The following is a 140,095-nucleotide window of genomic DNA, read 5'->3' as shown; positions in this document are numbered from 1 at the left end:
TATTTAAGATAACTGGTAAGTGATCAGAAGTGAGCTCTGTCAATGTTTCTGGGTTTCCGATATCCAATTGATTATTGGAGAGAATAATATCAATCGTTGACGCGTTACGGTTTGCGTCTACAGGAAAATATGTAGGGGAATCCGGATAATATATGGAAAATTGTCCTTTTTGCATTTCTTCGCACCAGCTTGGTTTGATGATATACAGTTCCACATTCTGTGGCGTGCATTGAAGTCGCCACAGATGAAAAAACTAGTGCGTAGCTTAGTAAGGTTACGTATATCACTTATGAAATTCCGAACGTCCGTATTTGACCCGGGGTGGTAGGCGGTAATAATGGAAACTGGTTTATTACTAGCAATTATTTCAATTCCTATTGCTTCAATTGTTTTCAATTTGAAGGCGGGAAGAATTTTAAATTGAATATTGTTTTTTATTATGATCATTAGACCACCTTTTGGTCCAGTAGATCGATCTAATCTATGAATCGTGTATTCAGGGATTGAAAATCTCACACCTGGCTTTAAAAAAGTTTCACATACTGCCATGACATCAATGTTATGTTTGTTTAAATTGTTAGACAATTCATATTTTTTGTTGACAATGCTGTTTGCATTCCAGTATGAAATAGTAATTCCTTCTGCCGTAGCCATCATGGATAGCAATATTTTTGAACAATTTTAAAGAGAACCATTACTTGGTCTTCCTTGGTTGAACAGTTTTTAAGACTTGAAAAAGTCTTTCTAATAATTGGTATCAGTTCGTCCGCTGAGAACAGCTTGTTTGTCTCGCTCGAACAAACATTTGCAAAAGTGGGAGGCTGTTGCTCTCGATCGCGGAATGGATTTGTGTCTCTGTTTTTCTTTTTTTGCTTGAGCAAAAGTTGTTAGGTTTCTTCTGTTTTTCTTTTTTTGCTTGAGCACGATTACTGAGGTACTCGCAGCCAGAAAAGTTTGCGGTATGGTTGCCGCCACAGTTAGCACACTTTAGCTTGTGTGTTGGAATTATACCGTCAGCCGATTGTTTCGCTACCGGGCAATTGGACGAAAGGTGATTGTCCGCATATTTTATACATCAGATACTCATCAGACGATGACAGTTTGCTGCTCCGTGGCCGAGACCTTGGCAGTTTTTGCATTGCATTTTTTGCGATTTATTTGAATAATATCACCAGGAAACCACTTGGTGATTAAGCGCTTTGATCATGCGCAGCACTTTAATGTCTACGCTTCCCTTTGGGAAATGCAGCAAGTACGTAGCTTGCTCACTTTATGTTTTGTTTGAGATAGACAGTTTTTTTATCTCAACCAGATTCACGTTTTCTGCACTTAGAATTTCCGCCACATCTTCCTTGGTCATGTCTACTAGACCGGATAATACAATCTTCACAGTTTTGCCTTCCTCCAGCTGATACGTGTGGAAGATAACATTTTCACTTTTTAGTTGATTCACTACCTTTTTAAAGTTATTTGTATTTTTGGTACGAACTATGATTCCATTTTTTGAAAAAGAAGTTGTGTAGTTCACCACACCGGCTTTAATTATTTTCTTGTGCAAGTCACATATACTATTACCTGCCACAACTATTGGTGGCGGCGGTTTTTGATCGTTTGAACGTTTCGTTTTCACCGATTAATTTGTCTTGTTCGTTCCTGAAAAACGTTGAGACGAGGCAATCGAAGCAACAGTTGAGCGAGTTTGCTCAAACAACGAATCACTAGCTCAATAGCCGCAGATCACGCAGGCAGAAAGAAACAGAGTCTACAAACAAGCCGGCGGAACGTAAAGGGATTGGTGCGATCGTTCCTTTCGTTGTGACTAGTGATGGGAAAGATGATTCTTTAGAAAGATCAGTCCAGTTCGCTCATTGAGATGAACTAAACGCGTGCGGTGATTCTTCCGCACGTCGCAAGAGCAATTTTGGTTCATATTTTTAAAAACATTAAACAACAAATATTATATTTGCTTCTTTTGGTATCTATTGGCAACCATTGACGGTTTCCCTCTGCTCGCACTACCATTGAAAAAATTAATTTAGAATTAACGTGGTCGATACAAATACCACTATCTAATGTTACCTATATATGCATTTCACTAGCGTTTATGTATGAATGAAAGTACGAGTGGTGTGTAGATTTGCGGCACACTTACACTGGGCCCAAAGTTAATCCGGACGCTCAAAAAACGAGCATGCATCCGACTTTGTGGTCGATTTTAGAGTACTTAGAATTCATAACAATGATTTTTGTTCATTGCATCTTCTTGGTGCACCTTCCTACGAAGTACGTGCAAAAAGAACGGTGAAAAAAATCGTACCCAAGCGGCGCAATAAACAATAGAGTGGAAAAAGTCAGAATTTTGACGGCCAATCGCAAAGTCGGACAGTTATATTTCATCGTACTTTTGTTAGCTAAAGTGGTGTGTAAGTTAGTTTCGACACTCGATATTTGTTATTATCGATGCAGACGACTCTTGGGCATCGTTAGAAGCACTCGGATGATTCGATTTATTATATTATTGAAGTTTTTATTGAAATATTCGTCACACTACTTGGTTGGAACGAAACATCATCATTTATCCATCATAACGGTTGAAAAGGTTTTTAAAAACATATGAAATTAGACTAACATTAGCAAACTAACAATTTCAGACATCATTAAAAAGTATAAAACTTCAAAAAGTATCGTAAAATCACCAAAGAATTGCTTTTTGCAGCACACATTTCGGGAAAGGGAAGGTAGAATGATTCGATAAACCATTTAATGTAACCCATTTACTATTGCCCGTCTACTAATTCTCATCTACTACCCCTAATATTATGTAATTTTCCAATTCCTTTAGCCTACATGCACTCTCATATTATTAAGGAACCTTCAACAACTCGGACAGTTTTGGTTAAACCCTTTCCCTCGAACGCGCCATATGTATCGCCATCTATCTGAGAAAAAATTGCGAATTTTTGTGTCAACTGTAAACAGGACTTGCACAAAATATCATGATTGTTTAACTTTAACTATCTTTTCGACGTAGAATGATATAATTTGTTCCTAAAATCATTTTATTTATCGACATCAGTTCTAGCAACAGAATCGTAGTTTTCAATTTTTCTCCGATATTATTGATTTCTTTCCCGGGGTTCTGGCATGCAGCCCATTCCAGTGTAAATACTTCCAAATAGTTAGAGCACTTATCAAACACTTTTAGTAAAGTTTCTTTTAGATCTACGGCAGTAGTAAAAGGGTTGAATCGATTGGTTCTTCCTCCCATTTCCCGAATTGTGTGCTGCAAAGAGCAGTTCTTTGGTGATTTTACAATACTTTTTGATGTTTTATACTTTTTAATGTTGTCTGAATCTGTTAGTTTGCTATTGTAAGTCTAATTTCATATGTTTTGAAATCTTTTTCCATCGTTATAATGGATAAATGATGATGTTTCGTTCCAACAAAGTAGTGTGACGTATATTTCAATAAAAACTTCAATAATATAATAAATCGAATCATCCGAGTGCTTCTAACGATGCCCAAGAGTCGTCTGCATCGATAATAACAAATATCAAGTGTCGAAACTAACTTACACACCACTTTAGCTAACAAAAATACGATGCAATTAAACTGTCCGAACTTTGCGATTGGCCGTCAAAATTCTGACTTTTTCCACTCTATTGTTTATAGTGCCGCTTGGGTACGATTTTTTTCACCGTTCTTTTTGCACGTACTTCGTAGGAAGGTGCACCAAGAAGATGCAATGAACAAAAATCATTGTTATCAATTCTAAGTACTCTAAAATCGACCACAAAGTCGGACGCATGCTCATTTTTTGAGCGTCCGGATTAACTTTGGGCCCAGTGTACATAATAGGCAAGTTGATCAACCGTACCCAAAATCAATACCGTACTTCTGGCGTGCGATTGAGCAGGGCACGGTGATTGATCGTACGAACTAATACCACACCGCCAGCGAGTGGCGTATTGTACCCATTGATGATCAACCGTACAACGAATCAGTATCCCACCGCTGGCGTATATAGATATAGGTGGTAATGAAAGTGACCGCACGAAGAAGCATCTCCACACAGCTGGCGTGTAGAAATTGTTCCTACACATGTATAGTCGGTACCACAGGCGTGCGAAAAGAATCATTTTGGTTCATTTGACTGTGCGGTACTCGTTCGCTCAGTAGAAAGATCAGAATGAATCATACAGTTCTGATTCAATTTACCCATGCCTAGTTGAGAAACCGCGAAATTTGCGGACGTCAAAATGTTAATTTACCCCTTGTGAACTCCAACAGATGTGTTCTAAACGGACGTCATTAACCTTCATTAACTGGGACATACCAAGTATATCTAACTCTCGCCATTCATTGAAACTTATAAATTGTCGGTCTGCGTTCATGCATCATCTATAACGTTTACAGAATGCCTTGGACGGCAAACTGTATATCCATGAATGTGATATAGAAGGATTAACGGTTTGTTTTTTTGTATATGTCTGTTCACGTTGTTGTAGGTCGTGTATTTCTCTTCAAGTTATGCATCTCACTATCAACAGTGGGCCGTCACTAAGCAATGGCAGTGGTGGCGGAGGAGGTGGAGGCGGCGGAGGTGGTGGCATGTCTGGCGGTACGGCAAATGGTGGTGGCGTGAGCGGCTCCGGTGGGCTGGGATGCACTCCATCCGGAAACGGCCTAGGAGGACACCACGGCGGCCAAAGTGGTGGCGGCGGAAGTGGCGGTGGTAACGGCGCAGGTGGTTCCGGCGGCAACGGCACCGGCACCGGCACCGGCAATGGCGGCGGCGGCGGCGGCGGCGGCGGCAGCGGTGGTGGTAGCGGTGGTGGTGGTAGAGGTGGTGGTGGCGTCAGCGGTGGTGGCGGTACTGGCAACACCGGTGGCACCGCGAGCAACGGTAACGGATCGAGCACGGGTGCCGGCGGCGAAAGTGGCCCACCGTCGGCGGCCAGCATCCTAAACGACACGTACACCAAGATGACGTCGGACATCTTGGCGGAACGGACGCTGGGCGACTTTCTGTCCGAGCACCCGGGCGAGCTGATCCGAACCGGGAGTCCTCTGTTTGTTTGCACAGTGTTACCTCCACACTGGCGCTCGAATAAAACACTTCCGGTTGCGTTCAAGGTCGTCGCGCTCGGCGACGTCGGCGACGGCACGATGGTGACGGTGCGGGCCGGCAACGACGAGAACTACTGCGCCGAGCTGCGCAACTGCACCGCGGTCATGAAGAATCAGGTGGCCAAGTTCAACGATCTTCGCTTCGTAGGCCGCAGCGGACGTGGTGAGTACACAACAGTTCATGATCGATCCCATCCCCCAAAACTGGCAGACTAAGATGCTGCACGTTTATGTATCAAGTTCTTTTTATTTATTTATTTATTTTACTAAAACTAAAACTAAAACTAAAACTAAAACTAAAACTAAAACTAGGGCAGTTGACGCATGTGAATAAGCTTATAACAAATTCGGGTCCATTGTTAGGCGCAACTTAAAGGTATTAGCGTTATCACAGAAATTGAAGGCATAGTAAGCTCTATTAAAAGTATTGCTCATAGCGGTCATTGGAGCGAACTGGCCATAACGCGTACTATTAGTGGATAATCTTAGAAAGTCAGAATTCCGAAGCCGTCTACAAGGTGCATTAAAGTTAACTAGTTCTAGTAGGTTTGGGGCATCAGTCTCGCCCTGAATCAGCTTACCCACAAACACTGCCTGTGCTATCAGTCGTCGTTTTTTAAGAGTTTGTAGTCCTAAGAGAAGGCAACGCGAGTGGTAAGAAGGGAATGAATCCGAGTTACGCCAGGGGAGTGATCGTATCGCCAATCTCGTAAACCTTTTTTGGATGTTTTCAATCCTATCGTGCCAATAATTGAAATGTGGAAACCATATTACACTATTAAATTCCAGAATAGGGCGCACTAAACTAACATACAACGTTCTAAGACACATTGGGTCGTTAAATTCTTTCGTGTTTCTAAGGACGAATCCTAGCGTCTTATTTGCTTTTGCTATCATTTCATTATAGTGGTCGTGAAAGGTAAGCTTACAGTCTAGAATAACGCGTAAGTCCCGAATCGTATTTCTTCTTTGTAATATTTGATTATTTAACTGATAGCTGTATATGATAGGCTTTTTTGATCTATGAAACGACACAATGCAGCACTTCTCGACACATAAATTTAATTGATTCCAATCACACCAAAGACATAAATTGTTGAGAGAATCCTGTAGTCGAGAGCAATCCCTCAGATCAGATACTTCATTATAGAGTTTGAGGTCGTCAGCGAAGAGCAGCACAGAAACACTATGAAGGACTGGACTTTTTGTTATATGTTTTTGACTAATGCTTGATTCACATGTGAAAATCATGTTGCATTTGATACAGTACCAGAATGTACGTGTCGAATTCGATTTAGAATGAATAATATTCAAAAACAATGGTGATAAGTGTAGAAATATGTGTGGACCTATGACAGGCGGAAATAGTAGCTCGTTCTGCGTTCTGAACTCAACCCGCGACGGTGTGCTTTCTTTGAGACTCTGCTAACAATACGCGAGAGAAAGAAGATACAATTTTCTCGCGATTCTCGATTCTTTGCTCTCGCTACAGTTGCAGTCAAGGAATAAAACTTTCGACACTACCACGAAATAAAATTTTCAGAAGCTGAATTATTTTGAATAATGATACGCTTGTTAAATAATTTAGGTCTGGAATTTCAAGCATGATAAAAAAAATAAGGAACTCAAATTTATATATGTATAAAAAGAACAAAATTCAACTCCGGACCGTCCGATCAATAACCGGGTACCCGGGTACTCATTGTAGTTTCTATGGCATTTTGTACCTTTTCATACCAATCGTTTTACGCCATTTAAGATCCCCGAAAAAGAAGGCTTTCAACACAAAATGTTCCACTTAATACTTAATGTGAAAACATTATTAGTCATTAAACAAAACTCCCTCCATCCAATAATCTGGTACCCGGGTACCCATCACAACAGTTAGGTATGAATGATAAGTTTATGAACAATAATATACCGTTTTTCAAGGAATGCCTGTAATTTGTATTCTGCAAACATCAAATATAATACATTGTGTTGTGTTTCAGGAATAGCAATTTATTATAAACAGGGCAGAAGTAGTTGGAATATATTCTTTATACTAAAAACAGTTTATTCCATATATGTAGTACTGCGTATTACACAATGCTCATTACAAATGGAACGTTCACATGCCGCACATGATTAGCGACTTTTACGGCGGTTTTAAAATTGGCTATTCAGACAAACGTAGCAAACTCCAATGACTTTCTTCTTTCCTGTTTCAAGCTCTGCTGGAGCGGAATGAAGCTCTGAAGAATCAGTTTGCTGTGCATATATTAGTTTGCTGTGTTTATCGGTTGACCTAAGAAACTTCCAATAGCCACTTTCGTTGAAAAATGACTCATAGTTTGAGGATTTTCACGTACTATTTTCAACGAATGAAATACAAAGCTGTCTGCTCAACTGCCAAGCGATACATTACGAGACAAGATTATTTCTTGTTTGTTTTTCTATCATTATCGTCATCTGTTATCCTCCATCACCGATTTTCGCTTCCAGATGCATTGAGTATACATAATTATGGCTTTTTTTGGTTACATGGTTAATTTTTCATGGAAGCCAAACACAATACTGCACATTCTTTCAAATCAATCATGGCAGGCGGTATATATAGCTTATTTTTTTCTTCAAAGTACCAACAATTGTTAGATTCCAATATAGTAAAAAATTGGCTTATGGCAACGGAGCGAAAAAATTATCCATAGTTACGTTTCTGCCAGATCCTTTATGAGGAGCGACTAAATCCTTAACGGCTCTCTCCCCAACGTTCTTCTGATGGCGATTTCCCAGTGTAAATCTGCCCAGTAAGAGGATACGAATTCACAGCGTCGCAAATCCACCAGACTTTAATCTCATATTTGGCTGGTTTGGAAGGTATGTGTTATGTAAATCAGGTGCGTCCACGGTACAGAAAAAGCTGCCCGTCGACTGTTAAGCACATTGATGGTTTATTATATTTTGCCAAATTACTATTTAACATAGCCCATATATCGCGTATCGGAGCAGCTTTGTCCATTTGTCGGTCAGCTGTTTGAAATTCGACGATGCTGACACAATAATTGCTTAACTGTGTATCGCGCATCTGATGGGCACCCGGGTACCCGGTTATGAGACGAAAGGTGAAACTTTGCTTATTGATCGGACGGTTAAATAAACAAATAAATGTTTGTCATTGTACTGATTAGAAATCAGAAAACCAATATGTCAGGGCTTTAACATTATTTTCGAAACATTGAATCATCGTTGAAGATATTCGACCCTCGCTTGCAGGTCTTATTCATCGTTTGACTGCTCCCGGGCATACACGCAATCCAGTAGCGTGCTCATAGCGTTAGATGAAATTCATCATTCACTGTTACTCTTTCATCATTTTGATGGAACCGGAACAACTTTGTTTGTTAAATGTGTTATTCGATTGAATCAGTTAACAAAATATTTTAGTTTAAGAGAACTATGATGTAATATCTCATTAATTTGTCATTGGTTCAAATCTCGAGTCTGACATTTCGCTATGTAAAAATGGCTGAGCACCGTTTTATAGCATTTTTAACCAGTTGGTACCAATATTTCAACAAGCTACTAAAAAGCGCTTGGTTTTTACTAATTGTTTGCGCTCCTCGATGTACATAACGCATCAATTATTACCGCATTACCGATTATTATCACATTATCACATTACCGATGCAAGAAAGTAACATTTAAAACCTATCATACAACAACTCACTGTCGCGGCAGTCATTTTTAGACAGTAAATGTTAAATAAATGCAAAAAAGTACAAAAATTACTACACAAACTACACAAAATTCAACTAAACAAACGAAACTAAACCCGTACAACGAACAAGTAGCCGGACTAGATGACTCTCAGGTGGTTTTCACTGTTATAGCTGGATACATTGTTTTGCAAACTTGCCCGTATGCTTTTAAGCGGTCTTTTTAACCGCTCTTTTTAACACGCTATAACTTCTTTATTTAAAAAAAGAAAAGGTTGAATCCGTAGACGGTGTCGTTTTAGTATATTTTTGAATATCTTTTGGCGTTTTTTGTTTTTGATATACCTTTCCACTATTCCATCGGAGTGAAGCAAAACTATTGAATCGGAATTCTTTTCAACTTAATTTTTGTCAAAATGTAAGATTTAAATTAAAAAAAATAAATGCTGCAGAATGCAAATACGTTGAGCCACCTTTGAAACATATTGTTAAATGTTTACGATTACAAATAACGTCACAATAACCACTTTTTTTGTTAAGATGTAGTTTTGCATTTTAAAATATGTCTTTTTATTTCATACTCAGCCGTTTTCGAGATATCAAATTCGATCTAGTGTTCAAATCAAATCTAGTGTTAATCAAAGAGCATACCATCGATTTCCACAGCTGTCTTGAGGTCTCCGTCTTTGGACATGGCGGCTATAGCGGAGTCAACTACTCCAGTGAATAGTAACTCTCGTCGGAGAGAGGTCCAGGTACAGTTAGATGAGTCACTTGAACAAAAAACAATGAAAAAACGAACAATTTAACTTCACTCGTAAGAAGTAAACGCTGTGTCTCTTATGCATACCGGTTTTTAAAAATTTTTAAAATCGCGCCATGGTCAGTTTAAACACATATTTCAAACAAGATGTGGATGGATGGATGTGACTGTACATGGTTTTTGCTTGGTATTCTTGCCCAATGGCGAAGTATAACTGTACATCTGCATACCATAGTGTATGTGTATGTGCAAACAACGTTACGGTTTGTTATTCACCCGAGGAATTCTGCTCTAGATCTGCGATGCTTTTTAAACGATTCCATCAAGCATATTTTCCAGAATTCAGCAATCCTCCATACATTACACTCACTTTTTCACTTTCTTATGGATGGCGTGGATTGGAAAACATACTCTGCATGAGGTTTCAAAAGCCGCACACATTAGCACGCTGGATTTCATCCCCACTGCGTTTCTATCGGGATTCACGAGCACTTGCTCCTTTTAAAAACAGCAGGTGAGCAGGTGGTTCGAAAAAGTGGATGGAAATCACCGACTCCCAGCGTGAACCTTAGACTACAGGGTACGAAACGGCTTGCAGGTTGCGGGATGCGGTTGCAGGAGCGTTAAGTAGCTCTGATGTTAAGCCTGTGCTTAAAAGTGTATTACAAAACTACATCCCGTGGGAAGAGACGAAAGATGACGAACAAAATTCAATGAACGGAAACCCGGTCCTTTGGCCTTAGTATGGGTTTTGGATTGGAAGCCAAAGGTTGATTTTCGGAAAGCCTCTTCCCAAGGCTCAAGACAGGATGTTGTTTGTCGCAAGGTAAGCATCACAGACGCGACACGTCACGTCCCGGCAGGCGAACGCACATTGGGAGAGAAAACATTGTCATAATTGCGATGAATTATCGTTTCGTGTTGAACATGAAATCAAATAAGGTTAGTTTGATCTTCGCTGGACATTGTACGAAGAATGACAGTCTGAAAACTTGATATAAACTAGATGTATATGCACTAAGCATCAAAAGCAACCAAAAAGAATAAAACTTACTATTGTAAAACTAACAATTTAAATTAGAAGTTAAAAGTACCTGTGCACTTATTATATTTGACTTACGCACAGTACAAAAGAACAGACAAGGTAATATGTCTGCCTGGTCTGTTCTGCTGGTGCCTTTTGTCCCTTAAAATAAATTGCTAAACGGTGCCGAAGTCTAAAACAAAATAGCAAGAGACGATAAAGTATGCTACTGACGAGGAGGAATGGGGTGTAGACAGACAAATGGAATGAAAGGGCCTCTGTGGCAACGAGACTTCACCCCGTGTAATGAACGAGGGAAGCAGTAAAAGTTTGTGGAAACTGGAACGGGGCATAGCAGCATTTATCCAGTTTAGGATCACTAAACAGGTTTGAAGGTGTGCACAATAGTTTTTCTGGTTTTGAATCGCCTCCATCTCCATCATTCCAAGTAGCTCTTTACTCAAAAAACTTGAACCTCCCCCGCACGCCATTCTCTTGTTATCATAACTCCCTCTCTACACACACACACACAGGTCCGCATATACGGCAACAAACAATTTAGATTCACAATCGCATGAATCTGCTCTTTTTCCGTCTTACATGGTTTCCCCAATTTAATGACGGGAATATCTCAGAAAATTTCCATTAAACAACTCTCCCAGCAACTCGCATCCGAACATCCTTGACGACTTCATCCGGTGGTGGCAATCATCGTATGGGTGTTTGCACACAGTGTGTGTGTAGTGCACGCATACGCATTAAAAACAACGCCAATTTAGACGGTACCGACCGATCCGGACATTCGATATATTACTTTGTAGCCAATTTCCATGTGCTTCTACAAGCTAACGGTGAAAGTTGTTAATAGGTATTACATACTCGAGTACACCCACTGCTAGGCAAAATTATACAGGTACCATATAGTGCAATGATTTAAAAATATATATAGCTCAGGTTCAAAATGTAAGCAAATTATCATCGAAACAGAAGTAATGAAGCATTGAAGAGACTTTTAATTTATATCTAAAATCTGTTTGAAAGTTTTTAAAATGTGATGCAGGTTGAATTGTATAGTTAGGAAACTTTTTCTATTCTTCCGGATATGGTTCAAGCCTCGATTTCATTGCTGTAACCCGTTGAGGATAAAATGAAACAAATTTTGCTGGAGCCTGGTCGCGTTTCGATGAACGGATACCAGTCTTCCTGTTGACTTTAATCATCGAGCGTTCATCGTTGTGGAATTGTACTGGATATGTGGGTTATGAATATTGGATATTAGGACATTCATCTTCAACACGTTCCCGTTGCCATCACTATGGAGAAGCTACCGGTAAACCTTAATGCTCGGAGGGTTCCAAAGCATATATATGCATGCAAATACGATACATCGTACGCCTTTGGCTGCCACTAGGACCCCCTTCCTTTCTCTTAGTTGAGAGGGTTGTTTTGCTTTCAATTAACACCCTCTTTTTATCAGCTTCAATTGTAGTCCCTATCCCACGTGTGCGAGTTTCCTCTGGACGATTCCGGGGGATACAATCCGGCGTGCTTTTAATGTTACTAACATACGCACCGAAACTGCTCACATATGAAATGGGGACTCACACCTTTCCGAAAGGTTAGGGTGGATGCCGATTACCTTACAAGTTTGGCTTTGGTTTGCCTTGCCTAAACTCAACAATGAAAGTAATTTTGTACACTGCACGAATTATCTGGGATACTTATATATCTGGGACAGCGTGTCTAAAATGTTTTAGGATTTAGTTTTTCGAAACGTGTCAGATGTTACTTTAACACTATTTAAAATTCAGAGGGTATTTTGTCGCTTTAAAGCAATTGATCAGATGAAATATAGCTGAAAAATCAGGTGCCATGTACCCGCGTCAGGAGTATAGTTGTTGTATTATTCTAATAAACCGCTCAACCGCGAAACTGTCTTAGCTAGCCAAACATATGATATATTTATTTTGAATAATTTATAATAAATTATATTTATTATTCGAAGCTGTATGGGCCATTTGTTTATTAGGTTTGATCTGTAAATTATTTTAACTTGATCTATGCATTATAAATCTACTCTCCTTGAAATAAAACAAAGGCAACGAATATTTAACTTTAACTCCATACACCAAGTTGATAACCACTTCAAACAGCAAAAAAAGTCTTGTGCATCCATTTCACTTCACAATGAACCTCGATAATAGTTTATTTGATTAGTGTCATTGGTTAACGAAAAGAAAATATATTGATTTAGTTTTTTCTTAGTAATTATTACCAACGCCTTTTGTAACAGTTACCTTTTAGGTTACCTTTGACTTATTAGTTATTTCAAACCAACCTTCCAATATATCCACAAAAAATTAAACTATTTTCGCCTATTCCCATACGTGAACTCTTTGCATTTTCATAAAGAGAAACAGTACTAAACTCTCAAATAGTTCATGCTGTCAGCTAGTTTTACAAAGAATATATCATATCTGCGAGATTGTATGATCTTAAAGCATCTGACTTTGAATGCCTAGTTCTGTATAAACCAACGATGGAGGACTCGTTGGAACTTGTGAGTCCAGTTTATTTAATCCCAAAGCAGATTTGCGGGTCAGATTAAGGAACTTTGGTTCATATTAGAGTTCATTTAACTTAAAGAGTAAATGTATTTCTTTGGTAAATATAGGTAACAACCGCTGAGCGGTATTGTCCTGACGACGATTGACCGCTCACGGTTGCTCGTCACGCTGGTCCAATTCAGTATTCCGGCTTTACTGGTGGCTTCGTCTACGCCATCCTTCCACCTCAAATTAGGCCTACCACGCCTCCTCTGTCCTTAAGTAAAGCCCACCGGAGCTCGGCGAGTCTAATGCGCTGTACGACCCTGGGATCTCCGTACAGCTCGTAGAGCTCATCATTATATCAGGTCTTCCATTGTTCCTCCTCACACATGGGGCAAAAAATCATCCTGAGCATCTTCCTCTCGAACACGGCTAAGAGGGTTTCGTCAGATTTGCTCAGAGTCCATGTCTCTGAGGCCTATGTGAGCACTGATACGTTGATCGCGTTATAAAATCAACTGGCACTGTTGGAATATCATGTGCTGCAGTTGAAATAAATGCTGCTACTGTTATGATATCATCTGAAAACCCCTGTACGTCCGGAATAGTCCCAGCTTCTACTGTCTTGACAGGTATGGTGAGTGGAAGAGATTTCTCAGACTGTATTATGACCAATTGGTTGCCAGCACCCTGACGCGAATTTCATCTTCAATGTTGTTGTCGGTGCTGACCTTCGACCGAAGAAAGTTGAAATTTTGGACGTCTTCAAAAGTGCGTTCACTTACTTGTACGTATTCCAGCCTTTCGACAATTGTTGGCAACGCCTCTGATGGTGCCACCTTTGTCTTCTTTTTCCCTCGTTTATTTGCAGTCCGAGGTTATTCGCCGCTTGCTCGATCCTTTGGTATGCTTCTGCTACATAGGAGAGTCTTCAACCAATAATATCAATATCATCCGGATTGACTTATAAAAGATGGTCCCCGAAGTTTCCACCTCCAAGTCTCGGATGGCCCTCTCTAGCGCTAGGTTGAAGAGTATGGAGGCAGCCCCCTTGGTGCAGTCCCTTGGTGGTAGCAAAGGAATTTGAGATTTTTCCATCCACCTTCACCTGACAAGTGACGTTGGTCATGGTCATTCTTACAAGTCTGATTAATTTAGCCGGGATTCCATATGAGCTCATGGCTTGATACAGTTTACCTTGGGTATGCTATCATATGCGGCTTTAAAGTCAATAAAGAGATGGAATGTATTTTGTTGATACTCTGTCATCTTCTCCAGGACTGTCCGCATGGTGAAGATCTGATCAGTAGTTGATCTTCCTCTTCGTTATCCCCATAGTTTCTTACTATCTCTTCAGCGTATGGGTCAAGTCGTTCTTGAAGAACGACGGAGAATATTTTGTAGACGGCATTCAACACCGTTATACCCCTGTAGTTACTGCACTTTAACTTATCTCCCCCTTTTTGTATATGGGGTGAATGAGACCAAGATTCCATAGCTCAGATATCATTCGATTGTTGTTTTTAGAGCATACCATCCTCCGCTCTTATCTGTTTTTTCCTTGTTGCAGTAGTGAAGACTCATCTATGGCTCCCTTTTGGACGAGGGTTCACATTGGCCTTGGCCCCGAGGGACCATGACCAACATTACTCCCTCCTCTGAGCCTTTCACCTTCCGTCACGCTGTGCACCTACACGGTAGAAGCGATGACGGAAGAGGCATCTGTCCCTAGGTTAAAAACTCAGTTTACGGACGCTGTGGCACGCAACTAACTCCTGAAGGGTGAAAGCGCGTGTCTCCAAAGGTCTAACAGATACTACCCTGACTACCAGGGGCTATTTCCCAAGCCTAAGGCGACGGACTCGGCGCAATGCAACTTAAGCGGCTCAGAAGATCGATCCGACAGCTGACTTACATGACACCACTACCTCCTAAAAACCCGTAAATGGGACTTGCACTCAGGTTTACACCTCTGATCTGCGATCTTGTGGCCCGCAAAATCGAGCTCCTGCTCGATCTACGTGCCGTCCCTCGTTCTGCACCCGCTGGTGCTTCCTTTGGCTCCCTGGTAGGAGAGTTGGACTCGACTGTCCTTAAGAGTGTTATATCCGTGTTGTCTGTGTTATATCGTGTCTGCGTGTTGTTTCTGCCCACATTGGCTCGTGGCCAGGCGATCCAGCATCTTATCATTGAGCCAACTAGGTAATGATCAGAATCGTTGTTGGCCCCTCTATAAGTTCTGACGTTTAACAGGCACGATTGATGGAGGCGATTCATCAACACGTGGTCGATCTAATTGGAAATGGCTCCATCCGGGGACACCCACGTGGCTTTGTGGATGTCCCGTCGCGCAAACTTGGTACTTCCGACGACCAGATTGCTCGATGCTACGAACTGGACCAATCTACTACCGTTTTCATTACTGTGCACGTATAGACTGTAGGTTCCGATGTACTGGCGGTACATCGACTCTCTACCGACTTTTGCATTGAAGTCTCCCAGAATGATGAGGAAATGATTGAGTTCATTTTGGGGCAACTTGCATAGAGTTTTGCGTGGCGGCTGTAGAATAGGTCCTTCTCCTCTTCATCTTTGTTTTCGGTAAGGGTGGTAATGAGGCTTCTGTTGTAAAATTTGCTTCGCATGCGCAGGTAGCATAGCCTATCGTTTATAGTCTTGAAATAAATGACTGCGGACTTCCCGCGTTGACCTGCGGAGAAGGTCGTGCCGAGCATGTAGTGGCGGTCGTGGCACCTGTAGTAGTTGTCGTTATTGCTGCCACGCCTGTTCTGCACTCCACTTCCTATCCAGGGTATCTCTTGTAGTGGGGCGAGCTCCATGTTTAGCTTGGCTAAATCGTCATCTAGTTGTTTCAAGGATTTGGTTTTATACAATTTGCGTACGTTCCATGAGCCCATTTGAATCGTTGTCCAGGGGCGTTGCATAGGTCCGTTACCGTTAAGTCCATTGCCTAGCTTTGCGACCCAGTGGCAGCTTTGGTTGCGCCTGGTTGCCCCCCAGGCATTCAAGTGAAAACTATCCAACACAGTACAAAAACACGTACTGCTAAAAAGCAAATTAGACATTTGTTTATATAGCACGACGTTGCGTCGTAAGACGAATAATCCGTGGGTCTAAAACAGACAGTTTCCGAAACGTGTTGGCATTTTTCAAGGAATTCCAGGCGGGTGAAAATGGTCTTGTGTAAACAATTTCTGCGTATTTGAAACAAATCATTTAACAAAGAGTTAACACTTTGACGTCTGTATAATTCATGGTGTGACAACGCTTTACGACCGGCACGTTTGCACCAGGTCCTCCGTATCTGGCCGCCTTGTTTAATCATTCTTTTCCAATCTTTATTCAAATTTACGTACGAACAGCTTAGCGCCCTGTGAAATTTGTTTTCTTTCCATGATGCACGCCAAAATGATGTGATCGGATGAAAACCGATACGGATTCATTACACCTATGCTTGTATCCGGACGGTAAAGTGTTGAAATACAATAAGAATAAAACATCCCAATTGATATTTTAGAATTCAACAAACCGTTAGAATGCTCACTCACTTGGACCGTGTCCCTGGAACGCGTTGTCTGCCAATGACCCACGTAGTGGGTGACAGGCTGTTGGGAACTTGCCACGAAACTCATACAGTATTGCAGTAAGCCATAGCAGTTGTACAGAGTTATCCTCAGGAAAGCTTTGTTTGTTTGTTATTGGTTTAAAAACGGTTGTTTTTGTTTTATAAACCACTTTTATCATAAACGAGAGTACTAAGAAACTGTTCTAAAAACGCTTGGCCTTCCAAGTGTTAAGCCTCCTAGCTTTGCATTTGCTAAGATCATTTATAGCAAACTAATCACCAATTATCTCTTCAATCTCTGTGACTCTCTTTCTCGGGTATCCGGTATACTGGATGTTACAAAAAACCAAACAAACCTAAACAAAACCGACTACCAATTCGCCCACCAGGCAAAAGCTTCACGCTCACCATTACTGTATCAACAAGTCCGCCGCAGGTGGCCACCTATAACAAAGCGATCAAGGTGACGGTGGACGGACCACGGGAGCCCAGATCCAAAACAAGTAAGTATGAAACTCCCTTGTTTGCACATCCATTATCTCCTGGCAACTTCGTAGTCGTGATCCAAGCATGTGATCTACGCGCGAACTCATCCACAAATGTAAAAACGACAGTGCGACGATGGGTTTGGTGCTTTGTTTAGACACGTGGGTGCAGCGGTAGCACGAAGACACAAAATAATAGGTTCAAATCGCGAGAATGACACCTTCCGTTTTAATAAACGATTCCGCTTCCGTTTTACCGTCGATCGGCAGAGAAGGAATTAGAGTTCCCCAATCAGCTATAAGTGGAGGTGCCCATGACTGCAGTGGTAGCGTTAGGAAACACCTCCCCAAAAGTGTGCGATAGAATCTGGCAACCTGCTGTATTAAGAACGGCTGACCACCGAACTATAATATACCGTTTTGCGATTACAGTCACTTTCTTCGGAGAGAGTCCTTGTCCCACTCGGTCCTACATAAAAAAAGCAGCTACAAGTTAAAGGTCCTAGAAACATACACTATTATAGCTATTGCACCAATTTCTTGTTGGTATAAGTTGTATGTATTTCACTGTGATTAATAATGCATTTGTAATAATCGATGAAATTTAGATTTTACTACAATTAACCATAAATTAAATAGTTTAACTTTATTTTGTGCAAAATCATTAATAACTGTCCAAGAGCATCCATATATTCTTTGTACAACGTTTTATATTTTTTTCTTAGCTTAGCTATACTGCTTCTTAAATATCTTTCCAGTATTTCAAAACTTGAAAAAGCCGTTTGTCAAAAGTGTTTAAAATAAAATTATTATAACTTCTATTCTAATGTGCATAATTTCTTCATTAGGAAATATGGAGGACATTTATTAACACTCAAACTATTATGATAATTGTCTGCTTGTTTAATAAATTCCCAAAACTTACTTGTATGTCAGATCATTATTCTTTTGATCTTAATCAATACACAGTGCAAATAGTTTAGTTACATCATTCGCACAGTTTCAAATGATTCATTTACAATCATTCGAAAGTAAATCCACTAATGCATTAAGCATTTGTTTTAACGAGAAACTTTTTAGCAAAATAATAAAGACATCCTACATCGAAACTTGAAAAAATATGAGCAAAAAGTACGAGGCCCACGAACTCTAGGGAACCCATGAAGCTCTTCAGTTTACTTACGCTTTCGATCAGATCGATCGACCGGGTGCCTAGTCCCATTACAGATGCCGTGCCTATATAAAAGAAATATTTAAACTCGCGACATTTGGATTCATATTTCTACGTACTATTAAGCAATTTTACAATTTCCTGCAAAATGAATTAATTTCCAATGTTGTGTATATTAATTTTTTGTCGAAATATGTCCAGTTCCAACTACAAAAATGAGTAACAGAGGATATAAAATAATTAATGAGTTTTGCTGGAAACTGAAAAATTGGCATAAGCTAGCGTGATCGTTTGTACTCCGTACGGAACAGTGGTTGTTGACGCGACTACACTATTTTTACACATTTCGCACCGACGTTTTTACATTTTATGATGAGTTTGGGTTTGCTGTTTACCTCGTTTTGTACAGCATTATCATATTAATACCAAGATTGCACTAAACTATCCAACGAACAGAAATTTTATTAACAGAGCTCTGATGATTTATCTGATAGAACCAACAGAGATAAAACAGTATACGAAGCGTCCGCATCGTGCTGCTACCTGCAAGTGTAGTTTGTATGTAGTTTGTATATGTATGGGAATTGTCGCGCGTTCCCTCGGTTCACCACTACTCTGTACGTTGCGGGTTATGCAAAATGCTTCGTAATTTTCATCAGAGCACATACCATGATCAGAGTGATGAGAGTAATTTTGTTAACCGGGATCAGTGGCGGATTTACACTCACGGGGCTCCTATGCCCGTAAAAATGATAAATTTTCGTCTGTTTTATATGCAATTCAACAACACCAATAGCTTTTATCCTACAACCAATAAGTTTTACAGGGCTCCACGAAGTTTTATTTTATCAATTTCTAAGTTCAAGAAATAGAGTAGAAAATTTTATAATTTGATTTCCCCCATTAAGACCGCATGAAGTATTCGTTTAAACACGTAACTCGGTTTAGAAGGAATTTCGATTTATATATGGAATGGTAAGCAGCTATTTCCATGGATGGCAACATCTAACAGAATGAGCCAAAAATGGATTACTCGATATCAGTTGGAAGAAACTGATTCAATTTGACAACGCATTATTTTAGTCCTATGTTTAACAGATTCAGACTATAAAACATCTTCTGTTACTATTCACCACTAGTTGTATACCAGACCATGCTTCTATTATTTCGTTATGGTTCTTAGCATTATTATAGCATACAGTAAAATTACTCATTATTATAAGACTGACTTCATCCTAACTTATTACCGGTCGATCATTAAAGAACTTCGATGAATTCTATACAATATTTGTTCATTTATAAATCGTACGTATTTGGACATTGGAGACACCCTTAAATCCGCCACTGCCCTACTAACTGCCGGGATAATAACAAGCACCTGGTTTCTACTAACAGCGTTAGTTAGCGTTTCACAAAGTCAGTTTAAATTTCTAACGTAGGAAAATAAAGGAAAGGCATGACCAAGTTATGCCAAGCAGGGATAAAAACCTTGAGTCTTGAGACCACTCAAAATAACCTATTGACCGTTGCAGAGACATCTAGTGCTGCTGCTTGCTAGTTGATTGGGATGATACCACCTGGTATTTTTAATTTACTAATTTTAATTAAGAATTAACATCTCCCGCATGAAAATGAAATCCGCACCAGCGAGCTGGTAAAATTTAGAGATTGAATGTAATTTTGTGAAACGTTAATGTGAACATTCTATAGGTAGAACGTTGTATGCATTTTGGAGCGCGCACTGTTAGTAGAAACCTGGTGCTTGTTAATTGCTTGCTGCAATCTTGGTACTAAACGGCTGAAAATGCTGTATCTTCACTACTCAGTCTCAAACGTGTCAGTATTTTTATTTTTTCACGTTTGAGACTTTTTCTAGCATACTTGTTCGGGTCAGTTTGTGGTTAATTAGTTCCGATTCGTCCCGCTTCAACCGTGTCGCGTGTATGATGTCCTGTCAGCGGGTGCATCCTGATGATGGATTGTGAGGGTCACTGAATATAGGCAGTGGCTATTGCTGGTACTCTTGCCGATGTTGTTTACCTCCATGTTAACCTTCAGAAAAAAATCATACTTTTATTCTCCTCACAACCGTAAGATTGTAAGACAGCAGTTAGTAAATGAGACTGCACTTGCTGCCTCTTGTTTTCCTATAATGAGCTCATTAAAGATTTACTGTTTTCAATCGATCTCTTGATATCTTTGAGGCATTAACGAACCGAAGATTCCTTCACATGCTCTTGCTCGATATAAAACATAAACGTTTCCCACCAAAATCAAGGCTCGCGGCTGGGACGAAGTATTCGAGCTAGACAAGTAATTTCCTGAAGCATCTTTCGTAGGACAACAGCAGCAGTTCCACTTCGCGTTCGGACAACGGCCATTCCACTTCCCAACCGACCCACTGTCCAGCTTTCGGATGCCACCTCTAGGTAATTGTCAGAGTAAGTTATGTATATGTGTGTATTTGTGTATTTGAGATACGGTGAGTATAGATCATGAGATCAGAAGGCGATCAACCGTAGTTCGCTTGCGCTGAAGAAGGAAGCACAGGTAAATAATTTCAAATACAAGAACGACTTACATGAAGAATACCGTTGCGCTGAAAACGCTAAGTATACCCAAACTTCCCAAGTTCACTCTATTAAATTTTAGGTTTACGTATTTATTTTATCCGTTCATCTATTAAGTTTTCTACGATATTGTTTAGCCAGTAACCTACTTTCAGTATTTTTAACCAATGAGTAATATCGAACGGTTAGTCTTTAAGGTTTTGCAACATTTTTATGATGTTTGTGAACGAATGAAAATAAACAATAATTGACCATTATCGTTATTTGTGCTCAGCCATATGTTCCATATAAAACGAGCTTTTCGGCCGAAAAAACATGTTAATAAAAAGCAGGGGAAGATGCCCCATCAACAAATCATAATTTTCCATGATTTTCTGTATAACCCAATCATTACATCACGACGAAATTAATGGCTAATAACAAATAATCAAATAACTTTTAACAATAGAATACATGGGAACAATACGGCAACGCCCGTCATACGGTAATAAATAATAATAGAATACATGGGATAGTTTAGCATATATTCGAATTGGTCAGACTTTCTACAAAAAATGGGGCTCAGATATATAGCTTTTATTTGAAATTGTTTTTATCAACATGTGATATGCATACATGCAAAACATAATTTATGCATAAAACCTCGGAATTTTTCCATTTCACTTGCAACTTTATTTTGAAGAAAATCAAAACTCAAAGCTCTCTTATTCATTTTATTATCCTTTTTGTAACCTTTCTATTTCATTATCTCTTCTTCTATGCTATGACCTCTTTCTAAAGTGAGCTAATGTAACATAACGTTCCTGCGGACCGTTAATCGTACAGTTAATGTTTTCTAAAGCCGGTACTATTTCCTTATAAGACCGGTACTGCTCCTTATTTTGCAGTATTTAACTTATACTTCCTATGCTACCTGTTCTTTTTGCCATTTTTGTGTCTTACCCTTATTTCTATAGCTGCACCATCTCTTTAAGTCGTGACATAGCAGGCCGAAGATATTCTCTCCCTGAACGGTGCAAGTATAGATATACATGTGGCTAACGTATGCGGTTCGAAGTGGGCCTGACTTTCTTCGGTTGCCAGAAGGTCACAAATGGGCGGTTTCGGCTACGCTTTACCCGAGTCACGCGCAAACCCGAAACCCGAGAGATAGCGCCAGTATCTCCAGTATCGCATCTCACAAACCTTCCACGCGAGCTTTGTGAGTGAAAATAGAAGTGCGACTTTCGTTCGTTTGTACAGCCGCAAGAGGGAGAAAATCGCACTGCAACTAAGATTTTTCACGCGCCAGGGGAGAAGCTTTAGTCGGTTCGATGGGGTCGTATGACAAGACGCCCACTTACGGCCTGAAGATGCGACTTTTCGTTTGGTCCAGCGAGGCGTTCAGCAGAAAGTTGCGATAGTGAATGCCGTGGGAAGAGTGTCGACGTACATGAAAGTGCAGGATGAGAAATTAGTGAGAGCGGGATGAGATATTTGGTTCGCTACAGCCTGCTGGCGTGTGGGAGCGAAACGAGAAGACAGTAAAATCTACCTTTCACATTGCGTTCGCCTTGAGCATCGTCTTTGGCGAAAGTTTCTAAGAATTTACGATGTGCGGAATGGGCGTGGCTCGCCGTGGGCGAAAGGAATGGTATCGGAACCAAACATGGACGCCGTACTGGTGAGGGTGGGAGCTATGGCAACCAATTTGATGCATACAGCGTCGTTCTAAAACATATTGTTCATTTTAATAAGTCTCTCGTCGCAAGATTCATGAATCTCTAACACGCAAAAAACTATGCAGATTCTTCAATCTGACTTTGAATTACACAACACTAATTAACACCCTTAGCAGTTGCAAATCATATGTAGTAGTAGTACGTACACATTTTTGTTTTCAAAATCATTCAATGCCATTGTTTATGAGGTTAAGGTTTAAACGTTCACTTCAACCCCTTCATAGTGCTACCCTGGCTCGGGCAAGCGGGAGGCTTTTTACCTCTTTGCTCAGCCAGTCTTTGTCGCTCGTCTAGTGCTCTACTTTCGTGTGTGGCTTTGATTCGGAATGCACCTGCCTCGGTACCACGTTTTTACATATTTGTACATGTTTAGTAAATTATATGATACTAGCCGATTCACCCGATTTCTTCCGGGTAGAATCAGAAATTCCAAACAAAAGAGTGTTTTCATTTAGTATCTTGAGTCTTACAAACTAAAATTTTGCTATTTTAGAAGAATTTTACATGCGAAGCCATGTTACTATACATTTTGCATTCATTATTTAACTGTTTTTCCACCATTTACAATGAATCAAATGAAGCAAGTATGAGAAAAACTGTGCCTAAACCCCATTTGGACCAGGACAACAGATAACCGGTATCTGGGTGTATAAACTAATGATAAGCCAATCCATGAAGTAATTATGAGAGTTGCAGAATTTATGTGTAATGTTTTTAAGCACGATTGGAAGTTTAATTTTTTTATTTTGCTTTTTCACTTAGAAAAAAAGTTTTGTGAAAGTTTGCGGGAGAGGTAAAGACGAGGAGTAAAGATTTACAAAACTATCAAACCAAACCATTTGAGACCATAAGTGCTACGAAATTGATACTTATTTAGTACTTTTGCAAATATTGAATTTGAGTGTTGTTTAACCCTTTCAGGACCGTAAGCTATTCAAGACTAAAATTGGAACATAACCAATACAACACAATTTTTTGGCTTTTTGGGGTGTAAAATAAGAGAATATCACCAGAAAAACCAAGCAGTATGTGTAGGTTTTTTATAATTGCATGGGAAATATTTTTCCCTATGAACCATAAAAGTCAATAAATGACCAGTATAGTTATGATATAGGAATTTATTTTATTTGCTTTCCACTACAAATTACTTAATCAAAATTCTAAAAAAAGATCTTAGCCATTTCTATAAAAAAATAGTGAATTCATCAACTTGCAAATAATAAGTTTTTGTTGTTGGTTGAACGCACGAATGATTTGGTTTTGGAGCAATTAATTTTGATAGTTCTTTTTTGTTTAATCGTTCAAAAAGACATTTGCCGCCTTTGACATAATGTTTTCTTTGATGTTTCGTTTCAAAAGCATCGTTTTGATAATAGTTAATCAAACAGTAACGAGTTTTGTTGATGGGAAAAATATTTCCTTTGGTCGTGGAAGGGTTAAGAGCATTTCTATCACCCCACGATATGTACGGTGTTAAGCAGTGTATTTTTTATCGGCGCATCCGTCGTAAGGTGGCATCATAATTTTATACATAATTTCTTTCGTTCTGGCGAATGTCAGACATTTCACACTTGAAAAATTGACTTTCTTATACTCCCTCCACTGTAAAAGAGCACTGACTATCCACGTAAACAAAGGAAAAGAAAGTCTTGCAAGCCCTTAACGGGGCAGTCATGATGAAAAGGTTGTTAGGCCAAGAAAGAAGAAGATACTTTTGTTTGGTGTAAATAGATTAGACCAAATTTGTGTGATTGAGACTATTAGTTACGTAGATAGAGAAGATAGAAGAAGTCTAATATGAGATTGAGTACTAAAACTATGACCTTTCGATTTAATGACCCTACGATACTATGAAATCGGTTACAAGACGTTACCCATATTGTATTTTAACCATTATTGAGCTAGGGGTTAGGATGGTAGCCTCTCTAACCCCTTCCTCTAGATCAGGGCTCGGCAGACAATTACTAAAAAGGGCTGGATGATTAAAAGGAAACCCAAAAGCGTGGGCCGGACACCTTAAACGATGATTTAATGTGTTCAAAGTAGTACCCTGTTAAATGGAGTATCAACCTTTATAATTGTAGTTGTATAAAAAGTGGTACAAGATAAAATATTAGAAATTTTATCGTACAACTTTTTTAAAGCTTTTCATACTTATTCTCGATGAATTTTGATGTTTTTTTCTACATGTAATAGGAACACCTCATTCAACAACTGTAATCTTCTTTTTTGGCTAGAACACAAACTAAACACTTTTTGTATAAAGCACGAAAGCTTTCTTATGGGCCCTATGAAATCAGTTGGCGGGTCGGATTTGGCCCGCGGGCCGGACTTTGTGACCCCTGCTCTATACTAATGACATTTTATCACATGATGATGATGATATTTAAGCAGTATGTGTATCAAATTATGCAAAAACAGTGGTGTGAGAAAATGAGATGGTTGTACACCTTTAAAAAAAAGTAATACCTTCTTAGGTAAACCATATAACGTGGTTTATCAGAACCAGAATGACACGACAAACGATGACGAATTTGGTCAAGATGTTACATGAAAGAATAGTTTGAAGAACCGTCAATATCTACTCGATAAATATATCCGCGGTTAGTCAATGTCTGTGAATCAAATTCTTATTTGGTAAGTCAGACTCGCCTCGGGTCCGACCTGAGTATAATCTAATGTGCACAGGAAAGGCACCTATACATCGACAATTTCACATGGACGCATTCAACACATGCACGAGAGAACTAATGTGTACATATACGATTGGCTAGTGCACCGCCAGAAGTGCCACCCGTAAACAAAACTGATCGACTTTCCAACTGGATTTTAACTCTTGCTAATAAGAAAACTAGCGCTTCTTCACCGTTCGTAAGGGGAATGATGTTATAAGACTGTGTTAAGCAGATTTTGAACGCAACTGTTGCTGGTGGAAATTACAATACCATAATTAAACAACTAATTTTGTGATTTATTTTAAAAATTCATGACTGTGCAGTGCACAGGTTGCTCAGGTGGACGAGACGCCAACCCATTACATAATTATTGAATTAGTATTATTTTTCATTATTTTAAGGGATAGGAGTTTGAAGGGGGAAAGGGAGAGAGGAAAATTGAAAGAATAAAAAATTAATTACACTCTAGCCACGTTTGGTACAGATAGACTTAGTACATTTTGATTAATGCTGTTGCATACTTGTGATAAGAATTAACGCTTTTCGTTTTAAGCATTAATAAGGTTTTACTGAAGAGGAAGTGGGTAGAGGGAGTGTGGGCTAAGATTGAACATTAAGAGTAAGATCATTCGATTAAGAGGCCATAAATACTGCATAATCGATAACCCATTATCCATTTTTATCTTTTTTGGTGTAGAGGATTGTATGAGAACACCCCTTTCCCCTTTCGCTGGATTGATGAAATTTCAACCCTTGCTATAATTCTATGTGAGCACAATGTGTACACATTATTGTGAAAATCCGGTCAGTAATCGTGGAATTATAATTGTTTATCATTAATTTTAGAGTGTAGACCAATCGATGCAATTGAATCAAATTTGACAAATTTTCGATCCAAATCACAAATGTCAAACGTTAGTATTCGGCTAAGCAATCAACCTAGTGGTGCGGTAAATGCATTAATAAATGGTTGGGTAAATGAGGCCCCGATTGAAATCCTCATCTTAATACTGATTCACATTTAAGCCTGAAGCTATGCAAGGCGTGACACATGCATTCTTTTCGAACATTTGAACGTCAACTGGTCGCTTAACACTAGAATCCAAATTGTGGTCATTTTGACCCCTACGCAATTGTCGGTTTTAATATCTCAAAAACGGCTGAAAGTTTTTCCAAAACTAAATAAGGCTTTTCTGAAAATTCAAAGCTACATATAAAACGAAAATTTCAGATTTTTCTGTTCCACCAGTTCTGAGAATATACTAAAAAGTAACAGTTTACGGATTTGAAAAATCTACCAAAATAATGAAGTTGTAGCGTTTTACAAATAGGGGTCAAAATGACCCCTAAAAAGCATTCGGGCAAGATTAAAAAGCAATGTATTCTAGTGTTAAAAGAATATAACGGTTTAAATTAATCAAGCAGTGGAGGTTAAAAGCTGGTTGATATACTTTTACTCATAAATTTATCTTGTAAATAATACTTCATAAGATGGACAGCACGAACCGATGAGTTTAGCCGAAGAAATTAATTTGAAACGCTTAGCTGATTGCTTAGATTTGTGGTAAACAGATATTTCATCAATATGCATGAGTACGTAAGTTTGAGTGTCGAATGCTATGTTCTTTTACCTTCTATTTTGTGATTATATTTTTGCCAACATCTGTGAAAGAAACGATTAAACATTCAACCCGGGTGCAAAAAGAAAAAATAATTGTAATAATCGACATCCTTTTTCAATCAGTCACGATCAAGTACATCTGATACATGGCATTCCATAGCTACCATGGTATTGGAATGAAGTGTATAAACCAGTCTATGGAATTTTATCATTCTTCTTCTTCTTCATCTTCTTCTTCTTGGCGTAACGACCACTTGGTCATGCCTGCCCGTTAAGAGCTTACGAGGCTTGTTTCCCTGTTGTACATGGATAGCTAGTCCTCTCGTACAAGGGAGGGATCCGGTCTCGGTTGGGATTCGAACCCACGCCGTCGAGGTGGTGAGCCCCGGCGCTCATGGGCCGATTTTCTAACCGTCGCTACCGCTCGGCTGTCGCGGACCCCCCAAATACATCTTATTTGCTATGAATAAGCAAAATATGTTTACAGATCATATTTTTATCTTGTGTATTCGAATTGTACAATGTCCCAATGAGATACTCTCTATCCCAATATAATTCGTGATGCGCAATTAAATGCGCAATTTCAATTGCTAGTCTATCTCATACTTATGCAACTATCCATATGAAAACCAATAGAAATCTTACATCCTAGCGATTTATTGATTGTCATTTCACATTTCAGCGATTTAACTTCACAAAATCTACAAAAAAGTGTTAGATAATTTACAGCTTCGTTGGATCTGGATGAACTGGATAGATGATTTTATACATGACTTTTCAACATATATATTTTTTTGCTGCTAGACTATTTGTTTCAGTCAGCCAAAGATGTAGATTATTTTAGTATGTGAGGTAATATGCACTCTTGAATTTTGAGAATTACGCAGAGAAGGTTACAGATATTAGTTAACAATTTTTAAGCATGTAGTATCCTTGAATATCTTCGTCATCCGGGGAATTTGATCTTCTTAAGAACTTCTCAATTGCCATTTATCTAATAGTTTGGATAATGTCCAGATCATGGAGCTTTTGAAGAAGCGTATTTATGCATAAGTGAAATAAATATAAATTGCGCCAAAAAGGTGATGATCAAACCAAGATGAATCGTGGAATGTCAGGATCGCCCATGTTGTACTTCCATACAATATAACAACATTTTGATTTCGATCGATATTCGATCGATATTACACAGAAGTGAAATGATTAAGTTGTAGCAAACTGGTGAACAAAATGCTCGAAATAAAATATAATGTAATAGACGTTTTAGATACAAAGGGCAAGCAAGAACCATTGCTATGTGATGAAAACTTGCTATGGAAATTAGCTTTTCGGGCAGACATTACAAACCACGTCAATTTACTAAATCTTTAACTTAAAGGACAGGAGTATCTCATTTTAGTTATAATTATCTCCATTATAATCCGAAGCAAAGGTTATTTTTAGAATAGCTACAGAAAACAAACTTGACCTATTTTGCGGAGTGCTGGACATGCGAATTAGAATTTAAGAAATTAGAATTTTTCAAAACCCATTCGAAGCAGATCAAGTGAATAATTAGAGTTGCATCGAAATGCAAGCAAATGATAACTTGAAGGATGAATTCAAAGAAGGGCTAATTAATGAAGCTTTTTTTATAAAAAATAAATATGTTCTCACATAAAATACATTCGCTGATTATATGCAGTACATACATATACAAATGTGAACGGTATAAATAAACATATTGAGACATATACAAAGTTATTCAAATGGTAAACATTAACCATTGGTAAGCTAAACATTAAGAAAAATTGCCAATATTTCAACAATTACCATGCACCTGTTGGTCAAATATGACTTGAAATGATCGTACAGAGCAAGAGTAAAGCCTCACCTTGTAACAGACCGAAACAAACAAATACGGATGGAGCTCTGGAAACGTATGGTGTCAACATTAATTCTCCGATGAGGCAATGTTCACCATCGATCCCTTATCTAACTCATGTATAGTCACATGTTTATTATTTTCTACCTGATTTCTACCTGAGTTTCAATCGGAAAATATGATTTTCAGATGCAAGATTGTTTGTTTATTGTATTTTAAGTCGTACTGTTGGTTAATTCGTCAGCAAATCGATTTAACAGGTTTTTTGTGTGATGCTATCACATACATATACATATATATACAGACAACATTGACTTTTATATATGCATAAACAAGAGATAGAAGATAGATAGTTTGATAGATATACAATGGTATTTCAAAGGTGTATGATAGAGCAATTTGAATAAAGAGCATGCATGAAAGTGAGTTTTCATTGCATGTTTTGCATAGAACGCTTCATAAGATGCCTATTCCTAGACACCCTGTAGTGTATGTAAGCATTCTTGTTTGGAGTATCACATGCAGGGATTTAATTAATAAAATTCTGTTGCTGTATGTAGCAGTACACAAAACAGAAAACAACCAAAACAATTTACAAAATTTCAGGAGAATGGACAAATAAAAATAGCGATCCAACCAGTTGAAAGTATGTGCGCATCTTAGTGGGATTCTATCGACCGAGAAATATTTCGCTATCTGGCAGCAAGTATAGGTAGCTGAGAGTCGTATTAATATGTATATACTCTCAAAGAGTAGTCGGATAACGAACTACAGAGCATGATTTTTGTGTGCCAACCTTCAAGCCAACCATTTCTCTAATGTTACTGTCTATAAATTACGAGTGAACGTATGTAAATACTTTAAATGCGACCCTGGTACCCACCATTGGTCTTCGCTGTAATCGCCGACGTGGGGATTGTAGCCGTGCGAGTTTAAATATAAAATCAGGCCCGGGTGAAAAAGTCCTAGTTTTCTAGCCACTCCATCCCTCAAGGTTCCTCTCGTATAAGCTGGCAGGCTGGTCAGACAGGCTTGCGGCTGGAATGAGTTCAGGACACCGTCTGAACGGGCGAAGGAAAAAGTGAAATATTACTTTTCCCCTACCTCCTCCTCACACTTCCACTGTAGTGCCCTAAGTAAGAGAAAAAGATGAGGAGAGAGAAAGAGAGTGGGGGAGAGAAAGTGCGAAGTGGAAATAATCAAAAGGATCCTGGTTGATTTCCAATACGAAGGAAAATTAAAACTAAACCAAAGCGCTCGGCGGCAAAGAGCAAGGGTAAAATTCCCTTGATGAGAATTTTCAGATAAAAAGAGCCAGCCTCCGACCCATCCTCCGAAGTGACCCTTTTTTCCTCCGATGTACATTGTTTCCGACGGCCCCTCTTGCTGGCAATTGCGTTCCGACGCTTGACCGATTGCCTTGGCGTACCGAAGGGGTTAAATGGCGTGTTGGACAGTTTGCTTTCTTTCTGCCTTGTCCTAATAAAAGGCTTTTTCCTGCACAATCCAGTACACATGTTCTTCCTTCATTACATGTGTGTACGTGTATGTTTGTGTGGCTTATAGTGCCTACCTAAAAAGCATTATGTAAAGTGGTGAAATTGGCACACAAGCACGAAAACCCGATCTTGACGGTGGGAGGCGATTGAACGTTGGGATTTGCGAGCTAAATGAACCGATTTAATATTTCGTTACGTATTTTATTAAACTAAGACTGCTTGGTGCAGGTTTCTGAACAGACAACTTTAACGATGACTTCATATATTTTCATATTGACTCTCTGCAATGGCGATTTTCATAGTATATCATATTGGAAATAACACAGAATTTATTTTTACTAGCTTATTTGCCCGATTACACGGGCTCTATAATTTTTTTTATGTGAAAGCTATCTTCTAGGAGGTGGAATATGAAATTTTAGTCTAATATAACATTCAACATTTTATTCCAAGTCCAGTTATTACTTATTCACTTGTCGTCCAAGTCACTTGTCGAACCATTTAAATCGGTATTGTACGACTTCATATGAATCTTGGGAGCTTTGAAATATTTATTGCTAAGAAATGTGGTTCAATTAAATCCTTCAGTTTCCTCGTGTTTGTCCATCGGAGTGAGTTCTGGATTTCGTTCTGGTTGATTTGTACATCATGGCGATATTTTTGTTTTGTGTGTATTTTATATGAATTTGTGTTTTGTATGTGTTTCGAAGCACTTAAAGAATCGTGTATTGGAGAAAACAGTTCTAAGGAAATTCGTATGTAACTGTCGGTACTTTTTGTCAAAAGTAAATACGCTTCGATATTTTTGTTCATGCTTCAAATTTGTCGACAAACTGAAAATACTGAACATTCGTGGCAAGTTAGTGACTTCAAACCAAGAACCAAGCGCATCAGGACCGATCATGAAGGATAATTAGGTACGGTAACACGAGACGAACCCTGCTTGAATTTTGACGCTCTGCGAACCTTTTTTTGAATGTATTATCGGAGAATCGAGCAGGGTTCGCGAACCTTTTTCGAGCAGAAAAGGTTCACCGATTTTAGTGGAGAGCACGAACCTTTGCCGCGAACCTTTTTGACAGATTCCGTTTGGATCCACAGTTTGTTTACAAAACGATACAGTGAAAAGCGGCGAAAGATTCGTTACGTGTGAACGCTAAATGGTTCGGCGAACCGTTTTTTGGCATTCGTTTGTAATAGTGTGCGAAAGGTTCGCCATCAAAGGTTCGTCTCGTGTGACCGTACCTATTCAGTTATTCTGTTGCGGGATTGTTGGTTTGGATAGTTTTCCCTATTCCAGCAGCAGGTTACTAGTTGCATAGCACACTTGCATGCAACTTGAGATTGCGTGCAACATGAGATTGTACAACTTGTAAGCTCACTTTGCTAAATTTTATAATTTATCAATCAATCAATTACGGTATTCCCTTTAGAACCCACGATTGTTTGTGAATTTTCTTTTTGATAATATCATCAAATAATACTCGTATTGAATTTTTACAACTAATTGGGATGCACATGTGTGAAATGCCAAGGCAAATCTCTTGTTCGACGATTAGATTTAGCGCGAGGCGCAAATGTGGTAGAATAGTTTTTTTTGCGCATCACTGCATCAATCTTTTACCCAAGATTCAATCAAATTGATTGAAGAATGTTTGATAATTTGAATCTCAAAGCATTGGTTTTCATTTTTCAATGTCATGACTTCTCCTAGAAGAACTAGACTATGCAAAGAGAGTTACTATGGCCGGTCAACGATATGTTATTTGCGCGATATGGACTCTGTCATGCACCAGTTTTAGGAATTTCAGGTATGTTTATACTCTTTTTTCTTTTTCACTGGATGAGTAAATTTGAAGTTCTTTCCCAGATATATCCTGAATTCGGAAATTTCAAGTTTTGTTTGTAATAGGAATGCAAGAATTATGAATATTTTGAGTATTGATAAACATATGTTGGTACTTTCCGTAAGGCTAGTGTCAGTGCTCTACTGCCCTTGGTTTTAACAAATGAAAATGTGTGGGATTTGACAGATGAAGTCGGTCGTCCGATTTTATCGTTCATCTAGGAAAAATAATAAAATTCATTTAACTTTCTTAGGATTTTAAAAACAACAGATATATTTTCTAATCAGACGTTCGATAAAATATCGAGCGATAAGGAACAGACTGCTCATCTGGTAGCGGGCCAGAAAAGTCGAAGAAGTGTAGCCTTGTACAAATGTAATTCAGCTGTAGAACTGCAATCATATCTATATTTTAAACAAACTGCAGATGGTCGAAAAAGTGAATATGCACGTCCTATGGTGAAGCTACATATATAAACACCGTGCTAATCCTTTCGCGTATGTTTTGAAGAAACGTGGTGTGAATGTTCGCTTGTCAATTTGGAGACCGTCTAAAACTGATGTTTATGCGTGCATTAGCAGTTACGTTCTGTCTGTTGTCTTCTGGGATGTAAAACACTGCTAAAAATTTGTTTAGAACCTAAACAGCGATCTTGTTGTCATCATCATTGTTAGATTTTGAAAAATAAAAGTTGAAAGGAATTCAAACTCGGTTCTATTCGATCTTTTTTGCTTTATAACAAGCTAGCGGAATTATGGAAAGTGCATCAGAAAACCAAAAATACCAAAAACTAGTCAACAATAATACTAAAAATCATCTGTTTAAAGAGTTTAGTGTTAAAAAGAGACCAACAGACACCGGAACCTCTCCAGTACGAGAGTGACTATCCACCCAAAGGGAAAAAGTGTTATACTAAAAAATATTATATTTCAATACACACATGTATGAATGTTCCATTCGTCAGAAAGGGTGTTAATAAACTTTCTTCTTCTTCTTCTTGCCGTAACGACCTTGTTGGTCATGCCTGCCCGTTAAGGGCTTACGAGACTTTTTGCCTTTGAATACGTGGATAGCCAGTCCTCTCGTACAGGAGAGGGTCCGGTCGCGGTTGGGATTCGAACCCACGCCGTCGAGGTGGTGAGCCTCGACGCTCATATGCGCCGATTTTCTAACCGGCGCTACCGCTCGGCTGCCGCGGACCCCCCGGAGATTGGTGTTTGTTCTTAATGCTTAATTTTATTAAATGAATCACCCACCGTATCCTACACCAAGGCGCGCAGCCAACGTTCCCGCTCCTCTTCGACCCGTACCGAAGGCATTCTGTGTGCTCTTAATTTCGCAATAGAACCGAGCCCTACCATATGTCATCGTTTGTCACCAAGCAGAGAGCGCTCCGTGGTCAAGGTGGTCCAGATATGGGTTTATGACAAACCGAAACCGCATCCTGGTGATGCAGTTGCTAAACCCGACGGAGTAACTGGTGGGAGGATTTATTGCATACATTATACATTGCCAGCTCGGGTGTGTGTGTGTATGCTGGATCATCAGCACCATCAAAAAGCATAAAATCCTCGAAATGGACCAATGCGTCCAGCTCAGTAAGCTATATAAGCAAAAGCCCATGCTGATGTGCTTGTTAGCAGCTATTTTTAACCATAAACACCAGGAAGTGGGAGACTTTCTCCTGGGTGGGTAATGACTGCTCGTAGGTGGCCACCTAGCACAGTCAAACCCAACGTTGCCTTTCGCTACGGGTGGAAACGATGTTCACGAACTCTCCACGACTCTACGTGAAACCGACAGAATAATAAGCTGGTAGAATCGAGTAAACATTCTTCCTTGTACTTAACCGACGGAACAGTAAGCTGATAGAATCGAGTAAACATTTTTCGTTGTGAACCTTACTTACCTTCTTTATTGGCGCTGTAACCGCTGAACGTTTTTCGTCAGACGAATGATTATTTGAAACTGTTCACGGCCGCTAGCCAAAACTGCGCCGTGCTCAAATTCCGTTACACGAATTTATTGGCAGCTTCATCCGCACGACATATCAAATCTAGTGGAGGCTGGCCTTAGAGAATGGTCCTCGTCGTCTTTAAATGAACGTCTTTCTCTCGACCACGACTGTCAAGGTTTCGTGAGATTTTCGTGAGAACACAGGTCGCAGGACTTATTATGGAAACTCGAATCGTAGAGAATTTCCAACCCAATCGTCGCAGACGCATTATGCCTCATCCTCGAGTTTTCGTTTGGCTCCCGTTCGAGAACTATTTTGTCGATCATGGCAATCTGTTAAAAGAAAAATTGTTATGGTTCTCGAACAGGAACTCGAATTCGATCAATTTTGCTCCGTGAGTTAGTACTACGGAAAGTGCTCAATAAATAAATTTCAATACATGAAATACATTGAAGGTGAAATAAAGCGTTTGCTTAATACGCAGGCATTTTTTTGTTTAAGATTTGGGAAATAAAACAAGCCATACTCTTCCCAAATTTCAACAAGGTAAATTATAGGTTAATTCTTCAGTTCGCAAACTAAATTGTGTGAAGCGCATCGCGCTATACCTACCGCAGTTAGCATCGATGTGTTAACGTAGTAAAGTAAAAGGTCTTTCTCCTTTTCTCCCTTATCTTTGCTAGAGACATGAAGCTAAATGTAAACCTTACATCCTTTTACGTTTAATAGCGTAAGGTTAAAACCATTTTGAAGGCTTGTCAAACCGCGCAACTTTTTAACTCGTTTAATGATGCTGTCAGTTCGGGAACAGACGAGAACAAACCCGCCGTGGCTCTGACAGCATCTTCAAATAAGTTTTAGTTTCAAACAATTCGCAAATGAAGTTGAGCTTATCTTAGAATTAACATGGGTTGTATCGCTATTAAAGATTAATCTAGCCCACGTCGGGTTTAACGTTACGGTTTTCAACGTAAAAGGGTGAAATGCAATAGGTAATGTATGCGAAACTCGATCTTCAAATCACAAGAAAAATGAGTCTCCTTTAATCTCTTATCCTGAATGTTTACTTCATCCCCAGATATGTCCCAGTTCGGCCTAAGCTCGACCAACTCGCACTGGAGCTACAGCTCAACCGGTCCGTACTCGCCTTACCTGACCTCTTGCACAACGCCAACCGCATCTCAGTTCAACAATCCGGCCCTTGGATTTACCTGCAGCTCAGGCGAACAAAATGGTGGACAGGACTTCGCGTCAGCACGTGATTGCGTCACAAGTAAGTAGTTATTCGTAAGGCATAAACTCGACAGGAAGTAAATCCGAACTACTACTATTCAACATTATTGGTATTTACGGCTTAACAACACCACAGTCAAAATCTCTTGTGTTATTTTGATTTGAATTGTTTTATAATGCCTAAATCAAGAAGTCTATAATAGTCTGAAGTGCAAAATAAATGATAGCTACAATCATCCATTCCATCCCAACTTTCCACCATCATAGTTTACATTGGACATAAAGATAGTAGTATTAGGAATACTATTTCTTCATATACGACGCGCAACTTCGTCAAGTAAGGTAACTTTCTTCAACTTCAAGAGCTGTTCCTCATACCATTTTGACCTCTCGCTAAACTGCTACAGCCTACATAAGTAATTTGTTAAACTCGTTTAACGATGCAGTCAGGTCGATATCACACCACTGAACGTACCGTTAAAATGGTTTGACCCATCTTAAAATGAATTTAACAAACCGCTCACCCTCTTTACATCCGAATGTTACCGATTCAATCATTTGAAAGGATTTCAGTAACAGCTGTTCGAAATTGAAGAGTATATTGACAACATTAGTTAAAGATCACTTTGCTTTGAAAAAACACGGAATAGACCCAAAATCGATTGTATAAAATATCGGTATCCCTTACTGTTTTTACGCAAACCATTGTACTGTATTATTAGTTACGTTGTTCAAATATGCATTATTTTAATTATCATTCTAACGTGAAACCGATAGCGAAATATTTGTTTATGTTTGGGAATCTGATGTTGTATGGCTAAGACCTAGAACGTTATATCATGTCGATTTTACGCGATAACGTATAGTCTTCATCTAATCAAAATAAAGATTGCTCGAAAAGTTATGAAGAATGTCACACTAAGAGGTTTAAATCTTTGCGAATGGAGTATCGTGTAGTTCATTGATGATAATAGGGATGAAAACTATGAAAAACAGATTCCAGAAATCAGGCGAAATTGCACTTCTTATTCCTCGAAGACGAACCAAGCAAAAAAAATTACATTTAAATGGTAACGGAGTATTGCTGAAGTCATGTGGTGGACACATTTTTCATGATCAATTTAACAAATGATGGATCCAGATATGGACAAATACAGAATCTTCAATAATATTCACACCAAGCAAGAGACAGTGTTTGCCCCAGAAGACGGCTAGATGCCTTGCTTTAGAGATGCGTTTCGATGCACTCATTGCTCTCGCTGTGGACGCACTGCTGTTTCAAACTAACTTCTTTGGCTGTCTAGTTAAAAAACATCCAACCCGTTTATTCGTCTAACGGCAACGCAAGGGTTCAAATATTCATACTGAATGCATGCGTCACCAATGGAATAAGTGCCAACGTGGAAAAACATGGCGATGCTACTTAGAAAGGGACCTCACTTGAGTTTATATCATATTGATAACTTTATGGATAATTTTTGTCTAACTGTGCGGTGAAATAAAATGCTACAGTTTCCGTGTAGATTACTTAACGTCGAAATGTAGGTGGTTTGACTAATATGACTATAAACTACCGTGCTTTCCAGTGCTTCCCGACTCAACGGCCGCAGATCTGGACCAGCACCTGAGCACCCTTGTCGGAGCGACACAGCAGGCAACGAGCCACATGGTGCAGACGAACATCATGGCTGGCAGTGGCGGTGTGACAGCTGGCAACGGCACTGGTAATGCGAGTGGCAATGGGAACAATGGGAACGGCCTAACCACACAGATCCCGACGCACATCTCCAACGGCCTGATAGTCCCCCGATACGCCCAGACGACCGGGACCAACAGCCACACTGATGCGTATGGCCTCACCAGCAGCCAGAGCGGCCCGCGCAGCCTGAGCGACTCCTCGCAGGCAGAGTCACCGGTGCAGGACGACCTACTTTCCTCGAACACACCCAATCTTGGGAGCAGCGGCCCCAGCTCGACCACCGGTGGGGGCGGTGGTGGTGGGGCTAGTAGCGGTGGTGGCAGTGGTGGAGCAGCCGGCCACCATCAAAACTTCTCTAGTATCGTGATGAACCAGAGTAACGCGGGCTCTAACGCGTCAGCCGTCTCGAACTACGTCGGCTCGAACGGCACGGGAAGTTGTAACGGGTCTCCGCTTTATCCTGTCCTGCCTGCCAGCCTGCTATACTCCCAGCTGTACACGGCGGCTAATCAGTCTGTGGGCGGTTTCAGTCATTCTGTCAACCACCACCATCACATTCAGTCACCACACGGGGCGGCCGCTGTGGCAGCGGCAGCGGCTGTTGCCAACGGTAGCAGCACTGACAGCGCATCTGCCGCTGTCGCCAGTGCGGCCGCCGCTGCCATGCATGCCGGCGAGCTGCAGAGCGTCATGGATCACCTGACAGCGGGTGGCAACCAGGCGGCAGCGGTGGCGGCAGCAACCGTTTCGCACCGACACAACCATCACCATCATCATCATCAGGCTGGATCAAACCTACTCGGGCACGGCGGTCAGGGTGGTGGCGGCGGTGGTGACGGTAATAACCACCCGGACCTGTCGCTCATCGGCAACTGTGGCACTATGGCGCGAGGAACACTGGACGAAGCAGGGCACCGGGTACTCGGTGGAACAGTCGTCGGAAGTGGCCGACTAGGAGGGCCTCCTGGCGGCCAGGGACAGGTCGGACAGGCGGCTGATAACGGTAACTCGGTGTGGCGGCCGTACTGAAACCGAACCGGTGACACTGCCGTCCCCCTGCCGATCTTCGATGTACACCCCTCTGGTCCCCAATCGCTTTCAGCTTCGACCACTGTGACTTACGTTGTCCATTTACCCCGACAGCTCTAAAGTTGGACTTGAGCAGTTCGAGTTGGAGAAGCTTGTCCTAACAGTTCCGGAACAACCAGCGATAGCAATTATCATCAAAACTATGTTTACAGTAAAGCACACAGTGTCACGATAAAGTTCCATGATGACCAGTGCTATTCTAGGTGTTAGTCTCTCACGATGTTGCGCAAAATACCCTAGAGCACCAACTAAGAGGTCAAATGCCCCTCCACTGTACACTTTGTGCCGTTTTGCTAACCCTGCAATCCCGAAGCTGGCTACTGCTCCGGATCCTCAACTAAGCAACTGCAATCCATTCATCCAATGGCTACCAAGCCACTTTTATCAGCCCAGATAGCCTGATAGCTGATTAGAGTTTCTATCGCCTCAATGTCGGTTGAATGCACCAACACCGTTGATACCGTGAGCAGCGTTTTCTGCTCCAAAAACTCTAAAGGTAAAGCAAAAGCAAAACCCCCCTTGCTGACAGCAACCGAATCCATTATCTGGATTCCATGGCGGTGGTAGATATGTAAAGTTGAATACGTTGTAGTCACCTGTGAGATGGTTTAATATTGTAGTGTTGTAACTGGTCACTGGAAACACGGAAAACATAGCACAGCGCACAAAATGCATTGGATACTCACCTAGTCGTGAAATTCGTATATGGAATGCCACAAATCCCGTTAACTAAGCGAACGATTTGTTTAACTCATCAAGAGTAGCACAACCTACTCAAAGGGCAAGCGAATCGGTAACTGTAATGTCGGTTAACCGTTGATTATGCATAGCGTACCCCACAAAATGTGCAATGGCATAGCAACTTTATACCAGTTATAATAATCGGTTAAAGTGTATTGTAGCTTTTTATTTATTTCTCTTATTCCGTTTTTGTAATTGTGGATAAAACAACACTAAAAATATAATTTAGATGTATGATGATGAATATGAATAAATCAACTTAAAAACACACCTTCCGAATTTCTATTCAGAATTTTACAGTTAACCTTACAGCTTCGATTTTCTCATCCTTTGGCTTCAACCAATGATGGGTGAAGGCGGGCAAGAAACACCGTTGCTGGGAGTGCCGGTGGGGAAGAAACGCCTTGCTAGAAAGAGAGCATCGAATTGCATTTCTAAAGTCATGGTTTGCCAAAAAGAGACAGCTATTACAACATTACCGGCCACATGCTGTACTGCAATTCTGTAATACTCTTGTCAATTTTTTGTCGCTAGCATTAACAGAATTGATAAAAGTGTAAAGCACACACTGCATTGATTAAGACAATCCGACCTATTTAAATACCACGTGTTGCGAAATTGTATTAGCTGTTCTGCTTTGTAGCCGCGGCTTCAGAAATCCACCTTATTGCGATATGCTTGCCAAATGTCCGAACAAACACCGTGCTAGAACGAATACGTCGAATTGCTTTTCTGATCAAACCTTTGCGGAACAGAGTGAGCTGTTATAATATTACCGGCCGAATGTTTAACTTCGACGGCACGGATTGCTCTAGCCATCACTAGTAGTCGTCAGTGTAGAATCCCTAGCGAGTAGGGCATTAGCGGTAAGTACTTGGTGCCAATATTGGCGTAATCTGAAGTCACCTTTAGCACAGAGATGGTTGTCGAGCGATAATGATCCTAGGAATATTAAGTCGGCTCTGCATTGAGTTCATTGAATCGCATTTCTTAAGCCGCGGTTGTGGAAAAGATTCAGCTATTACAATATTACAGGCCGCATGCATCATCTCGAAAACACGGGTTGAATCACAGTAACGTAGTCAGGGGGGGGTGGTATACAACAGTAGTAGTATATATATTTTATAGAGGCTTTGAGCCGGGTGGCTTCTTTCACCTCTAAAAATGTGGTATACAACACTTTTACTACTCTACACTCAATTCCCTAGACTCTAATGCTATCCCTAAACTGTATGCAATTTATTGGAATTGAGTGGTACTAGCGCCACCTTTGAACAATCAAAGAAGCTTCAGCTAGGGTTCAACCTGTTTGAAGCACTGACACCAGGTAAAAGCCCGGCAATAAACTTTACGATAGAGGGGCTGTGATCGGAGAGAGGAGATGATACGAACCCAAATTACGAAAATCGAAAGTTTTGTTAACACGTTGACTGTCAACCGTTTTAACACGTTGCGTACCGCGTCACCCAAATATGGGTGACAGCAGTTTTAGTACAAACAAGTTTTTGACCCATAAATAAATGAAAATGCAACATAAAAATTATTATAATATTTTATATAAATTTTTGGGAAGCTGAGTTTTTGCTTGGCCTTCGAAAACAATCGGTTTAACAAATATTATAAACAAATTGTAATTTGAAAAATTGTACTAAAAATTGTGCTAAAACGCTTGGTACGCAACGTGTTAACACGCTGACTGCCAAGCGTTTTTAGCACACTTTTTTAGAACAATCTTTTTCAATTGAACACGTTGACTGCCAAGCGTTTTTAGCACACTTTTTTAGTACAATCATTTTTAATAAAATTTGTTTATAAAATTTATTGAACCAACGATTTTTGGAGGTTACGTAATAACTTAGCATCCCGAAGAAGTGATATAAAATATTACTATAATTTTTATGTTGCATTTTCATTTATTGGTGGGTCAAAAACTTTTTAGAACTGAGTTTTGCTGTCACCCACTTTTGGGTGACATGGCAGTCATCGTGTTAACACGTTGACTGCCAAGCGGTTTTAGTACACTTTTTTAGAACTATCTTTTTTAATAATATTTGTTTATAACATTTATTCAACCGACGGTTTTTGAATGCTAAACAAAGACTTAGCTTCCCAAAGAATTGATAATAAATATTACTATAATTAATATGTTGCATTTTCAATTATTTATGGGCCAAAAACATTTTAGAACTAATGACAGCTGGCTATCAAAAATGATAGCCATGGCAGTCAACGTGTTAAGAACTTTTTTAGTACAATCATTTTTGAAATTTGGCTATACAATGAATGACTTGCTCTTTATCCAACTACAAATAGGCTAAGATTGCCTAAGCATATTTTTTTACAACCTGAGTTTGAAGGCAAGGAGTTTTTATTATTATTATTATTATTATTATTATTATTATTATTATTATTATTATTATTATTATTGTTGTTATTATTGTTATTATTATTATTATTATTATTATTATTATTATTATTGTTATTTTGCTTTATATATGCTTAAGGCACAGTATGGTGTGTAGTGCGCTCAGTGCGCACAATCGCAGTTTACCCAACACTAGTGGCAAGTGCCGAGATGCCTGTCACCCTATCTCGGCTTTACTGGCGACTTCGTCTACGTCATCGTTCCACCTCAATTTAGAATTACAACTCCTCCTCTGTCCAAGCCCACCGGAGAATGGCGAGTCTGATTCGCTGTACGACAGTGAGATTTCCGTAGAATTCGTAGAGCTCATAATTATATCGGGTCCTCCATTGTACTTCTTCACTTATGGGGCCAAAAATCCTGCTGAGCATCTTTCACTCGAACACAGCTAAGTGGGTTTTGTCGGATTTGGATATATCCATACTCTATAGCAGGGATGTCAAACATGCGGCCCGCCACTTCTTTGAAACAATACATCGAAAGTTTGGATCCTTGAGTATTGACTTTCGTTTGAAAAGCAAAATATTTTTTGTGAATGGCTTCACGAACTGTGAATTGCAAGGGAACTGAACGAATAACAATCTAAACAATGTTTATAAGAATGTGATATACAACATTGATCCACATCACGCCGATATATAGCAGTTGACAATAGCAAAGGTTTTACATATATTTTTGTAGATATGTGAGTGTATAGTGTTCATAGAAAAAACATGATGAACTACAAGAGCATTCTAGATAAAATAACAGATGTGGAGCAATAAGTTACGTATAATAATAATACACCTTTACTTTTCTAAAATCTTTAGCAAAATGCACAATAGTGTTCAACTGGGCCATATATTTAAATAAACTTGATTTAAATTCATTTAAATTTGGAAAACGATTGATCAAGAAACCTACTTTTACTAAAAATTGTAAATTTGCAAGAAGCAATATAATACAAAAAAATGTGAAAGTGTAAAACGTGATTGACTGTTAAGATAAAATCACACTGATAAGAATATATTTTCATCAATCCAATCAATTATACGTTTTGGCCCGCGAACCTATTTTGGGAGGAAATGCGGCCTGCCAAACGAGTTTGGCATCACTGCTCTATAGAGTCCATGCCTCGGAGACGTATGTGAGTACTGCACTATGGAGCGAAGCTGGTATAAAAATCCAAAAGTCAACTTTGGATTTCAGAAAAATTAAATATGTTTTCTCAAACTACAAAATGAAACTAAGAAATGACCCAAAAATTAGAGACTCTGTTCATCCAAATTTCTTAGAAATAGACCATGTGACCAATTTCTTAGAAATAGACGGTGTGAAAATTTATGAATGGTTCGCGCTGGTCGTAGATAAGAAAGGCTCCGCTAAAATTTCAGAAATTTGAGTGTTATTTTTTATCTGTCGTTCTATCAAAACTCGCTTTTCGTACGAGACTGTTCCCGATCAAAATTCCGTGCATTTCGTGTAAAATATGAAGTAAATAATGAAGCCATTGCGACCATACTTTTGATCGCGATATGATTGCAGGATCAAACACTGCTTCGTCGCCGAATATGTTTGCCACCCAGGACAGAAGGCCTTCGCGTTTCTGGCTGCATGTAGTGGGCATTGCACCGATGGTCACAGTGGCCCAATTAATTACATCAGTGCAAGGACGGCTCAACACCGATGACGTTTCGCTTTCTCAATGACATCATCATCAGAACTATTGTTGTCTTTAAAAACATGCGTTTTGTGTAACTTACAGTGCACCCATGCTATAGTAGTACGATCAAACTTAGTGGTAACTTGGTGAACTTACACTAAAAGCTATTTTTGTTTTAACGAATATTGTCCGGATGCAAGTAGCTAGTGATTAGTGATCAAGTCTGCAGACACCATCCGACACTGCTTCAAATTTTGGCAGAACGAAATTCATTGCACCTTCACATCGTCGTTAACTAATCGACCAAACCCGATGAGATCAGCAATATCTTGGTAGTGATCTAGACTACCATAGTTAGTGTCCACCAAAAGAATTAGAAGAACAAAACAATTACAATCTGTTGACAGATATGATAAACGACTAATAAGAGTGTTTTTCATAGTAAGATGAAGAACTTATCTGATTAGTAGAGTGTCTTTTTTTCGAGATTACGGTTGGGGTTGATCCGGGTCCATGCCGGCGGTGAAACTTTGCTAAATACTTTAAAATTAGTTAAACTATGTTTCTAAACATTAATAAGACCATAACACATCGAAATTTGCTGCATTACAAAGCGTATTTTTTTCCATAATGCCACACAGTTTTCCTTGGCAAAAGTGAGCAAGACTTTGTAAATGTGCATATTGAATATATTTTATGAAAGCTGAATGCATTACCTTTCCAACAATGTATAATACATTAAGATCATAGTTTAACTACTCCTAAAACGATTGCAATCAAGCAATCAATAAAAGTTAGCTTGCGCGGATCATTTTTTATCCCTTTTTTTACTGTGACAGATTATTTCTCGAAATCTACTCATCCTGAAAATTTTGATTGGTCTTAGTTAACTTGTCTACTGCAAGGAAATATAAATTAAATTATCATACTATTCATCGCCTAATGTTCGCCTTTTCCCCATAGTGCCTCTGGCTGGCTGCTGACCAGATCTCCATCCTTACTGCGGCAGCTGACCACCTTCGGAATAAAGGTGCTTCGGTGGCCTACTATCGCTTGGTAAAACTATCTTGTTGGTCCGTATTGCACTCTGGTTTCCTCGAATTTTCCTATTTTAGCAACCGGTGGTCAGTTCCAGTTCGGCGTCGCATCAGAGCGGATGGTTAGCAGTGCACGAGGTTCCTGAAAGGGTTAGCTGAAAAGTAAGGTTATCTTAGGCACGGCCGCGTGGTGTCGCCGAGCTGGAGCTCAAGTCAGAGAAACCCTAGCCGACGCACATCTCGTGCTGTTTGAGTAATCAAGCGGATCACGAGTTTCGTGCGATCTGACAAACGGAAGGAAATATTCCTTTCGTTACGGCGGGTGAACAGCCGCATTTTGACTGCGCACTAGCGTGGTTGGCTAGCAGTGCTCCTGGCCGCATGGTGGCAGTCAAAAGGCGACGCCTACAGAAAATCGAAAACCACAGAAAACCAGGACATATGGCCTTTAGTTGCCAGTCCTAAACCAATAGAGGTCTATGTCTCCAGGTTAGCTTGCGAAGGCCCAGGAAGCTGGATTCAATAGCCGTACTGGAGTAAATCCTCGCCGAATTGAAGAAGAAGAAGAAGCAACCGGTGGTATTCTTCTGCGCATGCCCGTGTTGTTTGCTTCTGCTGCATTGCTCGGTATGCACAATTTTTACATTCGTTCACAAGTCTGCAATCCTCGTCGTATTGGCCTTGTTACGTTCATTCTAGTTTCAAGCCACAGGGAAGCTAGACAAAACTATAAAAATAACATAAATGTTCTTCTTGTTTTGTTGGTCATCGGGGCCCCGTTAAGGGCTTAATCCTCTCGTACAGGGGAGGGGGGGGTCCGGTCTCGGTTGGGATTCGAACCCACGCCGTCGAGGTGGTGAGCCCCAGCGCTCATAGGGCGATTTTCTAACCGACGCTACCGATCTGCTGTCGCGGACCCCCCAAGTTACTAAGTTTCTTGTTTGTTTGTTTGTTTTGATAAATGTTACTAAGTTTTTTTGTTTTTCGTGCGTTTCCTATGGTATTCATTTAGTTTGTTACCTAGAAATAATCTAGGAGGCAACGATTTTTTGTTTTTCATGATTTTATCTTAGAGACGTAATGTAATTGTTACAGTTCGATCATATTTTGAAACATAAATTAAAAAAAAAATCTAAACAACATTGGGAAAAGTGATAAAATTACTAACCACTTTGTTTCGATTTCGCACCAAGACTCGATGCGTATGTTGTGTCGTTTTGATACGCCAAGACGTTCTCATGGCCAGCCATTTTATCGCCTTTTTCAAAGTGTTGTTTACTTTTTATATGCGACTTGTGGGTAAAACTCGTTTCGAGTACCAAATCCATTGAGAGTCTAGAGTCCATGAAAAAAACATGTTTCACGTGCACTTAATATAGTAGGTAAATTGCCTCTTCTCAACACATTAAAACTGTGAGTTATAAAACAAAAGATTTCACTATGCATTTTGACATCGCATCGACTAGAATTTGGCCAAACTCAAACTGTTAACTATAAAGATACATAAAATCACCTCAACTTTCTTTTACCATGTGGTTTTATAATTCGAAAATCGTTAAATGATCATTATTAGTCAAATATTAGGAAGTTCGGAGCTATAAATCGCACTAGTTGAAAATCAAAAGTAGTATTTATTTTTAATCTTTCTATTTATTATGATATTACAGCCGTTTCCGAATTGTTAAAGTCAGTATGCTCTAACTAAGATTTAGGTTACCAGGGCATAGTACGTACATTACACAACATTATTTTTAAACATAGACATATTTCTACATGTTGATTGGAAAAACAAAAGATTTAATGCAAAATATCACTTGTTTATATTTATTTATGATTGGAAATGTACAGTTTGACAATAGAAGTGTAATTGAGAAAAGAGTTTGCGCAGTTGTAAAATGACTTGAAGGAATAGATGGATCTGAAACAGTGTAGTATACCCGTGCTGTCAAAGAAATAATTGTACAAGAAAACTTTCTCTTGCGGTTTTATAATGTAAATATTTATTAAGTATCAAACTGTCATGCTGTTTTGTAATGTGTATATATCTTTCTTATTAGAATATCTAAAAACAATTCTCGTATAAAGCTTTGCATTTAACGGCGCCTTAAAACGGCTTGTTTATATGTTCAGAGAATTTTAATTGAAATTTTATCCATCTGATACAAGAAAATTAACATAACTCGTAATTAACCCCATTTTATATTTATTATTTTACAAAACCATTATGCTATTTTGTATCTAAACTGCCGTATAATTCACTATTTTGAGAGAAATGTACAAAACGTTTACAAAAGTTCAAGCATTTGTGCTGATGGCATTTATTTCATACCTCTGTTAACAATACCAGTCAATTTCACGTACATCTGCTTTTTATTGTGTCATATCGACGTAACAGTTTGATGAATCAGTCATATACAATGTTTTGGTTATGGAAACTAACCTCAAATTAAAGCAACCATATACAAAACTTCCGACATTATACATTATAATAGCAGTTGCGTTAATTCAAGATGACTATTCTTGACCCTTTGTAATTTGTATGCAATTAAAGTATATTCATTTTTCAAATGACATTCAAAAGAAAATAGAAATGTTAAATAATTCATCAGTTTTGTCTCTACAACTACTCTCTTGCTGCATTAGGTGTAAAGAAGACAAAAACTTAAACTTTGAGATCAATCAGTGGCTTCAGCATGAATTATCCATGGACTAGTTTTAACTTCAAAAAGAGATATTATATAAACTATTAAGCACACACCTTTACCGGGCAAACATTTAAAATTGAGAAAAAATATTCGATTTTTGATTCGAAACAAAAACGGAAATCTATGAAACGTGTACTTTTCAGATTAATTTGTTGAGTCGTTTTACATCATTAAGTTAGATATACTTTTTTTAAATGCGTGATTTTTCATCAGCTGGTAAGCGCATATAAATATCTTCTGAGCTAACATAATTTCTTCGGAAGTTTAAAATTTTCACGAAAAAAGTTTTCTCCTCAACACAATCTCGTTTTCTTTACACCTCGCATGCTCTTAGGTGAAAAGTTGAAGAGACAAAAATGATACAGCATTAAAAAGAATGAAATTTCAAACTCCTTGGGTTTTTAACAAAAACCACTTGTAAAGGTTACAAAATGTGATTAGAGTTAAAAGCTTTAAGTTCATAGAGTACATAAAAGATAAAAGCAAATTGTAACATGTAAAAGACGTTTTATGCAATCAAATGTGTTTAATTAGAGATACAGTTAACACAGTTACTGTGTGGTAGTTGGTTGTTCCAGTGGTATTGCATGTGTTCACAATTCACTTGGTAGTAGAGGTCCGAGTAATACCGAGTGGTTTCTTCTGGATGCAGCGGAAAAAAACGGAATGTCGAAACTATCGCCAGCAGAGCAGCTGAGCTGTTTTATGTTGCACTGCGAACATTACTTCCCATACATCTGAGCCTCCTTTCCTTCGGACAGCAAATTTGAACCGCCCATGAAGTTTTCAATTGATGTTCGTTCCTGTTGCTACGACACGACAATATAATGAAGTAATGAATAAAATATTTTATAAAAATGAGATTGTTAAAACATGCAACAAAATGACAAATTTGTAGACTTGATTACACATAGTCCCATTTTAAAATCATGTAGGGTAAATGAACCAGTTTTGTTAGAACACATCAGTGCATTGAATCTCATATATAGAAAATGTATGCCTTATATTTGAAATATCCATGGACTTTATCGCAATAATCTAAATAAAACATATGCAAGGACAAGGTATTTAAAATATTTTTAAAAAGAACTGTTGGTTTTTGTTTCTTTGATTGGCTATGTTTTTGGCTATATAATACGCATGGGAAAGCCTTTGTAAAAAATAGACCCAAAGTATGATAAAAAACTGATTCTCTTACCCTCTGTATGACATAATTTTATTAAGGCTTGCGCAAGTTGCTTCTGCATGTGTTGCATATGATACAATCAAGCCAACATATACACTATAAATCAAAACAAACTTGTTAAAGCTTGTCTTACTCTATGTAATGGAAAATATACAAAATACATAACTAGTTCACACATTGTTGTACAGGTTCTTATAAATACAATAATTTGAAGCCATAAAACTTACAACTAATTTTAACGAACAAACAATGAAAACTCACGACATATGCAGGTGCTTAAAAAATATTCTCAGTTGATTCAACTACCTTAGGCATACTTGTACATTATATGAATACTTACTATTACAAGGTGTTTACGGAAGGAATTGCTACATTATAAAATATACTTCAGCAGATCTGCTACACACTCAGTTCTATACATAATCCTATCGATTGGTAGTTCTATAAGTTTCGATCCTTATGCCTTAGACAGTTCTATGCACAAGTACGCAATGGTTATTTTCCTGTCGATTCGTTTTCACCTTTCATTGCGGGCGTTTGATAGCAGTCGTTCACCTGGTTTGTATTCACAACATCGGGAGTTCGTGCCAGCAGGTGTTCGCGCATCGTACTTACGTGGTCCAGGTAGCTCATGATTGCCGTGGGCCTGTCGCTAAGCATTTCAGCGGCCCGAGTTGACACGATCCGGTCCTGTTGTATTCGGTTTGTAAGCTCTGATATGCTCACGTTGCTGCCGTTCGTATGCCATACATCTTGCATCCGCGTACCCGTAACCATAAATTGTCCTCTGAGAATGAAAGGGTGAACGAATAGCATTAATTAACATAGGCACTTTAGGGTTTCTGGGACACTCGCTGATTCAGCAGACCATGAGAACATTAGCTTACTTGTACGGATGTTTCAGGCATCCATATGTTTCTCGATACCGGCCGTAAAGTGTGCCATACGATACACCTAGGATCTTTGCTGCCTTTTTCATCTCTAGCGTTTTGTTGTTAATGCCGTCCATAACCCGCTTAGTGAATGGTTCCTCCCAGAACTGTGGTCGCCGTCCTTTTGCCAGATAATCACTCATCTTAACGACATCTTTCCATTTTTCCTGCTCCAATGGCGTCAGCATGACTGAATCGTTTAGAGGTGAGCGTTCATCAAAGCTGTCCGTTGCACACGATCGCATTGAACCAATGGTACAATTCGCCGTTAGCTCAGTCTTTGCTTCCTGGGCACGTTGGATACAACTTTCGTCACCACTAGTCGGAGTCGCTGGTCGTGGCCTCGGTTCTGACGAATATATCCTATCATGCTCAGAAAGCCTACGCGAACAAAGTCTTGGTGCATCCGGTCGCTCCAAAGTGACCGGAATGGACGCGATGTTGCTTTCAAAGAAGGAAGGGAATACGTTATGATCGATATGCGCCAGCTTCGGCCTGCAACAAATAGGAAAAATGAGAAGCAGAACGCTTGACGAGTTTTCGTGACCAAAAACAAAACTTACAAAGGTTGAAACGTCTTGTACTCCTTATCTAGTGGTGGACGCCCACGCTTTTTCTTAACGAAACTGTTCGTTAACGAAGCCTTGGAAAAGGGAAAACCTGCTGGCGACTGAAGTGGCGCGTTGTCGACGGTCTCTGCTTTTGTAAAGCTCCCGATGATGTCAGGTATTGGAACCAACATGCGCGGTTCTTGATTGTGTAATCGGCTTTCGTCTATGACTCTGATGCTACTTCTAGTATTCTTATTGCTATGTTTATCACTACTCGCTATACTACTTTGTGTACTGCATGCATGATCTGAATTTATTTTATTACGATCTGTTATATACCTAGGGGTACTGTTTTGCGGAATACTGAAACTAGTGCTACTGCTGTTACTGATACAATCTTCGTCATCATTGGATACAACAAGAGTTGTTTGGTCTTGCGCAGAGTTTTGTGCACTAGATTGGACGGCACTCACACGATCGAAGCCTTCGGAGGGGTCATTGTAGACAAGGCTAGACATCTCTATGATTGCAGCACTGCCACCATCGCTGACGCTAAGATTACCATCGCTACTCGCGATAATGTCTTCGGTATCGTCGTATCCTTCCTGCCAGGACACTTCGGCCAATCCTTTGATACGCAGGTCCTCGGCAGTCTTCAACAGCGATGTGAGGGCACCGTGCTCGACGTTGATCTCTCCCTTGTACATAAACTCGATCAAACATTTGATGTCGTCATACCGCGCATCGTGCATGATAATAATCGGATCCTTTTCTTCGCTGTAGCAGTTAGTCAGAAGGTTCTCAAAGTATGTGCTGCATGCGCAGAGTACAACCCGATGTGCACGGATCGTTTGTCCCTCGCATGCCAGTGTTACATCGCAGAAGCACCCACGGCCCAACAGCTGCGAAAACATGACCTGAAGATTGCTGCGGTGGTACTTCCACCGCAAACAGTAATGTTGTTGGTCCATGTTATCTAAGTGAGACAAGAAAAAAGGTGTCATTAGGTTACCGTAAAGATTTTTTTTAGGGAAGGCGGCGGACATGGCGCGCGAATGGCGTTTTTTTTAGGGAAGGCGTGCGGACATCCTCGGTCGGGTAAACGCTATTGATAGAAGACAGCGGTGACACCAGCATGTTTTGAATTACGTGCGGTTACTAACAAAGTATAGACAGTCGGTTTTATGAGTTACAGCCTTGGTCGGATGTAACGGCACAAGCCGCTTTGAATATTAGTAATTAATACTTTGAATGTAATCCACGCCATCATTACTATACATGCATCGGGGATGATAATTCTAATAGTTGTTTCCTTTCCTATGTACACCTATGGGGATATTCCAATATGCTTGACAATCTTCTTCTTCTTCTTGGCGTAACGACCACTTGGTCATGCCTGCCCGTTAAGGGCCTACGAGACTTGTTTCCCTGTTGTACGTGGATAGTCAGTCCTCTCGTACAGGAGAGGGTCCGGTCGCGGTTGGGATTCGAACCCACGCCGTCGAGGTGGTGAGCCCCAGCGCTCATGGACCGATTTTCTATCCGGCACTACCGCTCGGCTGTCGCGGACCCCCATGCTTGACAATATGTGCTGTGATTAATGAAAATATGTCGTGTCAGAGATAGAGTTGTGACGATATGCATTCAGACTCCGAAAAAGAGGCAGCTTTTACGAGCTTCTTTTATCACCTAACCACTTCTTTTTTTCTTGATCTTATTTATTTTCTTCTTTTTCCCATTCTTTTCTTTTTCTTTTCTTTTCTTTTTTCATGCCTGCGCGTTCTCACCGAACCTTTTCCTTTTATGTTCGTTAATAGTGAGCTGGAATCTTAAATAAGATAACTTAACAGCTCGACGTCCGCACAATTCACGATGTCGCAACGTTTTACGATTACGTGCACCAGTTTCTCCGTATCTGACCGCCTTGTTTAATTATTCTTTTTCGTTCATTATTCGAATTGACGTACGAACATGAAAGCGCCATGTGAAATTTGTTTAAAATTCATTTGATGTTTGTTTACATCCAGTAGGATGTGTCGCGTGTCAGGTAACAGCGTTGACACCACACCAAAATTAAGTGATCGGATAAAAACCGATACGGATTTACTACACAGTACGGTGTATCCGGACGGCAAGGTGTTAATGAAAGGTTAGATTTTTTCAGAAGCTTTTGGCATATTCACACCAAGCATCCAACACTCTCTAGATACGACGGATACTTCAGCGTCGATACTTAGACAAATTAGTGATCACCACCATGCTGCCCATAAAACTGCAAAATGATGACAAAAGGGTTTAACAAATGGGCTTTAAGCAATGGGGTCTCGTAGAGAAAGGAGATGGCTGTACACCTGCATAGAAAGTAATACCGACGCCAGGTGTTTGTTCACGCCAGAATACAATGATGACGACGAGGAGTTGTATGATGAGTGATTTATAGAGATTTGCACTCTTAAATTGCTCCTTAATGCGTTCGTCGAAAAGGAGAAAATATGAGAATACATACATATTAGAAATCGCAAATCGAAGATTTCTGAACGAGTGAAACAAAAAAGAGTTTAAACTTTATCGAATGCACAAAAATCTATTTATTACATTAAGGGAGAGTTGAACCTAGACGTAACAAGGAGAACATCCATCTAGTTTTATTAAAAAAAGAAAACATTGCAATCAAATATATCAATAGATTTTTCGGTTTATAAGTAGTCTTCAATGAATACAAAAAATTTAGTTTAGATCTGCCTACACGGATTTAACGGCGTGGCTTGCGAAAAGAAGTATTTTCCAAACCGAAACTTTTGTGATTGATTCTATTCGTCTGGGAAGCTGATATTAAAGCCTTCCAAAATGAGTAGCAAATATTAAATCAAGAATAATACGATCACGCTAAAAGCCTCCGAAGCCTAAAAGCCTCCCAATGTTCCGAAGTAAAAAGATAACTTTTCGTCAAGATAATGTGACGATCTGTTCCAGCAAAGAGATGATTGATTGGTTCGATTTTTATGGTGGTTTCTGTAGACTGGCTCCTTCACCATGCAGATAAAACTAATAAAACTATGAAAAATATGTTAAATGCAGACAGCCTAATGCAGATGCAGATAAACCTAACAAAACTTTGAAAAGCATTTTCAAATGCAGCCATCCTTATTGTATATTTGTAGAGAAAAAGTTATATACTTTTATATACTAAAAAATTATAGCTAAAATTAAAGTGGATCTATAGAAACTTTTCATAGTGTATGATAAGAACCCCTTATTCATTGCATGAAATTCCTCTAAACACATCCGTATTATTTTTGCTAAGATAATTAACCTTTTCAATCTATAAATTTGAGACTTTCATAAGTTCACGATGACCATTTTTAAGGAAATTCTAATGAACCTTAACCTTAAAAATCTGCAACAAATGCTTAGTTTGATTGATATTTTTCTGAACAATTATAATAAATGAGGCGGTATCAAATTGGCCAGATTTTGTAGCATGGCTAAGTGCTTCTCTTATGGTCACTTAGCTCTTAAATCGTACCAAACTGTACCTCCATTGTACAATCGTCTGGCCAGGACTCCCTAACGATTCTCTGTGAGATTTAGCGCGAGGCGTGATGTAGTCGAACATGTTTTATCCAGTTTCTCAGTAAATGAGATCAAATGGTGTCCACAAGTCGTGTATAGTTTAAGGAAAATAATACGTTGAACTGAAATAAAATTATGTTTCTTTTACACCCAAACGGATGTTGTCAATAATTGTATATTTATGTCAAAAGGATCTAAAAAAAATTATACAACATTCTTTTCAGCAACGGTATAGAATTAAAAAAATGCAAGTATCGAATTAAAAAAATGAGGGACATTTGTAAGTATTGCGTTTTCTGTAGAAGAGACCATTAAAGCACCTTCTTCTTCTAAATAAAGGGGCCTTAGAACTATAGTACTAGTATGGTGCTATAGTGACAGTGATTCATATAGCGAACTAGAATCGATCAATCTCAGTTAGAAAAAGAATATCACCGTGACACATTTTTTAAATTTTAATATAGTTGTTTTTTTTGTTGAAATCAAGTAGAAAGCTGCTGGTGTAAGCCATGTTAGTCGTGGTAATGCATTTCAATTAATTTTTCCCAAAACCCTGTGCCACCACGTTGTCCCGTTTTTGTTAGGATGTTTATGTTTCATTGCTGTACAACTATTTACCTGTGTAGTTTGTTATTGTCAAACCCTGCTTCTATTGTTAAGACTTTCGTTTTTCTGTCCCGCTCAAGCCGTATAAGAGATCTTAGCATGTGCCATTTTTTGAAGTTCTTAAACAACAATTGTTTAAAAGTTCTCTGTACCCCTCAACGTTCAGACCGGCAAGCGGAAATAGAGCGTCACACCCGTTGTGTTGAACAAGTGTAAGCACACTTGAAAACTGCATGGTCGTTAACATAGTCGTTACTGTGTATTTTTTTCCATAACCCCAGCTTGCGACATGGTTACACGTTGGAAAACAGTGGCCTAAGAAAAACATTTTCCAAAATGTAAAAACAATACAAACTCCTAACATGTACGCTTAAGGTTTAAAGAAAATGCAACACAATAAAAAATGTCAATCTTGATGTGGCACATTGCAACATTCTAGCCTCACAATATACGTGAAAATAAAAACAGGAAACCATCATGAAGTATAAAAAACGGATACAGTATGACTTATTTCATTCGTACCACATCACTATGAAAAAGAACCTTCAGGCTTGGTTGACAAAATTTATCCTTCATTTGCATGGCATCCATTACCCTTTAAAAATCTGTACTTAGCTGTATGGTGGTTCGAATTAATCCAACATAAAGTTTCTTATAGAATCCTTTAAATCGTAATACTTATATCAGAGAAATGAGTTTCAAGCCTTAATGCTTTGCTCTTTTCGCATTTTTCTCGGCACAAAGGTGTATGGAGTCGATTGGAAGGTACACAACTAGAGATGTAGATTAAGAAGACGAAAAAAACTTTCCCTTGAATATTATCGAGGATAATTTATAGGTATAGTTATGTAGGTCGTTTCGATGAACGGACTAGTGTAGAAACAATATCCGTTTGGCTCTTTCCAAAACGTAAATGATTCATGTTATGAACCCCAAACTTTAGATATCTTGCCATCAAAGGTTTACAGAAAAACTTACCAACATACTGAAGGGTAGTGACACAGCAAAACATGCTACAATACAAGTGAACCTTCAAAACGTCGCAACATCACGATTTTAATGTTAGTCAGCTCATATGTTTTTGCTGCTCGAAAGAAACCAAAGCGACAAAAAATTATTCAAAAAAAACCAAACAAAATACAAATTAATGATAACAACAAAAAAGTCAAAGTGGTTGCTTGTGTTGTGAGACCAGGTACGCTAGAGGTTTAACAATAAAAAAATTGAGGAATTCTAAATGCTTTTTCTAGCTGGTTTATTTCTTTGGAGCACAAACCGGGCTGACGTATTTCAAATCCGCTGAGCGAAGGAGATTGCAAAAACGATGGAATTTTTATGGTGGTGGGGTGAAAGAAAACTGGCTTTGTGGCTTATGGAAGACAACTACACATAGGAATAAATAGAGATAAAATATGCAGTGCTAGGAGCACAAATATTGAAAAACACCGTGACTTCAGAGGAAGATGGGTACATCTCTGCGCAGAGATAGAGATGAGTAGGTGGTAAGGTAAGTAAAAACATAACTTAAGTCATACGTTATATGTTATATTAGAGGCTGACCAAATTAAATCAGAGTTCATTCATTCTATTTTATTTACAGCATCTCAAATTAATATTTGTAAGCAAACAATCGCATAACATCGGACAATGTGTGGACGTGAAAATTTGGATTAACCCAAACTGCGTGTCGTGTGTAACGAGTGATTTTCTACAACATCAGTTTTTCTATGCCTTTAACTGCCTGCAGTTAGTTGTAGGTTTTTTGATATTCATTACTGTCTTTAATGTTTTTTTTTCTACTTCATTAGCAAATTGAATATTGGGAAAAATGTAATTTAGCATCCTTCGGTTCAATAAATAGAAAAGCTCATGAGCACAAAAAATCAAAGTAGCTCAGTTAACGAATCAAGCTTTAGTCCAGCGGTTACCCTACCAGGCGAATAGTTGGTTGGATGGTTTTGAGAAGCTCCAAAGCTTGGTTGAAAGTGGCCCTATTGAGAGCAAGCAGAAATAAAATTAAAAGAAAAACAAGGCACTTTATAATGGGTTGCGAGAGGAAGGGAAAGTACGCAAAGTTAGAGCACACAGTAGATGCTGAGCAGCGATCGGTTCCGCGGAAGTTAACCTGTGGAGGGGGAGAGGGAGCGGGAAAACAACCGAGACCTGTGGGTTATGTACATCGTCGGATAGTCCTATTAGCTTAGCATATCTCCTCCAGTTTTTACATGTTATGACTGGTACTAAACATGCTGGACGGGGTGGATGGGCCCCGCAAGGTTGAGAAGTTCAATAGCCATCGTTACAAAAACTGCCAGAGGCAACCTATATTTTTATCATCGGGAAGTGTACCAACAGTCAAGCAGACACTGTGCTTTGTCCTGTTCTCATCATACATTTCAGGAATCGCAACGAGCCCGAGAAGTTAACGAACGTAGCATAAAAGCATGAAAATTACATTTCAACGGATACACAATACGTATACACATCCACCAACACAAACGACACGAAATCGACTGTCAACAAAGGCAGGCAGTGCAGTACGGAGCATCGGAATGTCGCCCATTCTACGAGTGCGCGCAATGCAAGGTCAACAGAGAAGCAACTTGATAACAACCCTTTTCCAAGCTGCATGCAATGTTCCGCCTACCATACTGTTTGTTTAGTTTACGGAAATTCTATTTGATACACATCCCCGTGTTTTGAATATCAGTTGGTGCGTTATTACAACCATTATTATAGCTAATATTATAATTGATTTAAATTAAGGTTTCTTTCTTGCACCTACCGAATCGCAGAAGAAACTATCAGGAGTCAACCGGTGTGCACATACACACTATTTCGCCACGTCAAAACGCAATGTCACTTTGGAATACAGCCTGTTATTTTGCACTATTCTAGTTGTGTTTGCTCGTCGAAATTTAACTGGCACCCGCTCTCACACTGTGATGGTTGAATGCTGCGGTCGACTGCTTACATATGCCAATCAGAGGTCCTCCTGTTACAAAATCCTTTCACACTTCTTAGAACGGTTGATCGGTGCAGTATTGGAGGAAAGCAGGGTCTAACAAAGCGGTATTCGGACTTTCGCGAGCGGCACTAAGAGGCACAATACTGGATAGCAAAGAGCCGTCCGTCTGCAACAACTGTTGCTTATGCAATGACTACCACAACTGTCAACGGGCAATGAGCAAGCAAGCGATGCCTGTGGAACGCTGTACGGCGCAATTGTACTGCACATGTCAGAAGGGGTTCTTTCGAACGCTCGCTGCTCCCGTCTTCTTCCGTTGTGCGTCGTGGGTAATCCTACCCGAACACTGCCGAAGCCCACTCTCGCTTCTGAAGCGCACGTGAAAGCTCTTTCCTTTTCGCGCTCTCTTTGGTACGCTGTACTTATGAACTGTACTGCTTGCACTTTACCCTCAGTCCCTGGCGCTAACCGGAATGCCTATCGAGATTTCGCATGTAGTGAGATTATATGTACCTTTAGAGGCAATTGGCTCCCTTCTTCCGTTCTTTCTCTCGCACACTCCAGCACACATTTGGAGGAATAACTGTTGACCTACCACGGAATCTGTTTGAAGCGATATACATTAAAACTTTATAAATTTAAAAATTTTAGGAAACAAAAGAACCATTGAAGCTTGACCGAACACTACGTACATATGATATTCGTTAATTAACTTTACTCGAGATTTGAAATATTATTTGAGGAAACGATTAAACGCGTCATCCCTTTTACTTGTACAATGTGCGAAATTCCTATGAACGCACCCTAATTTTTTAATTCTAAACTTACTGTTGGTCAAAGAAGTTCTATATTATTTTTCGAAGATTATTTGGCCTTTGAATACATTTATTCGAGATTTTCTCTTGTTTTGACAATTTTTAATGAAGGGGACCATTTTTTCATAAAAATATTACTATTATTATTGAAGGAACTGGAAAAAAATGGCATTTTAATCAAAAGTGATAATCTCCTCAAACATCTGTAAAAAAAACCTTAGTATGTCTGATATCTTCCAGAACAAATAAAAAAATGATTCGGCATCAAATTGACCACGATTTATAGAATGAACAAGGGTATCTTGCGCCTTTCTTGTCTGATGATCGCTATGAGCTCCTGAACCGTTCCTAACTGCATCACCGGTGTGGAATCGTTTGGCTAGGATTCTCTAAAGATTTTCTAAGAAATTTAGAGAAAAATAAAATGATTTTTCTTCCCGAAAATTATTGTTCAGATGCCTCTATACAGATGCCGGCGTAATCTTGTTGAAAATCACATTTTCAACCAGTCATACTCAGACCAAGTAAATTAAATCAAAAAGGAGTCAACAAGTGTCTATTGTTTAGATCAGTTGGTTCGGTTTTGGTGCCTTTACTTTAATGAAAAGACGGCCCACTGCAGGTGCGTCAGAAACTGCCATGATCTACGTAAAATTGTTATGTAAAATAGAATAGATACTTTGGAGGTGGGAATCTTATGGTATAAGCCACCTACTCGATCGAAAGAAAAACACCAATTACAATAATTTCACCAGAAGGAATTTTCGAAGCTAGAAGGAACATGGACCAGAAGTACCATTGAGCTTGTGGACACTAGTTTGAGCCCAATAACTGACTACACCGGCCGGAATTTTTTTTTTCGACAAGATTACGCCACGATCCATGTAAGCAAACCAACAGTAATTGTACGAGGGAAATATCAGACTTTCAGATTGCCCATCATTTATTCTTGACCAAATTTCTTAATTTAGTATTTGTATCTTTAGAGAATGGCCAGATGATTCTACACCGGAGATGCAGTTTGGAACGGTTCAGCAGCCAGAAATCTTTTTGAGGATAAAATAATATCTAACATAGATTTTATTGAAAAGCATATAAACAAGACGAAAATCTGTCACTTTTTACGGTAGTGAGGGGGGCCCCATTCATTTTACCGCTTAGGGCCCCCAAGAGTGTAAATCCGCCACTGCACATAGGGTAAAAAGTCTCGTAAGCCCTTAACGGGCAGGCATGACCAACAAAGTCGTTACGCCAAGAAGAAGAAGAAGAAGGTACTCAAAAAGAATGGGTATCCTGCTCCACTTTTCTTATAACATTTGAAATGGAGTAATCTATTTCGGGGTCCTAAGATATTTAACTTCAGCTTGTTCTGATTTTTTTTTAACAAATTCAAATCTATAGTGCTGTTAATAGAAAATGTTTACTGAAACGTGCAAATATACATATCTTTTTGCGTATCTAATTACTGAATAAATTTGGATATCTTGAGAATTTTCTCAACTTTTATAGGAGTGCATTCTACCGCACATAACAGACCATTGCTCCCTGATGAGGGAGTGTGGTTTTTGTCTCCACAACTACAATGAAAATATTATGAACCCAATTATGTTCAGTATTCATTAAATATTGTTTTGAGTTACTTTACGAATGTCTGTTTGATTGAAATAATTTATTCAATCTTCAATTATCGTAGGGAAATCTTACATGTTTTGTGAAATAATTAACTTTGTTCTATTTTCTCAGATAAATCTTATCTAAGAAAGCTAAAAATCTAATATAAACATCGTAAACAAGCTTATTTTTATCTTTATCTTTAATAATGCCCTATGCATAACCTGGTTGAAGAGTTCTTTCATAGTTCTTACGATAGGTAATTTACCGTTTGATTTCTAATGTTTTAAGAATTCACAAATGAACCAACGATAAAACAAATACGAATAGACCTTGGGATTATTTAGACTTAGTTCGGGTACAGCTGTATCGTAATATTTTTATTACTAGTTAGTTAGTTACTACATTACTAGTTAGGGTAAGGTTACTTTAAGATTTACTTTTCTTTTTTTCTATGTTTTTCCTCATAAGCTTCCTTCCGAAAGTAATGAATGCTTAAGTTAAATTAATCATAGTAAGAAATTATTTTATAAAACACATTCCAATGTGGAAAGAAAAGAAATTCGAACCCACTAACGATAAAATCAATCTCATCAATTGTAAGTTGAGGCTGGACCAAAATCATACTACTACTACTGCTCAACTTTCAGTTTAAAGTATCAGCATAGTTGAACAAACCGCTCTAATCATAATTCAACTACTATCAATTGGGTTTAGAGCAGGGATGTCAAACATGCGGCCCGCGGGCCACATGCGGCCCGCAAGAACATTGGGTGCGGCCCGCGACCCCTTTGAAACATTACATCAAAAGTTTGGATCCTTGAGTATTGGCTTATAGCAAATACCAAAATATTTAATGTACATTTTTTCACGAACTGCGAATTGCAAGAGAACTGAACGAATGTCAATTTAAACAATTTCAATAAGAAAGTGATATGCAACTTTGCAGCAAAGGTTTTACACAGATTTTTCTAGACAAGTGGATAAATAGTGTTTATAGAAAACAAACGTGATGAACTACAAGACCATTCCAAACAAAATAACAAATGCGGAGCAATAAGTTAGCTATTGTAATTATATACCTTTACTTTTCTTAAATTTAACAAAATTAACAAAATACACAATAGTGTTGAACTGCAACATATATTTCAATAAACTTGATTTGAATTCGTTAAAATTTGGAAAACGATTTAGCAACAAACCCTCTCTTTTACTCAAAATTTGAAAATTTTGTAAGAAGTAATATAATATAAAAAAAAATGGGAAAATGTAAAACATGATTGACTGTTAAGATAAAACCACATTGATTAGAACATATTTTCATCACTCCAATCAATTATATGGTTTGGCCCGCGAGCCTATTTTGGGAGAAAATGCGGCCCGCGAACCTATTTTAGGACGAAATGCGGCCCGCAAGGTGAAACGAGTTTGACATCACTGGTTTAGAGCTTAAGGCTACATCAGTGAATTACGTTTGCAAAAAATACAAAAACGAAACGACAAAAAAATAGGCGAATTTCAACGACTTTCCTTGCAAAACCGGAAAACACTAGCAACTTTCTGTTAAAATCAAAATAAAGAGTAGTAGATATTTCAAGAAATTATCGAACAAGTTTGACAACTGCATCATTTAAATTGAATCCGTCGTGGCCAAAACATGAAACGATTGTGTGTTAAAACATCAAGTTTTATCGCGGACCACGTGACCAAAGGTTATTTAAAGCCAGACGGCGACAAGTGGTAAAACCCCTGGTACTTTATGTTTCTTTGAAGCTTGCTACAGTATTAAAAACAAATGTTTTGGGGTCCGTTAACTCCCATAGAACGCTATATCCTGGCTGAAAGTCAGCTAGAAGGCTATGCAAAAAGTCGCTGTTCTTTCATATACGGACTTCCGGCGTATGGAGAAGTGTGTAGTGTGCAGTACTTTTCGCAATTAGGCAGCTTTATCAGAAAACATCTTTATGATTTGAGTACAATTCAGTGTTTTGGGCATCCCTAGCCACAGTAAGTCATGCGCAAAGAACACTGGAGTAGTTGAACGGGTCAAATATAATTGATACCCCACACTGCTAACCTTGCTTATGTCTCTCAACTACAACCAATTGAAAAACCATTTGTCAGCCAGGCCGCTTTACTGGCTGTCGAAATATTTTTTTAAAGTATTTAAAAGATGTAACTTTAAAATAAAATGTAATTTATTCAAAATTTATTTATTTTACATTTATTCATTGGAAAGTTTATAATATTGTATTTTTCATAGTTTTCATAGTTTAACTTATTAAAATTTAAACAGTCCGTTTGAGTTGAATATTCAAAATTAAAGTGTTTAATACTAAGAAAGTCAATGTAACAAAGCAAATTCGATGCACACAAGCTGAACTGTCGGGTCCATTACCAAAATGAAATCCTTCATGACCCTCGAACTGTACTGACTCTTGCCATCCGGGACCCATTGCGTGTATATCACCTTTGACATCCTATTAGATAATGACCACATCGAATCGTAACGAACTTTCGCATAGGGTATGTCTTCTCTTTTATGGAATCGTGTGAAATACGGAAGAAGATGATATTTTTCATTCGTTTTTTTCCTTTCACGAGAAAAAAATTGAAAATCGTTTAAAAAAAATCAGGAAAAAACTACTCCTGAAAGGTAAAGGATTTTCCAAAATTCTCCAGGTCGACTTGCTCCAGGTCGACATTGGTGGCGAAGATGCTCTGCAGATGCATGCGATAATTAGGGTCAGGATCCTTTTCCAGGGCCTGAGAATGCTGAAGAAGATATCGGAAAGGATCCGTTTTTCGACCCGGTTATTTCCCTTTTCTCCTATGGCGCTCCTTTTGCTGAACTAACAGCGCCGTCTTTGTAGATTTTTTTTTGTTTTCATTTTCCGAGATCTTCGTCAACTCAATCGTAGACTATTTTTTCTTTTCGCTTTAAGAATCTTGTGTCCTACTCTTCTTTCTTACAAATAAGGGTGTCCAAAAAAATTCGATCAGTGTTGATTCGATCGGGCATTAAAAGAGATACGAGTTGTTTGGGTTATTTTCTGTTTTCATTAATTAAAAGTTCTCACCCTTTTCAAAAAATAGGTAAGAAAAAATGTCTTAAAACTGCAATATATACGGCAAATTCACGTTGGATTTTTAATCCTTTTTTATTTTTAGCCCTTTCTTCTGTTTTTGAACCCTTTCTTTCTTATTTAAGCCTTTCTTATTTTTTATGTTATTTGACGAACTGACGTCGGAAAAATTAGCTTTCTACAAACTTTTTAACTTTTAAGTTTTGCTAGTTCAAAAAAGACATGTAGAAAATTAAACGTTACGTGAAATAATTAGTCGTCACTTTTCTCAGTTTCAAAATTCTGTATTGAATTGTTCAAATAAACTCTAAGTTTACGAAGTATGAAGCCGTAGACTTGCCGAGCAACCATAGGAGGAACAATGTGACGCAATACGTTACTTAAACAGTGTGCAACATCGGTTTTAAAGAAAAAATCATAAAAAGATTTTATCGAAAAGAGTTTCCAACATAGAACCTCTGGCACTTCACCAATTACCTGTGACAAGTACACCTTTGTGAGTGTCGAAATTACAGATACATATGTCTAGGTGTAGGTGAGCGGAACCACAAATTTTGGAATATAAAAATAAAAATGGTTGAAGTAGACCTCTAGAACAAGATTAATTACTTTGGCTACTACTCTAGTTCTAAGTGATGAAAATTACAAGAAATCACTTCCACTAATACGTCTGCAGGCTAACTGTACGATTCATGATTTTAACTTCGTTCTACTGCCGCAGCTTTTGGCTTGTACAATTCGTGAGTTGCCGACAGTTTTTTGCGTGCTCTGCCTTTCCTGATTTGCTAAACAACCCACTTATTACTTACCTATTGTACTGATAAAACGGAAAAATTCACAAAAATATGATCGTAGCAATAGGAACGCGTCACAACCAAAACAAACTGTTTACAACATCGATAGAACTATACATCGATCATCGATACATCGATTCAACTGCAATCATACCATATTGTGCTATCGGAATGCATAGTGTTAATACAAACAAGACAGGATTTTTTTTATCCAATTCAAAATTCAAACCATAGTAAAATTGGTAACCCGATCTATTGGACATCTGCACATCGGAAACAAATTCTTAACCGAAATTTTGTCTCTAATTTTCTTTATATGATCAACAAGCTATTAACTAAGAAGAGTGTATGGAAGCATTGTGGTATTTTTCAGTATTTTAAAGCTACATAATGTTAACTGCGGTTGGTTAGGCTCCTTGGGTCTAAATTGGGACATATTAAAATGGAGGAAATACTAAAATATCCCGGATTGAATTATTCAACCAGAAAAAGCCAGAAAATTTAAAAAGGCAACCGATTTATCGCACTCTAGCGTGACAGGAAATGCCACTGCTAGTGGCGACGTAAATCAGTTAAAAAAAAAGAGCAATGGGTCAAGAGGCTAAACATTTTTACACTCCTCAATCATATTAAAAGTGCTATAGGGATCCGACTTGAACCTTTCCTACCTTTTGCCGCGCAACCACTGGCACACAATATGAATGGGACAACTGAGCAGGGATCAGGGAGAAAAGCAATGATTGGTGAAGAAAAGAAAACGATCTGCAAATTATCAAGGGTACATCGGTCAAGCATCTGCACACGGAGGTCATTTAGCGGACCCTCGGTCACTGCGAGAATTATTTACTCCGAGAATAATCTCCCAGCCACGCTTATTAGCTTATAGTATTTGTGGGATGACTTATTAGAATTCATAAGGAGTCTGTTCTCTTGAAAAAGCACCAACATCGTGACAAGTTAATATTCTGTGAAAATTTATTTATCCTTTATTTTAAAAAGAATGCATCCAACGTGAACTACAAACACACAATTGTTAATAAGCAATGCATTCCTCTATCTGAAAAGATGCATTCATCTGTCTGATCGATAATCAGTTTGAGGATGGTGATCTCTTTTCCAAACCAATAGTCTAAAACTCAATTTAATCATGTTTTTATGAGATTACATCGTTTCAACGTTTGTGAATTGGACAACCATTCAACGTTTGGAATTCTTAGTTTCAAAATCCCGTTTCAACATTAGGTAGAAATGTACACCATTTTAAAGTGCAAGTGAAGCACCCACGCAAGTATATCGAACCGGAATCGTACATATGCATTGACAATGTACAAGCAATATGTATTGTTTGTTGCATATGATACCGATTTAGAATGTAATGTGATTTCCTTTGATCATCAGTATACATGAACCAGCAGTGTAGGGCTAATGTATATAGTAAGTTCTATATATGGTATTTATGGTTAAGAACACATACGACATACGATGAAAAATATAAATCTTTTAAATAGACATAGGACGTATGGACAATGCAACATCGGGACACTGCATCGCAGTTTTCAGTTCTCTGTTGTACCTAGGATGGTAATTCGGGTGATCCTCTAATCACCACCTTGAATGTAAGATGGGATTGATGTCCATTGATCTGGGGAAGTGTTTTAAGAATCTTAAGGAAGACCACCATTCAGAAGTCCCGATCCTAGTTCATATTTCAGATTGCTCAAATAACCCTCACCCCCATTTCGTTGAACTACATAGTCTAAGTTCCTCTTGGTAGGTAGGTAGGAATTGAACTTTATAGTACAACGTTGTCATCAGCATGATTGAATGTTGGGAACAAATGGTGAATCTCTGGCATCAAATCAAGTTACTACCACATCATCGCCTATTTTAATACTCAAATAGGTTTAATAAAGACTGATCGACGAAGAAGACATAATTTAAGATAGGAACATATCGTTCAACAATTTTAATCATTAATTTTTGGAAGAAAACAAACCTCGTCAAAAAATTGAGATGTGTTTTTGATGTGAAGCAATCAAATTTTCATTCGGGCCGGATAAAATCAGTTGGCGGGCTTTGCCGACTCCTGTTCTAAGGGTTTCAGGTAATTTCTAGGCCAATTTTGGCCTGCTTGGTTTGGGATGCATTCATAACTCTTCCTCGTTCGTCGGTTGTCAATCAAATCCATTCCGTCCTCTGCCACTAATCGTTACAAGTATCCTTATTTTTCACTTTTCCATACCTGTCTGCATTATAGAACTTTTTCGTCGTAGATGCTCTCCTCCGTGTTTGACATAACATATCAACATCCCATAATCCAATTTCCGGTTAGGTTATTTTGGTAAAAAACAACTGGTGATGGGCTTAATTTATACACTTTCCAGGCTCCTAGACGGTCAAAATACTAAATAAACATTGTTGGACACATGCAAAAGTTCCCGAAGTCAAGTTATGTTTAGCAAACAGGAACCTGTACGCTCAATTTTGCAATGCTAAAAACAGACAGTTTTTGCTAATTAGTATCAGTATAGTCAAGAGATTGCATTATGTCAATTAATCTTCGAGTTAGGATGGAAAAACGATTTTTTCCTTCAGTTGCAATAGTTTCGCACTTTGGAATACTTTGGTCTAGATATTTTTTGGCATACTTTGACATTGTTTTATCATTGTTGATTTTTAACTTCAAAGCCTTTTTAGAATATGCTATCGTTTGTCTTGTTTCCGTCTGATCTTTTCGTTTCCGACTTAAAGTGCCAGTGATACACAAGCAAAAGTATGTGTTAGCCATGCAATTTATTATCCTTATTACAGTTCAAATTGATCTTCGCATTTTATAATTGAAAAGGGTGTCCGCGGCAACCGAGCGGTAGCGCCGGTTAGAAAAATCAGCCCATGAGCGCCGAGGCTCACCACCTCGACGGCGTGGGTTCGAATCCCAACCGCGACCGGACCCTCCTCTGTACGAGAGGACTGACTATCCACGTACACATAGGGTAAAAAGTCTCGTAAGCCCTTAACGGGTCGGGATTTTAAATTAATTAAGCGACCATGACAAATCAAAAGATCTATTTGTAGTTATTTGCACTTCTCATTAAACATACTCCACCAACAATGTTATAAATTCGAATTTGTTACAAAAAGAAAAAAGAACGAACTTTTTGGTGAAAAGTATTGACACGAGTATTTTCCAAAATGCCCCCTTAGTTTAGGATTTGGAAGCCATAGTGAATGGAAATAAAGGATTTGTTTTGTACTTGTTTAGATAACTTCACTGAGTATGTTAAATTTGTAAAGTCTATTTTATAAAATCGTGCATACAGTAGAAAAGGAACTGTGAATTACATAGCACATTAGTGCTCTAGATGAGTTTATAGAAATAATTGGAAATCTCAAACGAATAAAAATCTAAAGGATTAAAAACTCTTATAAAAAAAGTGTGTTTTGTGAACATGCCATAATACCAAGCGACTCGGACTGGAAACGCTTACTCCAACCATGTGTACCAAGAGCGAAGCCTACCGAAACACCACAGAGCGAGTCAGAACTGATGATAAAATAGCGCTATTTACGTGGGGGTCAACACCGATCTTAAGGATTGTATAAATGAAGACATTTCCGCAGATTCATGTCTAGGCCCAGTGATCTTTCTAAATTTTCCAGTCTCATGAATATCCTCTAAAATTCAATGGCAAATTCTTCACTTTGCATCCACAATTGCTAAATGAGAATATTAAAATTCGATAGCAAAATAGGTATAGTATGCAGGGAGAATGCCATATCACAAATGTTTATACGTCTAAAGATATTTAACACTTTGACGTTCGCACAATTCACGGTGTCGCAACGCTTTACGACCGGGAAGTTTGCACTAGTTCCTCCATATCTGGCCACCCTGTTTGATCATTCTTTTTCAATCTTTATTAGAATTTACCTACGAACAGCAACGCGCCCTGTGAAGTTTGTTTACTTTCCATTTGATATTTGGTTACATCCAGTAGTCTGTGGTACGTGTCAGGAGACACCAGTAACAGCACACCAAAATGATGTGATCGGATGCAAACTGATACAGAGCCATTACATCTATACGTGTATCCGGATGTCAGAGTGTTAATAGAAAAAATGCCAAATCCAATATGTATAGATCAGATACGGGGTAAGAAATGGGAGGTACTGAGCGAGTTCTAGAGAAGTGTTGAAATGGGAAATTGCAATCAAGCAGAACACAGGAGTGGAGACAAAAATTAAAACACTTTCATCCATGGGGAATATGCACCAGCTTATGTGGGAAAGAATGTACCGGTATGAATGTTGGGCTAAACACTGAACACTTCCAAAATTATTACATTTGTAACTATTCAGGCTAAATCAACTCAAGGTTGTACATATTCTGCATCGATAACGTTTCAGTAACGATTTGAGAGATTTTATATCATTTAGTAATATATGGGATGTTAGAGAATCGATCTGTGAAGTAAGGGTATTTATCTTTGTGAATTTGATATTTTTCGTTGAAGGCGGTCGTATTGTCTTACCTAACTTTACATGCTACCCTTCACACCAGTTATCATTTGAAAAACGAATTAAATGTGTATTGCTCGGAAAAGTGCACAACTCACACCATAAAATCGGAGCGTGAGAAGTGGATACATGTCCCTTTAAATTAAAGCAACAGCGACGAGTCACGAACATTACCAATCATCATCTGGAAAGGGCAGACATCGCCAGAATATGATACCTTCTAATGATCGATTTTGAAAAATATATTGATACATCCCTCTTGCCAGTTCTTCACCTTTTCCGCGTGTAACTTGAGCTACCATTCGAACCAGCGTTTCAATGCTAGCGGCCAAAAAGAAATAGAAGCGACAATCTAGCAAGGTACCGTAATCGATTTTTATTTTTTGACAACGGAACGGAGGCGAATATTTTCGAAATCTTTAATGAACGAAACAATCAGTATCATCAGACTGGAAACCGGAGATTTTATTCGCGACAAACAATATTACGCGCTCAAACGGCGCAGAACTTTGTTCCCCCGTAGGTCGCAGGCCAACGGACACAACGAGAGTTGAAATTTCGGTCAAGCCCTTCGCTATGTTTTTTCCATGCCAATAGCAACTGAAGCAGCAATCTTTTCCCACTTTTTCTCATACTTTTATGTTCCATTAATAACATCCAACAAACCGAGTGCGCTTGCTCATGCGATTCATTTGCTGCAACTAGCAAACGAATAATCTGGGGAAGAAATATGTCAAAATAAAATCAAATCCTTCACACACCAAAGACTGGCTGGTTGGAAACTTCAGCGTCTCGTGACGCGGCAAACAAGGAGCCAACATTTTTTTTCAATGATTGCACAAAACCATCTGCCCCGTAAAAAAGAGTTCTGGTACTCACCCTTCACCTGGAGCTTCACTTTTTTCGCAATAAGCAAAAACTTTCTAAATAGAAGAAACACGAAACCAAAAACTGTGACCCTTGTTCAACGCAAAAAACGGAGAGAAAAATTGAAAAATGCACACCGAAATGAAAAACGATTTATAAAACACGACACACAGGGGCACAGGGGAAAAACTTTGCTCCGATCTCGACCGACCATCAAAGGGGTTAAAAGATGACGACCTTGTGCCTCGGCGACAGTATGGGAGAATATGGCTAAAGGTAATTGTAAGATTTTTGGGATCATCAATTGGTTTCACCATTGCTCAAGATGCTGAGACACGCTGTGTGTATGTGTATGAACCACCTTTGGCCGTCGCAGCGGTTTTGGTATTCCAAGGAGGGTTAGGGTTGCCTGAACTTTGGATTTTTGCTTTTGACTTTTTTTTTATGTTGGGGTATTTTTATCGACTAACCTTTCCTCGCTTGCTTTCCGAAGCTACGCACACGGTGTGAATGCACACATCCTATTTTGATCCTTTTTTGCCTGTGAGTCGTGGTATTTTGATAAATGTAATCGAGCATTTAGGGTTGTTAATATTTATTTTCTACCCATTTTTTCTTCCAGTTTAGAAACCATCGGTTCAACTCAGGCAACTTTTTCAATGAAGTTTTTTATGCAGGGTACAATTTAAAAGCCTTGGAAAATACTCATGAACTGGTGGGAATTGTTTATTGTATGATTCTCTCACACGACCAATAACCAAGTAGCAATTACTGAAAATCGAGTGAATAAATTAAATAAAGATATAATTGACCAGGTTGATATCATAGCTAAATTTTCATAACTAAATTTTAAAATTTTAATCTCATCTGATCATCTGATATAGTATCACGCTTTCAAAAACAAAAGAAAGAGGTGTAAAAAAATGTTAGAAGAAAAATAAGGAAGATTTAGAAAGACATGAAAGAATTCATGTCAATGTTAGAATCATTCGAATAGTAAATAAAGCTCAAAAGAATAAGCTGGTCATACTGAAAAAAACAACATAACAATAAAAGCCCAATCATATAAGCTGGTTTAACCAAGATGTGCGCTTCAAGTTCGTGAAGCGAAATAAAATAAAGTCCGCTTTAGTAAAAGATTTTTAAAATAATAATAATAATAATTATTATTTTATGGAAAAATGTTACAATAATGCTCATTCAAAAGTTCATTCTTCAGATTTCCAAATACCACACGGTTGTACGTAATATGAAATGTGGTTTGATACATTGAAAACACCGTAAATAGAAAAAAATGTAATCAATATTCGAAACACTAACATCAAACTAACGTATCCTTAACCTGAAAAAGCCCATGTTTCATCTCATAGATAGGAAACTGTACAAATTAAAAACAAAAATGTTAATCGTACAAAGCACCTCGTCGGCGATTTCGCTTCGGTCGGAGAAAAACTTTGTGATATTTTTATCTATAGATATCCCACCGGCCCCAAAAATATAGTACTGTGAAACGCCTGCACGCCTTTGATGATGATGATAAGTTCCACCACTTACCCCTACATAGGTTTGAAAAGGACGAAGGTATCTTAAGATATTAATTGTATCTCATTAAACGAGAGGGTTCATTAGGGCATTATTGTTAAGATTGTTTGCATTGATCTCTGCTCCATTCGTACAACAGTCGCCATCAATTGTACTAAGAGGTACATCTTAGATTTAAAAACAAGCAAAAGGGGACCACTTTCCGGAGTAGGGCAAGTATTTTCGCACTGTTTTGGTTTACACCGCCAGATCAATGGTTGATAATGTGGTGAACCCTGCCAGTACTACTTAAGCAACCTGTCTTTGTTCCAAGCTTGAAACGAGCAATCACCTCAAAAGGTAAATCGCCGAGTCCCCCAAGGTTGACAAAGCACTACTAGTGTGTAAAAGGAAAGTTTTGCTCTGTTTATAGTTCCCACCGGTAATTGGTTGTGGTGCCGCTATCAAGAACACAAACTACTATTTCTTTTCGTACAGCCATGTCCACCAATTGTCCTCATTTACGCGCGCGTGTCTCAAAACTGTCTAGCCTCTTTCATTCTATTAATGAATTCAATTAAATAATAAAAAAAATAAAAAGTCCCTGTTCATGTTTTTTAACTTATCATCACCATAATCAAAGACCATGTTGACAAATGCAATACTATGGGCTCAAAACCTAAAACATTTACTAAATTCACTACACGGTGTCAGACAACCAGCTTCACATATATAACGAGCTTGTTTAATCTCTCACGGCATGCTGTTGTACCATTGTACTCCTTTAAAAAACAAACGAGCGCCGGGACTCACCACCTCGACGGCATGGGTTCGAATCCCAACCGAAACCGGACCCTCCCCTTTACGAGAGGACTGACTGACTATCCACGTACTCACAGGGAAAAAGTTTTGTAAGCCCTTAATGGGCAGGCATATGACCCCATGCCCGAAGACGGGTCCTTACGGCAAGTAGAAGAAGAATGAGAATATCCTTTTTTATTTAAAGTCTTGGCCCAGCTGGAAGATTCAGTCGCTCTATCAAACTGTGTGAAGCTAATCCAAATCCCGGTTATTTATAAATGATATTGGCTCACTGGCTGGCTTATGGAATGGAAATGAAACAATCCTGGTTCTAATCATTGTCAAATTATTATGCCTAAAGAAGGACCTATAAGCGACAATGGCTTAACCTGATCAAATTATAATATCTCTTCATTTATATATATTCACAATATTATGCCATACGCAACAGTCATTTGTAACCCATCGTGAATTGGTTAATGTGTCACAAAATAACCAAGTTTTAGATTGTTGTTGCACAGGCTATTATCCAGAAAATGCAGGTTGATTACCCGCGAAATTCAAATACTTTTTCGTTTTAATAGTAAGTAAGTAATTATCGATCGATTATCGTTTTGGGAATAGCTGTTGTTTTGGACACCGAATAACATACACGGAATGAGAAAAGCCAATGGTCTTGTTTTGGTTTGGAAAAGGGTTCTGCACTCTTCTCCATTACTTTAGTATCGTTAAGGCCTTAATTCATCTGCGCGAGTAGACATTCCAATAGACCAGTAGGCACATTTTAAAACATATCGTACTTTCAATGAACGATATGTTTTCGCTTCCTACTAAATTCGGCCATGCGGATAAATGCGGTATGAGCACATATGAAATATCGTGCCTACTTTAGGTTTAAAAAAATGCATGTACAGTTATTTCAAAGAAAAATTTGGTCAACTTTAAAATAGCGCGAGAATATGATGTTCACCTGTGATTTTCTAAATCCAGTTGTTAATAAAATAGTACTGATCCGAGGGCCATTGGGACTAACAGGTAAAGACACTGTCCCATAACAAAGCAACTTAAGTTAAAAATTATATATGCTTGAAATTGTTTACAAAATTGTTTGTTGTGTTATTGCGTGAAAACCAATGTGAATTGTGTTTTTGGTGTTTAGTAAGTCTAATGAAATGCAGAAATAAAAAAAAATTTAAAATCTAAGAAAAGTCAAGTGCATTATTAGTGATTAGTGTGCCGCTGTGTTTATATGGTTTGTGTTTTGTACATACATTGTTTGTTTTTTCAACCTGTACGAAACATCGTGTATTTTGTGGATCTACCGTTGTCTTATTGCTCATTCTTAAGTAAGTTTTTTAGCTTTGTTTTCTTGTGTTTTACTTTTTTTTTTGGTTCGTATTGATTGTTTGAGCCATGTTAAAAGATACATTTCTAGTATGGTGTAACCCTGGAACGCCTGTTCAATTGAACGCGATTCAAAACTCCCGCAATGGTAATTCAACATAAAATTTTTTAAATTTAAATTCAGGTAAACCAGTTTTCCTTTTCTTCACGCCAGCAGGTTTCCCCAGACGAGTAAATTTTCCCAGGCAAGTTTCTTCAGTAAATTGGGTTGCTTTAGTGATCCGTCCATTTTCTATCAAACGAGCTATGGTTGCTACAGCGATTTCCCCTCAAGCGAGCTACTTTCGGATGAGCTTTCGGTGTGTTTCCATACAAAGATGAGGTTATGCATAACTTTTGGTACATCAGTTCACCAAAGTAGGTACATCACCCTCAAAACCTTACACCCAGAGCATCACATTAAATCTATAATATACTTTAGTAGTTTTCCTTTGACTTTGATCTTTGACTTTCGAAGGCAACTACTTTTAAAACCAAATCATAAAATAATAATACATTTTTTTCAAGAACCCCACAAGAATTTTAACTTAAAAATACATTGCTTTAGAATCTTGCGATATTTCTTTTTAACGGTCATTTTGACCAAAAGAGTAGTCACTACATCTTTTGAAGGGTATGCAAATCTGTAAACGTTGTTTTTTAGTATGTTTGTTGACTATCTTTTGGTGTTTTTGGTTTTCTGATGCACCTCTTTATCATTCGAATTTTAGCTCTTCTTCTTCTTAACGTTACGACCGTGTTGGTTAGTTATCCAAATTTAGGTTTGGATTTTAAGTAATTCCTTTCTTTTGGAAATTGGAATTGGAAAAATTTTCACAAGTTTTTGAGATATTAAATTCGAAAATTGCGATGCGGCCAAAATTTATGTAGGCCTATAACATAACAGCAGTATAAAGAAATAATGTTTCTTTTTCTATCATTTGATATTGTTTTATATTTCATCCAATAATTTAATTTACATGACCATTGCTTTCCCTCACCAAAATGCCTAACGTTATAGGTGTATCTTGTTGCCTCGCAAAAACATTCTAGTTTTCTCTCATATGTTAGTAAATTTCTAATTTTAAAAACCATTTTCTAGTCCTATGTACTGAACTTGTCAATTCATCAGTTCATACTGCATGTGATATACTCCAAAAAATAATTTTATGAACATTTATATGAACAAGAGAATTTGATGACGAACTCAGAAAATATACACGAAAACCGCAACCCTGCCATTTGTTCACCATCCAACAGAATAAATGCTAGTGTACAACCATACAAGAACCAAACCATTTGTATTTTAGATTATCGGGATATACGCACAATGTATTTTTACTTGTAAAGGCCTTAGTTTAAAAAATATATAAAATTTAAAATCATTTCACTTCTGGACTATCAATTGTATGTACTTCAGTACTTTTAGTTCATTTTCGTACTCGCGCAAGTTTCTGGAACCCATGGTTTATATTTAAAATTTAAAATATTGCAAGTTTTAGGAGTTCCTAAGTCTATTATTATGTTACATTAATTTGTATTTAAAGGGGGTCAACGACAGTCGACCGGTTAAGCCGGTGATAAAATCGGCCCGTGAGCGCCAAGGCGCTCCCATGACCGCATAGGTTCGGATCCCAACCGAGATCGGATCCTCCGCTGTACAAGAGGAATGACTATCACGTACACAAATGGAACAAGTCTAGTACAAGGACTGCCCCTCATAGGGCATGATTTTTCCAGCTTTTCGAAAACTCTAGCTTCTCCAATTTGGGGAATGAACTTTTTTTTATAATTTTTGTGTGATTTGAACAACAGTGATTTGCAAATGTTTGCATGTTTTCTATTCGACTGTAAGATTAAAAGAAATGGCGGAATAATATGAATCTGTAATTCAGAAGGATCTTTGTTACAGACTTGTTTATCCTCTCTCGCGCATCGGTAGGTATACTAGGTCTCAGAGGCAACCGTGAATTCCGGTTTTGCTACACTCACTATGAGAAGTACCTAAAGGGTGCAATTAATGATAAATTTACCATTGTGTGAGCCGTTTGAATTGGATGCCGCGTTAAACATGTTAACATGATGCAATTCTGTTATGGTTATTCGACATTATGGATATACTGAATAGGATGGACAACATGAATTCCCTGATGCATTTCTTGCATATGTTGATGCAAATTCAGCTCTACTATCAACCCACGGGCCCCCTTTATTTTTATAAATTTATAACAAACTCCCATTTTCGGTATGCCTAGCACAGTCCAGTCGCTCGCATGTTCTTTGATTCACGCTTTTATTTTCTAATTTTACTTATCAGTACTATAATGAATACCCAGATGTTTCAAATCCTAACTAGACTAAAACATTTTGAACAAAAAGTTATTTTCGGCAAAGGGTGTTGAAAAGTTTTCTACCGTTTTCCGACCCAGAGTTGAAACTGGTATTTCCATGGTCGCTATTATTCACATTTATTTTCATCACGCTCCTAAAGATGAAACTTACTCCGATCAATTTGTCAATTAACATGTCCTTCGTTCTAAATGTTTGATCAACTGTGACTGGACAATGGATTAGTTTTTGATCTAGTTAAAACCGATTTATTCACGGGAATCAATTATGGAAATCAGAAGACTAATTTATCGCTCTGGCAATGACAATGTGCATCTGAAAGAATTCATTAAAGAACATAATTAAAAAATAATACACAACTAACATGTTTTGATTGTTTAATTTTCGAGTTAAACTGGTACATCTAAATTTAAGTCATCCATTATGCGCTTTATTCGAACGAAAGTCGAAACGGCAACTATAAAAAGGAAGATATCTGGTAGTTTATTTTCGTGCATATGCGTTTAGAACGATTGGTGTACCATTACGCGATTGAAAACCATCCACTCTCGAAAATATAACCTTGTAGTAGAGTATAAGTTTGATTAGATGAAGTAGACAAATTTTTTACAAAATGGAAAACATAGGTGGATGATCTTTTAAGATAGCATATTTTCTGAAAAACTCATAATTTTTAACGTTGGAAAATTCACACGTTTCTCTGCTCGGAATATTCCTCGTAGAATGACAACACTGCCTGACCGGTATATCTCTAAAATTTGCAAAAACTATACCAACATATTTTTTATAATGCTGGAGGGTACTTAAGCCCATTACTGATACGACATAAATAAAATAAACTAATGAAATCTCTTGAATGGAAACATTCTTCGAATAAAGCGCATTAAAGAAGTACTACCAAATGCATGGTACCGAGAGCAATTTCGAACCATCACTACCCAACTAGTAATATCTGAATACCCCGTGTCAGGTTTGAAACAATGACTTTTACAAATGTGCACTGTTCAAAGTCTGCTAAATCTTTAAAAAAAAACAGAACCAATATCACATGCCGTGATATTTCATGAAAACTGTAAATTGTAGGCCATATTATATATTTCTGTACCTCTTCGTTATTTTAAAAGCAATTTTCGTTTGCTCACATGAAAAACTGTCTTCTTCAGCGTTTACAGATTTTTGCAAAGAATGCTTCATTAACCACACGTTTAAAAGAGTACAACCCATACTATCTCCTTTTACCAGGTAATGCTAGCTTTCGATTGGTTGTTGTTGTTACGCGTGTTTTCTTTCTTTTTATACATAAATTTTTCTACTTAACTAATTGTATTACGTATTACACACTGTTTTGGTTGGAGACATGATAAAAAAGAACTCGTTGCCTATGCAACACTGGTTTAATGATCATTCAATTTCACCAATTCTGTTTTGGTGAAAGATTTCTTTTGAAATCAAAACCATTTACTATGAACCTAAAAGCAACAGTGTTTCAAAAAGGGTTTAAACAAGTGGTTCGTGTTTTTGTATCTATTTCGAATAACGATTCGTTAAACAATGTATTTTTAAAACGAATATATTCACTCATGTTAACCCAGTTTCAAACTTCTTCTATAGATCCTCTTATTTTTGCAAGTAGATTGATCACATATTCTTATTCTATACATGCGACGAGCCAATTGTTGGCACATTATAATTGAAATTAATAAATTCCCTATCGGTGCTTTTCAGATACCTAGAATTCCTATCGTTCGGCTAAGTTGTTGTTACATGTTGGTACAATGATTCATTTCACTCCCTGTATGAAACTCAAAACAAAACAGTTTAAGTGGGCAGGTTACCCGAATATCTCCGTGATCCTCTTTATATACTACCTGTGGTCCAATGCTACTCTGACTCTTTTTATATTAATAGGGGAATTTTAACTTTGCGGTATTAATATGTTTCTACTTCTTCTAGAACTGATAGGCATGTTTTTCAACAACAACTATTTGCGGCTCATAATGCTTACTGTGATCCAAACAAAGTGAGCATCACATGATTGTACGTAGTGTAGATGTCAAGAAAAAGAAGAAAATAAAACCTATCTAAAAGAATCTAGAATCTGCTCCGATATGTTTCGTGCTGATTCAAGTGCTACATGGGTTTTGCTCAATACAACTCGATTTTACCAATTACGAGCAGCTTCTTCGACTATTGCAGTGGATTCGTCCTAGTAACACTCGCGCTATTTATTTCTTCTTAATTAACATACACTCAGTCATCAGGTAGATGATTAAGGCGAGCTAGATACGGCAGCTGGCCGATACAGGGAATTCCGATCCTTCACCGGCAAGGGGTGTGCTTCCGTATTAAACACCCACTCGTCCAACGGCAGCAGTGAATCATCAGAAAACAGCAGATAGAGATACTGTCAAATAGCAAAAGATAATGAGAAAGAGTTCATGTCCAAGCATCCCACCCCTCTTGTTTACCTTTAGTGTCTCGGCAAGGAAGAAACTCTGCTGCACATCATCTTTTACTGGATCAGTATGATATACGTTCTTCAATCCGGAGTACCCAGTAGGCGTGCGACAATGTTTTTCAAGAGCCTATAATAAACATAAATAATCTTATGAATCTGCATCGACGCGATAGTAGAAAATAAAACTAGGAATAGAAAATATGAATAAACTTATTATCTAGTCCCAGAAAACGAGGTTATTCCAACGATCTACTCCATCTACCACACAGTAATTTCCTATAAGTCATATTTTCTTCCGGAACCTGTCTTACCTGCACAGCATCCCAGCCCCACTCCCGGTACTTTTGATCGTGCGTCAATCGCCACATAATAAAGTAACTCTCAAAAGTTTCCGGACGAAGTATATAGTATTTCTCCTGAGCTTTCAGTGCCTTCGCCTCCACACCGTCGTTGAAGCGGAATGATTCAGGTCCAAGTCGTGTGTACGTACGTATGTAGCTCTCGTGACAGGTATTAGTTAGGCCCTCGCCAATCTCCATGTAACGTTGAGAGTATTGATTCGTCAATGTTGTACTCCCGAGTCCGAACAAACCACCTACAAATACGAAGGGAAATATATAAACATTAACGCGCCTTCTTTGGTTGAATATCTGTAAACTGACTTTACCTGCAAAGCATGCCAAATGGTCCATTTTGTGTTCCAGCCGATCGAATTTCATATCCGAAACGTATACCAGACCGCTCGGCGTTCGGCGGACCATGTGCTGGATGATGGCTTGCATTGCTTCGTCATACATCTCACGCGCCTCGTCATCTTCGTGACCAGACTGGATCCATGCCTTCAAAAGGTACTCATAGAAACTGTCACCCAGCGCCCCAAGCGACATGTGCTGTTGGCCCCATTTTCCCGTCTTCGGATTTAGATAGTTTGGATAGAGGCCCTTCGGTTTCTCGATGTCCTTCAAAACTGCTCGGATGGTCTGCACTCGGTCTCGGTACACCGCATCTCCGGTGATATCGCTCAAGTATGAAAACTCCAAATGAAGAGTACCAAATTCTGACAAGATGCTACTGCCACCGCTCGCCCATCCATAGTTCTTGCTCACCTGTGCAAAAAATACACAATACATGAGATTTCTCTTTCACAATATTTACGACATCGGTCTTATTCGATGCTATTTTGTATTAATAAAGTGCATAAAATGGTCAATAATACAGGTGCTAATACACTACCGAGTTTTATAAGTAATAACAGATCAAACCTAGTACACATTATGGGGTCCCTTTTTCTGGAGTAATTTAGCGGAAACCTTTTCGTCAAAAAGCATTTTAGCAGAAGCGCGATATAAAATGATCTTATTTAATAACTAACAAACCATGATTTTAAAACGATTTTCAAGAAACTAGCAAACATCTTAACAGGGAGCACTACAAAAGAAGAAATCTATAGCAATCAGCAACCCAACCCATAACGCGTTCAAAGTCTGTAAAACCGATCATTAGACACATCCTGACCAATATATTATATTCTTGTCGTTCTCTATAGACCCTAATGAAACATGCAATTGTTTATGTTTAGAACGCTAAAAATACTAGACAATAATAATCTATATCTTGTTTAGATGTTCGTGTTTAGATGGATCAGTTATTACTTCTATACCCCCTCAGTTTCATGTGATCTTGTTGATCTACAATAAAAAAAACTATGTTACTGCAGTAGATTGAAACGAGTTACTAACCTTATAAAACAGAGTGGTAAAGAAAAGCTCTAAGTGGGTAACTAAACGATCAAATAGACTTTCAGGCTTCTCCCGATATTTAGCACGTGGTACAGTTATTGGGTATAGGTTTTTAATTACGTAAAAATTCTCGTAACATTATTGGTAAAGGGATACATTTTTAACATGTATAGACACACATGAATAGCAATACACAGATTGATGCATAGCATAGTCGCATACACGTACATACAAAATGTAGTGTATCCAAGCATGCACACGTACATCAAGCAGCATAGTTAACACACATAGTGATATTTATTAGGTTTTGAATATTTGCAAAAGCCGCTCACAGTTTACGCACATTTAACAGATACATAGTACCATGATTGAAGTACCATACACAGTTTCATTGGTTAAAAATAACGATTTCGTCACACAAACCAAAATGTTGAATGAAGAATAGGAGTAAACGATACGTGGGAAGGGAAAGAAAAAGAGAGAAGAAAAAGAGTTATCAATTGGATAAGGGGATCCCTTAAAACACTTGCGACTGGTTTAGTGATGATGCAGGATTTTCTACCAAGCAAAACATAGGGAAACATGAAACATGAACGAAGAGATGTTAAAATAATAAATCCACCAATAGCCCAGGCAGTTTTCAATAATAACGTTCAATGTAAAAATCATGCTGATTGTATTCCCCAGAACTGTTCGAAAGAAGTATCAACTTAGGTAAACATAAAACAGTTGAAAATGAAACGACCATCCACTCTGAGTGAAAACTGATAGTATGAACACATAGCATGTTTCCTGATTTCGAGGAGTTCATATTTTTTTCTAGCAAGTTTTCCTATTGCGATGAAATGTCTGTGGCCTATCAGAGAAATATCCACATAAAAACTTGCCAAAAAGATTTGTACTAACTATACAGGTAATGAAAACCATTGTTAGGATAAGAATTGAAGTGATATGAATTGAAACTGATATGAAAAAAGGATCAGGGTGGCATACTGTTGGGAGCGTTGATGCGTAATATATAATACCTTCCCACACAACACGAAGTCGTATAAAGTTGTATGAATTGAATCTAAAATCAGTATATTTCGAATCGGAATCGCATTATGCACAGGCAATGCACGTTGTCAATGGTTGTTGCATATGATGCCGATAAAGAATGTAATACGATTAGCGCTTCCACTTTTGTACGTATAGGCTTTATGTTAGCACCATACACGATACATATTACATAGAAGTACGATTATTTCATGTTGCATTTCGATTAACATACAAAGTGTGTTGTGTGGGTTATAAGAGCATAGCCAGTGAGCAGACAGGAACGACTATAGTGTATTCGAAAAAAGGACACCATCTACTATAAAGATGATGGTCAGATCTCCCTTCTCCACCATATTTCAATGTTATCTTCCGCCCACTGTATATTTCCAGTGCCGCTAACACATCGAACTACTCACCCCATTGCGCACGTTCACCAAAGCGTACGGTATGCCAGTAGGTGTCTGGAAAGCAGGTAGCAGCTTGTCAGCGACATATTTTGCCTTCTCGAGGAACAACCGATCACCGGTGAAGGCGTAGCATGTAAGAAATCCCCCGACGAAGCGAATGTTGGTCTCGAACACTGATAAATCAGCATCGACGTTCTCGAGTGTAAACTTGCGCGCAACCCAGTCACGGCCTTCGTCGAACTCCTTGTGTAGCCCCATCAAGTACAGCGTGTCTAGCCCGTCCACAATCGTAGCACCCAGATCGAACGACCCGAATATACTGTTGCTGTGGCCGCGCTTCGATAATGGCCGCAGCTCGTTCTTGCCCCACGCGTACAGCTTGTAATTGCTCCAGGCGTGTATCATCATCTGTGGATAAGGAGAAAACAAAATTGATTATTCTAATTGATATGTTGTTCATTTACCAAAAAATAATGTTCCAGATTAAATTATTTTGAGTCGAACGAAACCCGCAGAAAACTTCTTTTAATACGGATGAAGAATATTTGAATTCGTTGACCACAGCTAGGACGTAATGCAACGGTTGAAAAATTATTCCTTCATCGTTTGCTTGCTTTAATATTTGTCTTTCCTAAATGCTTTGTCGTTTAACACTTTCACGATTCACGACGACCTATTCACGATTCACGATGCCTACTGCCGTGGGCAAAAACCGATAGAGCTGTAATCACACCAACATGGTGTTATTGGCTGTCATTCGATGGACGGCCACGTCAAAGAGTTGCATATTTTCATTGTTAAAATTTACCGCTGGCGACTGAACTGAAGATTTAAAAAAGGTATATGCGCTAGTTAAAGGCTAAGTCTACTTTTTCACCAAGATCGATCGCTTTATATGAGCATAAATTTAAGGGAATATGATTCGTTGATTTAATTTCATTTGCGCCCGGTATCTTCGGTTGCCAAAACTACGCATGCACTAAACCAAAATTAGTAACGATAATTTTGGTTAATGTCCGAAAAACAATAGATGATTTTTTTAATTTAATTGTCAAATAGTAAGTGCAATTGATTTGAACGGGAATTTGAAACCTAATGAATCTTCATGAAGCTTTTACGAATCTTCATGATTCTTTAATTGGCGTGGATGATAACACCAAAAAACAGAGGGGCTCTATCCATTTTTGGTCTTTAGTTTTCTGTTTTTAAAATTAATTAATCTTTGGAATTCGCGAATCTTTCTCGAAAAGATTCATGAATCTTTAAAACGATGCAAATAATCGTTCAGATTCATGAATCTGAATCGGAATTACACAACTCTAATCATCACGCCTCCAAAGTGACGATTGTTATTCCGCAGATCTCTGGGTGTTCTGACAAGTGCTTTTACAGGCTTCATGTGCCATTGTGCACTCATCCCAAATAATTTACTTGCAATTTTTCCATTATTTTGCTGTAGCATGTCTTATGATAGCTTTAGCGCCGAATGTTAAGTTTCTTTCACTTCCCAGTAGAGCAGTGATGTTAAACTCGTTTCGTCCTCGTGAACCGAACTTCTCCCTAAAATAGGTTTGAGGGTTAAAACGTAGTTTTGGTTGGATTTATGAAAATAGGTTCTTATCAGTATAGTTTCAACTGAACAGTCAACTTCTTATAAATTTGCATTCAATCATATCAAACTTTGTATTAGCTGTGTGTAATTTACTTGAGATAAGCACCATAATTGGTGCTTATAATGATTCAGTTTGTTTCCTTTATGCTGCATCAGGGTTTGTATTACATAATATACATCAATGATCATTGATCCTGATGACTTTCTTGTACGAAATCAGGACGACTGACTATCCACCCATAGGGTAAAAGTCTCGTAAGCCCTTAACGGGGGCAGGCATGACCAACAAGGTCGTTACGCCATCCTAAGATTAATATGTCGGATAGTCACGATTTCAATGGTTTGAAAAGTGACCCATTCGGAATAAAATTTCTTTTCATTTTTTCATTTTCCCTTCAATTTTCTTTTCCCTAATTTTCATATAACACCTCCTAGACAGTCTCACCCACGTTGCAGTTTGAAACAGTCAATAATCTTGTTGCTGGTGATGTTTTCGCTCAATATAGTCCATTCCCTGGGTACTCTCTTTAGCCATAAAATTAAAAAAAAACTGCGAGATGCACAGTTGGAAAACGTTCACAAACTGTAAAAGAAACTTTTGTTCTACAATTTTTTCTGAAATTTATATTTACAAAAACAATTGGAAAGGTTGGTTGATCGATCGACTGTCTGAAGGGTGGCGTGGCGTGAATGGAAAGCCTTAATAGTGTGACGGTCTTAAAATATGACGGTCAACGTAAAATTTCAATGAATTTGATTATTTTATACACAGACACATTTGCTCGAAACACGCAACAAGCAATGTTTGAAATCCTATATCATCCAGTTGACGAACACGAGACGAGAGAAACAAGAGAAAACAAGGAACAGATTAAAAAGAAGCAGCAAGGTTATCGAAGAAGTTACAAAGGACAACCAAGGTTGTAGTTAGCTCATGAGGCGTTGAAAACTCTTGCTAAGCCGTAAAGCAACTTCCACTAAACCAACCTGGTACCGACAAAGCATATCTTATTGGTTTTGATGAGAAATGAGTATATTGACCCGATGGTTCGCGACCGCAACACATGTGTCTTTCGCAAAGTACGAATAGAGTGCTATCTTTTGGATCTAGTAGACTTTGAAGACCAAACTTAGCAAATATCCGCATTTACTGCAGACCACAAAGTTACTGGATTACTGGACCGGGTCGTGCTGCATCTGAGAAATACTGGTATCGTAGGCGTTGATAGTCAAGCTAGTCGGCTCTTCCGGTTTTCAACCAATACAAACATAACCCACACAGACCTGTCGTACGTAGTCCCGTTTTTCATGGTCAATCAAACGATCGACACCTTCACCTGGTACCGCATTGTCGATACGCAGCCAGGTGGAAGCGTTTTGGTACCGCGGCTCGTAGGTAATGCTGTCAAATGTAGATCGGGGTATTCGCGCATTCTGTTCGTAATCCGTGGACTCTGCGGCTGTGTTAACCATTTGACGCGGACTGCTATGGTAGTAGTATCTGTCCATGGTCTCTTGACTGAGCAAATCCGTCAATTCTGGCATCGACTGCTGGCTCTCAGCGTTCCCACCAAAGCGAACGTGGTCGTCGTAGTTGAGAAAGCGTTCTTGATACCGACGCTGAAGTTGAGGTTGTGGATGTGTCGTATAGCGTTGCTGGCGTACGATCAGTGTTACACCGGTCATCGCCACCAGGAACATCGCTGTGACAACCGTACTCATCTTTCCTTGGTTTTGTCAAAACGCCCGTAAACGCTGGTGTTGCCACGAAGTAGAACGATTTGTGGAATGCTGACACTGCAATGTGTCGGCACAATACTGTCACACCGCTCTACACTATTGGCACACAGTGCAAGTTTACGGAAATCAGCACAACACGTTTATAACTTTCAACCGAATTGTGTATAGCTTTCGGTAGCCCTAGGCTTTACTTAGATCTTCATATAATAGAAGAACATTTTTCGATACCATAACAGCGGCCACATTGATTCGTACTTTTCGAAATCGAAATCACCACGCAACCTCAGAAGCAACCAAGCCAGAACTAGTTCACCTCGAAGAACGATCGAAAGAGCTGGCCTCAAAAATTAACCACGCCATATACTGCGTACCCATTGGCGATAGGATTGGTTGATAGAAGCCCTAAGTGTTTGCTGGATCGCGATCATTCGGTGGTGGTATGATAATCGTCATCGCTGTCACCCGGCACTGACCGCTCTTTGACCTTTCGAAGCCGCCATCAGGGGAACATCTGCAGCTGTATGGACAAGATCACAACCGGCCGCAGCACCCTTGGAATCGGTTTAACGTCAGAGAGAGCAACGGTGCAGCGTATGAGTCAGTAGCAAAAATTGGTTTAGTCGGTATTTATGCGCGCCGGTCACGATCTTCAACATGGTTAATAGTTTTCTAAGAAACGGATGTTTTTTTCGGCTCGTTGAAGGATCACGTTACGATGTGCAATTTCAAGTGAGAGTTTAGGGCCGCTAGCCATACATTCAGACATGGACAGGTATATTATCGTCGTTGAGCAACAGATTCCTCGCACAACTTCCGCGTAACTATCAGTATTTATGTTGTCAATCTGTTCGTAAAATTGATTGCTCATTTGTTAGGCATTATACGTTTTCTAAGGTACATGGAGTGGAAAGCTTCGTGATGAATCAAATTTAAACCCCAACTACCATGTGATGCACCGATTTCAGACGGTAGGACCGGTTGTGACGAGCAAATACTTTCATCGCACCTTGTTTGATCTTTAATTTCTAGCAACAACAGGTCCAACTGTAAAAATTATACTACTCAAAAAAGAATCATGGCAAATTTATCTCCATACCATCAAAATAAGTTCTACTTCATCCCAAATTCAAGACTTCTGCTAACAGAATAATGTACTTTATTAGTTATAAGTAACACAAATCACGCGAGATTACAGCTTCAAATGTGTCTGCAGGCTAACTAAATATTCCATAGGATACAAAACAAAAAAAATATCTCAGTGATATAGTGGCGGGCTCCTTTGGGATGATGCAACAAACAATAAGTTCGAAAATGGTAAGCAAACGCTAGCAAATGCTACGCTATTAGCACACCCTTTCCCGAACGCCAACCTAGCAGAGAACGTTGATATATAGAGTTCCCTCTCCGATCATCGCTGCTTCAAGCAAGTAAACTTTAACAGATAACGATAAAACTATGTGTTTACTTATCACAAATCCTACACCTAGTTTAACCTAGCGCTTTTCGAATGTTCGTGTTGCCCATCAGCTGTTTGCACCTGAATGCACAATAAAGCACAATAAAGTGTAACTCCGTGCTATGAACCGTGCTTTGAATGTTTGCGCTAAGTTATTACGTTATCATTATCGTATTAAAAAAATTATCACCGTTCGAAAGGAGAGAAATATTTTTTAAGAGAAGAAATTAGCAGAATTGTAGCAATAATTATTCAGTGAAATATTTTTGAATAAACATCAAATTTTATATTACACATGCCACGTTTGCGTGTAGTAAAATTATTAATTAAAGCAAGATAAATAAATGGAATAAAAGCAAGTTAAACAATGTGCTGTTTCGAATGTGGCTATATTTCTAACGACTATAGATTATATGAATGTGTACAGATCACATGAAAATGTAAACGAATAAATTCGTTTAATTCTTAACATCCAAACCAAATACCTAGTCAAATTATCTACCTTCGGCGAATTGTTTCTTAGAAACTGTGTAGCTGTTTGGAAGGAAATTCTGTCCACTTTTTGTGCATGCACTGTGTTGAACATTTTTCGCCCACGTACAGTATCGACACAGTTTGCGCACAATTCCTCTGAATCGAAAGATGATACAGAACAAAGAGTGATGTTGTTTGACACATTACTGTGTTACCACCCAGTCACAGCACATTGAACTGCGTGCGATACTACAATACAGCACATCGGCAAGTGTTACTTAACTCAATACTAACATTTGCATCTATCTAGTAAGATCTGTCTCTTTTCTCCACATCTTTGTCTCAGTAACCTATTCCTTGCTTTCCTGAACCAATTCAGATCCAAGTGTCGACTTTAGTCCCAAATTTTTGTTCATTTTAGAGTTCAAAAGTATGTAGAAAAGAAGTCATACTTAACACTACAATCCTCTATTATTCCATAGACTTTTGATCAATAGAGCAAGTTTAAACGTGCTCTAAATCTATCAGGACATCGTTAAGTTAATAGCTGGGCAAGCCACAATATGTCCCAATACTTTGCTGAGCGAGATGGCTCAGCACTGCTCACTGAAAAAAGTTACTTGACACAACACTAGTTGTGGTATTAGTAATGGAAGTGTAATGGAGAAGTTCATCAAGTACCTAAAACAAAAAAGTTTATACTAAACAGCTTTTTATTATAGGTCAGAAAAATTGTAGAAAATGCCCAAGTTGTAGCATTAGGAGAAAAACTCAACCGCTCCAGAACATTCGTTGCAAGGCATGGTCCCAAAGCAATATATTCTTAGATTACGTAGATAACTCTTCTGATACATAGATAATTTTATAAACATATAAAAAATCACAAAGATTATATGGATCTTGACCTATATTTTCTCATTTTCAATAAGGGAAGAAAGAAGTAATCAAACTACATAAACAAACTCGCAGAATTTGAAAATTATACCTTCTGCTCATCCCTGTACCATAGGCTTGACTATCGCAAGTATGAACGATGATTGTAACGCCAGAGTAACAGGAGTAGTAACAATTTTAATAGAGTAATGTTCTTTAATGGTAATGTATGTATCAACAAAACATGAAGGACCTCCCCGTCGTACGGTTATCAACCCAAGAGCGACGTCAATTCACGGCTGCATTATTATCTGCATATGCATGTATTTCTCATAATATTTGTAGAATAAGATTCATCAAATAAAAATTGGAGTCATGGACAGTACTTGTTACTTCACAATTCCAGTCAGTCCGGTTCCACCTTTATTCCAATTTAATGATGTTCTTAGGAATTACAAAAATAAATAAACGGGAAGAAAATCTGACAGCATCGTACATTTTAACGAATTTCTCGTAAAATATTGGTACAATAGGTCTCAAAATGTATAACGATTACACATAAACAGTACATTGATAGCAACAAAATCACAGGCCAACTGTTAAAAATTTAACAAAAACATACGTACAGCACTAATGCAAGGAACTTATTAAAAAAACAACGGAAACTGGTTCCGATCTTTTCCATTTGTGCTGTTGCCTGTAATTTCAAAGACCGTTTTCTTTTCCGCAGTTACCTAAATATAACGGTGAAACACAGCAACGTACTTATCGCGAAGTATACAATTGAGGTTCACTCTATTGATAACCCCCCTCCATTGAGTTTCACTCCATTGATGTTGATAAATAAACTGCTTCTATTTTAAACACGCAGTATATTGATCAATGTACAGTTTGTACATAAAGATTCAGGGTTGAAGAGTATAATACACATATTCAGATTTATTTCAAGTTGCAGGCAAGAAGCAATATGACCATATACATTAACAACATTTAAACAAGGAAAAGCGTGGAATAGATTTAAAAATTTTACAATTCGTTTCGTAATTAAATTCAACTTCAAGTAATATTTGTCCATAGAAATTGTAAACAACCAAATGAATTAGCGATTCAAAAGAAACAGTTATGAACGTTAAGAGAGGTTTCCATGAAACTCGAAAATATTAGCACGAAAACTGGATACTTTCAAAGTAATACTTCGAGCTTTTAGAATGTTTTTGGTTAGCGAGTCAACACCGATTTGCAAAAACCGCTTGTAGCAACCGGTGCGTGTAGTTATTAGTTAGTTTATCTGATTTTAAATATACTGGGTGGCATTGTAGAAGTGATACACTTATTAGAATGTTTTCTGACAAACCCCTGTTCCCTATGTGGCACACACATGGGTATATTTTGATAGATTAACATATTTACAATTTATGTACAAAACGTACACTTAGTGTTCAGTTCAGTTTTCTAAGAAACTACAATGAATTCAAGTCACGAACATTTAAATATTTTGCATTTGCAAGGTTTGACAGGCATTCAGATTAGGTAGGAACTATCTCATTTCAATTTAAGTCGATTATTTGTCTACCGGAACATCAAGCAATATGAGGAGACAGACACGGTTGTTCCAAAGAATAAACCGGGTAAAAAACGGAGTGTCGGATTTATTAAGATATGGGACGAAATGCCGGATGAAAAAAAATTGACAGAGAAATGAAAAATTTTAAAAAATTGAGGCAGCCAATGTGCGCAAAACATAGATACGAATGTCTAGCAAAAAAAACTCACTGTTCGACGATTTTAAAACTACCTAATAAGAAAATTGTCCATATAAAACATAACATAGTGACCACACGATTCAAATCTAAGTCTTTTGAAGTTCACATTCTTGCAGTTGTCAGTATGTAGTGTAACTATTTGCAACGATTAAGATTCTTCTTCCTTGTGTTATACTCAACATAAAAAGCAATGTGTTAATTTCAAACTTATTTATAGTTCATATTATCCTTTGTAAATAATATATCTTCTCGTGTACTGATTCCCAAAAATATCATGCAATATATGAATGTAGACCAACAATATGCATTATATAAAATAATTTTTGATTGAATTGTACTTGCCTCCTTTACTTTGTTGCGCTTCTCCCGCGCGGTCGGGTCCTCGCCGGCTGACGAGTTGAACATTATTGGTGCGATCCCTTGTGCACTAAGCCGCGGTCGATGCATGGTAGATTCGCGATCTTGTTTGGTTCCCTCCTGATCATTCTGTGGAGGTTGCACGACTCCAGCTGGTCCTTCGATGCCCAAGCCAGCTAAGTTAGGCACCTTATTCGGCAAAAGTTGTTGCTCCTGGTTCAATTCTTGGTCTTCGGGTGCTGGAACGATTACTGCTGCAATTGGATTGCGATCGTCGTCTATTGCTGCCTCCATATCAACTGCATCTTTTTTGCCATCATTTCCACCACCCCCCGTGTCTGGTTTTTCAAGAAACTCGTCCGGCAGCTCTCTTCGAATCTTCTCTTGTAGTTTTTCACGATCATCCAGCTTATGGAAGTCCTCCTCGCCAGTACGACCATGCGCAGGTGGAGGAGGCGGAATAAAAATCTCTGGCCCGGCTCGTTGGAATTGTTTATATGCTTTCAGTACACGATCTGCGTTGAAGTTGTCCGGTAGAAAGAAAAACCCTCCGAAACACACGAAGCCAAAGGTAGATAAGACAAGTAGTATTAGACACTTCTCCCGTGATCGGAACGACCTCCGCCCAAGCAGTGGATTTACGGATCCTGATGTGGATGGTCCCCCACTCCCACCAACCCGTTGATACGTTGGTAGCATGTTTTGTGTTAGGTGGCTTAATTGACCTTGCTCGAAATTGATCGCGTATTTATGGAAGATTGTCTCCTTGAACAAGCTTTCAGGAAGCGCAAATGAGCAGTTTTACACTATCGGATTTTTCACAAGAGAAACTGTTTTCCAAGTTTCAGTTGATATCACAAGCAAACTTTAGGCGATTATGAACCATTTGTTACAACAGCTAGTCCAAGACTTGTGGGCCAGAAGTGACATCTTTTGCTGATCGTGTTAAAGTGATTCCAAAGCTGTTCTCTTAAGCTTTAGTTTTTCAAACGTCGTATGCTTCGAATTTTTGGTTGGCTGGAAATTAAAAAAAAAAAAGGAATTGCATAGGCTGTTATTTGAAAGGTCGATATGGTTTCGTAAACTCACCAATCGGTTCCCGGGTTTCTTTTCCTTTCCATGAAACTACGTTACTACGCACGCTTGATTTCACTTGCATGCCATTTGGAGTGCATTAGATCTAGTCTGCGGAGATGATTCACAATATATGTATCACAGGACCGTCGTAAGATTACTTGTTAACCTGTACCACACAGGTAGACCGCTTCCCGTAGCAGATTAATGTTCGGACAAGTATTTCAGATTCTCCACCGGTGTTCTTCCGATGGATCGATGTGAGACTGGATCCAGAATTTGGTATATCGATCATACAGATCAAGGGTTAGCAATGTAACTGGTAGTGCAGTACAATGGATTTGTGCGGGTACGGATGAGGCATTGATTTTTCCAATGCACGGCTATATAATTGGCCAAGTAAAGCAGCGTGACACAGTTGCACTCCTGGCATTTAACAAATTCACAAGATGCTTAGTAGGTAGCGCCGTTTTAATTTTTTACATTCATTTTCTCTGGATGTTTAAGGAACTGGTCTATTTTGGTGTGGGTGTAATTCCAGCGTATTCCGCAATGTTGGTTGGCTGCTATCCACTTTCCTGACGCTTGCGCGTGTGTCGCATGTGCCTTTTAAGCTTCAAAGTTAACGACAATGGAATGGTCGCTAAAAATGTGCCGTAAGTATGGGGCAAAAATCAAACAGATAAGACGTACTTTCAATTTCTACAGCTACCATACAATGCCGTATTCACTTATTTCGCTAAGATAATCAACAGATGATTGCGGATGGGTTGATAGCGTATATGTAGCACAGTTGATTGCGCCACTCGTTTCGTGGATTTCCCAACAAAAATTCAGCAACTTTTGTGAATTTCGAGTAGGTAGAGCTGTTGCGTGGAATGAGAGCAGGACACTGTGTGAAGACAAATTTCCAGACAATATGCTATATGTGGAGCGATGAGGCCTGCGACATTCGATAAAACTTGATGCGGAAGAAAAGAGAGAACCGTACATTAGCTAAAACAAATGGGATACGCTGTGCCATTAGAACCGCACACTCCTACATAAATTGCTGGAGAATGAAACCAACCCCGATCAGTAATGGTTGATCTATAAAAAAAAATCCAGCAAATATGTCCAATTGCAACACAACACGGCCAACAATTCACACCAACTCAATATGAATGTATAAGACCTAATACGTGCTAGATAGCACCATCGTTTCTTTTGTTGGCTCGAAGAGAAAAAAACACTAAACACTCGACTCTTTTGCTGGCCTATTAGCTGGCCCTTACGTGGTAGCTTTCACAGCCGTGACAATTTCTATACTTGCTATACTCTAGCATTGGACGACAAACCCAACGTCAACGCTGTTCTTTTCGACTCAGTCCGTTCCCTGAAGGACAAGCGCACCGAAACGTTTAACAAACTGCAAACGTTTCTGAAGGTGTGGCTGAGGTAAATAGAATTAAGCAATCCCCACAGACCCAGGCTACTGCAGCGAAGCATACCCCGCCGGCTAAATTCACGGTTAATGCAAGGTTACTCCAAGGTGGTTCCTAAAGTTCCAATCAAATAGATTTTCTGATACAGGAATCATCTGGTTGGTAGCAGTACTCTATGAACTCATAAAAAAAAAAAAGTTGGTAGCAGTCGATCAGTATAAATGTGTTTTACTTCGAGGTTTAGCTGTTTTTTGTTACAGAATTGAATTGAACCGTTCATTATACCCTTATTAGACGAGGAATGTATCTGTCATATTTTTCCAGAAGTTATCTGCCAAACGCGCTTGACAGATAAATTCCTCCCGGCTGACAGCAATTCAAATTTTCTGCTGCTGTCATGTAGTTCCAGCAAGAGTACTAGCAACACAAGGTGTATAAATTAGAAGGTGAAGTCGTCAGAGTAAAATGACTCTTCATGACTTGACATCAAGGTGAATAAATTAGAAGGTGACTTTATGTCGCGTTGGTAGGGGTGCCATATTTGAGAAGTGTTATGTCAAAAGCTGTTTTTGTTTACATCAACCGTCGTGATCGTTTTTGGCTCGAAATATCACTCGGGGTCCACACTGCAGCGCGACGTCCCGTTTCAAAAGTAGCCCAGTTTCGGCAGAACAATCGCGCAAGCCAAGCGCGACAAAGGTAGGAGAGTATGTGGAAATATGTATCACATTGGGGCGCAAACTCGGCTAAATTTTTTTATTGAATTTTGAGGTAGTAATGCATGATATTTGTTAAGCTACGTATTTTATGCACCCTGAGTGAGTTTGGCGCTTCCACATTTGAAATTTCACTGAGAAAACAAACTTAAACAAACAACGACGATATTTTGGCCCGCCGTACGAAGTATATATTTCCACATCATCTCCTACTTGTTGAAGAGCAGTTTGTTTACGTTTCGGCACCCGAAAAAACTTTGGTAAAAATATCAATTAAAACGGAGTTTGATAACTGAATTACATTTGTGAAGTCTAAAAATAAGTAGTACAACGAAAAATCCGATGTTTCGTGAAGAATATTGCTCGTTTTGATCGCGTTTGTGATTCTTCTTCTTCTTCTTCTTTCGCTATGCGAGTCGGGGTATATCCTCCTACGCTAAGTCGAACGTTTGTTCCCTTACTCGTAATCAGAGGCGTACCGACTCTGTCCGAACTCCTATGAAGGGGCTCGTCCTTTAGGAACGGCTATAAAAGCCATATGTCCACCCGCCGTCCACGGGAGGGATAATTCCTTCCGTTGTCAGGACACAAGAACTCGTGGTCCGCTTGATTGACTCAAACAGCACGAGATGTGCGGCAGCTAGGATTTGGCTGACCTGAGCTCCAGCTCGGCGTGACCACGCGGTCGTGCTGTAACCTTACTTTTCCGCTAACCCTTTCAGGAAACTTGTGCACTGCTAACCTCCGCTCTGATTCACTACCGAACTGGAACTGGTTTGTGATTCGGTTTGTTTACGTTTTGTCCAGCTGTTGGTTTCTTTACGTTTCGAATTGACGTTTGTCAAGAGCTAGCGCGACGTCGCGTTTTTCGCTGTTTCCACACTAGCGCGATTTGTGCGACATTTTTTTTGTATGGAGTTCGGCCGCCTGTCAGGCGACGCCGCGATTCGTGACGGGACGTCGCGCTGTAGTGTGGACCCCGAGTTATGTCAAGTCATGAAAAGTCATTTTACACTGGACTACTTCACCTTTTAATTTATACACCTTGGCCAAAACTACCGAATTCAACTAGAACAAAAACATTCATGTTCACGTCTAGAAATTGATATATTCTTCTTCACGCAATTTACGCAATTAACGAATCAAGGCAGTTTATTTTCGCAGATCATCCTGTTTTAACGTATGCCGTGAGTATAATAAGCAAAGCCAATATGAATTTGAATTGTTCGTAAATTATATTCTTTTCCGTCTCCAGTGAAATTAGTTGACTGACTTACTGTATTGCAACAAACGGTGGCAATCAATCTCTCCAATCCTAGCTAGTGCAATGATCGAATACGAACAGTTATCATTGAAGCTGTAGCCGACGTACTGTTTATTGGATCAACTTCTATATTTTCATTCAGGTATGTACGATTTCATGTAAACTTTGAACACAATGTAAACATAATTTGAATAAGATTCTAGATGCTTCCCATGATTTTTTTTATACAAATGTTAACAAAAAGTCCCTGGAATTAGTTGTGGAGTATAGTAGTTTATTTAAATATCTCTGAGATGCTATAGCATACGTATAGCTGGATAAACTTCAATCGGTTTTGAAATGCATTAACTATCTCTGCATGGTACATGGTACAAAACGATGTCGTTTGGTGCCCGGTACAAACATTCTTTTTCCATGCGCATTTTGCATTGGTATGACTAAGTTATGTAGTCGGCTTAAACGCTCATCAATTCACCGCACTCCACAAAATTCCATGCACACAGATTGCTTTATTCTAAATATGCATAGTTTCATCCACTTCAGTGCATTGTTTTAGCAATGCAGTTCTTGGTAGGCTAATATGGACTAGTTTTATTCATTTACGAAAAAATACATAGAATGTATGGTCATCTGTGATTGTTTGTAAACCTGTCAAAAATATTGATGTCTATTTCTATCTATCAAATGAAGAGTACTGCAACACGTACCTCATTTTCAAAAATACGAAAGGAAGTGAAACATAAGTCAAACAATTTATTTGTTATTTATGTGGATGTTTTATCGTTTGCGTTACTTGTAAGATAGGAAGGTGTCTCTTTAGCTGGGTATTTAAGTTAATATTGGATTTTATCGGCGTAATAATCAATTTTCATTTAGTTCCCCTCTTCACATTTTTTTTCTCTTAGCTTCGTTTCACCTCGTGAGCCTCGTTTTGCAAATTTTACGATCATCTTGGTTAGGATCACAAATTTAGAATATATTACTTTCCTTGCCGTCCATTTTAGTTTTTAATTATTTGAAATTTATTACACTACAACAGTTCATTTTTTGATCTAATTGTTTGCTCTCTGGCGCCTTGTTTGGATGTTTCTTTTTGTTTTCGCTAGTATCTTATATATATCCCATTTTAATACAAACCGCGTTGCCCTCATACGTCGTAATATGTTGTGTATAGTAAAATTGACATTCATGATCCTAGACTCCTCAACGTTTGGTTTTACTTTCTTTCTCTTTCTGGAAACATATTATTCTATGCTTGCTAACTTATCTGCGAGTAGTACACCTATGTGATGTGGTAGCTATTAGCCAGCACGGCGGTACCAGAAGGAATGGAACGAAAACAGAACAAAAGGTGATCATAAATGAGTACTTCGAAAATGAATCATAAAATCAAAACTTTGAGATACACGTCACTTTCAGGCAACGGAAACACGCTGTACATAACAATTATAACGAGCATATATAGCTTTGGCACATTTTATCGCCCTTTACTCGGGGGGTCGATTGAGCAAATGTCGCTGCAGAGTGCGTGCGTGGTTGGCCGGCACGTGCAACTGAATGTAATTGTAGTTTTGTAAGCCAGAGGTAATTCTTTATCACTACTCACTATCTGCCATCTGGTGGTAAGTGGGTGGTGCTCATTAAACATTACTTTCCGATTTGCTTACACGCTGCGTATGCTTCGGTGTCGAGGAGGAGTAGGAGCAAATGGACGAGTTTTGCGATTCACCGCTCGTCTCGACGCCCGTCGGGTTGAACCCGTCCACCACGATAATCTTCCCGTCCGTCGGGTGGACGGTGTTTTTCCGCCGCCCGAACCCCCCGTTCGGCGACGGTGAGTGTTCCGCTAGGTTGAGCAGCAGCGGGAAGTTGTCGCTGCGCGCCTCTTGTTGTACATTGTTGCTGTGGCCTCGCAGCTTGATGGCGATCAACGGTTTAACGTTATTGCTCGCTAGGTGATCGGCCGTTTGGCTCACGGCGCTCGGCTCGTCTTCGAAGCTTTTGCCGTAAAACACGGGAAAGTGCGACTCCAGTAGGCCATCCTTGGACGTTGAGTTCGGCACGGGAGGGACAATCTGGGCCTGGTAAATACTATTATTGTCCTCGGTTACGACGTGGCCCGACGTGATGGAGGTGGTGGTGGTGGTGGTGGTCATGCGACTCCCGCCTGCGGGGCAGCCGTTGCCTCTACCCACTCCACTACTAACACCAGTGCCCGCGGGCTCACTCTTGACATTTTCGCTTGCTTTGTGAAATTTGAAAACATTAAACGAAGTGTACTTATAGTTATAGCACTCTCGGTGGTTGAACTTTTCGCAGCATTTACCATCGGACACGGTACGGCATGGACATGATGGACAGCTGGAGGTGCATGATTTGGCCTTGTCGTCGCCGGTGTCCGCGGACCGTGGCGCCAACGTGCCCTGCGGAAGATCCTTCTCGTTGATTGTAGCTAGTATACTGTTCTCTTCCGCCACCGCCTGCTCGGTGTCGTAGCTGTCGAGGGTAGTGCTGGAGTCGGACGATGGTTGATTAAGGACGAAGATTTTGCCCATCCGCTTGTACTGGTAGACGGTGCGCGCATCCTCGGCGCACGTCGACAGGTTCCCGGTCACCTTGGGCGTGCGGCGCAGCACCTTGGGCGTGTGCAGCTGCGATTCGGCCGCACCCGCGTCGGCCGCACTGCCACCCTTTTCGGCGCCCCGAACCGGCCGCGTGTCTTTTTGGTGGTCCGGTCGGGGGTGCTCCCCCAGGAGGCCGCCGCCGGTGGACATGCTGGCCCGCGAGCTGATGCTCGACAGCTCGGACAAACTTTCCGGACTAGCGAGCGGTGCCATGCCGAACCAATCATCGTGGATTAGGTCCACCTTCTGGACTTCGTACGAGTTGCGCCGGGTGACACCGAGCGACAGGTTGTCCGACCTACTGTACAGCGGGCCCTGCGCGGTCCCGGCCGCGGCCGGCTGAAACATGAGGTACAGATCGTTGCGAGTGGGGTTAACAGTGGCGATAAAATTCAACGTCTTGACGGTGCTGCTTGGGGCCGCCGGTGCCGGCGGCGGCGGTGCGGCGCTCACTTCCGCTAAAATCACAGTTGTTACTTCGCTCGGTCCTGAGATGCTCTTGGGAATGCCACTGTCGTCCACCAGGCTGGACTGGGCGCTGCGCCGCCCGAGCGCACTGCAGTCCGCCAGGGAGGACACTTTCGAGCCGTCGTCGTGTTGCGGCGGCGGCTGCTGCTGCTGCACCAACCCTTCACGGTGTAGCTGTATCAATTGCATATTGGTAAAAGAAGTTTCCAGACAGATCTTATGTGGTAGGACTGGTGTGGCGGGATTGGATTGAAGTGGTTCGCTTACGGTTGACTGTTCTCCCGGCGCAATCAGACTGGTTTTCGCATCCGGAGAGCCGACTGGATTTACTTTGGTAAATTGACGGTGTGGTTTCTGCGGTCCGATCGAGGCCACCACCTGGGAAGGAAGAAAGGGCGGGCGGAGTGCGTGATAAGGATTTTGTTAGCTAGTGAACTCGTCGCCTGAATCGCATGCACTTGTCACCGTTCTTTAGTTAAGTAGCATTTTGGTCAACAAAACAGGGTGCGTGACGAATTTTGGCAGTAAACTCAAACAAAATATATTTCTCATGTTTGCTACCAATATTCAGATAAATTTGACAGCACTGAGAAGGATATTATGTAAGGTATATCCAAGGATTACTAGCCGCAACGAAGCGGTCGAGAGAGCAAGCGGTGTCCTTTCCAGTGCTGTCAAAGGTGAGGAACAATTTGTTCACATTTACTGCAAAAAATCGTCTCGCACTCGGTATATCAACCATGATAACATCAGTATCTTGTTTTACCCATCTCTTTCAGATGGCGCCCGTGTTTGATAATCAGGAACCTATGGAACTGGACGAGCCACCTCCACCAGCCCAAAGACAGCGCAAAACGGCCAAGAAAAAGATGACGCTCCGAAAGCTCACAGCGCTGGACGAAACGACCGCACATCCTGCGATTCGCCAGAAACAAAGAAACTTTGGATCCGTGCTAAGAAGATGGACAATTTCGCTCGTTGTCGTTGCACTTTGTTCCGTGGGTTTGATGAAGGTCATCGAGCAGTCGGAAAGCTTGCAGCTGGAGCTGACGAAGCACTATCATCAAACCTTTGACCGGTTGTCTCGTGCTTCGGATAATTTGTGTGGTGGAAAGAAAGTAAACTATGCAGCCATGGTACGAGCACTAGAAGCTCACATTGTAGGGCAAGATACTGCCCTGCGGGAAATAAAGCAGTGGTTCCAGGGCGAGCCCCACCTGCCCTACCGCTGTATGGCATTCCACGGCAGCACGGGAGTGGGCAAGAGCCTGGCGGCTAAGGAGATTGCGGCCAACTTCCCCTGGCCGGATGGGGTTTACTTTGTGGCGGCAAGCGAACCCGGATCGGGCAGGAACCGATATGCTGCATTCAAATCAACACTGTTCAAAATCCAACGAGCATCGTTTATGCGAAGCAAATGTACCCACTATCTGCTGGTGGTCGACCATCTTAGCGCAGATGTAGATATGGGCGTCGTTGTCAAAATGAGCAACCGATTGCGTTCGATCGGCAGGAAAAACCACCTCTTCCTGCGCGCCCTGTTCGTGTTCCAGGGCTCCGGCCCGGCGCTGTCAGTGGACACGCTTCGCAGAGAACTACCGGAGGCAACGGTTATTGCATTCCACACCCTGACCGAGCACGATTTGGAGCAGTGTATCCGACGGGAGGCAGTATCGGTCGGCATCGATCTCGAAACCAATCAGTCTCTCTTGCAAATCGTAGCGAAAAATATTAACGTTTCGCGGCACGGCTGTAAACCCGTCAGGGCTAAACTAACCCTGCACTCCTAACATTCCCATCACAAGGGCTGCTGCGGCGCACGATATATTTATATATTAAAGTTTAAGTTGTAAGCCAAGGTAGCAAAGTTGTAGATGATTTCGATACGCAAAGCGACTGATATAAGGCGGGCAATATAGACTCTCTCACCAAATGATAAGCTATTGTTGACTTTAAATCGCGTGACTTTTGAGAACATATCAACGACTGCCATGTATACATACCTTTTCCAACGCTGCCAACACCGTGTCTGGCATGTGATCTTGAATCATGACGGGCGAGATGAGCACTTCGTCGAAATCCTTATTATCAGCCCAAATCGCCTGGTAGACGGGCTCTCGTTTTTTCAGCATTTGCCTTGGTTGGCGAGTGAGGGGGAAGGAAAATTAGCCCTGCAAAACATAGACAGTGCAGTTCTACTCACTCTTCCTGAGCTGGATGGTGTCGCACAATGTGAATGATGCGGCCCGGCGGATAGAGCGGATGGTGCAGCGTTAGGGCGATCGAGTTGTCGTTCGGGTGTACGGTGCTCTGGCGGGCACTGTTCCGATCCTGCTTGTAGCGCTGCACGTTCGAATCCTTCGTCGACATCATCGTGACGGACGTCGGCTCCGGTCCGCAGCAGCAGCATATCACCGAGCAGGCGATTGTTTTCCACTTCGGATCGATGCTCCGCTGGATGGCGTTGATCAGGTCCGCGCGCAGTGCCTCCATCTGGTACAGGCCGATTCGTGGCACAACATCCTTCCCCACCACGACGGAGGTGATGAACGACTTACTGTACTCCACCGCGGGCATACTGTAAGGGAACATTCCCAGGGAGAATGAATTATGCGTTATGTTAAAGGAGCTGCTTAATGTTATGTGAACATGACTCTCGATGTTAGAGATTTATGTATCTCCCCGATTCTCCAAGAATCCCAAAGAATCAAGAATAACAGATTAGTGAAGCCTGAAATGTTACTAAAATTGGGAAGGGAAAACTCCACACAGAAGATTCATATGAATGAATTATCGAAAGATTCGTCGGAAGGACGTCATACCTCAACAAGCCTCCCGGCGGCGAGTAGCTGTAGCAGTGCAGCACCTCGTACTCCTGCTTCATGAGGATGGCCAGAATGGCGGCCGTGCCGGCCCCCAGCGAGTGCCCGACGAGGATGAGGCCAAAGTTTTGCGTGCCCCGCGTTGGATTGTGTACGAGCGCGCGCTGGATGAGATTCTCCTCCTCCAGCTTCTTCTTGATGTAGATGGCCGCCTGCACCATGCCCTTGTGCCCGAGCCAGTCCTCCCGGGGCGGGTTGAGGGGCAGCGGTTCGCCCTCCGCATTCAGATCGGTCAGCACGTCCTTCATGCTGAGCGTGCCCCGGATGCTGATGACGATTTTGTTGTAGTTATAATCGATCGCTACGAAAAACGGCGTTTCGGCGATATCGACGTGATATGTAGCGTAGATCACCTCCACCTGCGAGGAAAACAAACAAACAAACAAACAAACAATCAAAAGGAGTGTGTCGCCAGCATCACTCCGCCATCCGCATTCCGCACACCACTTACCTCACCCAGCTCGAGCATCTTCTTGAGCGCAGCGTAGTTGCAAAAGCAGCAATTATCGTCGACCACATCGACCGTGTTTCGGCGACAGAAGCAGTACCGTAGTTCCGAGGCCAAATGGCACACGCCGGTGCTGGAGTGGCTCATCAGATACATCGGCCAGCCGTAGGCACCTTGCGCGAAATACATATACCGTATTACCGCCTGCGTGGGGAGCGTCAAGCGTATGTTAGTGACACGATAGATACAACATCGTCGGCTAGCAGCTCTAGCTCTAGGAATTACCTGGAAGTGGTCGTAGTCTCTGGAATCGTTCAGCGCCAGAAACTGTGTGCTCGCAGTGATAGGCACCCCGGAAAGGAACTTATGTGTGCCATTCTTTTGCTGGAATATATCAGAATGAGTTTGTTTGTATGTCCTCCCGTTTGCGAGTGCAGTACAACATACACTCTCACTCTCGCTGGAAACACTCACCTGGCGGACAATCACCTCGCGTTCCAACTTTTGAAACTTGCGCAACAGCACGAGCCCCGCGACCACGTCCGAGGGCACGACGTCCAGGTCGCGAAAAAAGTCACTCAGCAACCGAGCGATGTCGGTGAACGAGTTCCGGCTGCGGTCGCTGTTGCCCATGCAGCAGAACAGCAGCCGACACCGGTGATCCCAGCTATCCTGGTACGCCCGGATGACCTTCCGCTGGCGCCAGTTGCGGCTTCGGCTGCCGCTGCGCTTGTAATTGAAGCGCGACTCGGACTCGCGCATCGAACGCTGGTACTTCTTCATCTTCACCCACGACCGGCCGGCCGGATCGAACGTGCACCAGACGGTGGTGATCATGCTGAGTATCACAAACAGGTTGCAGGCGATCGCGGCCAGCACCACCTCCTTCGGCTCCTCGACCGGGCACGTCACGTAGTTGTCCCGCAGCCAGATGATGCCGACGGTCAGCCAGGCGATGTCGGCCAGCATCAGCAGCAGGCGTGCGTACAGCAGGTACTGCATCGAAGAGCGCGGATCCGTATCCAGGATGCTGCCCCGCATCGAAACGATGCAGATCGCCAGCTCCAGGCACACGCACGCTGAAACGAGCGAGAGCAGACCGGGGGAAGCTATAGCAGCGGTCTAAGTTGGCAACAAACGCTCCGATCGTCTATTACCTGCCAGCAGAATGATATAACCTATCTCGAAGTACCATAGCTGCTGTATGCAATGTTCAGCTCGGTCGAAGTGGAATGTAAGCGTTACCACCGATAGCACGACGAACCTAAGAGTGTTATTAACGAAACCTTGTGGTGAAGCTGATACCGACGGCGACCTTGGTTCTCGTCTAGACAGTTTATCCAGCAAGAGCGGAGGCAACCTAAACTATAATCAACTTTTCATTACTCCCAGACGAGTAGTTTTTCCTCGGGAGGTACTAATGCTCTAAGTGCTAGTTCGAAGAAACATCACGCTGGAAATTGTGGCTTCAAATCTCGAGTACCCTCAGTATTACGAACAACTTATAACCGAGCTTTAATGTACCGTCCCTCAATAGGGCACAATAACTCTCCTCGGAGAGCGAGGCGAACTTCTAATAGAAATGTCCTAGCATTTCCGCGCCACTATTGTGTTACATTTATAGACACAGAATTACTTTTAGCTAGAGGTGTAGCTCTTCGTAGGTCTTGAGGAGGCTTACTAACTCCTAAACCGCGTACCAGAGCTCTAGTACCCTGGCTCAATAATACTTTATTGAGGTCCACCCCTCGCTCTTGCTGCACGGAACCGTTGACAATGGCGACCGGAAGTGTCGCACATCTTCGCTTACCATATAAAATGGATGACTAACAGGAACAGTCCAGGAACTACCAGATCGTCCGACCCCACGGACCAGCGGCGTTGGAAAACCACAATGCCAGGCATCTGAAATATGAAGGGGAAACAAATGCAACTGTGACTTCTGTGGCTCCGTGGCGGCGTTCTCGTTCATGCACTACACCCGTGTCCGTTGACATTTCACCACACGGTAACATATTCCGCAGGGGAAAGGGCTCGGCAAACGGGTTGGCGCCTGGTGGGTTTCTTTTTTTTTCGTCTCCTGTTTTCGGGGACAGCACAACCGCGGGGGATCGAGTAATGGCTCGTGTTGGTTTCTTTGTTGTGGGTTTGCTTTTTTTTACCAAACGACCAAAAAGGCATGACATCATCCTTACACTTCCCAGGTGTACTACAAAAAAATCGGTGAACCGGTGCAGGCGAAGCGAGGGAGACGGAGAGCCTTTTTGTAGCACGTGAGTTGTGGCGCTTGAGTTCATTACTTCCCGCACAACGAAGGAGGCCGCCTTTAGTTCATCACGAGGCCCCTTTCAGCTAGCCGAGTATTGTTAGGTCGTTGCCACAAAAAGCCACTCCACCTGGCCCTTTGGCCCAGTCACACACGAAAGTCCCACAGGCGACCTGCCACAATACACGCCCTGGGATATGGAGCGCGGTCTCGTACTTACCGTGGTGGACGCGGGAACAGGGTTTTGGTGTGGTTCCGGTTGATGGTGATGGTGGCCGAGTGGTGCAGATTGATTGGAGCGTTGGGAAAGTTGACGCGTCGTCGGTGTGCGGCCCGGGTGGGGATGGAAGGTGGGAATGGAGGGCAGGGGGGTGTATTAGGATCACTTGCTGCCGCCCTGCACCTTCACCATTGCCCCGTGCTGTGTGCTTTCCTGCGCGTGGGTGTATGTGTGTGTGTGTGTGTTGGATGTTTGGTCCGCTCCGCTTTGGTGCTCGCGTTCGCTGTAACGCGCGCGTCCTCGGCTTTCGCCTGCAATCGAACCACCGTCGGAGGGCACCGTCGTGTTATAATCCGCTGCTCTTATGCACACGGACACGCTCGACCGCGCAGCGATCCCTGCCTGCTGTCTCTCTGCTGCGGAGTGTACACCGAGGTGTTTGTGTGTGCTGTTGGTGACGGGTGTGTGAGGAAACTCCTAATGTCCGCGACTGGCGGGGGGGCAGGCCGGAACGTCGCACTGTTCGCATGCGACCCGCGTCCCACCGCGTCGTGGCTTCGTTGACGAAAGGGGGGAGTGAAGAGTAGGGGTAGGTGCGCGCTCGGTGTGTGCACTCGGTGCGGGGTGTTCCGCTGATGCCGCCGGAATCGCTGCTCGACCGTCCGGAAGCCAGCAGCCGACACGTAGCTCGGGGTTCGGGTAGGAATGTGACACTGAACGCACGCACGGAAAAGTCACCGTCACACAGCGCACCGTTCCCTGTAGCTGCCGTGCGGAGGCACACGCGAACGGGAACCCAGCTCGCGCTCTGTGTGTGTGTGTGTGTGTGCGATGTACCAACACCAGCAGCGCGCTGTTAGGACACCAGTGCGCAACTGCACACATTGTCCTCCTCATGCCGACGGATGCGTACTAAATTCAACAATTATCGGGGTCGGGGTCGGGGGAAAAAAAACGAACCCGGTCGGAGCGGGGTCCCTTCGCTCCCCTCGCGGACGGCGTGAACCCTCTCACCGACATCCGACAGGGGCTTATCTAACGCATCCTATCCTACCGCATCCCGGGGTTCGTTCACCCGCGTCCTCTCCGCGTCTTATCACGCCGACCGTGACCACCTACACATACATTCACACGCACACCACAGATAAAGCGAAACCTACACCCACGCACGCCTCGATTCGTCCTTCACGCAGCTACGTACACAAACACACCCACACGCACACACGAACGCTAGCAGGACGTGTAGGAGTCATTCACGGGGGAAAATCCCAACGCTCTCACAAGGCCTCTTCCACGGAGCCTGACAGGCAAAAGATCGGTCGGTGGGATTTCCACCACGTTTTTTTTTGTGTATATTTCTTCAATTTTATTTTTCCCTTCTTTTGTTTCATTTCCACCCCCTCCCTCCGCGGGGGTTTTGGAATCGGTGCTGACTGCTAGATGTCCTCTGTACGCACACCACGCCACATTCGATGGGACCGAGTGCGCGGGAATGTCGAAGGCCCGGAGCGAACCAGAGTGAGAGAGCGAGCGAGTGGGACAAGGGCCGGGACGAGATGAATGGCGGGGAAATTGGAAGGATATACGGTGCGAGTTGCAGCGTCGTGGAAAACCCACAACGGACCGGAGACACGCTCGACGTTGCAAACGCCTGTTGTTTAAATGTCTGTGTTTTGGCTGTTTTTTTTTGCTTCCTCTCCGAAAGGGGGCCGGCCTCTCGGCAGGTCGAGGTCGAAGCAGTCGTGTCAGGACATTTCCAGGCAGGATGTCAGCAAACTAGTGTGGGTGATTTCAAGCGCTAATCCCCGTGCAAATGAACGCCTGCCTTTATTTGCCAAAATGATAAAAAAGACAGCACAAAACCCTCGACCCTCGTTTGCTCATTTTCCACCGTTTTCCCGACCGTCCCACGCTCTCCCTCTCTCCCTCGTTATACACCCTTCTTGTTTCCCGTCATTCTACGTTATCTTACCGCGTGCAACACCGAAGAAGATGTGAAGATGAATGAAAACGACGGAGCAGCTTTCCCCTTTCCCCTCCCCGCCAGGCGCCCGGGCACGAATTTTCCTACGCGGCCGAAGTTTGTTTGGCACCTTGCCATATGCCAGGTCGGTATCGGTGCGCTGGTGGTTTGGTATTGGTGCCGGAAAACCGGCGCATGGGCAAATCGAACGCAGGGAAACACGATACCCGCCACCCGCAAGTGCTGCAAGGCTGCGGTGTTGGATCAGCGTTTTAAAATAGCGTGACAGTAAACAGCACCCACTTTCACCCTTAGCCGGGGCCGATTGCCAGAAAATCTATGCTATACTTGTGGGGAAAGCCAAGCGGACAGGCACAGGAAACGGAGCCGTGTGCCACCGGAATTTCCGGCTGCCATTGACGTGCTGGCTCGCACAGTGGCTTATCGTGTTAGGACGAGCATTTGATGCAATTAAATTTAAATACAACTCAGCTACAGTCGCCAACATTGACATCACCACGATAATTTGAAATTTTAAAACTTTTAAAAATTAATTAAACTTTCCAAAATCGACTCACACTGCACATATCCCTGAAGTTTGGGCACCAACACTAGTTATACCGGCGCGCTAATTTGCCGTAAATCCGGTCTGTGCTGTAATATCTCCGTAACGGTTTGTTATAGATAACAAAAAGGGCCTTATTTAGGGGCGTCAACCTAAACAATTGACAAATTTAAATCAAAACACAATCATACAAACATTTTCAAAACACAATCATACCGGATGCATCAGTTTGACTCTTTAAAATAATGTTTTATTGTTGTCTCTGTGACTTTTCATGCGATTCGATTGCGATAAGCTCCGGGTTGTAGAGAACCTGATTTATCCAAATTTATGATATGATTTCTTCGATGATGATAGAAGAAAAACTGCCGAATAAAAAAAAAGGTGTGAAAAATAACGCCCATATTTCGATCTCAAATTTGCGTAGTTTAATATTTTTCCACATTACCGCAACTCCGTTAGCTTCCCGAGTTCTTATGATAATTTCTAGACAAATGAGATCAATGAGAGGGGCGAGGAGGCCGGAACGCTCTCGTAATAAAGAATGAATAAACCGTATAATAAAACAAAAGCTGTAAAATGTTTAGAAATGCACAACTTTGAGATTTGAGTGCATTGTTGCCACGCTAAAACTTCTGCGTGTTTTTAAAATAGGTGTGGTGCGCCCAATTTTCGGCTGTGCGAACTTGTTTTCTTCACAAGTACATCATTTGAAAGATGAAAAATGCACCTTTAAACCTTTTGAAAATGAAAATATCATCATTGTTAAAAACAGCCAAAAAGCAAATACGTCAACTGAACCGAGAGGACTGACTATCTACTAACGTTTGCATTAAAATAAAATAGACAAATTTAAACAACTTTTCATGCAAAACCGGAAAACGCTAGCAACTTTCTTTTAAAAGCAAAATAAATAGTAGCATTTCTTTTAAATTTTGAACAAGTTTGATAACTGTATCATTTCAACTGAAAAGATCCTTACACGACTGGTTCGGCTAGGGCTAAAGTTTCAGCCAAGGACCTAAAGGCCGGCTTACTGGCCGTCGAAATATTTTTTGAAAGTACTTCAAAAATGTAACATTAAAATAAAATTTACTCATTAAATTTGCTTGGTTAACTGTATTCTTATCATCGATGAAAATTTGTCTATTTTTTTTAATGCAAACGTTAGCGGTTACGCTAAGAAAGAAAAAACTAATTGTCAAATTGACGATGTGCGGTGTGATTAGTGTTAAACGAGATTGCGTTATAGAAAGCAAACTGTAGAGTGAGGCAAGAGTTGTTTGTCATTTGAATTCCTCAAAGTTCGAACCAAAAGTCTCCAGTTGTGAGCCTCACTGTGCCTCCGGGCAGCTGGGCGGAAACTTACACGCCCCTTTTGCGTTCGCACACCACCCCGTCCCACCCGCCCGGAGACGACGTTGGCCCCGGCGCAAACGTTTCCGTCCCATCCCGGACGTGCAGTGCTTACAGGTGACATTCAAAATTACCAATGTTAGCATTTCCGATAGATAAAGAAAAAAGAAAGGAAAGGAAATCGGTCAACATTACGGCAAGAGCGGACACCTTAACGATATCACCGGCCTAGTTTCGTTGCGCGCCAGCGTTGAATTTGATTTGAATTAAGGTGGCTTAACACGATTAGGGCGTATCAGGGTCCGGCGATAGCGGCGCGTTGAACTGCTCGCCGGTTACCTAACGAAGCCTGTCGGCGACACCAGAGGACGACACTTTACTGTTTTGACACAATAAAGATAACACCCTCTTTTCCGAATCAAAGTGTTTAGTTTGCGGGACACGGAAAACTGTCGTCGGACGTCGGCGCACCGAGAGAGTGGCTTTAAGTTTAACCTTTCCCCCCACATTCGGCGTGCGGTTTCTTGTAGAGAGATCGATAACGGCCGCGAGATAACGCGTGTGTGTGTGTGTTTTGGGGCCAAAATTACAGTGCAAACGTTTTCATTTTTTGTTTTTTTTTTCTAGAAAATCGAAATGTTACATTTATTGCCTTCCCGGAGGGGGGTCACTACTACGTCATATGTAATACTGAGTGCTAGCCTCATTGCACCTCCGGAGAAAAAAAAAGGGAACCGATTGGAGGCCAGGTGTGTCATGCTGCGCTGCTTACCCGAAACCACACGCGCACGAAGGAGGATGACGTCAGGTGTCCGGGTACATCTCCCGCGCCGACTTGAGGCTCCACAGGGTCCGGTGGCGCTGGTGTTGCTTCGACTTGCGGAACTTCCGGTCCGTCCCGTGCAGCCAGTCGAGGTAGCCGAACGTGCCGAAGCATTCGGTGAACCTGCGGGGAGGGAAGAAAGGAAAACCCGGCAAACTCTCGGTTGGTCTCTTTCACAGCGGAGTGAGGGGGGTTGCACTGAGCGGAGGACTTACTTGGCGTGGTGATAGTCGTGGTACTCCGAGCTCGGGAAAAACGGCAGATGGTAGCCGCAGTGGTCCCGTATCGTGTTGAAGATGACCAGCGGGAACCAGATGGCGGCGGTGAAGATGTGCGCCTTCATCAGCTGGATGCCGATCATCGGCGGTATCATGTTGCTGATGACGTGCTCGATCGGGTGGCAGTACATGGCGGTCCAGGCGAACGGGGCCGTCCACTCGTGGTGCTTCTTGTGGATGTACCGGTACAGCGGCTTGAGGTGCAGCAACCGGTGCACGTAGTAGAACCCGATTTCGGCGAACACCACGCACACCACCAGATCGCGCAGGATCGTCTCGAGCGACGGCAGGATGCGCACGTTCGGCACGGCGCCTTTGATTGTTGCGTGGTAGCCGACGTACGTCAGCGGGATCCCGATCACGGTTTGATTGAACAGGATGGTGCCCATCACGCGCCTCAGCCCGTCCCATGCGACCGGCTCGTTCGTGCCGGGCTGCGTTTTGTAGCGGCGCAGAAACGCCGGCCGATTGGTGAGATCCATCAGCACGAACAGACCGCCGACGAGCCAGAAGAACGCATGCACATAGGCGGTCAAGGCCCAGATATAGAGGAACGCCGGATCGTCACCTGTGCAATATAAACGCAAGATTTATAGACGCGATGACTGCGTTGGCCACTCGTTTGAACTTTTCAACGAACCGTACCGATTGCATCCAGCAGGGAGTTCCATCTCTCCTGCACGGTTGACCCAACGAGCGCACGGGTTCGGAGAATTGCGTCCATCACCAACACCGAGTCGAAACGCCGTGGTCCGCAGTCTCCGCGAAACTAGCGGGATCCCGCCGGCGGGCGGCAATTTTTGACCCGCGCGTTGCCTTTTTCGGCGGCTTCGTTGCCGAGTTTCGGATAAAAGAACATTACACGCCGAAATAAACAGCACGCACGACCGCCCGCCCGGCCCGTCCGCCCTCCGTCGGGGGGGGGCTTTACGATAAGATAACGGAGGTTAGATTTATCTATATTTCGATCCCGAGTATGATTTAGGCGCTCTGCTTGCCCCGGGGTTGCCCTAAGCCGACTGGGCGACTGGTCCCTTCACGTGTGTTTCCCTCCCATTTGCCGCCCGGTGGTGTGTCGGCTTGCGCAATCGGTTCGGAAATCATGTTCTAGAAAATCTATTGCATTTGCGTTCCTAACGAATATTACGATAAAATAAGTGATTACAATAGATAAACGATATCGTGCAGGGATTAGCAGAGGAGTGTGCTTCGGATTTCATTAACAGTTTGGAATTTAAACATCTCTCACCGATTCTCGCCAATGCCCTGAGCCGTGTGAATTCCTAAACCTCGCTCGATAAATACTTGTACATGTTTTTTGTGCTTTGTATGTTCAATCCTAATTATCTAGGGATTTAAGCTAATTGGATTGCTAAATTGCAATGAACACGATTAACAATTTACTCGTAGGTTAGTACGATGTCTTGGTTGTACATTTGACCGCCTGCGACTAGAAATGGAAAGCGAATATATTTTTTAACTTTTTCGGTAATACTAAATAACCAGCACAAAATCATAAATTATTCATTATTTGAATTCATGAACATTGCTGGATGATGGTGGCTTAAAAACACACACGAGCTGCGAAATGTATTTTCAGGAAATTTTAACTGAAATAGTAAACACAAGGCAAGTGGACATCGCCGTTTTCCATTTAAAGTTATCTGCAAATTCCTACTGTTGACGGAGGTCCCTCGGACCTTTTAGATAATCCTTTATCGGCGATGGCAGATGCTGACTCACGACACAATGCATTTTGTTTTCTTTAAAACGGGTATGTCGCTTAGTCATGCGTATGAAATTGGAGTACGTGCCTACGCTCTACGCAATAGGCGGTTTTCTTTCTGGTAAAGGTGTTAATGTGCCACGTTTGAATGTGTTTATACAAACTCAAGGATTAGAAAGCTCCCTTGTCATTTTTGGTTTCGTTTCGTTTTAATAAGTAGTGCATCATATGATTCACTGTAAGAGGTTGAACATAAATCATTTTTGAGTTTTGGATGTAAAGTATTTACAACCTTGAGTTGATTACAGCCGCTTTTTGAAAATTACCGATCAATTTCCCGCTTCACAACGGTTTGAAGCATCTAAAAAAATTGAACATATCATATAATGATGAAAGTTTATTTGCTTAGCCAGATGCGTTACTGTTGATCTTTGATTAAATAGCATCATGGACTTGAAATAATTTTTAATTATTGTATTTTAACTAAAAACAATGGTAATCTATAATGCCCCCTCAAACCCTACATGCCATTAGTTCATTTTCAGATCGGAAAGGGAACTAACGGCAAAAAGGTGCATTTAGAAATGCATCTCCTGATTTAAAAAAAATTAAAAAATATTAAAATTATTGTTTCAACCGTTGCCACTTCGAGTTGCACTTCGAGTTGCATACAAAAAAGGAAACGTTTGAAAGGTTGTGGTTGAAGTGCAATGGATTAGATCATTTCCAAAATGCGTCTCCATCAACTGTCAAAATCATCTGTGAAGTGCAGTAGCGATGGTCAATTGTGTTTTTAACTGATTCGCTACACAAAACACGGTCAATTTTTAAGTTTAGCAAATATTTGCACAAAACTACAGAAAGTGACAAGGTAATTGAATAATTATGCAAGACCGTGATATCGTTAGATATCATATATTTCCCTTTTTACCAGCATCAGTGGAACGAATCTCATAAACGTATCTGCCCTCCTCTAGGGTGTAGTATTTCCCAAACGCTCGCGTTAGCAGTTTAGGTTTCACAGTGTAGTAGCTAGAGGCATAATAGAACTATTTCTTATTGTGTGTGGTCCAGTTTCTGGTTTGGTTTAATCTTTCAATCACTACAAGGTTCCAAAGAAAAGAGCCTTCCAAATTCTGCCCAAAATAGGATAGTTGTGAGTGATGAAATCAACATCAAGTGTGCACAATCATTTTGGTCACATGAGTTGTCGTGTCTGATTTTTTTTTCCTCTAACATAGTTCGGTCTTTCAGCCTCCTTCTACGAACATGGACAAACTACCGATTCGGGACCCGACGATCAACCTTGTGCCGACTAGTGAATTACGAAAATTCATCGGCTCCTTAAAACTAACCCCATCAACACCGGATAACATTAGGAAAATTCATACGGCGTTCAACACCAGCAAGGGCAAAAAGGAATCCAAGCCAGCGAGCCGAAAGGATGACGCTACCAATGACCTACCGGCCGTGGTGGGTTTTACCGAGAAAGAGCTTGCTTTTATAAAACAACATGTCACAGACAGCGCGAGTGCACGGGACGGGTTGGAACACGCAAATTACACACTGCAGCACTCCAAGAATGGGACCGATCCCCGCCCGAAAGGGGCCACTGGGAATGTGCTGAAAGTTGACGACATAAAATGGCTTTACGCTGCGTTGAAACAGATGCGACAGTCCGATCCAGCTACACCGTACTTACATACATTGCTGAGCGGATGCCAGATGGAGCTTCCGATAAATCCCATACAAGAGCGAAACCCTGTACTAGAGGCACGATGTCAGCGTCTCAGAAAGGAGCAGGAGGATCGCGAATACCATAGAATGACAAAGAATGTCGATAGCGTTCGGAAACATATGCCGGAAGAGACGATAGCTTATCAGAGTAATATAATTTTTTTAGCGTAGAAATGAATCACATCCCATTGACAACGTGTTTTCTTCTATTACAGTGAAACAAATCAACAGGCACCTGATTGCTGTAGCCCAATTCGTCTTCTCCGTAGCAGCTGGATTCGCGTTCGGGTTCATCGGCATTGAATTGATCATTGGTCAGCTTGATTTCGGCTTCCGACTACTGCTAGGCATAATCATCGCGCTGATAATTGCTTTGGCGGAGATTTATTTTCTGGCGAAAAAACTTAATGAGGAATACGAGCTACCGCCACCGCCAGCCATGTACTCTAAAGAAGCTCCGTCCGGCGTTGCAAAACCCATACCCGGCAGTGGCATGCCCAAAGGTCCCAAAGGGAAAGAGCACAGCGAGTAAAGCCATTCCGCTTTGTCGTGCCAGGCAACGGTTTATACGGCCAACAGTCCGATCAGTATCATCGCTTGCGGCATCACATTTGTGTCTGGCACCCCCAGCATGTACAGTGAGCATATCCTGTTAACAAAAAATCACCTGTTGCAATAACGGAGCGGCTAATAAACACCTAGCGTAGTATTTTATTTCATCAAAAATATTTATTTCGAAATGCATTAGAGTGGCAACCACTGAAACATTGATGAAGTTTTCTTACTTCGATGCGACCTTGCGGATCGGATGAATCGGGTGGACCATTCCGGTAAGATCCGGTGGGTTCTTCTCGAACTCAGCGATTTCTTCCATTCCCTTGGCAGCGATGGCCCATAGCTTCGGGTAAGCGGTCTTAAAACCGCTATACCATTTGAAAACGGTCGGATATTTTCCGCTGACATCAAACTCGATCGCTTCCAGACACATGACCGAGGCAACAAGTGGAAAGTCGGCGATTGTAACCGAATCTCCCGCCACATACGTCGAACCGGATTTCTTCAGGTACGTCTCAAATGCCTCCAGGGCAAGGTTTAGCTTTTTCAATCCAATGTCAGTGCGCTGGTAGTCGAAGAAAATGGGAGCCATTACGTAGGCGGATATTTGAGGGTAGAAAAAGCTTAGGTTGAAGCAAAGACGATGGTTGACGAGTGCACGCTGCTTAGGATCCTTCGGATACAGCTCGTTGTCCGGTGCGTACTTGTCGCACAAGTACTGCAGGATGGCGTTACTTTCACTCAGGAAAAAACCATCGTCGTCCAGGACAGGGATTTCCTTCTGCGGGTTCATCTACAACCAACCAACCGAAGCTCATAAGTAAAACTAATTAAAAAAACTGCTGGCCACACTCTAATCACCTTGGCATAATCTTCCGTTAGATGTTCGGCCTTGCCGTAATCCACACTAACAAGCTCATACGGGATGCTGAGCGCTTCCAGGGCCATACGAACGGACAAAGATGGTGGTCCATCGGAAACGGCGTACAGCTTCATTTAGATGCAGTTTTTAATCCGGAATGCGGTCACACGAAACAAGTACTTCAGCCGCCGTTGGTTAACTAGATTGTGGAGCACTCGGGCGCGTGTATTAATAATGCCTAGCCGCTGCAAACGCTAAAAACCGGTTTAAAAAGTACACTCTCCCTCGCTGCGACCCGGCATAAGATTTTCAGAAAGTATCCGAGAATGATTTAGAAGCCGGTTGCCAAAATTGTCATTGTAGTTGTAACCTCAAGCTCTCGCTTTGTTGCAGTTTGTGTTCAATGTTACACAGAAAATATGATGTAGGAGTGCATAACCACTGTTTTAATTTATGCACAATGCATTCCGATTGTTTGATGCAAGGCTTTTATGTGCGGAGTTAACTAGAATGGTTTTTACTAATTTTAATATAACAACGAACCCATTTCATTTAGGGTTTCCTTTCATTTTTCTGCAATCTGAATAACGGCGAAGCACGCCTGCGTACTATGTAGTTTTGTACGTATGTAGCAAGTAGTAAAGTAAAAATCCAATTAATAATCTCAAAAACCTTTACGAACCTATCTATACCACAAATGAATTGTTTTCATTGTAAGTTGATAGCATAAAAAATTAAATTAAATCCGGACGTTACAGTTCATAGCATAAAAAATTAAATTAAAGAAAATATCCTCGTGAAAAGAATATTTCCTAGCATTTTTTTTTTTCAAATGAAACATAGGTGGTAAAAGCTTAGAATATTTTTATGTTTCATCAGAATTTGGAAAACGTTGTGAATCAAGAAAGAATACGATATTTTGGGCGTAAATTCTGAGCAAAATTTAACAAGCACAAACAGCTTTGCATTGTTGACAACTCACACATCAATGGAACGAGAGATGAATCAATCGGATGTTGCTCAGAACGGCTAGCATAATTTTCTCGTAGGAGCTCGCATCGAGCGCCACTGCGGGAAGGAAAGTTAATGTTGTTCAACGTATGAAGTGTTTTAGTTTAAAGCAGTTACGTGTTCGAGTTTCAACAAACCAAAATGTTATAGTTTACTGTGTACTTATCTAGTTGTAGGACATTATGGATGCCCCATCCGACGAAAAGGTTGACGATGGCTTTCCGAAATCAACTTTCGAAGGCAGCAACTCGAGCAGTACGTACACGCCCATACGCCCGCACTCCCGGACAGAGCATCCGGAGCCAGTGACATGCCAACTTCCATCAAAGTTGTTGCCGGGACCGTCCCCAATCAATGGCGACCCGCATGTCAACAGCAATAAAATAATAAGCGACGTCACCGAATCCGACGAACCCCCGCTGCTGGAGGAGCTTGGAATCGATCCCAAACAAATTCTGGAAAACTCGTTGGCCTTTCTGAACCTGCTCCAGCCGCCGGACGCGCTTATTGACACCACAGCGTTTCTATTCCAAGAGCCGGATCTGGCGGGACCCATCTCGTTCTGCTTAACACTAGCCGCCAGTTTGTCCATCTCGAAAAGCAAAACCCAGTTCGGGTATATCTACGGGCTGTCGATGATTTCGGTTTCGGTTATGTTCTGTTTCATTTGGCTGATGTGCAATTCGCTCGAGACACACGTGACGGTAACGGCCGTAGCAAGCGTGCTGGGCTACAGCATGCTGCCGATCGTCGCGCTGTCCATGCTGAACATATTCGTTACACTGAATAATTTCTACGGAGTGGTTTTGGCCGGTGCGGCGATGTATCTTGCAACCAACAGCTCTAGCAGAATGTTTTGCCTCATGACGGCCGATCCACACCAACGATATCTTATAGCATATCCATGTGCACTGATGTATGCATTATTTTCGATGTTAGTTTTTTTCTAAGCAATACGTCCGAGTCTTCGTGCAAAATTCTCAGCAATAATGTGTAAATTAATTATGTATTCATTTGGTGTGTATTTTATTAAATTATCTATCCACGTACATCAAGATCAATGCGTTCTTCCTTTGTTTTACACTTCGCTGTATCTCCTAGGAAAACTATCTGCGGCATGTTCGCTTGAAAACTAAAACAGTAGAGACACCGGATCACGAGCACAAAGGACATCGTTCCCGTATTTCTTAAAAGGCTTCTTATAGATTGTGTCAATTTTGTGATGACGACGACAAGTTTATTACTTCATAAGAGGATAATTCATTTGGCTTGGTTTCTTTTCGGAAAAGAAGTTTCGCAACACAAGCACCTGTCCGATGGCAATTAGGAGGATAGCTGCCGTTTCAGTCAATGACCACCACAACACTCTCTCGTTCAAATCTTCAGCGCGTTTCCGACCTACGGAATACATATTACATTAATGGTTAGCATTGATGAACGGTAAGCGGTAGAAGCCAAAACCTTACCCTGAGCCTCACGCAGCCGATGGTGTGTTTGATAGTCAAGAATGGCGTTGAGGCCTTTATGAATTTCCTGGGCGGATGACTCCAACTGTGTAAGCACAGTCGCGTGTTCTTCCAAGCCCGGTAGGGGCTGCTCATCGCCTACTTGAAAGTCCATGTAGACAATTTTGTGAGAAAACGTGGAAAACTCGTTGCTGAAGCATGCCGTGTAGATGCCGGTTGCCTGCATAGAAAGAATGAAATCTTTTATTTGACGAATGTACTTCTTTTTGATTCATATCCGTCAACGTACCGCAGCGACAAAGTTATACGAATCGAACTGTGTTTGCTTTTGCCGGTAGATCACTTCGCCTGTTGGGCTTTCCAAAGTAAGGTCGACGTCATATCGTCCTCCGCTAACGACCTGCGAAGGAAATAAGGATTCTGTGAGTTGTGGCAGATTACAATTGTGGCAATTGATCAGCTCCTGTAAGCTGAATGGTAGAGGAATGTTGAACACTTTCTCGGTGACACTCATCGTATGATTTTATTTGCCCCTTCCGGCAGCAACTGCATAACCGCAACAGATTACTTTTCACACGTAGCCGAGTGCTGTCATTTACCTGAAACTCTAGCGTCGCCGACTGGTTCTTCAGTATTTCTTCGTAGAAGCATTCCCGTGCATTATCTGGCAATTCGAAGGTTAACTCTACGCTATTTACCAATGAAACCGTATGGCTGAGCGCTAAGAACAAAATCAGACCGAAACCGCTACCTTTCGGTTGATATAGGCTAGGTTTTTTGGACATGATGCTTTATCTTACTGTTTGCTGTTCGAGCTTGATTGGAGCACGTACGCTCTGAAAATAACTCTAAGATACTTTAGCAAACTACTTCACATAACACAGTTGGAACGAAAATGCTTAACTAAGACTATTCTTTCGTTTCTGTTTGCTATTCTGACGGTGTATTCGGGTTTGTCGAAATGCCAACTCTTTTGACGTTTTTCGAATAGCAATGACGTGTGAATCCCGATCAAGCAGAGGGTGTGTTTATACCTATACTGTTTGAAACTGTTGTGATTCTCAACAAATGCTAATTTAAATTTACAAAAATCTTGGAAATTTACGTGTCTGAAACGGCCATACTTTCACTGGTTACTAAAATAGCTACCAATGAGTCTAATTATCACCTCTTTTTACGAACCATCAATCCAGTTTTCTATTAGAATGAGCATTACCCATTTAGAAATATTTATTTTATGTTGGTAAGCTGATGCACATTACGATTTGGATTATTGAACTTTCTACTAAGTGAAAGATAAAGCGAAAACTTCACTGGTTGACTATGAATCCTACTGAAGGTAATATTTATTCTAGAATTTTACACAAGACCGAGAATAAAATGCAATACCGTTGCACCCTTCATTTACTTTTCCACATTTTTCAGGTTATCTTCAGGCTGCGCAGGAGTACTGTTATTGCCAAACAGTGGCTCAGAATCCAGTTTCCAATGTTCAAAGACATAGGGTAGACGATCGCTAGGTTCTGTGCTCCAGTGATGTATCCGGCAGCGCACGCGAGCCTTCTCCAAATTGTTGATCGTGATTGTGCAGTAGAATTCCTTGTTTTGCTTTAAAAGGTCTGGTCCTGTGATAGGCGTTTCCGGTAAAGCGATTGCGTGCTCCGGAACGTAATATCCAGCCTTCCGAAGAGAAGCTTTAATATGCCACGGTTCAATTTTCCACGGATGATCCTTGTTCATGACGACAGCCAGAATCAAGCTTTCTAGTTTGTTCACAGTCTAAAAAAGCAATAAAATATTAGAAACATTTCTGTATCATGTGTTTAACAAAAACCAATATCCATACCCTCTGGGCGTAGGCCGAACTGTGCACTTCTTTTTCCTTTTCATCCTTCACGGTAGCATACTTCGCTACACTTTCTGGTGTTTTGTACACTGCCAGACCGGGCAGCAGCAGTTTGTTGTAGGCAATGTTTGGCTTCAGTGATACTACATCCCCTTTCGATCCAACGCCCTCGACGAACGTAGTCAGTACAACCTCTAGGTTCGGTTTCTTCGTTATCGTCGTGTCCTCGACCAAGTCGTACACGTAGTGTCTGCCACGTAGTTTTCCCGGTTTTTGGTTTTTCTTGTACAGGTTCGGTGGAAAGCGACGCTTAAGCACGAAGGTGTTCTGCGGTCAGGTAGAGAAGGTTAGTGGAGTGTTGTTTCGTAATCATGGAAATACATTTCCAATCAGTTCGGTAACTTACTCGTGTCGATTGGAGAAGACATGATCGGACGGGACAGAGAGATGATGCCGCTAAACCCTTCACAATGTTCACCAACATTTTGCGGAGAATTCGCTGTTTCTTATGCGAAGATGTTTGCACGCGGTCAATGTTTACATTTTCTTCACATAATCATGCTTTCATTGGAAGGCAGCATACCAAGGTTGTTGTAGCATAGCTATATTTTTATTCCCGGTTATGCCAGCGGTACAATGCGAACGCATTGGAAAAGAATGTCATACAAAAGAAAGTTTAAAAAGATAACAAAACAAAACGAAACAGATTAGTTTGGAAAGATTGCTTGATTTACACTCCAATATAGTCAGAAACGTGCGTTTCTTTTTTGGTTTACCATTACAGTGGTCAGATCACTCCGTTTTATAAAAGTTTATTTCATCTTACGAAGCTATGACGATCTATAACCTATATATTTTTGATAAGCTTGGAACTTTGCTCTACTACGGTGAATGGAATCGGCTGAAACAATCTGGAATCACGAAAGATGAGGTAAATACCACGTTCGGTCGATAGTTTGTAGGAGAACTGCCTAAAAACATGTTTATCCTTGCAGGAAGCCAAGCTGATGTACGGGATGCTATTTTCTATCAAATCGTTCGTTAGTAAAATATCCCCCGTCGAGCCAAAGGAAGGGTTCCGATACTACAAAACAAACAAATATGCCCTGCACTACTTGGAGGTTCCGTCGGGGTTGAAGTTGGTCCTCAACACAGACAACTCATCCAGTGGAATTAGGGAGTTTCTTCAAAATATATACACCAAGGTGAGTGAGCTCGGAAAACTTACATACAACCGGTATGATGTAAGGAACGAATTTTATTTGCATTCTGTGATATCAAAATTATTGTTAAATTTAAACTTCCTTATGCACCGTCTTATTGTAACTAGATATGGGTAGAGTATGTCGTCCGGAACCCGCTTTGGACGATCGGAACACCCATCTCGTCTGATCTGTTTAAGGTTAAGCTGGATGAGTTCGTGAAGCAGTCGCCACTTTACGGCTCGAAGATCATCTAAACTCCCTGCAAGCCTAGAAGCCCAGTAGAAACAGCCGATCGTCGATGGCCCGCGTGGATTTAGTAAACCTTCTTCTGCTTCCGGTACTCATCGATCCATTCACGTATGCTTTGGGTGTGCGTGGCACGAGCGCGAACAACCGTTTCCGGGTCGTTCGGATTGGAGGCACGCAGATCGATGTGATGAGCCCCTTCGGGAATGAGAACGATTTTTATCTTTGCGTTGGTCGATCGCAACACACCACCACCGGACCATGGATCCAGCAGTCCATTACTGAAGACGATGTTCGTGATGCTGCTTCTACGATTGCAGGTAAGAAATAGGCGTGTTAAGGGTATCGATTTGTTCCATGGTCGTAATTCTGATATAGTTTGTAATTTCTCCCATATTTCAAGAATAGAACAGAACAATGTAATGAAATGTAATGTAATTAGATCATGAGGTGAATATTTGCTTTGAGGAAGTGAAAGCGAGCGATATTGAGATACGTTAGGTACATCGTTTAACGAATAAATCAAATAATTTAAAAAAACGATATGCGGTATTAACTTACTCGAGAAATTCACCACCGTAGTTCACAAGTGCGCTGTGTGGCCGTGGATGGACGCCATACTTCTTGAAGCACTTGTCTGAATATTCTTGCAGGTTCCAGGCTTTTGCAGGAAACATATCGTGAACACCGTCCGTGCACATGGGCATTATCATTTCCGTGCATGCCTGGAAGTCCCAGCCGAGATCGCCAATGCCACTGCCGTCGTAGGACGAGTTGATGTTCAGGCATTTGGCCTTGCCATCAAAGTTCGAGTAGATGGTTAGTGCAGATTCGAGATGATCGAGCAACTCGACACCGGTGTAGTTTTGAGCCAGCCGACCACAGAACTCCCGCACCGGATAGGCCGGCACGGGTGCGAGAAAGTTTGACTCGTACGGGTAGTTGATCATTGCCAGGTTACCGTACACGTCGGTGAGGTAGTCGAAGAAGGTTTCCGTCACGTCCGTCGCTTTCGTGAGGTTGGTGCAGAAGTGAAACTTTTCGTTCAGCACGCGCAATCCGTCCGCGCTGGTCGAGTAATTCTGCAGCACCGTCCACGAGTGGCGTATGTTGGTGGTGCACTCGGGCGTGTAGGCCGTATGATACACCGAGGTCAAGATCTGGTTGAAAATACCGCACGGCGTGACATCCTGAAACTGGCGCACCGGGGCCGACGCGGCAATCGCACCGGCGACCAGATGCGGATACTTGATGCGGAACCACGCAGCCAGCATACCACCGTACGAGCCGCCGAACGCGATTACCGGCCGTGCCCGGTTCGTGCCATTGCCGGCGTTTAGCGTGCGTAGGAGCAGCGCGTAATCGGCCAGCGCCTGCTCGGAAGTGAGGTAGCCAAGGTTCTTCGGTGACTCATACGACTGGTTGCCGAAGGGAAGGGAGTGACCATAGTACCGATGTTCGGCGAACAGCAGCGTCGCCCGGAACTTGGGTGCCAGCTCCCACATGAAACCGGTGTTCTGGGCAAACAGTTCGATGTCTCCCTCATTGCCGGCGTAGAACAGGATCGGACTGTCGGGGCCAGTGCCTTGGGCGAACGTGTCGTTGATGAGATAGCTGTGCGAAAAGCAAAACGCGAGCCACGGTTAGACTCTCGTACGACACGAAATGTTCTTCGTTGTGCTATTACTTCACCCTAATTCAATTAAAAATAGCATCCAGTGCTGACAGGCGACTTTGTGAACATACGTACCGCAGCTTGAACGTTGCATCGCTGGTGAAGGAAAAATGGTCGACCGGAACGTCGATTGTTTTGATTTCATAGGTGTAGTTGCCCCCACCGTATGCTCCGGTAAAATACCCTGATAGCTGAGCGATGATAACAGCTAGCCACACCGCAGGATCCATCTTCAAAAGGGCTTACGATGCCGTTCGCTGAAACTGAAATAATGGAAAAATGCGATATGGTCAATTGTCGCTACCCAGCTCGGCGTTTGTTTACTCCGAATATTTATGGGAAAACGAACAGAGCGGCTTGGAGTTTTCGTCGTTTGCCACGAACAACTAAAATAAGGAGATGCGCTAATGGAATGCAACCTAGTGAGTAATTGTTTACCGTTTTCACACAGGATCAAGATGACAACTGAACCGATAAGCACCGATCGACGGAAACGAATGCTGCGTTCTGTACGTAGCGCACGGCCTCAGTCAGCCGCCCATCGAGGCAGAATCCATTAATTGAGGACGCGCGATCTTTTGCGTCCGAGCGATAAGCACATAGGTGTGAGTGTGTTCGGGGTGCCACTTCGGGCAAATAATCTCTGTGATCCTCGTTTTCACAAAACCCCCGCTAATATTTAGAAACTTTGATAGGTTTAAAAAATTTAAAAATAATACATACAAACGCTCTCAACAAGAGAAGTATTTTTGCGGGTACGAGAGTTTAGTTTTTGTCAAACTATTTAACTTCATTTAAAAAATTTAATTAACCACAATTCTGTATAAAGCTTGCATGATATCACGATGATCGTCCACATATTTTACATAATAAAATGATTTAAATTAGTACTTATAAAATAAATAAAAATTGAATGTGATATTATAACAAACAGAACTTCAAACAAACAATTCGAAATTTATTTAACAAATTTCTGAATAAAGCCCGCATGATGTCACGATGATCGTACACATATTTCCCATATAAAAATTACACAAGTTAGTAGAAAATTAATCAAAATAGAATGTGATATCATCAAAAACAGAGTTTCAAACTTTTTTGTGTCATCACCCAAGTGCAACTGGTGCGATTCGAAATATTTCTCATGCAAAGGTGATATCCTTTCGGTGATATTCGGATGTGATAAACGTTGCTTCCAGAGTAGTCAGCGCCGATGGCACAAGCATCCTTTCCTAGGTTGTCCAATAGTCGCTAGTAGTTTATTGTCATATGGTTGATGGGGCGATGCTTTTCACAATCTTCCAAACATTATTTAAAAAACAAAAATTAAAAAAAAAGATGTTTGCAATCTCATTATGGTCAGATATTTAAAGTACGTGTGCCATGATAAATGAGTAAGCTAAACAGAACTGCAGGCGATATGCGATGCTCGATGCGGCATTGCTTAGTCTAGGAGGTTGCAATGATGCACTGTTGATACAATATCGTAAGTGGTTGATGCTGTTTGTGAAGAACTGTTTAATGATAGTTAGAAAAGTAGAGAAAGTAGAAAGTGAAAAAAAGTTCTCCTCCAAGGGAAGAAAATAGGAAAGGGAAAGAAAGATGAAACGCTAAGAAGATAGGAAAAATGTTTAGGAAAGTTAGAGTATAGGCAAGGAAAAAAACATGAGAAAAGAAGGAAAGAGTTGACAGTTTCGCTTCGATGAGAGCACTACTTAAAAGAAAAGATTAAATATCCAAACGGCTGACAACCTTTCAACCAGACCGAGAGTTCCGTCCTCGCGTCGCGCCAGTTCAGTAAACAGCATCTCAGCACCCAAACTTTGCCCGAATACTCGCTCGCCCTGATCTTTTCTGCGCCAAGTCTAGTCACGCGTAACGGCCGGTTCCGTTACGATCGGTTGCGGCGAGAAGATTGCGGCGGTGTGTCATATTTGGAAGTTGGTCGATGCCGGAGTTGTTGTTTTTTTTTGCCTAGTTCCGCGTGGTTACGATTAAGCGGCGGTTTTGCGGATGATCGATTCCGGCGTTGGCGAGGTCCGTTGGTTTGCTGCGTGCGCGCAAAGCCATGACGAGTGGCGGTGAGTGGAGCGGTTGGTTCCGCGGGGGTGGGTGGGGGTGGGGTGGTAGTGGTAGTGGCTAAATTGATGCTGGATCCTAGTATGGGTTTATGGGCGCGGTTTAATCGTTTTTGATGCCGGGGGCGGAATTTTGCTAAAGCCGGCTGCGTCGAACACCGGAAGCAGCTCGCGCACACGCCCAGGAATGCTGCCATCGATCATGCGCCTAATGAAAAATGGTAAAAAGAGGGTTACTAGCGGTTGCGGAGTTCAATCTGGAGCTCCGTCAGTTTTGGAAGCCCTCAGATAATATGTCCGAGGGTTCGACGTAGGGCTGGGAGAAAAGATCCTGCCCCGTACTTACGTTCCTCGTTTGGTAGCTATCTTAGCGGCGTGCGGCGGCAGCTGGGCCTCGGTGGGGAAGAAAGTGGCCCCGTAGAAGTCCAGCCCGTTCTGCAGTAGGTGGTTGTACTCATCGAGTGAGGCGAGTGTGATGCGAATCGGTGGCGGTGGCGATTCTTTCTGCAGCGCCACGTCCTGCTCGTCGATCGGCTTGGCGGTGGGCAGCTTCGGCACCTGCGGCTTCGGCTGCGGCGTGCCTGCTCCTGAGCCCGCGCCGAAAACAGAATGGACCGGATGTGAGGAAGAGAGTAACGGAACAGGTAGATTCGACAGAAGACAATCAGAGTCAGTGAGACAGAGCAGATATAGCGGAAGAAAGAAAGAGAAAGAGAGAGAGAGAGAGACAGAGAGACCGAATCAGTCGGGCGCGTGCTCGCGGACACTTACCAGCCGCGTGCAGCTGTCCGGGATCCGGCTGAACCGCGGGCTTCTGGTAGTGCACGACCAACCGGACGACCTCGACGACCGAGTTGAAGCGGTACAGCGAGTGCCGGATGTCCTCCTCGGGCAGGTCCTCCGGTACGTCGAATACGTACAGCATGAATGTCTTCTGCGGTCGGCAGGGGATGGCGATCTTTTTGTAGAACCGGGCGCCGGTCACCTTATGGAAGCCCTTCTTGAAGACCGCCTGGTAGTCCTCCGGGTTGGAGAACTTGAACAGGATGCCGGTGGCGGTCTTGGTCAGGCTGAAGCACCCCTTGAAGTTCATCTTCTCGCAGATCAGCGCCGCCCGGTCCATCGACAGCTCGTGCGACGGCGTCAGCAGAAAGGCGCCCTTGGCGAGGAAGTTCTCGCTGTCCGACACCTCCGAGTCGTCGTCGTCGCTGGCGTTCACGTTGCGGCTGGCCGCGCGCTTGTCGTTCCACAGGACGTCGGACATTTTGGGGCTACCGACCGACTGCTTGCCGCCGGACGACATCAGATTGCTCGAGCTGCGCTGGCGCCGGTACTCCGACAGGTTCTTCTCCTGCTCCACGTCCGACGCATTACCGATGTACGACATTGCCGGCGACCGCTTTAAAGGCGCACAGAACTACTGACACTCACTGGAACTCCACACACAGTCTGGAACTCCACAAAGCACTATCAGCAGCAGCAGTTGGTCCTCGAGTCCACCGATCACAAACAGTAACGAACAACACCGAAACACCCGCGATCCAGCAGCCGTCCGATTTCGACACTTTCTAGAACCTCCAAAGGTTCACCCGGGTCACACCCCGGTGTCAGCTATTGCGTTTGATTGATGAGTTTGAGGTAATCCTGCCGGCAGCGTGCTACTCTCCGGTGGCCAGAATCGAGACGGTTACTGGTACACCACGTCTGGCGCAATGTTGGCAGCCATCGTGCACGCGTTTGCTTTTATACCGTCATCCGTTCGGCTCCCGAGTTCGGGCCCCAGCAGCCCCGGGATTCGGCGGACTGTGCAGACTGGGATGGGCGCCGGAAACTCCGCCGGTTCGGTACGGATCACATTTTACGAGCCGGTCGAAGAACACGAAGAGCATAGCGACATACTCGGCAGAAGGCACGCCACCGGCCTGGAGTCTCTCGTGAGGGAAGCGTCGAAATCGGAAAGACAATTTGAATTGTTCTAAATCAATTTGAGCTTCCCGTGCTTCGCCGGGTTCAAGACTGGGTGCGCACTTTCCAAGATCAAAATCTCCCCCCCCTCCATTGCTGCTCCTCAGGCTCCATCCTGCCGACGTGGTTCATTTGCCACGTGATACACCAACGCATCGGTTCGGATGGGCAGCTAAATCCAGGTATTGTCTTGCAGTTCCTCCCAAGACGCCTGGAACAGATACTTAACATCAGTGGTCGGTACACTTTTTCCTCTGTTTCCCGGGTGGAAACAAATGGTCATCCGTCATAGTAGTAGTAGTTGTTGTTCTAACAGTACGAATTATTGAGTAGAACATGTGATACAATAATTGTTAATATAAGCAAGAGAATAACAAGCACCAAAACGCAATTGCAGCAACTACATATCATTCCAAAATAATTCGAGTACTTAAACAATGTGATGGGATGTATTTAAATGATAAGAAATCATCTTTATATTGCACATTAGGTTGCGAAAAGATCATGCTCGTGAACAAACACATGTGTAGCTTAGATTAAAAATGGGAAAGTATAAATTTCGGCATATTTTGGCGGTTTCTTTCTCTTCCCAACCGATTATAACCGAAATGTGCTAACCGGTGTCTTTAACACTTCAATTTTGAGTGCAAAAGTTGAGACTACGTCAAGGTACTAGCCTTTTTGTGGGATAAATTTCAACATGATAAGGAACATAGATCAAATATTCATGCTATTTAAGGTAATGAACCATTTAATCGGTTGGAAAATGCGTTGCGTTTGATGCGCGTTGAATATGCGTTGATTAAAAACTTCTAGAATCATTTTAAAATTTCTTGAATTTTCAAAAACTTTCTTTACCGATTAATGTTAACTCTGCGGCCGAACATAGTTGGAATTTCAAAGACAATTTTTATATTCTTTATCGATAGATGCAGAGTTTTGCATTCCACAAACGGCCCAAGTGACGCGCGGGATAACCAAAACCAGCTTGTGCGCGAACATACGATTTGTACAATTTTCGTTTTCAATACCGCATAATTTTTCACGCATCGTTGGACGCAGCACCGTGTAGCATGCCTTATTTAGGTTTGTCTGCATTATGTTTTTTTTTTTCTTGGTTTAGCCTCCTTCACCGCCACTTTGCGACATTTTTCAACCAGGAAAATTATGTTTCGGACTTCCGAAGCATGCAATGTTTTGCCACGGAGACTCTCGGAGTTTCGGTTGCCTATTCATCGTTCCATTTGAGTCGTATAAATCGGAGGATAGAATTTAATTTCGATCAGCGTGTGGTGTTTTCTTGGCGGTACAGGGTTGGTCCTCTTACAATCGAACCAAGTTGGCGTAGATTCTCTTACCTTAAAGTTGGGTGAGGCTGCTGCTCAATCATATGGTTCGATTCGTTATTACCACTGCTTTGCGTGCACGCAAACGCAACTCCGTTTTTTCGACGAGTCGTTCATCTTTTTTGCAGTGACGTGATTGAGATTGAAAAATATAAAACCAAAACAGTACTGATTCAATGGCAATGCAACGTAGACGTGGTTGGTTTTATTATATCTCATAGGATATCCTCTTGCAATAAACGTTTCGTTAGCTTCAACTCTGGCAGTTCTTTCCGCCTTCGGATAAATTGTTTTCCGCCCATATACCGCACCAGGGGCGATGGCACTGATACGGTGTAGTCTTCGTTCTGAAAGTTTTCCAGCAGTGCAATCAACATTCTCGGAATCGCACAAGCTGTACCATTTACGGTGTGGGCAAACTTAGGCTCCCCAGCATTACTGTCGCTGCTAACGCGAATGCCGAGGCGGCGTGATTGATAATCCGTGCAGTCACTACAGCTCGACAGCTCACCGTACATCGCTCGTCCAGGCATCCACGCCTCGATGTCGTACTTCCTGTAAGCCGGTGCACCCAACTCACACGGTGGCATATCAAGAAGCAGAAAGTGCAAACCGAGATCGTTGAACAGGCTTACTTCGATGTCCCGAAACTCCTCTAGTACTTTACTGGACTGGTCGGATCGGCACACGGCAAACATCTCTACCTTCGTGAACTGATGCACCCGATAAATGCCCTTTTCCTCCTGCAATGCGGACGTTTCTGCCCGATAGCAGCGGCTAACGGCCATCAGCTTGAGTGGTAATCGGTCAGCTGGCAGCTCCCTATTAGCAAAGTAACCCGCCAGGGCCATCTCAGAGGTACCGGAGAGGCACAGAGGATCATGTTCATCACCTGATAGCTTATATACTTGATTCCGCACGCCATGGACACTCATACCGCAGCTTTCAATAACGCGCCCTGGTAGAACGTCCGGTACGGTGATTAGCTGAAATTGGCGCCTTTGCAGAGCATGAACAGTGTAGTTGATAAGTGCATGCTCGAGTTCAGCCAAATCGTGTGTCAGGTAGTAGGATCGGTGCCCGGTGAAGTTGCCCAAATTTTCCATTCTATAAAGATTCATTTTCTTACATATATCGCCGAACTGGAAGTACTTTCGATCAGTCTGATTGTGCTGTTCATTGTAACGCCGAACGATCCGTGGTTCGATTCCGTAGTCTATTACATCCGGATGGGTGCGATTTGGAATTTTACCCAATTCTTCCTGCAGTTGAGTATTGAGTGCGATGCGCTCATCTTCAGATAAATCGGTGTTCTTCGTAAGTTGTTCATTAATGCTCTGTACGCGTCGTATATCACCGATGCCCTTCCGATGATTTATGTTTGCTTCGATGTCCGTTGCGTTGTTCGGATCAAGCAGATAGTTGGTATCGAAAGAGGGTGTTACGCTAAAGAAATTGTGCGTCATTCGCCGTAGAATACGCCCCCATAGTGGAACATTTGCTCTGCCTGATGTAACAAGCATCGGCGAAATCATTCTGTGGAGTTTTATCCGCGCTATGTGTCCGGCGATTACTAACAGCTGACTTAGTTAAGGATTTGCATTACGCAAGACATCGCTAATCCGCCCAGTACACTCGTGATTTCATCAGAACACCGGTATTTTGTTTACAATTTATATGCTTCGTATTCTGCAGCACCTTCAAATATAGAGATACGGTTAAAGATGTTTCACGTTGTAATTTCCCTAGATTGCTGTTGAAGAATATCGTACTTTGAAGATACCAGCTCGTTTTGTTTCTGTTTTGATTATCTTTCTGACAGTTTAGATGACAGTACTTACAAGATACATAGCGTCTGCGATCCGATACAATACCTTGCGCATGAAAGCTCGTTTAAAACATTCATCGTAATCTGCTATTTCTAGCTTGCTTTATTATCATGTTTCGATTGAAACAAGTTAAAACCATTAGAAAGAATCCGAAATCCAATCATTTTATTTTGTCGTCAAAGGCCATTATATACTGTTCGAATGAATCGAGCTCTTCGTATGCAGCCCTGCCGTTAGTTTGAAATATTTCAATGTTTTTCATCATCCCGTCGTCAAGGCCAACTGACACGGCAAAACAGCTGTTTGAAATTTAATACAATGTAAGAAAAATATGTTTGCAATTGAGTTTCCCATACATTATTATAATACTTATTAGTGGAACAGCGTGCCTTGACGGATTTATGTTTGTTTAAGTTTTGATGAACAAATAATGGTCATGGTCACTAGCAGTAAACGGATAGCTGATGTGTGCTCGGTAAAATGTGAAAACTGTGGTAAACCGACGTCTTTATAAAATTTTTGCTTAATTCTCATGGCCTTGGTATTCAAAACCCATTTAGGAATAATATATGATCTCCCAGAGCTTGGGAAAATAACAAAATCTATCTACTCGGTGATTTATTTCACGCGATTGCGGAAGTTTGTAACTCGCTGATGTAAACACGGAGTACATTTCTGGTTACTTGACAGTTTCTCTTGTTTGTGGAATTGGAAGAACAAAATCGTGAAAAAAAACCCAACGGGAGTGTAAATCGTCTCGACAGTCCGAAAATAAAGACAACATTTTGTGCGGAGCCAGCCGAACGGCACGCAAAAAGAACAATAAGCTAAGAGTAAATGAGGTTAAAGGGAGCATTTGCCGCCGTTCGTCAGACACACGAATGATTACAGCTAGGATCGGAGAGCGGACGATCGTACCGAAAAGATATCGACTGGCCACACAGGGACGTGCAGCCCGTAATATTTAGTGCGAACGACTGCAGGCGCTGGGATATGGCATCGGTGGCCCGCAAGCACCCGTCGAAAATTTGTGAGTGTGTTCTCGGGTCGGGAAGAGTTTTATTTTCAGTTGGTTGACCTCGGGCGGATCTAATTCGGGTGTGCTGCTGCACAAAACGGTATTCCTCCGCAGAGGGCCCTCCGAGGCTTAAGCTGCGCATAAAGAAAAAACGAGAAAAAACAAGATACATATTTCGTCGTGATCAACCAAACCAACCAATCAATTTCGAACCCAAAGTCTAAACATCAACCGGAGCAGACGAAGCTGTCTTGCTTGAAACATTCGTTCATTCCAGAGTAGATTAATCCAAGTGTAAAATGCAAAATAAATCCATGTTGAAGAATGTATCGCCATACGTGCATGAGAGGACGTCACTGACATTTCGCCTGATGGAAGTGGCCTCTCTCTCTACCGCACAAGGCTAACGATGCTGTTGGTACCAAATTAGGTATTCGTCTGAATGATTTCATATGCAAGCAAAGAGATGAGAATATATGCTGAAAGATTCGTCAGCAAACAAAACAAAGAAAGCAAACCATTGCTCGATGAGTATCATACACATTTTGGAGGGATTATTCAATTTGGCCTATAGTTTCAAGTGTATAGACACCGGTTGTTTGAGTTGCATCTTTCCATTTCATGATCGTTCAGCTGGAAGGAGCTTTGATTTGTCATGCTGCACATCTGAAACTAACATTCGTTTTTCATAATTCCTGCTAGATGATATACAAGCCCACAGTAGCAAAGTGTCATGCCTGGATATTGGAGAAACTGGACGCGTGTTGGTTACTGGTGGCCACGATCGAAACGTGAAGCTATGGGCATTCGGTAACGACAAATGTTTTATGGTGAGTATTATTACATTTTTCCAGCTTGCTTAAGCAACTGCTCTGTTAGCTAATGTATGTTTTAAATTTGATATCTTCCACCCCGACACACCGTGTAGACACTGCCCGGTCACAACTCCTCCATCGACTGTGTAAAGTTTGCGTACTCGGACGACTTTGTCTACTCGGCGGATGACACGGGCGTGATAAAGCGCTGGGACCTAAACGTCACCGAGTCGACGTCCCTCTTCGGGCACATGAAAAGCGTCCGGACGCTCGACTTCTACCCGTACAGCGAGTACGTTGTGTCCGGCAGCAACGATACCTCGATCCGGCTGTGGGACGTCCGGCAGAAGGTATGCATCAAGCGCTACCGGGGCCACATGTCGCACGTCAACTCGGTAAAGTTTTCCCCCGACGGCCTATGGATCGCATCGGCGGGTAATGAAGGTACGTGAGGAAGGATGGTAAGTGGTGAACGATTACACGGTCGCAAGGTTAACGGTCTTAAAATATTACAGGGAGCGTAATTATATGGGACATACGCATGAGCAAGCTGTTCATGGAGTTTACCGAGCGGCAGACGCCGGCGACATGCGTCCAGTACCATCCGTCCGATTTGCTGATGGCTGCCGGGCGAAGTGACGGCACCGTCGACCTGTACGACCTCGAGAAGAAGCAGCTGCTGTCGCGCAGTGGGCCACCCGCTTCGAAGGGCACCCCGACGCCAGCGGCATCTAGCACCGGTCAACCCGTCCGGTGCGTCACGTTCGACGAGAGTGGCAAGTGTTTGTTCGTCGGCACGGCGGCCGGCATTACCGTCATCGGCTGGGAGCCGGACTGCGAGTTCGATCGGCTCGAGTCGAATTGGAGCCAGCTGGGAGATATGAAGGTTGCCGGCTCGAAGCTGCTGTTCGGCACGTTCGAGGAGGGCTCGGTGTCGATCCATGCCATGCCGCTCGGGAATCTGCGCGCATTCTACAACCCCCAAAGTCAACCGGCCTCGTTCAACCACCACCAGACGTCCCGCAAAAGCTTCAGCCGGGGCAGTGGCAAGGTGCGCCTATCGATAGGTGGCGCCGGGGGTGGTGTCGTCATACATTCGCCAAACCTGGCCTCGGCCGCAGGTGGTAGCTTTGACTTTGCGCCAGAGAGCAGCACCGGCAACGGTAGCAACGGGGGCGATATGTCCCCTAATCTGAACATCGAAATGATCGACGAGGAGGACGTCGCGTTCAGTGAGAAAACGTTCGACTTAGAGGTGCCACCTGCCGGCAGCGTCAACCAGCAGTCCACGGTTTCTACGATGGCAGCCTCATCCGTGGAACGGATGGATGTAAATGGGAGTGGGAGTCCATTCTTGGGCGGTCCGGGAGAGCCGATGATACCGGGGACATCGTCACCACCGCTGTCGCCATCGCCAACCCCGCTCGTCAACAGTCACTATCTCGTGCAGGAAGAGATGCAGATGTACAACCTGGGCAACAATCTCGACTACTTTCCGCTCCCGAAGGGCCACCTGCCGGACGCCGGTAAGGAAGATTTCCCCGTCAACAGTGCGCAACCGCCGGACTACGCACCGAAGGGTATCGTCGCCTCCTCACTGCCAGGAGCGTCTTCCACGTCCGCTTTCGCCAACGGAGCGTCCTCTGGTGTGGGTGGGAAGGGAGCGAGTGGAGGTTCCGGTGTGCGAGGAGGATCATCGAAGCACGACACCACCCAGCGCACTCGGCCCGGCAGCATCCATGGCGGCGTTGGCCACAGTCGATCGGCCGGGAATCTGGTGCGCCGGCTGGCCACATCCAAGAGCACGCTCGAGCTGAACAAGCTGTCCGCCGAGGAGGCGGTCACGTTCAAGAAGCCGATCAGCCGCGGAAGCTCACCGATCCGGCACCAACATTCGCAGCACCAACACCACCACCATCCGCCCTTCAACTCGAGCGGCTCGAGCTCGAGCAAGATGCAGCGGAGCGAGAGCAGCGCCCAGATCAACAATCTGCGCAACGGTGGCGAACGGACGCGCCAGCACAACGCCAATGTGAAGGTCGAGATCGTCACGAAGCCGGTCCGATCGAAGACGTCACTCGACATGCGCCGCTCGGCGGCCGCCATGGCCTCGACAGCGTCGATCTACGGTCAGCGCACGTCGAGCGTCAGCCTTGCCGCGAGCGGGACCGAGATGGTCGGGCTAGATCAGCTGCGGGACGCGTCTAGTGCGTTCATCGTCGATCGTTCCAGTTCCACCATCATTCGCTACGGCATGCACGAGAGCTCGAGCCTCGAGTACGAGATACAGGTGCTGCACAACGAGCACGACGCGACCCTGCAAGCCCTCTGCAACCGCACCGTGCTTCTGTCGGCCATCCGAAACTACACGAAGACGGGTGACGTCACCGGGGCGCTCAAGGTCGCCGTGCGCATGAACGACCAGCACATCCTGGTGGACGTGCTCGGTGCAATACTGGAAAAGACGTACGTATTCCCGTGGCACCCAGAGTGCAGTTGCATTTTCAACCAAACTCTCTTCTTACCTACGTGGTTGTCTCGTTTTAGCTCCCAATGGACGCTGGACATGTGTGTGTTGCTGCTGCCAAAGGTGTACGATCTGCTGCAGAGCGAGTACAAGTTGTAAGTATTTTCAAACACCTTACATTGAATTCAGGGGGAGGCATTGAAGAACCTTACTCTACGCCACACCATCGTGTTCGTTTTGTGTGCAATGTTCCGGGAAGGTTTACTTTTCAAAGCCTACTTTTTCGGTATTCGCAAGTTTAAAACTGTAATCGTGTTTAGTTTAGTTGCAATTTAACATTTTATTATCTCAATGCCTGGTGGAAACCCCTTCGAGTTGGGTATGTGTATGGAAAATAATTGATTTAGATTACCTTTTTAAATGTAAGGCTGGATGCTTTCATTAGTTGAACGCTGGTGTTATTATTTCTTTTATTTTGAGACGTTCCAATGCATTGTCTAATGGACAACACGCATTCTGCGATAGATATATCAGTTCATTACGCCTTAAGGAGAAGTTACGAAACATGTGTATCTATTTATTTATTTAAAAGTGTGCATATATATAGTAGGTATGATTTTTTAAAATTTTTTACTTTTATATCGTTTCGGATCACAACCAAAATTGAATGTTGATGAAGACGAAACCTCCCATTATAGGGTGTGAAGAAAGTACTTCTTCTTATATTTGTCACAATTTTATTCTTAATTTAAACGGAAATCGCTAGACGAAACTATTTGGAGAGCCAATACATTCGTAAAGAAATGAATTGAAATGAATGACGGATTTTCTTATCTTGGAGGGAACTTTTACTTTAGTTTTGGTCGCTTACGTTGGTCTCGTTTTGGGACGCATAGCGTAACTTTAAACAAATATTGAAGTTTCTTTTGGCATCATGTGTTTGTTTAATTCTTGTATGTCTCATAATGTGTGTCATATTGTATTGTAACATATTATTAAAAAGAACCCCACGTAGGTTTGTTATTCGCAACTGTGCCGGATTTATATCCATATGTATGTAAATAGGAACAGTTTTTGCGCCTAAAAAGTCGCTATTAAACTTTACAATGCAGAGGTTAGGTTTAGTATGCTCAAAGGCAAGACAATTTTTATCAGCAAGATTAGCGTCCTTTCGGTATTTTAAATCAACCTTATGAGGTTCTTGTAATCTCTTTCGCTAACCGTTTCAGTCGATTGAAGTTTTGGTAAATAACTTTAGTTGTAGTTTGTTTTTTTTTTTAAATCAAGCCGTCATGTTATTTCCTTAAATCAAAATTTGATGAACCGATAGGATGAAGGGATCTGCGGAGCTCACCAATGGAGGGTATTTTACAGGAAAATATGCCTATATTGGTTTGTAAGAGGGTATATATACATGTATATATAAATAAGCGAGGATATAATATCCAACCCAAAGGCCGTTCGCGGAAGTGGAAGCGCTCTCGCGCAATGCGATTAGGATCACAATCCTCATGACCTTTTCCTTTTAGAGCAATCCCACTCGAAATGATACCTTTACTCTCCTCCCCTCGCCCGCCATCCTTTCTTCCCTACGCTTCGATTCGCTTTTGCGTTCCTTCTTTCTTCACCCGCGGCTCGACCCGTTTATTTTTGCTATTTGTGTGTGCATTTTTTTCGCTGCGAGCGGTGATGAACCACCGTTGATAAAGTGCTTTGTCCGACGTGCATTTTCCCCGATCGGGCTTTTCCAGCGCCCGGTGGTTTGTTTGTTGTTTTTTTCTGTTTCAATGCCGGCTCAAGTTCCGGTAGGGCCATAACGCCGGTTCCATGTGTTCGTGCTGTTGACAACTCGGAAGAGGGCGCGCATATATTATTATTCCTGTAGATTTATGTGCCCTCTCTCTTCCTTACACCGCCGTTCCCCCCCCCCCCCCCCCCCCCCCCCCTAGCCTTTAGTTTTCCTTTGCCCTCTACTCGCTACAGATTGCGAATCTTCCGAATGGGAGGGGTTAATAAATGTCGCTGGTACATGGGAGGGCGCACAGGAGGGGACACGCCGTTGCAGCGCCTTTTTCCCTGCGTGTACGTGTTGTTGTTGTGCTTCTGCATTTTGTTCCAAGCCGACCCGGACAGTCCTGGGCGGATGCAAAGGCCGTCGCCACGCAGCCCGAAGGGGAGGGGTTTTCCTTCGGACGTTTTCGACGAGGGACCGGGTGTTGCTTCAGGCGGCGTCAAATCTATGGCGGCGATTAGTGGCGACGGGCTTGTTGGTGTAACTGCGCGATTATTTCAGATTTCTACATGGATTTGGTTGCAGTTGTTATATGAATGTCATAATCCAAACAGCAAAACTACGCTTTTTTTTTGAATGAAACCGCTTTTATCGAGCAGTCAAAATGGCCGATCGTAGGGTAGAGTGGATTATCCTTTTACAAAAATTACTAAATAATATGATTACGGAAGCTATTTCTTATGTGATTTATGAAATATATTATACCAGGTACGGTGCATCTAGCGTTAGTGTATTGTTAACAATTCCCATTTCATTCAACGTTCAATCGGAAATAAGAATACTTTTTCGAAACACACATGCACATGCACCAAAGAGCCCGAAATCAAATAACTGTCGTGTTAGTTTAACTAACATTTTCGTATAACAAACATGTAGACATCATTCAATTTGCTCCAAAGGTGTAAAAGTTCAGATAGATGACAGCAACATTAATTCATCGGAAATCGTCTTCATTTCAGTTGACTGAAAGTTTCCGAACTCATCACACGTATACACGACTCAAAACAAATTAACACTAACTATACACCGACAATGATGAGCCGGTAAACAAACTATATAGAATTGTAAATGAGCTGTATTATTTCATCTCTAAAATGAATAATAATACTCATTTAGCGTTGTAAATCATGCGAGTGAACTTAAATCGTACAAAAACGATGGTACAAAAAAAAAAAGGTTTTATACTGTTGACTCCTTTCAAAGCGTTCTGTTGAGAAAGTCGTCAAACGAATTTCATTTCGCTACGTGAAGTGAACTTTTAGTTGCGCAACTCAAATTGCTTGTTCATTTCGCGTTTTGATTAGTTAAGTTGGGTATCACATGAGTAAAATGAGTGTTTGACAGTTGTTGTTAAGTGAAAAAACTGCTTTTATTGAAATAATCAATAGTACATGTTTAGGTTTTGCAATTGAAAATGAGTAAATTGTTCAACGAGCGTTTAAAAGGCAACAGTTTGGTGGTAATAAGATAATTTTGAATTGTAATGAGCGAGTATAGTTGAAGTATCCTAGTGTTTGTTATGGTGGAGAAATTGTTTTCGCGTATTCTTTTTGTATCATGAAACACTCTGTTTTCCTCATCGACATGGTAGGTTCAATTAGTGGTAACGTAGTAGTGCAGATAACAATTTTCAACAACATTCCACTCTCCGCTTCTCCTTCCAGCCACTGCACCCGGGCGTGCGATACGCTGCGCGTCATCCTGTCCACCTTTCTGCCGGTGATCCGCGAAAATACCGACCCGTGGGGCGCTTGTACGATCGGCGTGGACGTGAGCCGCGAGGAGCGCCAGAGCAAGTGCCTGGAGTGCAAGAACTGGCTGCTGCGGATACGATGCCTGCCGGAGAACCCGAAGATGGGCACCAACCTGCAGCAGCTGCAGAACATGATCGTGGACATATGATAGGAACCCGTGGGCGCAAGAACGTGTTGCCGGCGGATGATGATGATGATGATGGCAGCAACACCATCTTCTTGTTCGTGGACGTTGTCCCCACCCGCGTACACTGGAGGTATTCTCACACACTCACCAGCAACCACCAGGCGTGCGGCGGGGTTCAGTGTCCATTTGCCTCGTCCTAGTGATAAGAAAGACAGAAGAGCTTAACTTTTACGAAGTGATCGCTGCTGCTGCTGCTGCTGTGCGGCGCAGGCGCTAAGCGAACCAGCCGGAATGGAGGATCCACCTTTTCACCTCTCTGAGAGTAGACTGCACAGTTGCACAACAAAAAGACACACACACACACCCAGGATTCATACCCGCAGCAGCTGCATCAGCCTTACAAATGTCGTGTTTGCACTCGACACCCGAATGCAACCGACTGCATATCCCTTTGCGGCTTGCTGCCGGCTAGGCATTGGCTCCCCCCCCCCCCCCTCCCACTCTCCCTCCAATATCCCCCCATGTTCCCCCATCGTTTTGCGTTGCCATGTGGGGTAGGTCGAATAAGGTTTGTCTTTCCGTTGCATTTAGGAGTTTTCTCATCCATCGTTCTGTTACTTACAATGCGGAGTGTTTGGTTAATCTTCTCACACTTCTGCTGGTTTTAATTTGCATCACCAACGATTAACTCCAGAACTGTTTGACTCATACCCTTTGCGAATGCTTTGTGTTAACTTTTTTTTTAATCTTCCAACCCGGCCCTCGTGTTAATGCGCTCCCTAGTGTGGATTTTAATTTAAGTTGAAACAGAAACAAAATAGTAATATTTCTATAGTAATATCTTCTTCTTCTTCTTCTTATTCTTCTATAATATCTAATAAGACTGATCGTTTCTTTCGTTTTTTATTTTAATGTGAACGGTGAGCCGGCCTGGATTAAACGTTTAATACATTATAATTATAACTGCAGCAAACATTCTAGTGATAAGTGGCACGCGCCTAACGACTAATACCAACCCGCGTAGGTTAACTGAGTGTAGGAGATAAACAAATAAACACTCGACGCCGGCTAGCGGCCATAAAGAGTGTTATTTTGAGCGAAGTTAGCGTGTAGGTAGGACGAGTTGTAGAGGAGCAAACGAAGTAAAAATGAACGGTATGAAAAGAGGAATGGAAACTTTCGCAACAACAACAACAAAAAAAAAATCATCAAAAACAAAACGTGGAGCATAGTGATCGACACTAACCAAAAAGTACTAGTTTTTACAATTAAAAGCTGCATGCCTAAAAACATGGAGCAATACGATTAGCGTTGAAGGAGCTGGCATATGAACATGAAAACTAGAGCACTAGACAATAAAAAACGTGGTTAGGGAAAGGACGTCACGATATAGTTTTACACACAGACACACAAAAACAGATAGACAAGACGTTGGACCGAGACGATGATGATCACCTGATGAAATGTAGATGCAGGGGAGGTTTTTTGTTTTGTTTTTCGTTTTTTTTTAACCACAAACTAACATCCGGCGGGGATGGAATCCCAGCCGGGATGGCAACTGAGGATAATCATTTTTAATAATATGGAAAAAGTAATAAAATCGGCGCCCGTCAGGAGGGCGCACACAAGTGCACACGTAACGCGTTGACTTGCGGATGTGGCGATGCCGGTTGTATGTTGCATATCACCGAAAGAACAATCGTTTTGCAAAAAACTGGCTGTATTGGTTTAGTTAGGAAAATGGAGACGGCAAAAGGTGTGCTTGACTCAATTCTACCACGTCTGCCTTATCGGTTTAAAACCTACTTCGGCCGTGAACTTAAGCATTTATTTGGCATCTTCAGTGCATGCAGGCACACGCCTGGCGTCCACTTAGGGATTGTTTGTAGCTCGGAAAAAAAGCCCGGAATGTTTTCGCGTGGTTAAGCTTGCCCATACTACTAACCCCTCCTCGGTACTTATCTACTTCGATCGCCTGTAATGATTCTCATCCACTACTAACCTTCGCCATTGCCATGAAGACACTGTACAAACCCGACAGCGATGCGATGATAATGTTTCGAGAAGCAATCAGTTTTCAACTGCGACCAAGTGGGACATTCGACCGGATAGGCAGATATATGCAGGAGCGGTAAACAGAGAAGGCCTTTTAATCATAATTATTACGATTACTTAAAATAAACCTGGTTGAACCGAACAGCGGTATCGGCAACGAGGGACACAAGTCAAGGAAGTGCGTCCAAGGCGTTGATGAATGTCGAACAAGGGCGCCCTAGCGCACCCTGGGAAACCGTGATACACCAAGTGAGAGGTCGTGAGCCACAAATAAGCTGTTAGCGTTCGATTGTGACGGTCGGATTCGATGAAGGTTTCAACCTTCCGCTCCTCCAATTTGACGATTGCTGCTTCGAGGTATGATTGATAATGAAATTTTGTAATAATATAACAATTCGGAATAAACTGTAACATTGTATCCAACGGCAAGTTACTGAAGTTTATGTGTGTTTTTTTTCCCTACCCGCCTCCCTATGTTTCCCTCCTCGATAACAAGCTAAACCCGTAGACAGTTAGTAATGCGATAGTCAATGGTTGCGATGTCTTTTCGTTAAGCAGCGGGTTTCAGGATTTTATGTCGTGTTTATGCTTCCCAGATGGCTGCGTAGGCCATCAAGGTTTGGGTCAAGCTGCTCGCAAAGTCTTATTGTTTTTCCAGGCCCGGAAGGACCGGCCAAAGGCCCGTAAGCGGAAGAGACGCTAATCTGTCCGTGAAAAATTCAGCAAATCCCCTTGTCCAGCATCGCGCGTCCGTGCACTTTCTTGAAGAACTTCGTGACATAAAAAAGAGACTCGCCCGGGCAAGTTTTAAACGCCGAAAAACATCGTCGTTAATCGGCTTACGTTGCAGCTTCTTCACGCATCCGATTTGTTAATGCCGGGCAATGGTCTGTGTAATTCTGCTCTCCTTTCTTCTTACGTTCTTACTTGGCTCCGTTTTGTTTTTTTTCGTAGCATTCGGAAACAAAGTTACGTACGACCTTCTTCTCGGGGTGGCGGGGGAGGGGAAAGCCCATCAACGAATCGTTCATTACTTCAAACATCGGTCGGCGGTTGTTTTTGTGCTGTTCGACCAATCGAGTTTTAGTACAACCTTTTTCTTTTTTTTTTTTGCAAAGTTTTTCTTGTAAACCGTACCCGGAACGAACGTGGACGGTGTTTTTTCTTTCTCTAACTTTTGCAACTAATCTCCCGATTTGTGGCGTAGCGCCGGATAGCTAGGATAACGTGTTTTCCAATTAAACTTCGCTTCACGACTTGTCCTATTTATGTTCACTGCTATTATAGCGTACTCTAATAAACGAAGGAATAAATTTCAGGAGCTTAACAATTCGTTATGTGTTTTTAAACGGTAGCGTCACATTCAACGGTTGCGGAAAATAGTTGTGTGATTATAATGTCTTTGTGAAATCCAACCAGTTTGTTACCGGTCAAAATAGATAAGTTATTGAAAATAGTATAATATCACTTTTGACTGATTGTTTATAATCTTTTGAAATTCATCTTTTGTTGTATCGTACTCCATATAACACTTATCAGTGCAGTTTCCAGTTTCTTTAGCTGCGTTACGCTTGATGCAAAAGGTTAAATCTCTACAAATTCTTCGAGCTATTTTATTTTAACATTTATATATCTTTTAGCCGAACACCTTGTATAGGATTGTTTCCTGGTTGTTGAGGTTTGTGTAACGTTGTGAAATGTCAAATTAACTTGTAAAAGAAATGAAAGACTTTCTCCGGCAAAGAGTTTTTTATGTCACGTATTTCAAACATAAGATTGCGATCGTTTCTTATATGTTATCCTAATTGTTTCCATTTTTCTCAGCCCTTGTCTCTTCAAAGATAAGACAAAATGGTTTGAAATTTGAATCAAACTGCAAAATTTAGAAGAATTTGTTTTCTTTACTCTTTTGCTCTAGTTGTTTCAAAAGGGATTAGAAAATATGATTAGAATTTTACTTTTTATAGTAGATGAACAAATGTTGATTTCAAAGCCAATTTATCTGACTTATCAAAAAGCCCGTTTGTGACCCGTTCAACAGTGTTTCTGCTGTTTCTACTCTTTTAAGGTGGTAGGATTCTTTGGCTGCCTTCTTTCTCCCACCCCCCAACTGCGGTTTTCAAAGGATCTCGTTTCGTTTTTCCCGGAAAACTTCTACCATTCTAACGAGCCAACCCGAGCCTCGTCCGCGACGACAGGACCTGTATTTATTTGGCTAACAAGGCTGACAAGGAAGAAATATGGCGTTTCCCTTAGCGCTTTGCATCATTTCTCCGAAAAGTGTTATTTGGGATGGCGACAATTCAAATAATAATTCTGAAATAATTAATCCTACGTAGTAATAAATCCCGCCGTCAGCGCCTCGCAAGAGGGTTTTCGGCAACGAAGCCTCACTCCTTGCAAAGGTGGGTTGTTTAACCTACTTATTGTGAAAATCAACACAAGCTCGGCTCGGGAGAACTTCCAACGAACCTCGACAATGTCAATATCGGAGCCTTGCGCCTTTCCTAAAGATTGGGGCCTTTCTCGTGAGGAAGCTCCTCGGAGCGAGAGTTAAGAGCAGCATCCCTTTTTGCGGGGGATGGTCCAACCCTATCCCTCCGACCGGAGGAGATGAACCCGCTCGCTGTTCGGGCTCGGAAGCAACAGAACGGCACCCCGCCACCGGTGCTAATAAATCTTGTCGAGGGGGTGGAATTTTAATTTCGAAACCCTTCACCAACATTCCACGGTCGTCGGCGAGTTTTATGCCGAGCCCTCCTCCTTATTTCAGCAATGGTGTTTATAATTATAGCAACCGTTTTTCGGTAGCCCTTTTGCCCAAATTGCGAAGAACTTGGAAGAGTGGAGAGGGAAATGTTTGTATCGCTTGTGCTGCCGCCCGAAAGGGATGAAGAAGGATGGGTGGGTTTTCCACTAACCGGTGCGAAGGTGATTATTTACGATATCGGGGTATTATTATGGCGCCGACCGTCATCTTTGCTAGCACGACGAACCATTTAGCGTAAGGGCTTTCCTTTTTAAATATAATTGAAAAGTTACTCAAGCAACCTGCCATTTTAGGCAAACCTCTGCTTTTCGTAGGAAACAAGAGTGTGAAATTAATATTAAAAAGTCCTCAAACCTGCAATGAGGGAGTTGAGAGGAAAGCTGGAGGAGGAGAAGGGGGAGAGAGTAAATGGGGAACTAAGGACGTGCGGTTTGGAGTACATTCGGATCAATCCGAATCGAAACTATGAAGCGATCATTATTGTAGAGAATCTTTACCATTGGAAACACATATTTTGGGCGCTATAATTTATAAACGACAAAATTTAAAATGTAAACAATAAGAAAGTAGAAGCAAAACACATCTCCTTTAAGAGTACAAAGTAGTAAATTAATTTGAAATTGTGGATTATATGATAAGTTGTTTCAACAGGAGATAAACTATAGAGAGCAAACTATGGGTTAGAATAGTAAACATGATAAGAAAACTGATTGAAACTCGGTCAAAACAGTCTTAATTAACCAACTAGCCATGCTCAATGGGAGACCTCAATCTTTTGGACCTATGGTTTAAAATAAAATCACCATCCATAAACAAAAATTCGCCGGAAATAGCCTGGAATTCATGAGTAACATTGACAATCCATCAACAATATAACAAATATAACATATAACAAATATACTTGGAACCTATCTATGTATAAAAATAATACAAACCAAAGACGCTATTTTAAACAAACAGCTGTATTATTCAAATCAGCTAAACCTGAAATTATTATTTCTAATCAAAATGACAGCTCTATTTGACAACTAAATAAGGTTACAATTTAATACTCAAGAGGAGAAACATCAACATGTAGGTGGAATCTGATAGCGTGAAATGGTTATGTAATTATTAGACGAGTTGATTTGTATGAAATATATTAAACTTTGTTAGTTTATATTGATAAAA

General features: G+C 41.4%; 16 protein-coding genes across 23 annotated transcripts; 6 read left to right on the top strand and 10 right to left on the bottom strand.

Moving 5' to 3' along the window:
• The first annotated feature begins 4,530 nt into the window (after positions 1 to 4,530).
• On the top strand, positions 4,531 to 39,129 carry LOC131269403 (uncharacterized transmembrane protein DDB_G0289901-like). The gene is made up of 5 exons (XM_058271747.1): positions 4,531 to 5,293; positions 17,140 to 17,253; positions 20,734 to 20,847; positions 35,239 to 35,433; positions 36,980 to 39,129. Exons 1-5 carry the CDS (start codon positions 4,531 to 4,533, stop codon positions 38,119 to 38,121), a joined length of 2,328 nt encoding a protein of 775 aa, XP_058127730.1. The 3' UTR covers positions 38,122 to 39,129.
• Positions 39,130 to 47,676: 8,547 nt separating this feature from the next.
• LOC131269405 (uncharacterized) lies at positions 47,677 to 56,687 on the bottom strand. The gene is made up of 4 exons (XM_058271753.1): positions 56,365 to 56,687; positions 49,413 to 50,376; positions 48,805 to 49,344; positions 47,677 to 48,704 (listed from the first exon to the last, which is right to left on the bottom strand). Exons 2-4 carry the CDS (start codon positions 50,369 to 50,371, stop codon positions 48,413 to 48,415), a joined length of 1,791 nt encoding a protein of 596 aa, XP_058127736.1. The 5' UTR covers positions 50,372 to 50,376; positions 56,365 to 56,687; the 3' UTR covers positions 47,677 to 48,412.
• A 19,157-nt stretch (positions 56,688 to 75,844) lies between these two features.
• On the bottom strand, positions 75,845 to 90,640 carry LOC131269404 (mannosyl-oligosaccharide alpha-1,2-mannosidase IA). 5 transcript variants are annotated; one of them, XM_058271751.1, is made up of 8 exons: positions 90,621 to 90,640; positions 89,299 to 90,244; positions 88,195 to 89,226; positions 79,944 to 80,342; positions 77,418 to 77,856; positions 77,062 to 77,345; positions 76,761 to 76,877; positions 75,845 to 76,696 (listed from the first exon to the last, which is right to left on the bottom strand). In XM_058271751.1, the coding sequence occupies exons 3-8, from the start codon at positions 88,906 to 88,908 to the stop codon at positions 76,562 to 76,564; spliced, it is 2,088 nt and encodes a 695-aa protein (XP_058127734.1). In that variant the 5' UTR covers positions 88,909 to 89,226; positions 89,299 to 90,244; positions 90,621 to 90,640; the 3' UTR covers positions 75,845 to 76,561. The 5 variants fall into 5 exon arrangements, with proteins under 5 accessions (XP_058127734.1, XP_058127733.1, XP_058127735.1 ...); XM_058271750.1 differs by lacking the exon at positions 90,621 to 90,640 and adding an exon at positions 90,558 to 90,620; XM_058271752.1 differs by lacking the exon at positions 90,621 to 90,640 and adding an exon at positions 90,558 to 90,583 and having other exon boundaries at positions 89,299 to 89,926.
• Positions 90,641 to 92,479: 1,839 nt separating this feature from the next.
• Positions 92,480 to 97,702, top strand: LOC131269406 (uncharacterized). The gene is made up of 3 exons (XM_058271754.1): positions 92,480 to 92,610; positions 92,679 to 92,829; positions 96,559 to 97,702. Exon 3 carries the CDS (start codon positions 96,559 to 96,561, stop codon positions 97,567 to 97,569), a length of 1,011 nt encoding a protein of 336 aa, XP_058127737.1. The 5' UTR covers positions 92,480 to 92,610; positions 92,679 to 92,829; the 3' UTR covers positions 97,570 to 97,702.
• LOC131269402 (diacylglycerol lipase-alpha) lies at positions 94,328 to 101,014 on the bottom strand. The gene is made up of 9 exons (XM_058271746.1): positions 100,920 to 101,014; positions 100,267 to 100,373; positions 99,584 to 100,188; positions 99,395 to 99,493; positions 99,113 to 99,313; positions 98,602 to 99,020; positions 97,983 to 98,357; positions 97,783 to 97,915; positions 94,328 to 96,157 (listed from the first exon to the last, which is right to left on the bottom strand). The coding sequence occupies exons 1-9, from the start codon at positions 101,012 to 101,014 to the stop codon at positions 94,328 to 94,330; spliced, it is 3,864 nt and encodes a 1,287-aa protein (XP_058127729.1).
• Positions 101,015 to 106,283: 5,269 nt separating this feature from the next.
• LOC131269256 (fatty acid hydroxylase domain-containing protein 2-like) lies at positions 106,284 to 107,304 on the bottom strand. Its single transcript, XM_058271605.1, has 3 exons — positions 107,226 to 107,304; positions 106,518 to 107,148; positions 106,284 to 106,425 (listed from the first exon to the last, which is right to left on the bottom strand). Exons 1-3 carry the CDS (start codon positions 107,302 to 107,304, stop codon positions 106,284 to 106,286), a joined length of 852 nt encoding a protein of 283 aa, XP_058127588.1.
• A 1,767-nt stretch (positions 107,305 to 109,071) lies between these two features.
• LOC131269558 (uncharacterized) lies at positions 109,072 to 110,583 on the top strand. Of its 3 annotated transcripts, none has more exons than XM_058271987.1 (3): positions 109,072 to 109,177; positions 109,561 to 110,191; positions 110,259 to 110,583. In XM_058271987.1, exons 2-3 carry the CDS (start codon positions 109,576 to 109,578, stop codon positions 110,573 to 110,575), a joined length of 933 nt encoding a protein of 310 aa, XP_058127970.1. In that variant the 5' UTR covers positions 109,072 to 109,177; positions 109,561 to 109,575; the 3' UTR covers positions 110,576 to 110,583. The 3 variants fall into 3 exon arrangements, with proteins under 3 accessions (XP_058127970.1, XP_058127971.1, XP_058127972.1); XM_058271988.1 differs by having other exon boundaries at positions 109,122 to 109,177; positions 109,548 to 110,191; XM_058271989.1 differs by lacking the exon at positions 109,072 to 109,177 and adding an exon at positions 109,365 to 109,462.
• Positions 110,584 to 110,719: 136 nt separating this feature from the next.
• On the bottom strand, positions 110,720 to 111,594 carry LOC131269561 (glutathione S-transferase 1). The gene is made up of 2 exons (XM_058271992.1): positions 111,460 to 111,594; positions 110,720 to 111,391 (listed from the first exon to the last, which is right to left on the bottom strand). The coding sequence occupies exons 1-2, from the start codon at positions 111,592 to 111,594 to the stop codon at positions 110,825 to 110,827; spliced, it is 702 nt and encodes a 233-aa protein (XP_058127975.1). The 3' UTR covers positions 110,720 to 110,824.
• Positions 111,595 to 112,487: 893 nt separating this feature from the next.
• Positions 112,488 to 113,526, top strand: LOC131269559 (protein YIPF5-like). The gene is made up of 2 exons (XM_058271990.1): positions 112,488 to 112,558; positions 112,642 to 113,526. Exon 2 carries the CDS (start codon positions 112,654 to 112,656, stop codon positions 113,419 to 113,421), a length of 768 nt encoding a protein of 255 aa, XP_058127973.1. The 5' UTR covers positions 112,488 to 112,558; positions 112,642 to 112,653; the 3' UTR covers positions 113,422 to 113,526.
• On the bottom strand, positions 113,481 to 114,894 carry LOC131269560 (transmembrane emp24 domain-containing protein 7). The gene is made up of 4 exons (XM_058271991.1): positions 114,537 to 114,894; positions 114,227 to 114,337; positions 113,938 to 114,157; positions 113,481 to 113,869 (listed from the first exon to the last, which is right to left on the bottom strand). The coding sequence occupies exons 1-4, from the start codon at positions 114,720 to 114,722 to the stop codon at positions 113,712 to 113,714; spliced, it is 675 nt and encodes a 224-aa protein (XP_058127974.1). The 5' UTR covers positions 114,723 to 114,894; the 3' UTR covers positions 113,481 to 113,711.
• A 352-nt stretch (positions 114,895 to 115,246) lies between these two features.
• Positions 115,247 to 116,319, bottom strand: LOC131269131 (large ribosomal subunit protein bL9m). Its single transcript, XM_058271457.1, has 3 exons — positions 116,190 to 116,319; positions 115,784 to 116,110; positions 115,247 to 115,716 (listed from the first exon to the last, which is right to left on the bottom strand). The coding sequence occupies exons 1-3, from the start codon at positions 116,265 to 116,267 to the stop codon at positions 115,342 to 115,344; spliced, it is 780 nt and encodes a 259-aa protein (XP_058127440.1). The 5' UTR covers positions 116,268 to 116,319; the 3' UTR covers positions 115,247 to 115,341.
• A 164-nt stretch (positions 116,320 to 116,483) lies between these two features.
• On the top strand, positions 116,484 to 117,251 carry LOC131268657 (trafficking protein particle complex subunit 1). Its single transcript, XM_058270895.1, has 3 exons — positions 116,484 to 116,714; positions 116,779 to 116,988; positions 117,114 to 117,251. The coding sequence occupies exons 1-3, from the start codon at positions 116,616 to 116,618 to the stop codon at positions 117,240 to 117,242; spliced, it is 438 nt and encodes a 145-aa protein (XP_058126878.1). The 5' UTR covers positions 116,484 to 116,615; the 3' UTR covers positions 117,243 to 117,251.
• A 50-nt stretch (positions 117,252 to 117,301) lies between these two features.
• LOC131268655 (lysosomal Pro-X carboxypeptidase) lies at positions 117,302 to 119,446 on the bottom strand. 2 transcript variants are annotated; one of them, XM_058270893.1, is made up of 4 exons: positions 119,348 to 119,446; positions 118,985 to 119,172; positions 117,796 to 118,848; positions 117,302 to 117,542 (listed from the first exon to the last, which is right to left on the bottom strand). In XM_058270893.1, exons 2-4 carry the CDS (start codon positions 119,137 to 119,139, stop codon positions 117,302 to 117,304), a joined length of 1,449 nt encoding a protein of 482 aa, XP_058126876.1. In that variant the 5' UTR covers positions 119,140 to 119,172; positions 119,348 to 119,446. The 2 variants fall into 2 exon arrangements, with proteins under 2 accessions (XP_058126876.1, XP_058126877.1); XM_058270894.1 differs by having other exon boundaries at positions 119,259 to 119,352.
• Positions 119,447 to 121,077: 1,631 nt separating this feature from the next.
• LOC131269247 (uncharacterized) lies at positions 121,078 to 122,374 on the bottom strand. The gene is made up of 3 exons (XM_058271583.1): positions 121,759 to 122,374; positions 121,334 to 121,574; positions 121,078 to 121,195 (listed from the first exon to the last, which is right to left on the bottom strand). The coding sequence occupies exons 1-3, from the start codon at positions 122,372 to 122,374 to the stop codon at positions 121,078 to 121,080; spliced, it is 975 nt and encodes a 324-aa protein (XP_058127566.1).
• A 1,177-nt stretch (positions 122,375 to 123,551) lies between these two features.
• LOC131268825 (serine--tRNA ligase, mitochondrial) lies at positions 123,552 to 126,096 on the bottom strand. The gene is made up of 2 exons (XM_058271104.1): positions 126,071 to 126,096; positions 123,552 to 125,996 (listed from the first exon to the last, which is right to left on the bottom strand). The coding sequence occupies exon 2, from the start codon at positions 125,831 to 125,833 to the stop codon at positions 124,514 to 124,516; it is 1,320 nt and encodes a 439-aa protein (XP_058127087.1). The 5' UTR covers positions 125,834 to 125,996; positions 126,071 to 126,096; the 3' UTR covers positions 123,552 to 124,513.
• A 766-nt stretch (positions 126,097 to 126,862) lies between these two features.
• On the top strand, positions 126,863 to 135,733 carry LOC131269794 (katanin p80 WD40 repeat-containing subunit B1). The gene is made up of 6 exons (XM_058272310.1): positions 126,863 to 127,157; positions 127,848 to 127,975; positions 128,074 to 128,404; positions 128,476 to 130,426; positions 130,508 to 130,582; positions 133,884 to 135,733. The coding sequence occupies exons 1-6, from the start codon at positions 127,121 to 127,123 to the stop codon at positions 134,119 to 134,121; spliced, it is 2,760 nt and encodes a 919-aa protein (XP_058128293.1). The 5' UTR covers positions 126,863 to 127,120; the 3' UTR covers positions 134,122 to 135,733.
• The last annotated feature ends 4,362 nt before the right edge of the window (positions 135,734 to 140,095 follow it).

This window comes from Anopheles coustani, chromosome X (genome assembly GCF_943734705.1).
Source record: "Anopheles coustani chromosome X, idAnoCousDA_361_x.2, whole genome shotgun sequence".
In the NCBI taxonomy this organism is placed as follows: domain Eukaryota; kingdom Metazoa; phylum Arthropoda; class Insecta; order Diptera; family Culicidae; genus Anopheles; species Anopheles coustani.
This window is presented reverse-complemented; position numbering and strand designations above follow the sequence as displayed.

Excerpts from the sequence above, each read along its gene's own strand:
- LOC131269247 (XM_058271583.1), bottom strand. The coding sequence starts at position 122,374 with ATGTCGTACATCGGTAATGCGTCGGACGTGGAGCAGGAGAAGAACCTG. Across the intron at positions 121,575-121,758 it reads CGGACAGCTGCACGCGGCTG|GAGCAGGCACGCCGCAGCCG; the intron begins GTAAGTGTCCGC and ends GCGCGGGCTCAG. Across the intron at positions 121,196-121,333 it reads ATAGCTACCAAACGAGGAAC|GCGCATGATCGATGGCAGCA; the intron begins GTAAGTACGGGG and ends ATTTTTCATTAG.
- LOC131269131 (XM_058271457.1), bottom strand. The coding sequence starts at position 116,267 with ATGTTGGTGAACATTGTGAAGGGTTTAGCGGCATCATCTCTCTGTCCC. Across the intron at positions 116,111-116,189 it reads GTCTTCTCCAATCGACACGA|AACACCTTCGTGCTTAAGCG; the intron begins GTAAGTTACCGA and ends ACCTGACCGCAG. Across the intron at positions 115,717-115,783 it reads GTTCGGCCTACGCCCAGAGG|ACTGTGAACAAACTAGAAAG; the intron begins GTATGGATATTG and ends TTGCTTTTTTAG.
- LOC131269404 (XM_058271751.1), bottom strand. The coding sequence starts at position 88,908 with ATGCTACCAACGTATCAACGGGTTGGTGGGAGTGGGGGACCATCCACA. Across the intron at positions 80,343-88,194 it reads AGCGCAACAAAGTAAAGGAG|ATGATGATACACGCCTGGAG; the intron begins GCAAGTACAATT and ends CCTTATCCACAG. Across the intron at positions 77,857-79,943 it reads TGGTGAACGTGCGCAATGGG|GTGAGCAAGAACTATGGATG; the intron begins GTGAGTAGTTCG and ends TTTTTTGCACAG.
- LOC131269560 (XM_058271991.1), bottom strand. The coding sequence starts at position 114,722 with ATGTCCAAAAAACCTAGCCTATATCAACCGAAAGGTAGCGGTTTCGGT. Across the intron at positions 114,338-114,536 it reads CGGCGACGCTAGAGTTTCAG|GTCGTTAGCGGAGGACGATA; the intron begins GTAAATGACAGC and ends TTTCCTTCGCAG. Across the intron at positions 114,158-114,226 it reads CGTATAACTTTGTCGCTGCG|GCAACCGGCATCTACACGGC; the intron begins GTACGTTGACGG and ends CTTTCTATGCAG.
- LOC131269405 (XM_058271753.1), bottom strand. The coding sequence starts at position 50,371 with ATGGACCAACAACATTACTGTTTGCGGTGGAAGTACCACCGCAGCAAT. Across the intron at positions 49,345-49,412 it reads TACAAGACGTTTCAACCTTT|GCCGAAGCTGGCGCATATCG; the intron begins GTAAGTTTTGTT and ends TATTTGTTGCAG. Across the intron at positions 48,705-48,804 it reads TGCCTGAAACATCCGTACAA|AGGACAATTTATGGTTACGG; the intron begins GTAAGCTAATGT and ends TTTCATTCTCAG.
- LOC131269256 (XM_058271605.1), bottom strand. The coding sequence starts at position 107,304 with ATGGACGCAATTCTCCGAACCCGTGCGCTCGTTGGGTCAACCGTGCAG. Across the intron at positions 107,149-107,225 it reads CTCCCTGCTGGATGCAATCG|GTGACGATCCGGCGTTCCTC; the intron begins GTACGGTTCGTT and ends TATATTGCACAG. Across the intron at positions 106,426-106,517 it reads CACGACTATCACCACGCCAA|GTTCACCGAATGCTTCGGCA; the intron begins GTAAGTCCTCCG and ends CCCTCCCCGCAG.
- LOC131268655 (XM_058270893.1), bottom strand. The coding sequence starts at position 119,139 with ATGGATCCTGCGGTGTGGCTAGCTGTTATCATCGCTCAGCTATCAGGG. Across the intron at positions 118,849-118,984 it reads GATGCAACGTTCAAGCTGCG|CTATCTCATCAACGACACGT; the intron begins GTACGTATGTTC and ends CTTTTCGCACAG. Across the intron at positions 117,543-117,795 it reads TACGGTGGTGAATTTCTCGA|AAGCAGCATCACGAACATCG; the intron begins GTAAGTTAATAC and ends CTGCAATCGTAG.
- LOC131269406 (XM_058271754.1), top strand. The coding sequence starts at position 96,559 with ATGGCGCCCGTGTTTGATAATCAGGAACCTATGGAACTGGACGAGCCA.
- LOC131268825 (XM_058271104.1), bottom strand. The coding sequence starts at position 125,833 with ATGATTTCGCCGATGCTTGTTACATCAGGCAGAGCAAATGTTCCACTA.
- LOC131269561 (XM_058271992.1), bottom strand. The coding sequence starts at position 111,594 with ATGAAGCTGTACGCCGTTTCCGATGGACCACCATCTTTGTCCGTTCGT. Across the intron at positions 111,392-111,459 it reads TAACGGAAGATTATGCCAAG|ATGAACCCGCAGAAGGAAAT; the intron begins GTGATTAGAGTG and ends GGTTGGTTGTAG.
- LOC131269559 (XM_058271990.1), top strand. The coding sequence starts at position 112,654 with ATGGATGCCCCATCCGACGAAAAGGTTGACGATGGCTTTCCGAAATCA.
- LOC131269794 (XM_058272310.1), top strand. The coding sequence starts at position 127,121 with ATGGCATCGGTGGCCCGCAAGCACCCGTCGAAAATTT. Across the intron at positions 127,976-128,073 it reads GTAACGACAAATGTTTTATG|ACACTGCCCGGTCACAACTC; the intron begins GTGAGTATTATT and ends CACACCGTGTAG. Across the intron at positions 130,583-133,883 it reads CTGCAGAGCGAGTACAAGTT|CCACTGCACCCGGGCGTGCG; the intron begins GTAAGTATTTTC and ends TTCTCCTTCCAG.
- LOC131269403 (XM_058271747.1), top strand. The coding sequence starts at position 4,531 with ATGCATCTCACTATCAACAGTGGGCCGTCACTAAGCAATGGCAGTGGT. Across the intron at positions 20,848-35,238 it reads ACCTCTAGGTAATTGTCAGA|ATATGTCCCAGTTCGGCCTA; the intron begins GTAAGTTATGTA and ends CTTCATCCCCAG. Across the intron at positions 35,434-36,979 it reads AGCACGTGATTGCGTCACAA|TGCTTCCCGACTCAACGGCC; the intron begins GTAAGTAGTTAT and ends CGTGCTTTCCAG.
- LOC131269402 (XM_058271746.1), bottom strand. The coding sequence starts at position 101,014 with ATGCCTGGCATTGTGGTTTTCCAACGCCGCTGGTCCGTGGGGTCGGAC. Across the intron at positions 100,189-100,266 it reads TTATATCATTCTGCTGGCAG|CGTGCGTGTGCCTGGAGCTG; the intron begins GTAATAGACGAT and ends CGCTCGTTTCAG. Across the intron at positions 99,314-99,394 it reads GAGACTACGACCACTTCCAG|GCGGTAATACGGTATATGTA; the intron begins GTAATTCCTAGA and ends CTCCCCACGCAG.
- LOC131268657 (XM_058270895.1), top strand. The coding sequence starts at position 116,616 with ATGACGATCTATAACCTATATATTTTTGATAAGCTTGGAACTTTGCTC. Across the intron at positions 116,715-116,778 it reads CTGGAATCACGAAAGATGAG|GAAGCCAAGCTGATGTACGG; the intron begins GTAAATACCACG and ends TTATCCTTGCAG. Across the intron at positions 116,989-117,113 it reads TTCAAAATATATACACCAAG|ATATGGGTAGAGTATGTCGT; the intron begins GTGAGTGAGCTC and ends TATTGTAACTAG.
- LOC131269558 (XM_058271987.1), top strand. The coding sequence starts at position 109,576 with ATGGACAAACTACCGATTCGGGACCCGACGATCAACCTTGTGCCGACT. Across the intron at positions 110,192-110,258 it reads AGAGACGATAGCTTATCAGA|TGAAACAAATCAACAGGCAC; the intron begins GTAATATAATTT and ends CTTCTATTACAG.